This window comes from Anoplopoma fimbria, chromosome 2 (assembly GCF_027596085.1).
Source record: "Anoplopoma fimbria isolate UVic2021 breed Golden Eagle Sablefish chromosome 2, Afim_UVic_2022, whole genome shotgun sequence".
NCBI lineage: Eukaryota > Metazoa > Chordata > Actinopteri > Perciformes > Anoplopomatidae > Anoplopoma > Anoplopoma fimbria.
This window is the reverse complement of record NC_072450.1, coordinates 32,016,964-32,161,142: the sequence shown is the minus strand read 5'-3', so window position 1 is coordinate 32,161,142 and position 144,179 is coordinate 32,016,964. Positions and strand designations below refer to the sequence as shown.

The window sequence follows — 144,179 nt, the reverse complement described above, 5'->3', positions numbered from 1 at the left end:
ACCTCGACTGTCTCCCAGTGGCAGAGCTTTGGCGTGTGTAGAGAGGATGCCCAGAGCATGGCTACAGAGCATAATTACTGGTTCCAGAGGGGACACGGTTGTTAAGTAACATCTGGACGCTGGTCCACATGTGGGGGAAGCAGGTGTGTGGTGGATAACTTCAGAGAGCGGCAAAAAGCAGGTATTTATCCTTTCTCTCTAAATCCCTTCTACTGTGTAACAGGATGTTTTACTGCCCGTGTAATAGCACACACAGTCTCATGACAGTGTAGGAAATAGTCACCAAATGAAACAGATTGGTTTCCTGCTGAGCGACAGAAACCATTTTTTTTTTTTTTTTTTTTTTTAGTCAGGACAACATAACGTTCCAAAATGAAAGTTGGGTTTAGGCACCGCAAACACCTCGTTAGGTTTAGGAAAACCATCACCAACGTCTCCCTTTACAACATCACTTTTGGCCACGTGGTGTCAATACAGGTCTCTGGATGAACTTCCTGTGATCGTTTTCCCATCTATCTCCCCGCCCTCCCTCCATAAGAAGTCTTTCTTAATATCTATACTCATATTTGTTTAGTTGGATCCAGCATATTTTTGGCATTTTATTAAAAAAATGACTTAAATTAATTGTTCAAGTAGTTGCCAATTAATTTTGTGTCTCTCAACCTGTTGATGGACCAATCATCGGCGCTTTAGTCCTCACCAACTGTTCTGTTACCATAGTTTTAGTCCCTAATGGTTTTCTAAGTACCGTATTTTCCGCACTATAGGGCGCACTGGATTATAAGGCGCACTGTCAATGAATGGTCTATTTTCGATCTTTTTTTCATATATAAGGCGCACCGACTATAAGGCGCATTAAGCGAAACAAAAGTCAATCAGTCAAACTTCCTCCACTTCCGTACCATTGATTCATTAATGTTGAATTCTCTCGCAGCTGCTCTATTCCCATGTTCTACTGCGTGACTGACAGCCTTGAGTTTGAAGTCCGCGTCGTCAGCGTGTCTCTTGACAGGAGCCATGTTGGGTCCTTATACACACACACTGTAATATTATGGTGAAGCACAGTATGTATTACTCCGCGACGCTCCTGACTACGGTAGCCGTAATGCTGCAAGCGGTGCGGCTTTGTAGTTTACCAAAGTCGTACTAAAACATTTTGACAGAGCGCCGTGTACCACACAAAATCGCTTGAGGTCAGTAAGCACAACCAGAATTAATCCATATATAAGGCGCTCCGGATTATAAGGCGCACTGTCGTTTTTTGAGAAAATTAAAGGCTTTTAAGTGCGCCTTATAGTGCGGAAAATACGGTACATTTACTGTTTTCTTTGTCAGGCAGTGGTCCCTTTAAGAAAGACAGGAAGTTGACACAGGAAGTCATGTTTTGGAAGAAAATGAGGCACATTGCAGAGAACAGCTAGTGATCAACTGTCTGTTTCCATCAGTAAACATCTGCTTACATCTCATGCCATACGTAGCATCGTCGGTATGTACAGTCATCATATGTACTTATGTTCGATTATAATTCATTATTTGTCATAAAAAGTCGTTTTGTGTAGATTGACGTTATATGGCTACCAAGCTAATCTCGCTTGAATTCTAGCGTAGCGCATGCTATACATACGGTCACTTGGAGTTCATAGTACATGTTTGATGAACAAAAGGCGTTTAGCTTATAGCCAAAATATATCCAGTCCATATATTGAGGGCGTCACAGTGAAACGACGGCTTCAGCGCAGCAGATAACGCAGCATATGCTGAACACAGACAATGGAAAGCAAAGAATGTACACTACGTACTAGATCCTCTGCATCATGTTCTACAAAAAGGTCAAAGGCTTCTTCAACTGGAGCTGCAGCTACCATGGCTCGTGCGAAAGCAGAGGCAGCCAAGGCACGTTTGCATTACGCAAAGAAGGAAATGGCCCTAAAAGTAGAGAAAGCACAACTAGAAGCAAAGATGGATATGTTGTCATTGGAGCAAGAAACGGCCGCAGCCGTGGCCGAAGCAGAAATCTTAGAGGCAGCTGTGGACTGCAGTGACCGAAGTAGCTCCCAATTTCACTTCGACCAACTATTTGCAACTCCCCACGACCCTACGGAGCGTACTGAAGAATATGTTGCTGAACAGGCCAAAGAGCAAAATAAAATACAGTTTGCACCAGCACTGCATCAGCCATCTCAAGACGAGATCAAACAGCCACATGCAGAGCCAGCGTCAGCGTATCCTATCCAAAACCCACACCTCGAAGTAGAGCCTATCAAAGCAGACACTGATGTCTGTTCTACAACACCAAACCAAATGGTAACGGTTCAGCAGCCTCGTCTCATTCCAGATACGCATCTCTACTCAACAAACAGGCAAGATACTCATCGCACATATGGAGCAGGGTCCAGAAACCACAGTCCTCCTTTTTCCTCCATGCCTAGCCACGCAGCTAAATATCCTCACAATGACCAATCAAACGTGACTGACCTTGTCAGATATTTCGCTCGCCGCGAGCTGGTCACTACAGGCTTGATTCAATTCAACGACCAACCACAAAGCTACAGAGCCTGGAAACGGTCCTTTAAGAATGCAGTCAGAGGCCTAGATTTGATAGCCAGCGAGGAAATGGATTTGTTGGTCAAGTGGCTGGGAAAAGATTCGGTGGAGCATGCTAAACGGATCAGGGCTGTCCATGTTAACTTCCCAGACAGGGGACTCGAGATGATATGGGATAGACTGGATGCATGTTACGGAGCCCCGAAGTGATCGAGGATGCACTTTTCCAACGCATCAATGACTTCCCAAAAATGTCCAATAAAGATTATTTCAAACTCCACGAGTTAAGTGATCTCCTTATGGAACTAGAGGCAGCTAAGGCAGACGGAGATCTCCCAGGTCTCCAATACCTGGACACAGCTCGAGGAATAAACCCTTTAGTCCAAAAGTTGCCCTTCAATCTACAAGAGAAGTGGCTTTCTCTCGGATCCAGTTACAAACTACAGCATCATATCTCATTCCCTCCCTTTGAAGTTTTCGTTGACTTCATAAGACAACAAGCTATAGTCAGAAACGATCCAAGCTTCAAGTTTACTGCGCAAGCCGATGCTCCTGCAAAGGCAGACAAAACTCATTGGAGACCAAATAGACAGAGGGAAATCTCAGTACACAAAACAGATGTACTTCATACAGCTTCTCTTCCTTCAGACAGATTCGACAATAAAGCTGATGATTGTGAGAGACTGTGCCCCATCCATAGAAAGCCTCATCTACTCCAGAAGTGCCGGGCTTTCCGTGAAAAGCCTTTGGAGGAGCGTAAGGCATTCCTGAAGGAAAAAGAAAAACACATGGCCAAGAACTGTAAGTCCTCATTAACATGCCTTGAGTGTGGAAGTGAAAAGCATATCTCTGCTCTCCACTCAGGACCAGCACCATGGACCAAAGAGCCATGTCCCTCTGAAGAGCATGGCGGGGAGCAAGACCCCCTTCCATCTTCAGAAGTCACAACTCGCTGCACCGAAGTCTGTGGTGCCGGTCAGAGTGACAGATCATGCTCAAAGATCTGCCTTATCAAGGTCTACCTTGTCGGCCATCGTGATAGAGCTTTGAAGGTCTATGCAATCATCGACGAGCAAAGCAATAAATCTTTAGCTCGTTCTGAGTTCTTCGATGCCTTCAATGTCAAAGGCCCTACTTCTCCATACTCTCTCCGGACCTGCTCTGGAGTGACAGAGACCGCCGGGAGAAGAGCTCTAGGTTACCAAATTGAATCCATGGATGGGAAAGTCAGTCTTCCTTTACCAAGTCTCTTGGAATGCAATGATATCCCTGACAACAGATCGGAGATTCCAACACCTAGTGCTGCATCTAACTACCCTCACCTGAAATCAGTGGCTCACCTCATCCCAGAACTCGATCCAAAAGCTCCAATCATGCTTCTCCTTGGGCGTGACATCATTTCGGTCCACAAAGTGCGCAAGCAGCTGAACAGCTCTCGTGATGCTCCCTACGTCCAGAAACTCGACCTGGGATGGGTAATAGTAGGTAGCGTGTGCTTAGGAGGTGTTCACAAGCCCACCACAGTGAATACATACTATACCAGCACAACAGAACAGGAACGCCCCTCCATTTTTGAGCCCTGCCCAAATGTTTTCCATATGAAGGACAGATACAGCCATTTCCAGTGTCCCAATTATCTCACAGGGCGCCCTGCGGAGAAACTTACCTGTAATGAAAGAGATGAGCAGTTAGGCTTCAAAGTGTTTCAGCAGACCAAGGATGATAACAAAGTAGCTCCGTCCATCGACGATATCTCATTCTTGCAAATAATGGAACAAAGCTTAAAGAAGGACGAAAACAACAGCTGGGTAGCTCCGCTGCCGTTCAAAACCCCAAGGCGTCGTCTCACAGACAACAAGGCCCAGGCTCTAAATCGACTCATCACTGAGACGCAACCTCGAGAGGAAGCCAGCGATGAAGGAGCACTTTCTCAGCTTCATGGAGAAGGTTTTCCAGAACAAACATGCTGAAGTCGCACCCCCACTTAAGGAAGATGAGGAGTGCTGGTATTTGCCTGCCTTTGGTGTGTACCATCCTAGAAAACCTGGAAATATCCGAGTAGTGTTCGACTCTAGTGCCCAGCACAACGGAGTGTCACTTAACGATGTTCTTTTAACCGGACCTGACCTGAACAACACCCTTCTCGGGGTGCTCATCAGATTTCGCAAGGAAGCTGTAGCCATAACAGCAGACATCCAGCAGATGTAACACTGTTTCCTGGTGAGAGAAGAGGACCGCAATTTCCTGAGGTTTTTGTGGTTTCGGGACAACAACCCATCCAAAGACATCGTCGAGTACCGCATGAGGGTCCATGTCTTTGGGAATTGTCCCTCCCCAGCAGTGGCGATTTACTGTCTAAGGCAGTCTGTACAGGATGCGGACCCCGATGTCAAGCAGTTTGTAAACTGCAACTTCTACGTGGATGACGGAATAAAGTCTCTCCCTACAGTCGCATCCGCAGTGGACTTGCTCAAGAGGACACAAGATATTCTGTCAAACTCTAATTTGCGACTGCATAAAATTGCATCAAACAAAAGAGAGGTAATGGAAGCCTTTCCATCTCAGGACCACGCCAACGACCTCAAAGACCTGGACCTCGGCTCTGACGCGCTTCCTATGCAGCGCAGCCTGGGTCTCAACTGGGACCTGATGTCTGACACCTTTACTTTCAAGGCAGCCAACGACAAGAAGCCTTTCACTCGTCGAGGCGTCCTATCGACCGTGAACAGCATCTATGATCCTCTGGGATTCATAGCCCCAGTCACCATTCAAGGCAAGGCAATCCTAAGAGAGCTTACTCAGGACAACAGTGACTGGGACTTACCCCTCCCTCAGGAGATGGAAGACAGGTGGAATACTTGGCGATCCTCATTGAACGATTTGGCCAGTCTCCAGATCCCAAGGCCCTACACAGACATCTCTCCCATAGAGGCATCATGTAGAGAGCTAATTGTCTTTTGCGATGCTTCCACAATGGCAATCGCGGCTGTTGCCTATCTCAAACTGACAGATATCAACGGAATCATTCATGTGGGCTTCGTCATGGGCAGGGCCAAGCTCGCTCCCCTCCCTGAACATACAGTTCCAAGACTTGAGCTGTGTGCTGCAGTTTTGGCGGTGGAACTTGCCGAGTTAATTTCCTCAGAGATTGACATGGAGTTGGATGACATTACCTTTTACAGTGACAGCAAGGTAGTATTAGGCTACATCAGTAACGACACCAGACGTTTCTATGTTTACGTCAGTAATCGAGTCCGGAGGATAAGAGGCTTCTCTCATCCCCAGCAGTGGCATTATGTACCAACAGATGTAAATCCTGCTGACATTGCCACACGGTCCGTCACTGCTGCACATCTCTCAGGCACCAGCTGGTTTCATGGACCAGCTTTTCTGAAACGCCCTCTGCAAGCCCATCCTAAGGAAAGCACTTTCGAGCTAGTGAAGCCCTCTTTGGATGCAGAGATCCGCCCTCAGGTCTCTACACTGAAAACAACCACGTTGAGCAAACAACTGGGGTCTCACCGCTTCTCCAAGTTCTCTAGCTGGAACTCACTGATCCACACTATTGCTCGTCTTACTCATATTGCCCTTCTGTTCAAGAAGAATCCTGCAACCAAAGCCAGTGGCTGCAAAGGCTGGCATCATTGCCACACAGCAATCTCAGTTGAGCACCTCTCGCAGGCTAAGAGAACCGTCATCCATGCAGTTCAAGAAGAGACATATACTCAAGAGTACGTCTGTGTAAGGAAGGGGGAAAACTTCCCTAAAGACAGTCCTCTCAAAGGTTTAGATCCCTTTATCGATACTAATGGCCTCCTGAGAGTCGGAGGTCGGGTCAGAGAAGCAGAACTCCAGTCAGAAGAAAAAACACCTCATCATCCCCGGCAAGCACCATATAGCAACGCTTTTGGTCAGACATTACCATCAGAAAACGCAACACCAGGGACGACTGTTCACGGAAGGCGCCTTACGCTCTGCCGGTCTCTGGATAGTTGGTGGGAAAAGGCGAGTGAGTAGTGTTATCTATGGGTGTGTCACATGCCGTAAACTTCGTGGCACACCTCAGACACAGAAGATGGCAGGTCTTCCAGCGGATCGCCTGTCGACAGAACCTCCGTTCACAAATGTCGGCCTAGATGTTTTCGGTCCATGGGAAGTGTCTTCACGTCGCACTCGGGGTGGCCTTGCTCAAAGTAAACGGTGGGCGGTGTTATTTACTTGTATGAGTGTAAGAGCTGTGCACATAGAGGTTATCGAGTCTCTAGATACGTCGAGCTTCATTAACTCTGAGGCGTTTCCTTGCAACCAGGGGCCCAGTGAAACTCCTCCGTTCTGATCGAGGAACCAACTTCGTCAGTGCATGCAAGGAGCTCAAGATTCCTTCAAACATTAACAATAGTTCTGTGGAGAAGTTCCTCTTGGACCAAGGCTGCACATGGATCTTCAATCCTCCCCATGCCTCTCACATGGGTGGTTCATGGGAGAGGATGATTGGTGTAGCAAGGAAAATTTTGGACTCTGTTTCTGCAGCTTGGGACATCTAAGTTGACCCACGAAGCACTCTCCACACTGATGGCGGAAGTGGCCGCTATCATCAACACCAGACCTCTCATACCGGTGTCCACAGATCCAGACGATCCACTCATACTTACACCCGCAAACCTCCTCACTCAGAAAGTAAGCCTCCCTTCTGCCCCAGTTGGTGACTGGGTCAAAGACCTCCATAAACACCAGTGGTGCCAAGTCCAACATCTGGCTCAAACCTTCTGGGATAGATGGAAGAAGCAATATCTGTCTACACTTCAGCCACGAAGGAAGTGGCAGTCTTCCCAGCCAAACCTCCAGCCTGGAAGCATTGTGCTTCTCAAGAACGACCAACTAAAGAGAAATGAATGGCCTCTAGGACTTATCACTCAAGTTTTTCCCAGCAAAGACAGCAGAGTACGCAAGGTGGAGATCAAAGTCTCCAGGAAAGACGGGACTAAAATGTTAATGCGGCCTGTTAACGAGGTAGTCCTGCTCTTAGCTCCCAAGAACAAGCCATAGTAATGGTTATGGACTATTGAGTGGTGGCGGTATAATCCCGCCAGGCGGGGAGTGTTCTGTTACCATAGTTTTAGTTCCTAATGGTTTTCTAAGTACATTTACTGTTTTCTATGTCAGGCAGTGGTCCCTTTAAGAAAGACAGGAAGTTGACACAGGAAGTCATGTTTTGGAAGAAAATGAGGCACATTGCAGAGAACAGCTAGTGATCAACTGTCTGTTTCCATCAGTAAACATCTGCTTACATCTCATGCCATACGTAGCATCGTCGGTATGTACAGTCATCTTATGTACTTCTTATGTACTTCGATAATAATTCATTATTTGTCATAAAAAGTCGTTTTGTGTAGATTGACGTTATATGGCTACCAAGCTAATCTCGCTTGAATTCTAGCGTAGCGCATGCTATACATACGGTCACTTGGAGTTCATAGTACATGTGTACAACATAGACATGTTAAAATACAACTGTTATGGATCACTTGATTGACAGTTATTAATAAATACATGATAAATAAACAATAAATATGCAATACATATGTAAACATGAGTAAGTTAAAAAGGCTTAAAAAAGAGCAATGTAAGTGACATGACAAGTATGTTTACAGTGTATTTAAAGATATTTACAGTAAGCATAATTCTGATTATACCTTTTTGTCTGTTCTCAGTTTCACCCTTTTCTAGTCAATAAACCTGTTGGCAAATGGATGACTGTCTCCAGAGTTTTGATGAACAAAAGGCGTTTAGCTTATAGCCAAAATATATCCAGTCCATATATTGAGGGCGTCACACCAACACTGTTGTGTGAATTATAAGTAAAGGTTCAGGTGCTTTCAGTTGATGGTTTAGATAATCTGGTTAAACTGTTTCCAAAACGTTTTTGTCCATATCTGGAGAATTAATATTATTTTTGTGACAATTTCAGACAAATATAATAAATTAAAATAAGGATAAAATGAGATGACATTTTGGAAATACATGGATGTGAAATGCAACTTGTGCGGTTGGCGGAGGTATACACCAGAAAGGTATTCATTCTAGTTTAGAGATGTCTTTTTCTTGGTGAGTACAAAAAGAACCCAAGTAATTAACAGCCCTTTTCATTTAAAGTTACAATCTTCAAGATCTCTGTTTCATCCTCTTTTTTTTTTTTATCACCTATGGCGATAAGTGGTAATTGCTGGTTTTGGATCTCACTCCCCAGAGATCAAAACATCTTCAGGTGTTCCCGAGAATATCTCCACAGACAAACGTGTAAGTAATACTGCGAACACAAGGGCTGACCTCAGTGGGTCATAGGCTAATATAGGTTATTACTTTAAGGGAAGAAGTCAATATCAACTCCCAAGATGCATTTGGTAAGAAACATCCAATCGTTAGATAAAGCTTGTGCTTTTTCTAAGAAATGTGATAAAACACTTGGTAGTTTAAATAACTCTTTCTGATCGTGGGTCAATTTTGGATGAACTGGTGCGGTGTTTTGTTCACAGCAGTGTTTTGAATAGGCTCTGACTCAGACCTCTGACTCAGACCTCTGACTGGCTTCTTCTGCATAGCAACTGCAACTGAGTGTCTTGGGTATGGTTGTATTTAGAGCCATTGACTATGCCAACTGAGGGAAAGAATTTGTAAATGAGCAGCTTTAGCCCAGGAGGCGATTTTCTATCTGTTGTTTTCTGGCCAGATGTTCAAAAGAAACCCTAGAAATGTGTTTTTTAATCCAGTTAAAACTGATGGCCATAAAATAGACCTCTGTATATTACTATAATAAATGATTTAGGAAACTGTGTTCTTAGGTTTAGGAAAATTAAAGATTTCATCAAGGAACACTTTAAAATGCTAATTTGCAGGCAAGAAATTATTTCTGGAGACACCAGCCCTCTGACCTCCTGCTAGAGATATTTGACTCACAATGACTGATTGACTTGAACAGATGTAGTGGCCAGCATGGGTTCCAATTAGACTGTGATACCAAACAGTGAGGTGTAGTGTGTGTGTGTACCATGGCCTGGCCTAGTTTTTCAGCTTTGAGAGATGAGGCACCTGAGGATTGCCTCCAGTGGTCTGCTGCCTGGTTGAAAAGCTTTGACCCTGCTGAGACCAGTTGGGGGCACAGAGGCAGATGAATCAACAGATAGATGTGAGCACCAGGGAACACTGATGTAATATTTTTCGACGGGAAATTCTTTATTGTTAACATGCGAAAGGAAATATTGCGAAGAGTATTGCTCCAAAATGGGATTTGGTTAATAACCGATTAAATAAACTGACACAGCAATGATGTTGAAGGTTCACTTCTCCCATGTTAAAATAAAAGCACACTTAATTATTTTTCTCATTGGTATCCAGCAATACAAAGGATTTTCTTTGCTGTTTCTTTCTTCTTTTCACATTCTGTGAAGTGAATGGAAGTTCATGTGTGATGCTAATTGCAGAGAGGTCATTTGAATGAACTACGCGTCATAACGTTCGTTTTATTCGTTACTGCAAAACCTTAGTGATTCTTTGACTCCTCGTACGTTGTTTTAGTTTACACAGAAGTTAGCCTGCTACAGCGGTTGCAATGACAACGGTAATCATTAAAATGGCCGCTACTCTGTCCATCCAGAAAGTTGATGTAAATGTGAACGTCCCTTCTACTCCTATTCTATTTTTATGGTCGGTAATCTATAAACACTGTACTATAATTACAACACATAGTTAATTAACAAAAAAGTCTCACCTAAAGGTCCATTTAGCAGCTGTTTGATCATATCACATAACTTTTCTACTACTAGTCCGTGACAAATGAGAAAAAACTATCTGTTGATAAAACGTGTGCGATAAGAGGTCAGAGGTTCGCCATACAGCAAGAAAGTGATTTCTTTTAAAATCTAGATATACTTTTATAATAATTGGCAGAACCTGCAATCAATGAGGCTGTTTGGGATGCAGACCTTCAAATGTCAATATAAACAGGTACAACTTGAAGTGCAATCCTCATCGTGTTTGTAGGGAGGGAGGGAAAGCTGATGGACTTATGTTTGAGAGTTGTGGTTTCTTGCAGTTGTGGTTTCTTGCAGCTGTACAGAAACATCCGATTATAAAACGGCAGCAGGGTAAACATCGGACAAAGAGAGTTTTATGCAACGCGGCGGGTGTATTTCTGACTAGGTGTACTTGTGTAGTGTGTGCGCGTGCAAACATGTGCTTGCTTGTTGTTTTGTGTGTGTGTGTGCTGTAGCGGTTCCTGGCATAGCCAGTGCACATAAATCACAACCAGGTATTGAGCCTTTGCCTAATGAGGGAGCACGTTGAAGTCAGGTTTTCTTTTCCAACATTTTATGTGGGTCAGTGAGACCGCTGTGTGGAAAGATCACAAACATGCAGACACTCCTGCCTGGATGAACCTGACACCTCTACTCTACACTAGCTGCTGGTAAGATGACAGTTTGTGATGGCTGGCTATGAAGCCTGACGTGAAATGTGTGTGTGATTTGTGTCAGCCGAAGAACCTGTGTGTTGGTGTCATTGCCGTGGTATCTGACTGCTTTCGCAAAACCTAGGCTGCTGTTCTCAATCTCTGCTATATTTTAACCCCAAATTCGCCTTCTATAAATATCATATATATCAGATGGTCACTGCAAAAATATCATGGCCCCAAGAAGTCACTGTACGATAGTATTGCAATATCTTAAGAAAACTTAAATTTGTATTTATATTTTTAACTTGGCGTTTTTTGTCTCTTTTTTCACTCACATACAGGAGTTGGAGAGAGAGAGGGCCTGTAACCATAACGGCATACATTAGATGATTGATGCAGCACTACATAATTTACACAATATTACAATATATATATATATAATATATTTGTATTATTAACAAGATATCAGTACTTGATTTTTAAATATCACGTTCTCGTCAATACCGGTACATAGCGACACCCTGCACTCAAAGGTAGAACTATGGATGCACACTCTTTGGTTGAGATCTTTAAAGCTGACAAACACATTTTCCCAAACTTATCCATGTACTTCTGTTGCCTTAACCTAAACAAGTAGTGTTTTTCCACAAACCTATCCAAGTATACCTAAAAACTAGGTATACCGAAATTGGAAGATTTTTTTTTTAAAGTCACATTGCATGTAACCAGCAAAAACTGACATTCTGTCCCTAGAGCCTCATGAAGCGTAGGGCCACTGACCAAGCTGCCATGGTTGAGGAATTGGGAATGACAATGTGTTTTCTGACTCTGCACCGGGGTCAATAATATAATTTACAAAATCTTTTGTCCCTAGTTAATACAAAAATGTATAGATTATATATCCTTAGTGGCCATTCCGGGTTCAAGTCCTTTTTTGCTCCACAATAGAGAGCAGATCCACTGCAGGCTTCACCAAGCTGGAACAAAGAGAAAGCCACTTCGGTTGTTTAAATTCACTTTAAAATAAGATAGTGACCAATCCCACACTTGTTTCACAGTCACAATGTATGCAGCCTGTCATTCATTGTAAGTCCACCCAGTCTATTTCTAACTATATGGGGACATTTTTCAACAGCTTAATTAGAAATATCTACGAGTTTGGTAACGTTTTGGACACACTGTCCTTGATTCATGGCCAAATATGTGACCATGCACATGATTGGGACTGGTGGCGGCCCCTATTGAGAGATTTCAAAATAGTTTTACACATGTGGTTTACATAGTCATAAACATTTCCTACAAGTTCTGTATTGATTGCACAAACAATTTCTAATTTCAAGTGTGATTTGGTTTTCAGTTACTCTTGTGGACATATCCTGCAAGTTTGTGACTCTTGGCCCAAAGGTTGTTGACTTTGATCGAGCCACATGGTTTTGAGGTTCATTGGTCAATATCTCGAAACCCCTATAAGACATCATCAAGCTTTTGAAAACTGTTGATGAACTTTGTCCAATAATGCACAATGATTTGGTAGCAATGAGACCTAAAGTTAGGAGGAGATATCAAAAACGTATTTTTCAAAAACTTTAAAATGGCTGAAAATCTAGTAAAGATGACTTGTATAGTCCAGGAGACTTCTTTGTTGGCCACATTGATCGGACTGACATTTTCAGGTAATTGGTTGAAGTTTTTTTTTTTTTTTTTTCTAGCTCGTTCCAACTCAAAGGAATTTAAGCCGCAGCAGCAAACAACAAATAATAACAAACTGGCTCAAACTCAATAGGGTTCTACCTCTTGAGGGTTTAAACTCTCAATATAAACATCACCAAAAAATACGCAATATAACCTTACTATCAACTTTTTACATCATTCCCCAACAGATACACTCTGTTCATCTTAACCCATTGATAGGGGAACAAAAGAGGAAAAAGGGGATTTTGATTTTGTCCATAGAGTTGATGAAGTTGATGCCTGCTTTTCACTCCCTCAGTTCGGCATAGTTGGACATGGACACACCTGTGAGTCAAAGGCTAATATATCATTATGTCTGCCAGAAAATGCAGGGAAATATTAAAACCTTTACTCGCTTTATAGGTTGTTGCTATTGTTTTTCACATCATGTGTGATCCTACAGTAGTTTCCCTGACATGTAATATACCCACAATATAATTAGCTCTCGTCTTCTTTACCTTCCCTCGTTCTCAAAGTCTGAACTGATTCTCAGTCTTTCTCTGAGAGAAAGGAGAACAGGAAGAAGAATTGGGCTGGATGAGTTTAATCAGGTGCGATTGCCCTCACACCACTGACATTTCACACCTGTGTTTTATATGTGAAGTGTATTTCTGACCATAATGCTGCTCCAGAGCCTGATAAAGGCTCGGTGCAATCAAAGTTAGCTGGATTCTGACATCTTGGTATTTATGTGACATTTACTGGCTGAATAACCTCATAAACCCTCCATTTTCTGTAGGTTCTCTCCACCACGTCGTCTTTCATTGAATTTCTTCTTGTTCTATTGGATTTCCCCTTCATCAGTTAACTTGTGTTCTCTCCAACCACAGGAAGACAAATCTCTCTCTCTAAGCCCAGTGCTGATATCTAGTATCAGTATGACTGTGAATATAATCTAACATCAGCTAAAGACAAAATAGATAATAAGATTCTGTAGTTAGTCAGGATGGGAGTGAAGCTCGTTTCTCATAACTGCGGCAAGTTTATTCCACTTTTAGAACTAACAAACCTGCTATTGCAGTTATTGCTTTATATTATCATTTGACTTTTCCTAAATGTTTTATTTGTCAATGTGCATGTAAGGTTTGTTTGTTCATATTTATATTGATGAGATGGCCACAAACTTCCTGAGAAAACACAAGCAAATGAAGAGAACAAAACATTCTGGTTAAAAAAGCCTACAAATAAAAGACACACACACACAAAAAAAAAGCAATTCATTGCATAAATAAATGTATAAAATATGTGAATAATTTAATCTATCCAGATGCTATCGTTGGAATTCGTGACTTTCATTTTGTGACAAATGAACTTGTAAAACCCTGTAAGCATTGGTTTTCTCTGAAGTAAGTCTCTGATTAATGCTGGTAACTCAAAAGTTGCTCCTAAAGTGTTTTGCTCATTCTGAACAGTAAAACACATTTGTTCTTTTCCTTAAACAAAACACACAATGCACAATCTGCATCTGTTTTTTGTTCCATTCCACAAAATAAGAGCTGTAGAGTGCACCGGCCTCACACTCATGGGCTCTCCAATATGCACAGCAAGACTTTTCACATCATTATTTAACGTGTAATGTTGTAGTGTTTCATGTTGTGTTTATTGTTGAATTGCTCTGATGTTGTGACAATCATGGCTGACGGCCAGAGACCTTCAAAACCGGGAAATGCTGAGCTGCTTCTTTTTTGTCAAAGTAGCACTTTTGAGAAAAAAAGGCATGAGATCTCTTTAGCATATTACACCAGCTTGTGATTTGACGGCTGTGGCGTAGTGGAGAGCAAGGTAGTTCTCCAATCAGAGGGTCGGTGGTTCGATACCCGGCTTCGGCAGTCGTTGTGTCCTTGGGCAAGACACTTAACCCCAAGTTGCTCCTGAAGGCTTGCCATCGGTGTGGACTGGATGTTGCATGAATGTTAGTTAGAGTCTGATGGTGGCACCTTGCATGGTAGCCTGTCATCAGTGTGTGAATGGGTGAATGATATGTAATATACTACTGACTGTAAGTCGCTTTGGATAAAAGCGTCTGCTAAATGACTGTAATGTAATGTAACCACACACACACACACACACACACACACACACACACACACACACACACACACACACACACACAGGGCCCTATCCGACCCACTGTCATTGCTAGTTTCAGTTTGATGCAGTTGTCAGCTTCACATCCAGCGCCCATGTTGTGTAAATATCAAATGTTCTTGTGCCCCATCTGTGCGATGGTGGATGGTCTTAAAGGAGGTGTGGTCAGTGCATTGCTATCTTGAGGCTGCAGAAAGCGATAGCAACCATTGATTTTGGTTCAGCTGTTTCCTGCTGTTTTAAAGGGCACATTACAGGAAAGTTCACAACGACCCTACACTCGTACACATCGCTTTCCTCCTCAGTTAAATAGGTCATTGGTGCATTTGCTCGAATGCAGCGAAATGGAGCTGCGATTAGACATGGGACTGGGAGACAGCAGAGGCAAAGGGTCCATCAGCCTAGGACCCCATACCGGTCCCTTCCCTCACTTCACCATTAATTCAGCACCCCCAACAATGGACAGCGACAAATAGTAAATGTAGTTCCCTCCTAATCAGACATTGGCGTTGTCCCTCCACCTAACCCCCCCACTGCTGGGAGACAACTGAGCAGGGGAGGAGAGCGGGTGTGCTCTGGATGCTGTAGCATCTCAAGCCGCTGTTTGCTCTCCTCCGAACAGGGGAGCAGAGACCCAGTGCTGCTGCTGGCCACCAGCCAGTAACGCTAGCATGATAGCATGGTGGAATCAGCAAGCTTACATGAGCTAGCTAACTAGCCATCCACTGATTAGGTCACATTAAAACAACCTAATGCTTCAACTACACAAACATTGTCCCCGGATTCATTAACACGGTTTCACCAGATGTTGTGATGTGCTGACAGCAACATTTCTAGGACACAGAAAGGACAGAACAGGCTTGTGATGTGATTACAATGCTACAAAGGCTTCCTGAAAAAGTAAAAACATTGACATAGACATTGTAGGGAGTGGCCAGCAGAGTCTGATTAGAGGGCATTAACATTATTTCATTTCATGACGTAGATTAGTCCCAAATGGTCAAACTCGATCTCAGAATTGGCCTTGAATATGAGGCCTGATTAAAAACAGATGGCGTTTTGAGACATTTTCAACATTTTTTTTAATTTTTTTTTAATTTGGTTAGAAAGGTCAATAATAACATCAGCATTTATTTGTTTTATCTCAGTAAAGTCTTATCGTTTAGATTGAAGCTTAAAAACAGTGTGCAGTTACTCTTTAAAGCTGGTATTTCTTTGCAGTTGAAGATAAAGATCATTCTACAATAATTATTAATATAATACTATTTGTAGAATTAGATTCAAGTGGTGGAACATCACATTGTTTCAGACTAGTGTGATCTGAACATTGCCCCATAGTGTTGTAGAGTAAAAAGGTCAACATTTATTGTTATAGGATATATGATCATTTACAAAATGCAGAAAAAAATGTTATCCAATGAAACATTGCTGCTTCATATTTGTTTGCCTTTAAAAAACATTGAGGAAAAAAAAAATTTGCAGAATCCACTATTATGAAAACAATGTGGCATTTAAAGGTAATGGTAAATTACACTTTGATTGGTTTTATTCACGTTACGCCCAGAACGCACCTATGATTAATAGAGACTTAATATTAAGAGACTTAATACAACCCCTTTGCCCCTTACTCTTGGCCCAGAATGTCTGCTATTTAACTACCAAAAGTGGAGTCAGACACGCTATGAATGCACTTGCACCATACGTTTAAGACTATGTGCTATAGATTGTTTCAATGGGGCCTATAGGCTGTGCGTTTGTTTACATAGATGGAGCCGATGGATGATGCCTGAAATCAAAAAAGAAAGATGAGGAAAGACGGGCATGGTTTTTATCTTTAAGAAACGGAAACAGAGCTGAAGGTTTTCACTCAAGCAACCATCAACGCAAATATAAACACTTAAGCTTACAGCTGCGTGTGTGAGCGTAAAGCTTTCACGTCTCGTAGTGCAGAGACTGATGTGTGACAGCTGACAGAGGGAATCGGGGCAGACGGAGGAGCAGAGGAAACTGCTGGTACAACATAAAGATACTTGTTAGTCGCTCCAGGGCTTATTGAAGCACAGCCAAACATCTCAGCACAGCTTCCTTTTACATGCCACTTCACTGGAGACTGCAGTGAGTCTGCTCACATGCCTCTTTCCATTCTCTTTCTGCTCATAAGATACCTCTTGGAGCTGTGAGACAAAAAATGTCAGCATGAGCGCTCTGTGCTGAAAAGACAAATCCTTCATGTAAAAAGAAGTCTGGACTATGGATGCACACAGAGAGGATACTGGATTTAAGTGTTCAACCACAAAGAACCTGAACGTGTATCACAGTTTGTGTTCAGCTCAGTAATGTTTCCCAATATCTACTTCGACGCATATTACATTGAAGGCTCAATTCATTTCAAATAAAAAGAGAGCATGTGTTCTCGTGGTCATTCTATTCTATCAGGAGATGCACATAGGTTTGGTTGTAAATGTCAACTGATTTTATCAGAGCTCTTTCTGGCAAAGAAATTGTCCCAGTTAAAACAGATGGAAGTGTGATTTGTGGATGATCCAGAATGACTTTGACACTCTGATAAAAGGACAAATTGCTATTGTTTAGCATTCAAGCTTTTAAAAATGAAATGCTATTCTCCTCTGTTGTATTGGGAGGAAGGCAGGAATCTCAGAGACAGATATCTTCAAACCTGGACAAAACAAACCAGAAATATGTTTATGGCTGTAGATGCCACGAGAGACAAGGGAGACAATAAAATTTACAACCATTTTTTTTTCACCCACGATAAAACAGTGATAGAAAAAGAAAAAAAATGTATATTAACCCTCCTACCATCAATTATTCTCCGTCTGGTTATTCGTGAAAATAACTATTTTCTATGACGTATATATTTGTTGTCCGACAACAACTGAAATCAAAAGTGTTCATACCTGTTCTGAACAGCAACACTGTGAGGTGTGAAGAGCCGGGCATCATAGAGGGGAGGAGATGTAATATCTGTTAAATATGGGAATTTCTGACCGTGAACACACACACACACAGAAGAGAGCTTGAGAGAGAAATTCATACTCTGGTGTTGGAGGAGGGGGTTTCCAAACCAATTTAACTGCTCTTTGACGACCTGTAAATCAGCCTCGACCCCAAAGCATACCCTGCTTTATGGTCTATTTGATTCTAAATGGAACAAAATTGACTAAATGAACATCATGCTGTATTGAAGAAGAAACTTGAAACTAGAGATTGAGACCATAAACTCATGTTTACTGAGGGAATAAATCAAGAGAGAAGTAGAGTCATTTTCTCATAGACTTCTATACAACCAGAGGAGTCGCCTCCTGATGGTCAGTAGAGAGAATGCAAGTTTTAAGACATTGGCTTTGAGTGTTGTCTCCTAGCAGACATGCATTCAGAAAGAGGTGGTTTTAAATGGTCATTACTAGCCATGTCTCTCAGCTCTACACATTGCCACTGGCTGCAGGTTCTTTCTCTTTCATTAACCTAACTGAATCACTTAATGAGGGATCACAGGATGATGGTGATGCTGAGGGAGAATGAGTCATGCTTTAAAAGAGAGAAGTGAGGAATCTTTCCTGTCTCTCTGTGCCTCTATACTTTTCTACTGTGATGGCTTCATTGTCTGGGATTAAGGGAACATTTGAGAGTGATGAACCCATCAAAGGCGCTTCTATCTTCTCTGTCTCGTTGTCTCTCTCTACCTTCACTCGCTCTCTCGCCTCTCTCCCAGAGTTCAGAGAAGACTGTCTGACAGATTGCGGCTGGTGAGCTGCAGATAGCCAGTCCTGGTTTCACTGACATTTGTGCTGCTATCACTGCTGGTAGCAGCTATAATGATTTACCCGTATAAGTACCAATCACAATATCCCTGCCTTTTTCAAATGGAATCCGTCACATTAAACCTGGCTGTCTGAATCAAATGTTTGGATTGGGGAAATTTTGAAATACTACTTTAATATTCAAAACCGTTTCTTACACAATTTTATTATCAGCATAATATCAGTGGGCTTTTAGGGTGCTACTGCTAATCATCGCTGTGTGCTTTGGGTGGACTGTGTATATATAAAGTACTCGTAGTCCCCGTGACGTCACCCATATGTTTTTGGACTACAGTTTTGAAGCCTCAAATTTGGCCTTTTGGCCGTCTGCGTCTTGGTTTTACAACCAAAGTAAAACCAAACGCTGTATAATATTTTGTTACAATTTACTTTCCTGAAGTGAAAACACACTGTGAGAGGGTTAAAATTGTAAGTTGAAAAAAACAGACAACTCCCAGACCGGACAATGTTGTGCTAGAGACCTGTCAGTAACACGTTAGCCCCGCCCTAAAGCATCCCCTGCTTTATGGTCTGTTTGACTCTAAATGGAGCATCATTTACTAAATGAACATCATGCTGTATTGAAGAAGACTTGAAACTAGAGACTGAGACCATAAACTCATGTTTACAATGTTTACTGAGGGAATAAATCAAGAGAGAAGTAGAGTCATTTTCTCATAGACTTCTATACAACCAGAGGAGTCGCCCCCTGATGGTCAGTAGAGAGAATGCAGCTTTAAGGGGCTTCTCAGAACCAGAGGTTGCTGCCTGCTGCTTTGTGCTGAGAAAGAAGTGTAGGGCTGTAGACACAGTAAGCCGGAATATCTCCAACTGGGCCGACTGACAATCAGACCAACCAACTGGACTGTACGAGCATGCCCCAACTTGCTCTCGTTTGACATCACCAAAAAACAAACGAGTGCAAGAGGCTGATGTGTGGGAGCATCAGACCAAATCCAAAATGGAGCACTCTTAAAACGCCTATCTGACATTTCAGATGGAAAATACACACACATTGCAACTCAAACTTGCTCTTCTGTCAGTTGTTTGACACTGTTACAGAGGTACATTTCTGCTAAAGTACCACCCACCTGCCCACCTCTCAACCTCCACAACCTAAAGTGCACTTTAACAGAGCCCTAGTCTGAGTGGGCAGAGGGGCCGAGATGTGTGTTGAGCGACAAACAGCCTGACATTCAAACGGTTTTAAGACATCAGGCTGGCGGTCCACTCTTACTGGATTTCTCCATCATATAAGCATTACTGCATATTACATATTACATACATATTTAATGTACATATGAGCAAGTACCACATTTTCCTGCATCTTGACTTGGAAATATCAAAATTGTTTTGGTTACTCTATCCCAGTGATTCTCAACCTTTTTTCAGTGATGTACCCCCTGTGAAATACTTTTTTAGCCAAGTACCCCCTAACCAGCGCAAAGCATTTTTGGTTGAAAAAAAGATGTAATACTAAGCGCTCTGCCATCAGTGTCTGATTTATTAAACTGTCAACATTGTTGCATTAAATTCAGTTTATGAAGTTACACTTATATTTTATTGAATATTTATTAAATAACAATTTTTAAAGGATTTTTGAATGGATGCTAATTTTAAATATATTTTTAAAAAATCTCACGTACCCCCTGGAGTGCCTTCACGTACCCCCAGGGGTACACGTACCCCTATTTGAGAACCACTGCTCTATCCTGTATTAGTGGTGGTGGAAAAAAATCCCTGACATAAGATTCCCACAGCTCTCCTTTGCCATTATGAAAAAGGATGGCATGCTATCACAAGTCACGGCCAGCGAGCCAGAGGGCTAAACAACCTTATTGAGGGATGGCTGAAACTGAAACCGGCCAACTACCTTGCAAAGCAAAACTATAGCTATATTTTGCAAGTGCTGCCGCCAGTTGATTTAATCCTGCAACGTTTGGAAGATAACAATGCCATAGGGAGAGGGGGTGTTATGGAGTATGGTGGTTTAATTCGATACATTTGAATCATAATATAAAATGATCACGACAAACAAACATCTAAGTAAATAAAATATAAATATAAAAAAATGCAGTTATGAAAAATCTGGTGGGCATGACGATCTTTGGTATTAAGCACACATTAGTTTGCCGATGATGTTTCAGTTTAATTCCCTAATCGTTTGTATATAACATGAAATTTGTAAATAAAAAAATGCAGATCAAAATTTCTCAGAGCAGATGGTGACGTGTTCATATTGCTTGTAATGGCTGACCAACAATCCAAAACCAAAAGATATTCACTTCACGCTCATATAGGACAAAAAAAAAAATCAACCAATCTCCCCCTTTGAGAATCTACATGTTGGCATTGGTGCTTAAAAAGTCATTAAACTAATTGCCGATTAATTTTTGAATTTGTCATATTTTCAATTTAATTTACGTTTTTTTTCTTGTGTAGTATATTGTCCTCATAAAGCAACAAAGCTAGGTAAATTCTGAACATAGTTGATGGATAAGTGTCCTCGTTCTTCCTCTAAAATCTCAGTATTGCCTATTTCAGAGTTCTTATAGTTAACGGCCTAAGTGAAGTCCTTTCCATGCTTCCTACATGATGTTTACTACATATACTCAGAAGTGGTTTTGACTGAGCATGTGCTACCAAGGATTAGTGCATGTGTGTGTGTGTGTTTTTACTTGGCACGTGTGCTCAGCTGGGTTCATGACGTTTATCTTTGGCCTTCTCACATTTCCTCTCTTGTCTTCCCAGGGGTTCTCTCACGCTGTTTATCGAACAACTTTAGACATCTGGTGTCTTCAGTGTAACACAATACCAAACGTACCCAACCAACAACCTGAGAATGAGCATGAGACACTTTCTAATGTCCTGGAGGTAGATTATTGGCATGACCGGTTTGGAAACATTACAAACCCCCTGATCCTGTCTCTTGTTCTGTAGAGAACTGATCTGGTAGCTGTGGTCCATATGACTGGAGAGGACAGTAACCATGACAAATCGATGTCCATGTGTAGAGTTACGCACTTAAAACTGGTGGCCAAGTAAAAACAACAGCCCAGAGGTTAGAGTTGTGCAGTTGGATACTTCTAGCAGTCTTTGTGCTAAGCTAACACAAACACATCCTGTACCTCTATCTGTACTGAACACAGAGGAAAAGGAATACGTTTTTTTTAGTCGGTCTCTTCTGAGTCAGGGGAAGACAGAAAACAAGAGGCCTTACCAAAATTCTGGAATGTTCCTTTAAGTTTCTCATCATGGGAACCTAAAATAATGCTTAAAATATACCAGATGGAACTGTGATGACGTATTTTTTTTTTAAAAAACAAGTAATACTACAGCTTCAACTTAATCATAGGCATTTGTAGTCAAGTAAGCTCCTGAAACAACAAATCACAAACAAACCATTACTTCTCAGTTTTAACTCGCTCAGAGCACACTGACACCATAATACACACACTGCTAAAACCAGCAGGACTTGCTCTTGCAGTGGTAGCGGTATCTCTGATTTCCATCACAGATAAATGTCATATATATATATAAATCATATAACAAGACACTTCTTATGACTCCAGTTTGGACTTTCTCAGCCACTCAGCATGGACAGATTAACCCACTAGGGGACCCTGGGGCTAATGTTTGCTGTTGGGTCTCAGCGGTCCCTCACCAGAAACAAACCCGTGCTCTGTAGTATATAGAAACTTTTGGCAAATTTTCTATTCAGTCTGGTTCGGTTTCACATTGCCCAAACTAAACAGATCAAATGAAAATAGATAATAATTTGCAGAGGTGTGTGCATGGAGGACTGAATTGATCTTTTTCATCTCGAGAGCTGCCACTTCTATTTGCATGGAAACACAAACTTTGAAATATTCCATTTTTCTCACTTCAACTGATCTACTGTGAGCACGATTCTCTTCTCTTCCAGTTTATCTGCAGGTTGAACATGACGGTTGCTCTGCGCTGCAGTAGACCTTGATCGGCTTGCTGACTTTGCAACTTTGACTGTTCACCTGTGCTAACAGGTCTCATAGCCGAGCTATCTCCACAGCGCTGTGATATATTATCATTCTGGTTCACGGGGAAAAAACAACACTTGCCTGTTTGCATTTCTTTGAACCAATCAAATCAACTTAGCTAAGCCCAGGATTTAGCGACAGTGACCTTGCAAAATAGATAAATAGATAGTACAGATAGAAGAGGGGGAGGAGAAACACAGTCCACATCTGGTGAGTCAGACTAGACTGACATGAACAGATGCAAATGTGTTTTAGGAGGATTGAATCGATTAAATCGTTATTGTATTGATGAATTGATTGCAAAAAGTTGCCAAATGACTGACAAAGAAAATGCAATTCAGTAGTGGGGCAGGAAGTGTACTCTACACCAAGTATGGAACTCTGTCTGTGAAGAATACAGACATAAAGGAGGTAACGTGCTGCTAAATTAAATAGTGAGACAATCTCATATCTTTGTATTAATAAAATACTTACCAATTAGCGAGCTATGTGCTATAGCCTACTTGCAAGTGTTGATCCACTCTATAATAGCAGTGAAAGGCAGCTGACACGATGCTTCCAGGCAGTACACCGTAAAGCGAGGCTAAAGAACACACCTCCAGGCTTTTCTTTGGGATGCATCGTCCGACTCTTTCAGTCCCGATAAGGATACCTGGTTATAATATTTACTGCATGCAAGAAGTCTTTTTCAGGGGTAACCCAAAAGAAAGGAATAATAAAAATGAGTATTATTTTTTTCTCAGAATGACAAACATAAAGTTCTGTATAGAGGGCGTCACTGAGGAGTCGTAGTTTTCAAAATGTTTTATGAATTCAAGTTAAGCATCTGACACTGACACACAACATGCCACTGATGTGTGTGCACATCCATCTGAATGTGTGTGTGATTAAATAAATAACAATGACCATAAATGCTTTCCTCACTTCTTTGTTTGTTTACCAGCTAGCAGCCCACCCCACCATCTTGCTCCAATAACTCTCTCTGTCGTCAAAGCTGACTCACACACGCACACACACAAACACACAGAGTAATGCTTAATGGAAGGATAATTGTTGTGAGTTGCCAAGGAGAGATTGCAGTGATTTAGTGTGATGCTGAGAGATAAAGTCCTTCTCACACCACAGTCACTTTCCCTGTGACTGACAAGTAGCTTCTCCGGCCTCCTAACATCTGCACTGTGTTTGAACATGTTTTTGTGTTTCACACATACACTTGTGCACACAGATGGGAGATGACAGTGTCTCTGGTTTCTTGTGTTTGCTTCGATCTACACGGCTGTAAAGGTTTGTGGTGATTCTATGAAAATCCCCTCTGCCACCTGCCTCAGTCCTGCGTCTGCCTGCTTTTGAGGCAGCAGGGCTCTCTTCTCCATCACACACAGGGAAAGTACCTACTGTACAGAAGCTCATACCAGGATACACACATACTGTACATGCATGCCAACATACCGTCTCTTTACCACCAACATAGAATAGGTTCCGTTCTGGTCAGCGCACCTCATTTTGAACTGTTTGGAGCACTTCCACCAAAAATAAATTGCTTCAGAATCCATAAAGTTTATCCCAACTAAAACAAAAAAAATGTCCTTAAACTGAAGTGCAAAGAACATTTCTGGTTCCCTTGACTCAAAGTCAATGGGTTTTTGGTTAGATGTCTGAAATAAGGTCTGTGGTTAACACAAGCTGAGGAGATTTTTATCATTCATCTCATGAATTTTGAAGCTTGTGTGTCTTTAAAAAAGGCGGTTGCTAACAATTGTTTAAATGAGACTACTAAATGTCATCACGCTCACTAGTCGTGGTCAACAGGTCGTCCCTGCAGCACTCTTTAAATGTGATCCTCCATCTTGATACTGCTGATTACTTCCTTTGTGCATTATGCAATGCCCTCCATTGATCACGCATCCTTGATTACAGCTGCTCTGCTCCAAACTGGTGGAAACACAGTCTGGTTTGCTTCATAGCACCAAGGTTCCAAGAATCCAGAATGAACCGGTTTAAGAACCAGAGCTGATTTGGTGTGATGCTTCTATGCCTTTCATGTGTTTGCTGGTTTTACATTTGACACTTTTGCCGTTGTGAACAAATTCGTCTCCAAAAAAAATTAGGCATGCTGACTTTTTTATTTTTCCATTTCTCACTACACTGTGTGTGTGTGTGTGTGTGTGTGTGTGTGTGTGTGTGTGTGTGTGTGTGTGTGTGTGTGTGTGTGTGTGTGTGTGTGTGTGTGTGTGTGTGTGTGTGTGTGTGTTATTTGTAATTTGCAAGTTGGCAGGATGTAGATTGGATTCTGCACTGTCCAGTACAGCAGACAGACTTTGCATGGAACAGGTTTATTTTCATTAAATGCAGAGCTCTTCAGATATGTTTCATTCAACGACATTAAGAAACCTGCAAAATAAATGTGATGGTTAAGATATCATCTGTTGCATGAGGGAAATGAATGTGTGACATCCCTGATGTACCATTTATGTCATGGTGGAAGGTAAATCTATGGATATCAACAGTCATGTATATCACTCAGAGAGAGATGATGGCTAGCATATGATTCATATGTCATGTTAATTCATTTTATTTTAGTCAAGTTCTTGACTTAACTGTTAAACTCAGTTGTTGAATAGTGGTGTGGTAATAGTAATACCATTCCTTAGCGTGTCCACATCGTTTTAGTCATTTTCTTTTAGTCATTACTCTAGGAATGGCCGTCCAACACTTTGCCTCAGACTGACATTTTACTGCAGCTGTTGGATGGATTGCAATAACATTTGGTACGGACATTCATGCTGCCAAGAGGAAAATGTCTAGGCAACGGAACAAGATTTTGGTATCCGAAGCATTTACAGTCTGTGTGGAACACATCAGCCACATGCAATCTGGAAACTGAACAGCTTCTCACTGTTTTTTCTCCTCTAATACACCATGATCTTTACTTTGAGTGAAATGTCTCAACAACTATCGGATAGATTGTCATGAAATCTGGTATAGACAGTTTTTTAAAGAATTACGTTCACTTTCACAATCCTCTGACTTTTCCTCTATCATCAGGTCGAAAACTTTGTCCAACACTTTTCTTTATGACCAAATATTTGCAAAACCATGACATTCCCATGAGCCTCAGCTGTGTGTTGTGTGAAGTGCACTAAACTGATTGTGTGGCTACACATATTAGTTTAATGTTCTTCTGTCTCGTGCTTAATTCATACATATACAACACAACTTGAGTGCACATTGGTGGTTGTGTAGCTTGTGCAGTTATATTGAATGAACAAGGTTTTACACATCATCTCCAGGACCACTTCTACACAGTATAACAATTTTGTTATCATGTGATTGGTGGAGCTTCTACCGTTATTCCCCGAGTCAGAGGGTTCTGTATCAGTAAATTACACTGAGAGAGTCATTCCCCTTTCATCTTACATGATAAACTGTCTTTCATCCAAAGAAGACACCAAGAGTGATCTCAACGCAGAACCTTGTCTAAATGAATGAAATCAATTTACAGGCAGCACAGATTGCAGCCAGTGCAAACTTCTATGGCTCCGGGCAGAGTCCTGACAGAGGTGGTAAAGGAAGTTTTTAACTTAATACTTACCAACAATCTGTCAGTGGCAACATCAAGCACTTTTATTCGGAAGACTGTGGCTCAGTGTAGAGCAGGGTCATCCTTCAATCTGAGGATCGGCAGTTAAATCCCTGCTTCCGCCAGTCCATGTAGATGTGTCCTATGGCAAGACACTTAACCCAAAGTTGCTCCCGCAGCTGTGCCATCGATGTGTGGATGTTGGTAGAATGTTAGATGGAGTCCTAATGTTCAGGTGGCACCTTACATGGTAGCCCCTGTCATCAGTGTATGAATGGGTGTGAATGGGTGAATGATGACATGTAGTGTTAAAGAGTTTTGTGTGGTCTGAAGACTAGAAAAGGTCCATACAAGTACAGTCCATTTGCATTGGACATTAGTAGTTTCCCTGAGAGATTTCATTGAAAAGCAGCTTTCTCCCTCAAAACTGGAGAAAGCTTTTTGTTTAAAAAAAAAATAGTTGTCACTTAGACACAAAAGCATGGAAAATACTGAAGTTCCCCTTTAATGTATAGAGGGTGTCAGGTTGGGGTCAACAGGGGCCAAGCAGTAACGGTTGGCCCAGGGCCCCTAACAGGCTAATGTGGCCATGCTTAGAAACATCTCTGCTTATTATGATATGACACGGTTATCTCTCTCTCTCCAACACCTGACAGGTGTGCTGTTGGGATATGATGCTGACAGTTTGATTGGTCATGCTGTTGGCGGCCGGGTTAATAATAGCTTCAATAATAGAGATAGTTTAAGGAGGATGAGGCCCTATTTAAGTGTATTTCTTGAGGGCACACATTTGAATTCTGAGGTACTGCCTTCCTGAAAATCTGTAAAGCTTTAAATAGATTTATATAATTGTTAAAGCTTGTAGTACAGGTTGGCTCTGTTTAATGACATCCAGCAGTGCTCTGTTGTTCGTAACAACCGACTGAAGCTCATCAGATTAAAGCCCAGCATCCCCCTGTGTGTAAGTCTAGTGAACGCCATCTAATTTAAGACATTACACACCGTCTCCTCTGAGGACCAAATGAGATTAAATTATTACGCTTCCAAGGATCACTCCCTACACGGGCATTAAAGCTAGTCTCAGAAGATACTCGAGAAGAAAGACATGTATTGAACCGCAAATGTGACTATGTGTAGAACTAGACAGGTGGTAATAACAGAACAGGCAAGATAATTAAAAATGATGGAAGAAATGTTTGGATTTCTAAGGGACTCATATGCTGCTGTGTCCCTGTAGCCTCTGTAGCAGCTCGGCTGTGGTTGTGTTTAACATTATGGTGATGTGATGTGCCGGGGTTTAAAGATCAACAAACCTGCCAAGCAGAGGACATTTAGCCAGATAAATTGAAGAGTGGAGAACCTTCCATTTCCTGCTTGTGACAGCCCGGCCCAAAGCACCAGCCATTTCACACGTCACCTTCACATATTGGACTTGCTAATATAGTGTTGTTTGGCATAGCTGGCTGTTGAAGGGAGGGTGCGTGTGTCTCTTTAGTTTAGAAAAAAAAGCCATCTTATCTTACTTTCAAATGTTGGACCATTTGGCAGGGCCTTGGAGAAACGGGACACCTTGAGATGAGATGATCTTATTCAAAAACATCCACAATGTTTCCAGAACAGCGGCTCAGAGCGGCACCCAGCTGTGTCAGGACTCATCCGTAGATCTCGTTTTTTCAGGGAACTGATTTTTGTGAGCTCTTCAGTCGTGCTTCTCTGCAGTCCTGTAAAAAGGTGTGTTCTTTATGCGCATGCAGTCCATGGGAGGAATGAAATAAATTGGCAGTCAGTTTGTTTTAGGTTTTGTTGGTTTAGGTCTTAAAACCTCCACATGGATCAACAGTCATTTCCTCTCTTCCTTCCACACTCCTCCTCGCCCTCACCCACTAAGTCAAACGTAGGCACATTTTTTAAGATGTGTTGCATGTTTTGGAGGCAGTGAGAAGACAGTGATCCATATCTTGTGGAGGAGCAGAGCTCAAGGCTCTATGACAGCTATGCATGAAGCACGCATGTTAGCGTGACTGCTGCATCTCCTGGTTAATTCAAAGTTCCAGTCAGGTTTCAAGCTGCATTTATTGGTATCATGTGGCCTGCTGGGTTTCACTTAGAAGCATACTGAGGCACTGTGGCTGGTTTTCACTGACTGCTGTAGCTTGGTGGTTTGGTGGCTTGACCCCAGAGAATGCTCAGCACAGGAAAATCTCTGTCCCTCCACCCAACATCAGTTTATTTATCCCTCCTCCTCCTCTTCTTCCTCTCTCCTGAGAAAGAGAACAAGGATGCAAAAATGTAAGAACTATGTCCTTGTGTGTCATTGGTCCTTCAGAGAATATAATCCCAGTAGCCATGATGATTCTGTGACCTATACACTCATGGTTAGAGTAGGTGAGTTGACTTCCTATGGCTTTGTTACAAGAACATTATCCATGTATACACTCACCTTTCAGTGGAATAAGTCCTATGGATTATACAGCATAAATCTTCTTCATAGGATTAATACATTTTATGAAAAGAACCAAAGCAATGAACACTACACTGTCCTCCTGCTGGAAATCACACCACATGACCAAATGACCAACCGCAGCTAAAAAGCTGTTTTAGGAATTGACTGAGCCTTTAAAAAAAAAAAAAAAAAAAAAAAAAAAAAAGATTAAGCCAAATATTTCAAGATTAACATCTTCAGTAGGAACCAATGGGCTCGACTTAACATTGAAAACAATATCTGTACAACACAATATTAATAATTGAAATAGTGTACTTGCCTAATTCCATTTATATTCCCCCTAAATTAAGCTTGATTTATCTGATATTTGTGTAATCTTTAGACGATGCTTTGCTGAAAGATGAGTTTGTATAGAGAGACCAATGGGTCCAGCAAGGCTCAAGGAGATCCATTTTGTTCCAACACAGGACAAAAGTGATGCTGTCATAGTCTGTCACGGTATTTGACCAGTTGGGAAAGAGAACATGTTTGTGTTGGTGGTTAGGCACATGTAAGAACCCCTAGGATAAACAAACACTTCCTATTCTGTTAACAACATGCAGACGAGGGTGGCTGTGGTGTAGTGGAGAGCAAGGTAGTTCTCCAATCAGAGGGTCGGTGGTTCGATACCCGGCTTCGGCAGTCAATGTGTCCTTGGGCAAGACACTTAACCCCAAGTTGCTCCTGAAGGCTTGCCATCGGTGTGGACTGGATGTTGCATGAATGTTAGTTAGAGTCTGATGGTGGCACCTTGCATGGTAGCCTGTCATCAGTGTGTGAATGGGTGAATGATATGTAACATACTACTGACTGTAAGTCGCTTTGGATAAAAGCGTCTGCTAAATGACTGTAATGTAATGTAATGTAATGCAGACAATAAATAGTATCAAGATTTGCATAATGACAAAATGTTTTTAAATGTCGGCCTTGTGTGAATGTCTCACAATTCCCAGCCCTTCAAAGTGTGGCTGTAGCCTGGATGCAGTGTTTGTAGTTAGGGAACATGCTTTGGGGACTCTGTCCTAGTTAACAACAGTGAAGCAGCACAGTGTTGTATTTCTGTACGACTGCCTGTCTTGGCACAGCAAGTCTCTCTCTCTCTGAACCCATGAGCCTGTCAACTTCTCGACACTCTCTCACTCGCCTCCTCTCAGCATGGTTGCTGTGCCTCACTAGGAGATAACTCTTAATTGGAAGAAGTCCTTAAAACAAACATCGTCCAATTATATATTTAGTCAGCCCATCAGTGGAAACCTGCTAGCTGTGTGCTCTGTCACCCAGGACTGAACTACCAGGCTGGGAACATCTCTGAGGCGGCAGGCACTGGAGCCCTACTCGACTGATCAAGGTGTATTAAATTGTGGAGAATCATAACAATGATGTTTCCTGTTATGATTAACAATTAATAAGACATGATGGTACAATGACTACAACTCAGTATTTATCAACCACGCAGAAGGAAGCATGCATAGTATGGATAGAGTATAGATGCATGCTCCCTTCTGCACATTGATACAGTTGGTGGCTGTAGTTCAGTGGATATAAAATAGTTCCTACATGAAACTGCTCACAACACGGTCTGTTGATTAACAAGGTCATGATTTCTTGAAAGAGACATGGCTGTAGAGTGTTTCAAATGTATTTCTGGTGCTTCTAGTGGCATCTTGTTCCATTATATTGGAGAGAAGGCAGACATCTCTTTGGCTGGTATCTCCACACAAACTATATAGACTGATAAATAGCCCTACAGGTTAAAATATGTAGTCTTGTCTTGGGGTTACTGTCTTGTTAACCATATCACTGGACATAAGCATCAATTTCAGTTCTCACTTTGTAAATATCTGTGCTTGCAAATGAACTATGGTTAAGGTTAGTTATGGCTAATTAAAACGCTTGGTAATGGTTATGGAAATATTGTAGTTGACACAAAGGTGAACATTAATTAAAGGTCTATGACAGAATGCACATCCACCACTGTGTCCTCCCTTTCTGTCGCTCTGTGTAAAGGCAGTGTTTGGCAGAGGCGTGTTGACCGTTAAACTACAATTCTCAGTAGCTTTGTGGTAGTGTTGACATTGAGTGAGGAAGGGTTCAAATAGCCTTTCAGTAGCTAAGCTCTTTCATTGATCAAATAGTGAGGTAGCGTCTACACAAGCTACATTTTCCCAAGCATTTTTGAAATCGAGCAGAGCGGAACTCTGTGCCGTTGTTGTATGATATAGTTTTACATTAATAGCACTGATTTGAAGTTAGATTGGTTAAATGTAAAAATAAAAATAAATAGCTTGGACGTGCTTCAAATACTTATGCCATGTTGCTGTGCCATAGCTTGCTACATTTCTCTGGGGTAGCTTCAGTATAGTGAAGCTTCATTTAATGTAGAGTGACTGGAAGCTTAGCTCACTATGCTTTACAAGTAGCTTTCCAAACACTGTATAAAGGACACACTACTCCCTACAGTACATGAACACTGTACGATGGCAGTGAATGTAATGTAGTCATAAATCGTGGAATTCAACAGGACAATACTCTGAGCACTTCTTCTGTCTGTCTGTTTTTGATGTGCTCATCAGTGCAGTCAGTCTATGTCAGTCGTCCATGGTGTTACTGTCCATTATGTCTGTGTTAGTTGTCTTCCAGAGGGCAGGACTGTGATGGTCCATAACTAAAATGCAGGTCAAGAGCCTTTACATTGATCAAACTCCAATGCAGGCATCACTGAGAGACAGATATGGAACATATTTAGGTGTGGGCGGCATTATACATTAGAAAGGATGTAGATCAGTACTAATTTTAGCTGCATTAATATATTTTTGTTTATCTCCAGTGTCGAATACTTCTACCGATTTCCTGTACAGGCTTTGATCTTCATGCTAAATTCTGCTCCCCATCCAGACAGCAGCACTGACACAGTGTAGTGAAGGTACTTTCAAACAGTCAATAGAAAAAAACATCATCATTTGCAGCGTGTGTTTCAATTTCATCATGCTTACATTTTCAGCTGCTGTAATCTCTGTGCAGGGATCACACAGTGTGACTGCGGGGCTCGCCCAGAATCCCACCCCATGCTGCTGGTGACGCTACCGCTAGCTCTAATGAGGTCATTTCTCCATCTCCTTCCCTTTAATGTAACTCTTGAGAGATTTTATAGTTATATCCCAGTGACGGAGGGATTCTTTACTTGTATTCCAATGAATAAGACAAACCGCACATACAAAAATTGTTTCTTTAATCATATCAGGTCACATATTTAATCAGGTAATCTCAATATGATCTTTTGAGGTTTTATGTATTTTATTTGGTAGGGATGATGCAACCAATGCAGAGCATGAAGCCGATGTTCTAAACAGAGAGTTTATAGCTTTAGATGATTTTCAACTTTTGTCAAGTTGAACCAGAGTAAATATAACTCTTGGGTGAAAGAGGCAAGAGAGGAAGATGGTGATGTTATTTTAGAGCTGGGGGGGTGGCGGTGGAGGTGGGTGGATGGTTCAACAAAACATCCGACTTTAACATGGGGACAGCTGTTTGTTCCCTGTATCCTGCAGACAGTCAACCTTGGTTTCTTTTAACCTTAACTGCGTGGTTATGTTTTTTTGTTGGTAATGGCTAGGAGACCTTTGGGGTCAGCCTGGTCTCAACAAATGGGCTATCAATTACATAGTAACTTCTTAAGACATTTATCGCTACACTTTTGTTTGTATTTTTTCGTGTCAATTCAGGCCACGTCAATAGATACCTGGAGAAGTGCTTCAGAAGTCAGGTGACGTAACATTAAGACCCAAAAAGTCTGCGCAGGGAGGAAGTTTGGTTGGGTCAAACAATTACAGGTCTTTTGCCATAAAAATTACATAATGGATTTATGTAACAAACATCCTTATTTTGTTCTCTCGGGCCTCCTCCTACAGTCCAAAGACATGCAGCTTTGGCTAATTGATGACTTCAAATTTCTCTTATGTGTAAATGGTTGTCTGTCTCTATGTGTCAACCCTGCAATAGTCTGGAAATTGTACACAAATGTCTTATATGATCAAATTAAGACAGACGTAGATACAAACTGCAACTTGACCGCTTGGCAAGGACATACAACTGCATGACAGTCATTCTAGTTCATAACTAGTTATAATCCACATCTACTGTGTTACATGGTGTAGTTATGTACTGTTGCTACATGTCGAGAAGCTCTTACTGACTTTGCAGAATTTACTGGGCAAACGCATTTCCACAATCCATTTAGTGCGTCATATTTCTTTCAACAAAAACACCTCAAGGAAGCGAAAACCAAATGTCCATTTTGCTTTTTTAATGTGAAACGTCAAAATGTGCATAAAAATATGTGAATGGAAACATGGCTAGTGTGTCACACAATAATGTTTACATGAAGTCATACTGAATCATGCATTTCTATTCTATCTAACTTTATGGATTATTAGATAGATTTGCAAGATATATTCTAATCAATTTGCTTAAACAAACGGACCATGTTAAAGTTGTGAAATATGGCCTTTTGTTGTCGTTCTCTCCAAGGGTAGACCTAATGTGTTTCGTGTTGTCACTCTGTGGGTATGTGTGTGTTCACTTCTACATGCACGTTGGTATGTTGTTGCGTGTGTAGCCTCTGGCTACAGTGAGGTTTCCTGTGTGTGTGTGTGTGTGTTTGTTTTATTCTTGTTTTACAGAGTACATTCATTTGTATCTCCCCACATGATTTCATGCTCACGCTAACCTTGTTAAGTGTACCTGGATCAGGTTGAGGACAGCATGTTCAGTATGTGACCAAAGGTTATTTTCTTGCAACCAAATCCAGACTGGTTTTCAGGAAAGACACACACACACACACACACACACACACACACACACACACACACACACACACACACACACACACACACACACACACACACACACACACACACACACACACATACCTGTACCGCCCCCTCCTGCCTGTTGGCATGTGTGTTGAGGCAGGTCTGTTATCAAAACTGGCTGACTGGCTGCTGAGTGAATCAGATTACCCATTGTCACTACAGGCCTCAGGATGTTGCTAACGATATACATATTTTTGTGTGTGTTACAGGGCTTGACTAAACTTTTTCGGGGCCCTAAGCAGAATTAGAGATTCACTAAAATCTTGAAGCATTATTCCCATAAAGAGGTTTGGTGAACTATAATTCTCAACCAGCTATGAATTAGGAATGAGGTGTACTGCAAGATAACACAACAAGCCAGAATATATTAGATCTTTTGTTTAGTCAACTTTGCAATTTTCAAATGACAAGAAAGAAAATCAAACATGTTTTGCAATATTAAACGGTCAAAAATAAAAAGATAAATACTTAAATTATGACATACAAGAACATACACAAGAGAAACAAAGTGCTCAGGGCCCCAGAAACACTGTTAGGCCAATGGAGATGAGTTATCGATCCTACAAAGAAGGAATCAAATAATTGAACAACACAACACAAAATGGAATTGATTCTCTTGCTTCTCATAATAATGCTAGTATAAAAGAAAAATGAGTACTTCTACTTTGTTGAATGTTGTACATTTCTGCATTAGAAACCAATGCTCTAAACCTGCTGAAAATCTACTTTAGAGTCTCATCATACGTTCAGTTATGTTTCCAACAAAGTGTACAATTCCTTTCCTGCCTGGTCATTGATTGCTTTTAATTCAAGTATTAATCACTAATAATAACACATATTTAAGGTTGCATTTTTTAAACTTGGAGTGTGGAACTATCTCAGTGTCCATTTATGCTAAAGCCTCACAATGACTTTATATGCAATAAGATTTCATGAAAGCCACTGGATTAAATTTGTCCAGATGGGCTTCTAGGTCCTCAGAGGAGAATCCGTCATTCATGGCGGTAAATCCTCTCTCACACTCAGAATTATTAGTAAATATAATTTTTCAATTAGGATAATGAATCCTGCTAGACAAAGTGGCATAAGCTTTTGAAAAGCATTTTAGTGACAATTGCAAGTGACAGATATTTTTTTAGAGACTCCCTCAATTTAGCTTTCGAGGCTTTCAGGGAGTCTCAGGTGTCAATCAAGGGCCCCCTGTATTTCACCCACCGTCCTGGCTGCTTCTCTGTCACGTTGGCTTCTCCTCCCTTCCTGCACCCTTTTAGCTCCGGCTGGTTGACGGCTCTACAGCTTTAACTTGGGAAACATGTGAGGGAGTTAACGGTACCTTTTTCACCCCTGAGTAGTGCCTACAATCTGCAGGCACATAGAGCATCCACCAATAGATTGGGCAACCTGTATGTAGCCTGAGAGGCAAAACACAGGGTATTTTAAAGTCATCAAAAGGCTGCGGGACATGTCCCCCTGTCCTTAGTGTAAATTGTCATCAGTGTATGAATGAGTACGAATGATGACATGAAGTCTTAAAGCGACCTTGAGTGGTCTGAAGACTATAAAAGGGCTTTACAAGTACATTTACCATTTCAATTTGCTTTGCTGGTATAGAGCAGAACACAGCGCAAGACAATAAAGAGGTTTCTGTTTATGGTTGATAATTGCAGCTGGTCAAACCCTTACTGCTTTGCTATTTTTTTTTTTTAAGTAAAACTTCACATACTTCAAATAACATCTGTCTATCAGTTCCTAATGGTGTGTTACATTGAATTCTCGAACAAGAAAATGGTCTCCACCGTAAAAAAGGAGTAATTCCTTCATGAATTGAAGTAAATGGAGGCCGCGTTTAACAACCGAATAATCTGTTTATAGACTCTATGCCTCATGCTCGACAGGTAGGCAGGGAGTCTTTGCACGAGACGGTAGGGTGGAGGAAGGGCGGCTGTGGCGTAGTGGAGAGCAAGGTAGTTCTCCAATCAGAGGATCGGTGGTTCGATACCCAGCCTCGGCAGTCGATGTGTCCTTGGGCAAGACGCTTAACCCCAAGTTGCTCCCGAAGGCTTGCCATCGGTTGCATGAATGTTAGTTAGAGTCTGATGGTGGCACCTTGCATGGTAGCCTGTCATCAGTGTGTGAATGGGTGAATGATATGTAATATACTACTGACTGTAAGTCGCTTTGGATAAAAGCGTCTGCTAAATGACTGTAATGTAATGTAATGTAAAAAGTGTTTTAAATAGTCTGGTTTCAGTGAAGGTGCATGAGCTGATAAATGAGACTAGGATTAGTCTACATGAGCTGTGGGAGAGTTTTAAACAGAGTTGTTTTGATTATTTATTCACTGTAGAGAAAGCAATATGTTAAAGAATTCAAGGTAACACTTGGTGAGTCATTGATAAACAAATAGTATTTTTTTTTTAGGTGAAGTGTTCCTTAATTTATGTTCCAAAGAGAGACTTCCAGTGAGCATTTGTTTTGAAATGTTCTCATTCCAGCCACCAGCATCGTTTATATGCTTGCAGTTGACTCTGGTTGTTGCCAGGTCCTTTAAGCTGTTTCCCCAGCGCCTCTGCTCCTGTTGTTCTGCTCGTGCCTTCCACACAAAAGGCTGTAAGTGATAACTTGTTGAGTCTCTCTATCTCAGCCAGCACAAAGCTGTGCCACTATAAGGCTTTAGCAAAGGCTGACTGCTGTTTGGAGAGGAACGCAGCAGCAGGCGTCGTCCCTGGTAAACCATACCAGAGCATTCAAACCCAAAGACAATTAAAAAAAAAAAAGGAGTTTACATCTGTGTTTTCTTGTGCAAAGCTTCATTTCTTGGTGATCTACAGAGCCATCTGTAGATCAGTGGCATTTTGAAGGAATGTTCATTACATTAACTTCATATAATTAATATAAACAAAATGTGGACTCTCCTATGAACAACTTAGTCCATAGCAAAACTTTAAAAAACTCTTCAGTGGACCTCAAACTGAACTTAGGTCAGGGCTCTATGGCAGACAATTATGTACAGTAATGGAGGCTGTTTTTTAATGACCTCAAACAAATCTTTGCAATTCCTGTGTTGAAAGCTTGGATGTGTTTCGCTCCCCACTCAGATCTGGAGCAATTTGTCCACTCCCTCAAACACCTGGATTACATTTCAGGAAAAAAAGTTGTTCTAGCTGGTGCAGGCACTCCATGGAACTCAGCTGACTAGTGGGAAGCCAGTGAGGGATCATGTTGTCGCTGCTGCCCCCCACCACACCCTCCACAGAGATGTTTCTCTCATTAACAGCAGCTATAGTCATAAATTGTCCAGCCATTAATAAGAGAAATCCTAAAAAAAAGCAGTAGTTGTAGTAGCAGTAGTTGACTAGAAGTAGTAGTAGTAGTAGTAGTATAGAGGTAGTATAAATTGTAGTAGTAGTAGTTGTGGGAGTAGTAGAAGTAGTAGGGGTAGTTGGGGGTAGTAGGGATAGTAGTAGCAGTAGTAGTATTATTAGCACTAGTAGTATTATTAGCAGTTCAACACTTCATTTAAGTAGTCGTGCTGATGCAGCATATCATTATGTTTCCTCTGTTATAGAACGTTTGCTTCTATTGAGTTGCTGATCCAGGCAGAGAGACTGAGGAGAACTGACACACAGTTGAAGGTAATTTACAAACCTAAAACATTCGGGGAGTTTGAGAAACGCACTGGACTACTGAAACAGCACATCCATTAAAACTGCAGCCCATCAGCTGATATGTGAGTTCCCTACTTTAAATGGAATGCAGTATGAGCTTATCTAAATCTACTACAGTGGCGTGGTGTTCCTGAAGCTGTAATGAGATTGGCTTCCTGCAGACGAGACAGGGAGCAAAACATTTATTCAGCAGATTTTCTTCGCCTCCATATGGCTGGAGTTTAGTAAGACCTCAAACAGAGCTGCTTCTAATCCACCTAACAGAGCTCCACCCAACACGTTGTACTTCCCCAGAGGTCTGTTATTACCTACTATTTATGGACTTAATGCATGTCTTTGCGAGAGATTAATTGTACGTTTTTGTTACTGTGGAAGTCATAAAACATCTTTGAAAGTGTCCTCCACCCTCGGTTCACTTGTGTGTGTTGCTGCGTCTCCGTATGTGTGCCAGGCAGTGTAATTCAGCAGGGAAGGTGGCACATTTTTCTCAGATGTTAATGTTTTAAGAAGTATGCATGAGAGCAGTGCCAGCTGGAGTCCCACATTTCACAGTCTTTCTGAGATCATAAAGTGTCCAAAAACCAGCAGGGCCTGAAAGCAGATACGCTAGTGTATGACTTCAGCTCTGCATGTCGCCTCTCACAGGAATCTGAATTTACAATAGAAACTAATGTGACCGTTTTCTCTAAACCACTGTTATACTGAAGTACGAAAGAGTTGCACTTTTTTGGAGTTTGACACAATTAGAGATGTCATTTTTATACTTTAGCATGCATACATGTGTGTAGTGTGTTTGCGTGTGTAGACTCTCTGAAGGTGAAAGGTTGAGGGTGTGAATGGGAGGAAATCCATCCCTGCTGGCAGAACGTGCTCTGAGACTGAAGCTGGGAGACCTGAGAGCAGGTATCGTCCACCGCAGGAAAGCTAATGGCATGATCAAAGGCTGTTATCCTCTGCCTTTCAGACTGTGGTCATGTCAACTTTCAATTGAATACATTAGAAATCTGTCATTCCTGCTATTATTTTACATCACTGAGGATCATTCACTGTGAAATCTCTTTGTCCTTCTCCTTTGGTTGATAGAAGAAGAAAAGCATGTATTCCTGCCAGCATATATTGAGGAGTGTGTTCTAATGGCTGGACTTGGATAGAGACAATAGAACCTCCATTCTGTTGTTCCTGACATTCTGATTAATTATATGAGGCTTCATCAGTACAACTGAGACCCAATGGGAGGTGTGGACATTGAATTATCTTTCTGTTCCTGCTTTCAGAGGATACTACAGTTATTTGATTCACATGCCATGGTAATTTAGATAAATTGAGACCAATGATGAAATCTTTAATTTCTTCTCCTACACTCGCCTGACAGCATTTACATAAACATAATTCAATGATGGCACACGTCCTGTGTAATTGACTTTATTTACATACTAAATGGATGCTCACAGAAAATGTAGGAGAAAACCGTCTAAAAGCGAGACGGTGTTAAAGAGCAAAAAACGCATTGGGTCTTTTCTCATTGCCCAGTTTTGTGCCTTCTCGATTCCTTTCCTTGCCTCCTTGCCTCACCTTTTAGACTTGCCAAGAGGAGATGCAAGTGGAGGAGGGTAGAGGAGAGGCAGCAGGCATTTAACAAATAAGAAATCCTCGCCTTGGAGTGTCATTTTTTATGGGTGTTTTTTTTGCTCCTTTCACATATTACTTTCTGTGGCCATGACTTTCACTGCAATATACAAGTCCTGCACCTCGATTGAAACAGAACATCCATGGCTAGAAGGGGACACATTGGCAGATTTGAGAAGGTGGCTTGTCAGGCCAAAAGCCAAAGACATTTGATTTACAATTATGAAAGACGAGAAAAGCCAGCTACCATCCACATTTGATGTGATGTTAAAGTGATCATCAGATAGGTTACAGTTTAATGTCAAATAATGCTGTGTCAATAGATTAATAAATCAATTATTGCTCTACTGCAAAAGTAACACTTGACACTTAACACCCGACAAATTGAAAGCCAAAACAGAGACAGTGGATTCATACACATACACACTGTCTACAGACGGTCCAACTTACCACCTGGCTGCTTGGCATCATGTGGACAGCCTATTGAGGAACCATGAACAATCAAGTGGCTTCATGACTTAGAGTGGCTGCCAGATGTAAACAATCTCAGAAAAGAAAAAAGGACACTTCTAATTTAAGAATGTCAAGACAGAACAAGCTTTTATTAATAATGCATGAATGCCTCCCTTAATGGCCCCTACCGTAGCTCACAGGTGTGTGATCTGCTAGAATGCATTTGATCTGTAGGTGAAACACTTCAAGTTCTTTTTGAGCATGAGTATGAGCAAACTTCTCTGTGACATCTGTGAGACGCTGGGCTATACACATTTGTCTGTGTGAATCGTCATTTACTATGACATTTATTCTCCATTTTGAAATGAATCACATGACAGTACGAGAAATACACAACATTCACCTCCTGAAAATGCCACAGGCAATTTAAACATGTGATGAAGAACGAGTTTTGGTCATTGGTAAACCCAAAAAACTTAAGGTGAAATCAGAAACATTCTTCCCAGCTGAAAACCTCTTGCATGAGTGAGTTAGTGTTGAAGTTAAATGCAGCTGATCATCCACCACCCAAAGCTACACATTTACTTTACCCCACCCTGCTTCTATGTGAATGTGCTGATTCTTATCATGAATCCTTTAGTAGTCCTCTCCTTGTGGGGAGCATGTTTCTCTCATGCAGAGAACATCAATGCACACCAGATATAATGCGATTAAGGCAGTAATGCAAGTTAGGTGGAGCCCACGTAAACACCATACTCCAAACTGCCCATAGCTTCAATATGCAAAACTGTAATAACACATGCAAAGTTTAATTTGCTCGTATAAATGTTATATACACTCACCGGCCACTTTATTAGGCACACCTGTTCAATTGCTTGTTAACACGAATAGCTAATCAGCCAATCACATGGCAGCAACTCAATGCATTTAGGCATCTAGACGTGGTAAAGACGACTTGCTGAAGTTCAAACCGAGCATCAGAATGGGGAAGAAAGGGGTTTTAAGTGACTTTGAACGTGGCATGGTTGTTGGTGCCAGACGGGCTGGTCTGAGTATTTCAGAAACTGCTGATCTACTGGGATTTTCAAACACAACCATCTCTAGGGTTTACAGAGAATGGTCCGAAAAAATGAAAATATCCAGTGCCACTCCTGTCAGCTAAGAACAGGAAACTGAGACTACAATTCGCACAGGCTCACCAAAATTGGACAATAGAAGATTGGAAAAACGTTGCCTGATGAGTCTTGATTTCAGCTGCGACATTCAGATGGTAGGGTCAGAATTTGGCGTAAACAACATGTAAGCATGGATCCATGGTGGTGGTGGTGTAATGGTGTGGGGGATATTTTCTTGGCACACTTTGGGCCCCTTAGTACCAATTGAGCATCGTTTAAACGCCACGGCCTACCTGAGTATTGTTGCTGACCATGTCCATCCCTTTATGACCACAGTGTACCCCTCTTCTGATGGCTACTTCCAGCAGGATAATGCACCATGTCACAAAGCTCACATCATCTCAAACTGGTTTCTTGAACATGACAATGAGTTCGCTGTACTCCAATGGCCTCCACAGTCACCAGATCTCAATCCAATAGAGCACCTTTGGGATGTGGTTGAACAGGAGATTCGCATCATGGATGTGCACCGACAAATCTGCAGCAACTGCGTGATGCCATCATGTCAATATGGACCAAAATCTTTGGTGTTTCCAACACCTTGTTGAATCTATGCTACGAAGAATTAAGGCAGTTCTGAAGGCAAAAGGGGTCCAACCCGGTACTAGCAAGGTGTACCTAATAAAGGTGCGCGTGCATGTGTGTGCACGCGTAAAACGGATGTTATACAATGGTGATAAAAAGTGTAGTGTGTTGCTCTGGGGCTGCATTCCTGACTGAGAGCCAGAAACACATGCACTGAACCAGTTTCCATTGCCAAGTCAGGAGCCTTTTGGCTCCGAGAAGGAAACATGTGAGCCCCTTCATGACGAAATCTCACTCATAATGCATCAATGGGAATTTTAACAGCCCTTTAATCACTATCCCATTTCCTTCCACACCATCAGATGTGTGGGTCACTCCAGCTCCTCCAGGAATTCAGAGAATCATGATCTCACAGTCGCATAAATAAATGCAGTCAAACAATAACTGCCATGAAGGTTCAAAGTGTTCCACATAAAAAGTTTCATGGATGATGTACAAACCACTTGCCACATTTGGACAATATGGCTTTTTTTTTGTTGTTGCATGGAGCATAAATCCATAATCCATGATGATCTTACTGACAAAATGCATCTGTTTGATGGCAGAAAACAGGTTGTTGTTGTTGAGGTTTGTTCTTTTTCTTTCTGGCTCACCCTGTAGGATGTTGCCGTTTTCTTGCAATGCAGTGCTGGTGACCGTGTTTTCATTAGGCAACTGAAGAAATGGAGTGATTTTGTGTTTTATTTTGGTTGGCAGCCATGTTTTCAAAAGAATAAACAATGATCCTCGAGAATGTTCTAATGTCCCTTATTTGGGTTTTTTTCTAAGTATAAACAATATGCTAGTAGTATTTTTCAAAAACTGAATAGCAACATGTGGTCGTATCGTATCATTTAATCCAAGACTGTAGGTAGAGTTAAAAGGAAACTACAGTTTATTACAACTTGGTGAGGCACGAGCATTCAGACAATCAGGTTGGAAACAAACCCACATCAGTCAAACTCATTTGGAAGAGAAAATGAAGGTAGCGGGTGAATGACCGTATGAACCAAACTGCCTGTTGTAAACATTCATCAGAATGAACTTCTCTTTGTTTGATTAGCTATTGCCAGTGGCGTAGTGGAGGGTATATTCTGGGGTATACCCAAGGAGTTTATCTGGCCGTACACAGTATTCTGTAAATAAATCTGTAAATAGTCACACTGACTGCAGAGTGACAGTACTATGGCGACTGAGCGATCTCTGGGTAGTCTGAGGAGATGGAGCAGTAAACTGCTCGAACGGTGAATGTGTGATGAACAGCTGAAATCACACATTCACATGGATGGTAGGTCAATCCTCTACATTTTTCACTCTATGTTTTGACTAAATAGAACTTCAAGCCACATTTCAATCAGGCCAAACCCGAGCATTATTTGTTAATAATTGTCTGAACTCAGCCCGACCCGTTGGGTCCCGCAGGGTTCAGAACACTCTGTTACCCATCTATCAGCTTAAAAAACACCTGGACTTTATAGGAGTGAACCCACTTCCTTCTAAGTAACCTAACAGTCTACCTGCTACGCCACTGGTTGTGGAAATACTTGTGCAAACACAATTCCTGTTCAATAAGGGATTTTGCTTGTACTAACATCCCATAATGCAACTGAAGGGCAGCATTCACCATGGTTTCTGTAGAGCTCAGTGGAGCAGAGCTAGCAGAATAATTATAGAATGCTGCCACATACACTCTGATCTTAATTTGATCTGATTCAGATGATTCATTATAGATCGTTTCAGTCTGTGCTGTTCATGTGGTAGCAATGGTACTGTGTAAAACATAATGACAGCAATCTTTCTACTGTACAATCTCCAAGTAAAGATGAATAATAAACACAATTGCTGTTAAATATAATTTCACTGCAGACTCTTTGGATTCCTGCATTACAGCCAAACAGCTCTCCACCATCAGAGTTCCTCTTTAAACAGAAGATTAAAAGTTGCTGCCCATGTCCTTAAATTTGCAGTAACTGTGACCACCATAAGTCACATAGTTGTAAAAAGGCCACATCGCCAGCAAGAAGAAATGGAATCATCATTTTCTTTTGTTTCTGTTGCAGCTCAGGGAGCAGCAGCTAGACGAGATATTCTTATGATTCCTATTGACATGCAGATGCGGTTACCTGGAAGAAAGCCTGCAATGATTACTATACAGCTATGACCTGTGAGTGTGCACATAAATATATACCGGCTTCACATAGCCAGATCAACTGCAACGCATATGCACACGCTAGCAATCATAAATAGACATTTGGACAGAGATGAAGTGTGTTGGCAAGAGTTATAGAAGGACCAGCAGCAAAAGCAGCGCAACATCTGGCAAACAAATTGAATGAAATATAAGGCTGTGTGTGACTCATTAAGACAACACCAACAGTATTTACTACATGCATGGGAAATAAGACTCTCACCAGCTCCACCACCAGCAGTCAAACAGCAAGCTAATTGCATGATAAAATAAATGATGATTAATAATTATCACATAGGTCATGAAATGGTAGGAGAATCTTCACTAGGCAGAACTACTATACCTTTCAATTAATGAATCTGTAGTAAACATTGTTCATTCCTTAAGTGAGTAATTAGAAATGTTATAGGTCATTGCATGATTTACAGACTTTACCTTTTTATGTAGCTGCAGTCAGGAAGAACCTGCAGTCACTGCTGCTAAATTGGCAATGACTCATTAGATTGTTTCCAAAAGCAGCTATTCACAGACCAGGAGAGGGTAAGTGCCACTTTGTAAACAATGGGGAGCTTTCTCACTGTGTTGGATTTGAGAAATTGCAGATGCACAAACATTTGCACTGTTTGTTTACCCGTCCAAAAATGTCTGACAATCACAGCATTTCCCATGCACAGTTAGTGTGTAAAAGCGTGTGCTAAATGAGCACATTACATGTTCTGAGAATGCAACACCGTTTCCATCCCATATTCTTTATCCTGTTATCTTACCACTGGTCACAGTAAGACTATTTTCTGAAATGTGATTATAACGCTGAGAAAATAAATATGATTACATTAGAAAGACTCTTGTACAATGGTAGACGCTAAATATCAAAGTGTAGTATCATTCCACACATTAGTGTATATTATTAGGCTATATATCTAATATGAAGATGAGCTATTACTGTACAAAAGACCCACTATGGAAAATAGGCATTACTTATGCAGAACAGTCACGTGATGTTGAAGAATTTTGCGTCGCTGACTGACAACAGAGCTGCCTCTCCTGTCTGCTGAGGGATTAAAAAAAATACTAATTATATAATAGTAATAGTAATTTGTGAGCTGTTAAGTCAGAGTGTAGATGCAAAATGTAGCAAAGGTTTACACAACCAATGTGTGCTAGACAGAAGGAAAGTGATGGAAAGACTTTTTGTGAGTTCAACCATTATATACGTATAGTAATCATGATGGTGGTATTATTTGACGGTGGTGTTGAATAGTTCTCGAAACTGTAAAAGACAATTGAACTTTTTGCAAATAACAGATATCAAGTTATGGTTTTCAGTGGTTTAAGTGTAAAACAAGTGAAACTGGGAACAGTGGTGAGGGGTCGATCAGAGCAGGATGCAAGGCAACACTGCTGCAGGGTTCAGCATCTCCACTGTGTCCATAGAAAAACCAACCCCTTCTCATTCCCTAACATCACTTTGGAAAGCACTGGGTAGCCCTTGGCATCACTTAGGTTTGGCAAAAAAAATCATGTTTTGGGTTTAAGTAACTTATGTAACTTCAGTTTTGTATGTTAGTCCAGTAGGTTGCATAAGTTCACTAAGGTATGTTACTTAAAAGAAGTCAATGTTTGTTTGGCGTCACAAAGGACATGAGCAGTGATTTCTTGGGTGAAAGTCCTGTGTTTGTTAGATGTATCCAAGCCAACCTCCTCATTATGTGTGTGAGTAGAAAGGTCTAATAATGAAATGGATGTGTTTAAATTGGAGTTAGGTGTACGTCCTAAACGCGTCCTACAGACGCTTAAGGGGGCCTTGTGCAGTTGTTTTTCTTTGTTTTTGTTTTTTTCAACTTTTAACGTTAACCAAAACTGTTTAAAACTGCCACAGTAACCCCAGAGACAACCCATTTCCATGGAAACATAATTGACAATGCAATTTAGTTATGTGGAAACGTCATTTTGCGGGAGACAAAGCTGCGTATTAGACACCAAGAGACCAAGCATCAGTATCTGACGACCTGGGCATGCAGCTCAGTGTCTGTGCTGTCTCCCTACATTCAGTAGAAGAATCTACTGTCATAATGACTTTGAATATGAAGCTAAAACCTGCATATGGGGTTATGAAAGACTACTCCACTGTACGACATGCTTGTCCACCAGGGAGTCACCTATTTGTACATGTCTTGCTGAGTCTTCTGCATTTCAATGTGATGTTCTAGGTGCCTTTGGTGGCCAGCCGCTGTGAACTTGGAGCACCCACTGTGATCTCTCTCTGACGTGACGCCCACTGGGAGGTCTGAAGCAAACTTCCAAGGCCTTAGCTGTGAAGTCGGTCAGCAGCGGGCTGAGAGAGATGAAGACATGTGCCATGTTTCTGGCAGCTCTGCTGCTGCCCAGCATCCAAGCAGGTGAGTAAAGGACTTTTTTCTTTTATCTTAAATAAAAGGGTGGGTGAAGTGGGTTGAACTGATCAACTGAATTATTCATGTGGGTGTCTTGATAAAAAACAAATCTAATATTTTGTAGCAAATTACACTTAAAGCCATGGTGTCACTTTCAAACATATATTCCATGTTTTTTGTACTCAGTTTTGCTTTGTCATTACAATTTCTATATACTGCTCTCCAGTCAGTTCTATGTTGCCTTTATCACTTTATCCTGTTACATTGTGTTTGACACATCACTGTACATTATTACAGTCAAAAGTCTGCAGTGAAATGTACCCAAATGTAGCGCCTGTAGCATCTGCTCCATGTGTAAACACCAGCAGCTGTCGAGAACTATGATGGATTAGTCCCTGAGACAAAGCACAGCGTGAAATATGATGTTGGGCCAAAGCCCTGTAGCTTTCAGATTGACTGAGCGTACTTATGATGTTCTGTTGGTAACCGATGTGGAATTGCAAATAAATAAATATCAAAGGGTCGGTTTGCCCCAAATGAATAACAAAATTGAGTGAAACAAGGCATTTCCAGCCTAACCTCAAAAGTTTAACGTTAACCTGACGTTACCTCAGCTGTTTTCACTGGATTAACCACGTGTCACAATGCTAACCTCATCTGTTTAACAACATGAACCACACGTTACCACGCTAACGTAACCATTTCACTTTGAACGTGTGTTACAATGTTAAGCTAGACCTTTTCACAACATTAACCATGTGTTACGAAGCGTACCTGGACGTTGAACGTGTCTTACATTGTTTACCTCGACAGCTTCACTTTAAATGTGTGTTACAACGTTAACCTAGACTGTTTCACAACTATCTAACAATCATACCAACAAATACACCGATGGCACAGAATACGGGAGAGATTTGGGTCTTGCCCAAAGACACATGGACATGGACAAGTAGCCAGGGATTCTGAGCATTATAAAGCAGCAAATTATTACTATGTTCAGCAGAGAATGAAGTCACTTTCCCTCTTTGTGTGTTTTCTGAGCTGGCTAGAAACACTACTGCTCTCATACGGCGGTTATATACCACTGATAACGCCGTCCTGACCAACAGCTATGTTACGCAGAAGCGTAGCACCCACCCTCCGGTTCTCGCCCAGGTTATCACTCTAGCTGCCAGCTCAGCTGTCTCCATATTGAGAGCCCAGTGGAAGCAATCTTTCACATTCGTTGAATCTTGAATACAGCACCTTTAACAGAACAACTGTGGAGTTAGCATGACAAGCAGGAACAGCTATGGATGAACGAAGGAAAGAGCCACCGAATGACAAGATTGGACTTCATCCCATTTATGTCTTTCAAGATTGTCCATTTTGGTCATTAGTGACTTGAGTTTCTGCCATAACTTGGCTAAGATACATGTTTGGCAACAGTCCAAGGTTGCCAAGACCAAGGTTGCAGCTGGGTTCATGATCTGCAGGATGACGAGGAGACAGACTTCCATGAAGAGGAATGTGAACCACCATGAATCATAGAATCAGGCAGAACAGCCTCATAGCCATCGACGCCTTGTGAGAATTGTTTTTCTTCCACTGTGATGCACCACACTGGGTAAAATAGCAAATTGTCATACCTGACACAATGTGTCTAAGTGGACCAAGTAATCTGAGCAGAAACTTCTTCAGCAGAAAAAAAGAAATGGCCCGATTTCAATTGGAAGGTGGTCAAGGTACAGTGCAGGAACAAAGCAGCAGTGAGGACTGGAGACAAAACTTTACAACGGGACCGATGTTGTCCGTTTTCTCAGCCATTTCCCAAATGTGAGTGTTGGATTGTCAGTTTCAGAAAGTTTCAGAAATATCCGGACAGTGATTTGCTCTGAAGTTTTAATAAATGACAGTTGCATAATCCCTGTCATCTTTAGAACATTACAAAGCAAACAGCATTAGACTACCAGTACATCAACAAAACTCAGAAAAGCAAATGAGGATGATTTATAATGGATATAGAGACATGCCTCAAAATATGACATTAAGTAGGAAATATGTAAATGGGAATGTGCAAAATGTGTGACAAAAAATATGAACGCTAAGCAGGCTTGAGCTCATTAGCAAATGTGTTGTTAAGATGGATTTGTTTTGTTCAGACAATGTATTCCATCAGTTCATTTCCTCTCCATTTCATGCAAGCATCACCACAAGGTGCTTGCAAAAACACAGCAATGTTCAGACTTCTAATTTCAATTATTCCATTGCTGTCAGCACTGCCTAGATGTATCATAGCCTTCCTTTTGACATTTAAATTCAATTGAATACGTTTTTTCGGAATGTCTGTAACAAAGACAATTTTGCATCACTTTTCTTTCTTTAAGTAGGGCGGGTTGGAGGGAAGGTTAGAAGGGTCAAAGAAACACAGGACTTCCACCCAGGATACTACAGTTTATGTCCCTGGTGAAACCAGGTCAATGTAGTTTTGTTACATAACTTCCTAACTATCGCCAGTTAAAGGCCAGTTAAGAGTTTCCGAAGCCTGACCAACTAGTTTTGTTCGTGAGCATTTTTGTTCCTCTCTGGGCTACTGATATCAAAACAACTGTGACTTTTACCTCTTCAGACAGAAGTGTGAAACATCACATCCTGCTGCACAGGAACTTAGTTTAGACCCTGGTCCCTGCAGTAGTTCTTCTCAAAGGTTCCTAGTTCCTGCGGTCGTAAAAGGCTTTAGATTAACATGGGCATTTGATATCATACAGTATGTAAATAAGAATCACAATAATAATTTAAGAGCATATCTAATAGGGCTGAAAGACCTTAGTAGATAGCATTTGCTAGATTGTTTTAGGTCTCTGTTACTTAAACTTATTCTTATCTCTTTTTTTGTTTTAAGTTTATAATGTTTGTTTTTTATGTGCTGCTTGTGAACCTTTTACGCTGCCATCTTGGCCAGGAGCAACTTGCAAATGAGATTTAAAATCTCAATAGGATCGTTCTGTCGAAATAAAGTTGAAATAAATAAAAAATCTAACCATTTTTAAGTCGTAAGAAATTTGATAAGTAGCCTGTATTCTTAAGTTAATGAGTTAATGAGTTTTCCCTTAATTTTTTTAATTTTTTTTTCAGTCCTTCAACACAAAAAGTTGTAGAGCGGTGTTTTGACTACTCCAGCCTGCACTGTGGGAGCATCCCTGATTGGAATTGCGTGATTGCCTTTCATTCCATCTTACCCTCATGGGCAACTCAGAAAAACGTTTTTTGCAGCTTTATGGCCAGTTAAATTGTCTCTTAATCCTCTTATTCACTCTGATGGAACAATTATTTCAAACATTTTTTAATTACTATCGTAGTGCAGGCGGATTAATAATTATGTTCTTAAGGATTGAGCACCCAGATCAGCTCATTAGAGTTGAGTTGTCTGGTTTGTTAATTCTGTTATTGTTGATGAGTTCCAATATTTCTACTTGTATGCATTTTTTCTTTTGCTCCAATGGCGAAGTGTATCAAACAAACAATATGAAGCCACAGTAGGCTGTTTCTTTCGAGTGAAATTCCAGATGGTGGAATCAGTAAAACAGCTAAACTGTGAGCTCTGGTGTGTTTGGACTGGTCTACCCTGAACAAGCTCACAACATGAACACACCACAGCATAAACAGTGGTGGCTTAAGACAATAAAACATCTGCTCAGTCAGTTATTATCCTTCTCTGTTATGAGAGTTGTGAAGATAACGGGTGTAACGCTTTGAACTCTTTATTCCTCCTGGTTTATTTTTGTGGCATAATTTACCCTATCTCACCTGTGTTGATGGTTTGATGAACCTCAGGCACAGTTCATTGTGTTGTCACATTTAGAAAGGAATTTCAAGCAAAACATTGGAGCAGGTTCAGTAGTTTTACTCACAGCTGTCAAACTCTCCAGGTACTGACAGTCATTGGAGATATATGGCTGACTTCAGACACTCGGAAATGATGAGGAACTGTTTACTGTCTGCTGTTTGTAGCGTTTTACCTTTGGTTTCCTATAGTCTGTGTCAGTCTGTGTCAGTCAATTCTTTTCCAAAATTAATTTTACAGTCAATTGAAAAAGCAGAACACGGTACCATAGACATAAAAGAGACGAGGCAACACAAGTTAAGTGACCACCAATAAATCTGCAGAAACCTTATAAAAGATTACGATGTCACCGTGACATATAAACAGGGGTCCCTCTAGACAATACAGTATTTTCACATAAACAAAATAAAAAAATAAATACCAGCTGTGCTGCCGGGTTAGTCACTGCTGGCGCTCGTAACTCCAGCAGACAGCTATGGCGTTTTCTAAACAATGTTAGTCACATTATTCAAGCGTTGTTTCATAAATGACAATGAAAAAGCAGAAGAGCTTCAAACCATATGTTTCAATCTACATCCACAATCTAGATTTGGATGTGTTATGGTAGCCCTTAACATCTTTGTGTTCTAGCTAAAGCTAATGGCTAGCTTTGGCTAGAACACAAACATGTTAAGGTGCTAACTTCTAATATTATGTGTCCAACAATTTGTGTTGATCACTGTTCTTCTGTCACTTATTTTACATCTTCCTTGTTATTGTAAACGAGTAAGATGAGATTAATGATTTTTACAGTAGTTCGACAAAAAATATTTTAACTGCTTTGATGGTCTTCAGCGGATGGCAAAAAAAAAACTGCTCAAAAAGTTCTTTCAGTTAAGATATGTTTTGTCAAACACTATTTCCAAGATCAAGAATAAAGCTTGACAAAGCTAGAAACTCAGTATGCACGGGAGTATGCAACTTGGACACAATGTTTGTGTCACTAGACTCAGTATGCTAAGATGGATAGCTTATTGATATAATTGAGAAGGGTATGGGGTATAGTGTCTCAGAATCAGAGCAGGGCAGCAGACACTCTGAGTCACCAAGCCAGCTGATTGCACGTCAACACCATCAATCTGTGTTAGCCCTCTGGGAAATCTACTTGACAATTCAGGTCCCTAGCCAGTCAATGCCATTGACGGATCCATTAGGTGGCAGGGAGATCAGGTAACCACCACATACACACCAGAGAGCAATAGATTGAAACTCTATTGGGCAGTCTGGACAGTTACACACAGTGTCTCAGTGCTATGCTGACAATGGCAGACACATAGGTTGATCAGTCACTCTTACTTTTAAGTAAGCAATCCAATAACTCTGTGTGCTATTTTATCCCCATTTAGATAGTAGAGGACCTGAGAAAGTAACAGTAGTTAGTAGATAGTAGACAAGGCATGAAAATGTCAGATCAGCACGTCATTAAAAACCTGAGGTACTAATACTGCTGATTTTATCATCCGTGATATGAATTTACAGATTTATTTCAACATGATTTCAAAGCCATTTTCTATAGATTCCGAGGGACTAGCACAAGCAAGAGTTTTGTCCTGATGCCTATTTAAAAGTGTTTTACTACTTGTCATCCAAACATGTCCAAGTGTTTTGTATTTCAGATTTGTCCTGTAAAAAGGAAAGTTCAACCTGTTAAAAGATATTGTCAGTGCGACAGCAAAGGCCTTAAAGGCTAAAGCGGCTGAAGTACGCTGTAAAAGGTTTCTTTGCTCTAAAAGTAGCTGAATGTGTTCAATCAATTATTTTGAGTCATTCACATTAGAGGTTTGCTACAAGGTTACTTGTTGATACAGTAAAGGCCAAGTAGCGACAAGAGAGAAGGTGATCCATGGCCACATTTTCATTTCTTTTCTTGTATTTTTGTAAAGAGAACCTTGTAGTTTTTTTTAGCCTTTTAATCACTGCTCTTTTTATAACTATCTGCACTGGCCATATTTATCTATGTCAGCTGTCCCATTTGTATTAGTATTGTAAGCAGGCTAAGCAAGGAAGTCCCGACATTTGTCCCCCCAGCAATGTTTGAGGCTTGCGCTGGGGGACCCAAGGTGTTTTTCTAAGCCAGATAGGGGATGCTTCTCCCAATCCTCAACCCCTGCCTCTTCCACAGACGATTTTAGAGATGTATTTAGAGTTTTTTTCAAAATGCTTTTTCATCCACTCAACATTATCCCCAGGGTAAGCAGTTCTCCTCCCACATGCTACTTTTTGCTTCTGCAACCACAAAAGACACAGCCCTTCTGGACTCCCATGCCTTCCTGCTGCTTCAGGAGACCCTGGGCCAACCAAAGCCTGAAGGCCTCCTCCCTCAGTTTACTAGCCTTCTCTTCTTTATTGATGTTTGCTCCCACACCAGGCACCAACATTGAACACAACTCCATGTGCAAGTCCCCAACCCAATGCATTAGAAATTCTTCCGGAAGTCAGACTTAAAGATCCAGTTCATCATGTCTGTGAAGCAGTTTACCCCACCATTTGTTCTAACTCATGACACACTGCCGCAGATCTGATGAGACAACCACAAAGTGTATCACTGATCGTTGGCCTAAGGTGTTTTGGTGCCAATGCACTTGAATACATGAACCACCTTATGCTCAAACATGGTGTTGTTGTCACAGTCACGCTTTCTCACTCTTCTGTCACTCTGTTCCCTCAGTTCACTCCAGCCACTCCCAGCTCCCAGCCCAGCCCCTTCACTCTCACCACACCATCCCTCACTCACCTAATCAGCCTTATTCAGTGCACCTGTCCGCCACGCCCAGCTCATCAGCGCTATCACTCTCACCTGAGCACTCTGCTGCACTCACCAGTATAAATACCCCACTCACTCACTCACTCACTCTTTGCCAGATCGTTCTCTGCATTCATGCCAAACCTTCCAGCGTTATTCCCCAGACTGATTTCCCGTGACCGACCCTGCTTGTTTGGACTTCTCCGCCTTACCTCTGCCCCGGTAAACGACTCAGCCTTCCGTCCCCGACCACGAGATTCCTGCCTTGCCTTTGCCCCAATTAGCCGCCTTAGCCTTCTGTCCCCGACCACGAGTTTAGCGTCCGCTTCCTCTGGTTTCCATCTGCCTGTTTCCCTGACAGCTTGGCACTCTCCTGATAGGAATTCACAACGTGAGTCTGATCCTGCCTGTTTGTCTGCTGTGTATTCCGCTTTCAATAAAGCTCCTGAACATTACTCTGTGTCACGGTCGTACTGCTTTTGGGTCCACACCACACCCGTTACAGTTGATGTAGCCATGACTAGCACAGATTTCCAGTTTTAGGGCAGACCACCCATGCCAATTGACGTCCAAGTTTCTCCATTGTTTCCCTTTGAGCATCAAAGTCCCCTGGCATGACTCATAGTGTCCCTAGGCAGTTTTCTCTCCAGGGCAGCCAGCAACAATTCAGCCTACCCAAAATGCCTATCCCTGAGGGTAGTGGTGCCACTGGGCGGCAGCTAAATGTAGTTCTTTCAGGCTGTGCACGATTGCATGACTCAAGGCCCAGCCAAACAAGCTCCCATCCATATTCTGATTCCATTTTCTTGATTGGAATGAGGAGCTGAAGCTGGCTCTTCCCATGGGACCAAATTGCTTTGGGAGACCATATAAAAAGTTATTGTGCCTGAAAACTCCCAGGGTCATGCAAACCCTAATAAGTTGACTATTCTCGGAGGGGAGATTAGTCAGAATTAAGAATGCATGTAGTTTGTGCAACGTGATGTGTGCCACATCAAAAGGCAAAAGTGTAAATAACACACTCAAAGGATGGATGAAAAGCCTGCTGTCATAGTGTCCAACTACCTGTATCATGCTGCCTCCTTAAAATGGAGATTACGGCAACTACTTCAAGGGAAACATTTTAGGCATTTAGAGTGGAGATGTGTCTTTGATGGAACTGCTAACAACTCAGACATCTGCAAAGTGACAGGGGTTCCTTACTTTTCACTTATTTTATATGACGTCATATGACGAGGCAAGCCAAAAATGTTGGGAACCACTGTTTTAAACCTCCTAACAATGTATTTGCCTATCATGTGTATTTTTATGTAGTCTTGATCTCAAAAGTAACCAGCAACTAAAGCTGTAAAATGTATGTTGTTGGTTAAAAAGTACATTATTACTCTTTGAAATGTAGTGGATAGAAGTATAATTGTATTTACCTCTGATGAGTTTTATGTGTCTTTAGAAGTTAAATGTTTGTGTATTTTGTGTCTCCTCCAGTGTGTCCGGACAAGGAGCCAGGACTGCAGCCATGGATGCCGGGACACAGTGAAGACCACCGTGTTACAATCGGTTATGGCAGGAAGGTCCTCCTCACAACTTCAGCTACGGTCCACTCCATTGAGATTCTCAATGGAGGTAAGCTCGACAATTCCTTCTCATGTTTATCCTTCTTTAAAGTCACAGGTAAAGTTAGAGATGTGACATATTTCTGAGTGAAACAGAATGTCTGGATGTGATATTGTTTTTGGGGGATTTAAATAAAATCCTTGAATTGAACAGGTTGCTTGAATGTGAGCTTAGCTTAACTATAGCTTTATACGGAGTGATAGCGATATTGTGCTGTAGAAAAGCCAGTTGGCAACCTCTCAGGCAGTTCTTTAAAATAGTGAACTCAATGCTGAATCGTCCTAAGCCTGCATTCTCTCTAATGTCCATCAGGGGGCGACTCCTCTGGTTGTATAGAAGTCTATGAGAAAAAGACTATTCTTCTCTCTTGATTTATTCCCTCAGTAAACATTGTAAACATGAGTTTATGGTCTTGTTTGTAGTTGTCTTAAATACAGCATGATGTTCATTTATTAAATTATGGTCCCCCTTAGAGTCAAATAGCAGGGTATGCTTTAGGGCGGGGCTACCTCGCGATTGACTGGTTGCTACCACAGCGGTTTCAAGGCTGGGTGTTGTCCGGGGTTTCTTCTTACAGTTTACATTTTGGGCGCCTACAAATATTCAGCGTTTGGTTGTATTTCTCTACACTCTCCTGTCACTTCTGTTTGCAAAAAACAAGATGGCGGTGACCAAGAACCTAGATGGCGACAGCAATATTTTTGAACTCGAGGCTTAAAACAAGTATTCAACAAATGAATGGGCTACGTCGTGGTGACTCCGTCCACTTGTAAACAGTCTGTTAGAGATTTCCACCCACATTGTTTGATCAGGAGGAGGAGGGTAAGGACAAAATGAATAAATTAGACATAAATCACATTCTTCTGGAAGCAAAACAAAGTTGTTCCTCCTTCCATGATATTGCAATCCTTGCTTTGACCAAGAAGATGATGGTCAAGTGTTGTTCTGTAAAATGAAGCTAGCCAGTCACCCTAAATCACATTTGATTGGATGCAATTAAGTGTATTTCTCTGAGTTCAAGATGAGTCAGAAATACTGTAACATTTTAGAAGTAAGGAAATTAAAGTGATTTTAATATTAAAACAATCAAGCATTAAAGATAAGTGAACCGTTAACAACTGTCAGTAACTGCTCAACAGAGTATTCAGTAAAGACAGAGCACAGAAGTCACACTCACATCAGATGATGGTCAGCTGTTGTATTCATGCTTGGTATCATTGGCTCATTGGTTCATCAGTTGTTTGGCCAACAGCTCATTAGTAACATCCAAACCTACTCATTGGAGAGAACCAGGCTGCCTTAACAGTCAGTTCACACTATAACTCTGCTGATATCTACAAGCCAACAGTACTAACTGCTGCAACAGCCTCCACCAGCCCAGCCTCTTCTTCACTAATCACTAATGAAACACGGAATTCCTTAGTTTTTGAAATTAAAGTGATTTTAAAATGAAGGTATTTTTTCATGCTCAAGGGCTCCAGGCCTCAACAGACTAGTTTAGGGGTCTCTGGCTAGCTTACCAAAAACAATGATTTAAATTATTTTGTATTTGTTGTGTTTTTCTGGGTAAATTGGGGATATTTCAAAGCAATATTGCTTAGTACTGTTTAATATCGTTGACTTGCTAGGATCTAATGTCCACAGCTATTTCTGATTGTAAACCATTACAGTATGTTTTAAAGGGCATTAGCGCTACAAGCAGATGCCTAAAATGCTCTGATTATTTATTTTAACTGAAGAAACATTTTCTACTGATACAGGCTCTGACTGAATTATATTTCAAAGCCAAATAATGTTAATTCAAGCTGCATTCCCTGATTTGGTCTGTTCTTGATGTATTTTGGGAAGCCTTTTGTAACACCTTGGCCAGGGACTACAAATTAAAAATAACCTTTTTTGTTTTCTTTTTTCTTTATTAATTTCCCTTCTCAAAAAACTAAACTAAATGAATACATTCAATTTTGTTATATACAATGTACTAAAGCACAAACAGAGTAACATTATTTAAGACAAGAATGTGTTGAAAGCAGGGCCTCTGCCAGTCAGAGAAAAGCAGCAGACATAGGAGATGATGTTTAAGGTTATACAGATACTCATCACTTCACTGCTGAACTGGACTCATTGAACTGCAGACCTGGTAACGCAGGTGGCTGGTCAGCTACATCTGTTCTGTGTCTGTGTGGACAAACTGAGCCCAGGGCCTAAAATGGTAAGACAGGTCTGAGGGCACTGGGGCATGAATGACCTGCCAGGAGGCTTCATCGCCACCACCTCTCCACCCTCTCTCTCCCCTTTAGGAAAGCTGGTGATTGCTGACACCAACCGGGCCATACTGCTACGAACAAAACACATTCTGATTGGGAACAAGGGGGAACTGCACATTGGAAGCTCAGCCTGTCCTTATAAAGGCAACCTCACCATCTCCCTTTTTGGAAGGTACCAAGAAAACCAACACAGTCTGAGTTTGGGAAATTGTCACATAATGAAATCTATTGGTTTTGTGTTCGTGAACACGGATTGTCCGGATTTTTCTTGTCATTAGTAACAACCTTTCTTTCTGGACGACATGACTTTAAAAATTAAACTACTACTACTACTTCTACTAGTACTAATACTACTACAACTGCTACTACCCCTACTATCCCTACTACCCCTATTACTACTACTACTATTCCCACAAATACTACTACTACTACTCCCACAACTACTAATACTACTACAACTTCTACTACCACTACTACTTCTACCACTATTTCTACTACTTCTACTACTATGACTACTAATACTACCCCCACTGCTGCTACTACTACTACTACTACTGTTACTGCTACTCTTACTACAACTACTGCTACTACTACCACTTCTACTACTACCACTACTACTTCTACTACTGCTACGACGACTGCTGCTACTACTTGTGCTACTGCTACTACTACTTATACTACTACTAATATCCTATTAACTAAAGACAAATCTAATCAATAAATGTTCTTCTGTTGGTCTAATATTCACTTCAGAGTATTGAGAACAACATTACATCATTTTCATTGTTGGGGATCCTTGATTCCCAATCAGATCAGCCCATTTATTATCCATACCATTTAAATGTAGCAGATTATCAGCTAATCATTCTGTGAACTCAAAGGTAGTTTTAAGATTAGTAATGCTGAATGCAACCATGTAATGTTACTTAAATGTCTTTCACAGATTTTTGTCCTTGGCAACTATCATGCTTTTCTCAAATGATGTACAGATGTTTAGGTCCCTATTATGAAATAGTTTTACGAATAGAGCTTAATGCTGCTGTAAATGGGAAAAGAATGCCCCCCCCCATAGGTCTGGGTTGGGCCCTGAATGTTGAACTTCTCACTCCGCTCCTGCTCAGCTGTACTTTGGGTTAAGTGTAATGAGGAAAAGTTACCATGCTATCATGCTAAATTTAGATGTTGAACATGATAAAGATCACCATGTTAGCATGTTTACTTTAGCATTTAGCTCAAAGCGTTGCTGTGGTTAAATGCTACCTCAGTGGACTGCTAGCATAGCTGTAGACTTTGAGTCGTATCGAAGACACAAATATGGTGAAGAGTGATGTCACCATTAAGGTCTTGAACAGGAAGACTGAAGCATATCCTTTCCTCAAATGTAATTTAGAAAGAAAACTTACATTATTATAATGTTTCTTATTCCCCCATGCTGTTCTCAGATTGGATGACAGTGACAATGAACACAGCTACTTTGGGAGGAAATACTTGGGCGTGGGGACAGGAGGGACACTAGAAATCCACGGAGAAAAGAAGCTGTCATGGACCTTCCTCAACAAGACCCTCCACCCCGGAGAGAGCAACCAGAACAACTACCTGTTCCAGAGAAGCTGGGGGAGCCGAGGCATCATTATCCACGTCATTGACCCCAAGACCGGAGAGGTGCTGCACAATGACAGGTAAGGACCCCCCAAAGCAGAGGCTGCGTCTCGGCTGTTGAACGATCATGAGACTCTTAATTAGAGCAGAAAAGCTGTGTTGGCTGACATATAATAAGATGTCTAACCACAAGGTTGTAGTGAAAGAGACAAATGTGCATCTAATGGCTCTGGCTTTGTTTCATGCATGGATATTAAAAGTAGAAATTGATGTCATTCTTAATATCCTTTCATGCTTAATTAGCCCACACATTTTTTATTACAAATGAAGGTCAGCTACACTGATGTACTGCATTTATTGTGGTATATGCAAGATTGTAATTTTTAGAGGATGAATCAAGGCATTGAACTGCATCCAATCCCCTTCTAATTTACTGTCATCTGACTTTGTGTGATTAAAGTTGACAGCTACAAAATGCACTAAGTTAACCACAGCACAGTTAATATGCAGACAGAGTCACCGCTAAATAATTAAGCAATGATTATAAATGACATAATCGTAATAGACAGCAGATATTGCTATGAAGTGGGATAGTGTTTTACTAATGGATGCCATGGTCGTTCTACTTATATGTGATCTTTGTGATTTGCGGCTGTGCTCAATACTGGTTCTTTTAGCTTCCATATTTCATGCAGGTACACTCCCTGATTTTTCCTTTAAATTTATTATTAATGTATTTTTATAAATGAAAGAATGAATAGCAGGTGTTTGGAGTTTAATCAGAAATGCTCCTTTAGTCTCCAAGCCTCTGAGTGGGTGGGCTGGTTAAGGTTGTCAAAGATAAATAATTCTCAAAGCACCTCCAAACCGTGAAGACCCCCTAACTGTGCTGCCAAGCAAATAGTGTATCGTGTTTAAATTTTCATATTTAAATGAGCTAATATGCAGACATTTGACACACCTTTCTATGGAAACAAGCCAACAGTCCAATTCACAAATATCAGCGCTAATATCCAGTCACAGTTAGAGTGAAAAATATTAGTGTCTTTAGAGAGTTGGCGGTAACTGAAGCACATTTATAAGGGCTGCCCGCTCCTTTATTTGGATCAACAAAAATAAAGCTCTGTGTGCTCTTATGTGTCATCTTTGAAAGTACAAAAATGTTTGTACTTTCAAATTTTGAATTTAAATAAAAAAAAATTCTTCCACTTCACACCTTTCCCATGTCCTGGGCTTACATGTTTCCCTGAGGTTTGGATGGAAGTGGCTCTCACCCTCATCACCGACGCATTGAACTCACACACATTTATATGGATGATTGCACTCAACTGCAAAACTTCATGGTTGTGTTTCTACTGAAATATTATTAGCCTAATATCTTTGACGCTCAATTCATGGTGCTATCAGTGGCCGCAGTCCCTTCTGTGTGTTCACCCCTCAGTGTGTTAGCTAAATGAGCTAATGGTGCACATTATCTTTCTTTAATGTGGTACCTTTATTTCTTAATCTGATAATATTCACATCTGCATTGTGGCCGTACCCGAAGTCATTTTTTTATTTGAGTTTGTGCGTTTTGTGCCTGAAAAGTTTCCCTAATGCAATGTGGAAATTTTGCCTGGTTTAATTAAAGTGTTTGGGTCTTTAAAGAATTATGTGATGAAGAGCACAGTAATACATTATTGTATTATACTTTGATTGATTCTCACACACAACATCGGTCTGTTTGTGTTGTCAAAGGCTGCAGATAAGTGTTTCTATCCTTGTTCTGGGAAGCCCCTGATTCAGATGCACATTGCTGCAAGATAAACTGTGCAGAGAAACCTCTACAGCAATGTACGGCTCTGTTATTACAAGTAGGAGGGAGGCTTTCTGACCCACATATCACTGGTCTTGGCAGAAAACCCAATGATGAATTTCTTAAGATATAAGAATTACGACATCATAAATGTCGGAGATTGATAGAGTACCTAGGACTGTTTCTGACCCGTCTTTGTTTTAGGATGAATGGACGACACAATGATGATTTTGTCCCCTTTTAACCTCCTTTCACTCCCACAGGTTTGACACATACCGTAGTAAGGATGAGAGTCGTCGCCTTGCAAAGTATGTGGATGGTGTGGAGGCTGGGCTCATACTGGCCATGGTGGTCAATGATGAGGGCTCCAACAACTTGGAGGACTTGGCCAAGAAGAGCCTCTCCAGGCTGGGCAGCCAGCACATCAGCACTCTGGGATTTCGGTGAGCTCCGGAAATATTGATTTTGAAATATCATGACATTACATTCTGATGGAAACTGTCATCAACAAAGACAAAACTAATGCTCATAATACAAAAATGGATTTATAGATCAATCAATAAGAAACAATTTGTTAGTTACACGATGCTGATCAATATTATAAGCTCAGCATCTCTGCTCAGTTCTTAATTAAGTTATTCATGTATTATTGAGGTCACACCAGACCATCTGCCAAGCAGCCAAGATGTAGACATATGTGGGGCCCACAGTAATGTTGGACATGATAGTGGTAGCTGGACATGGACACCCCCATATTCTGATGTATTTATTATTTTTGCTTTTGTTTGCTGATTGATTTGTTGGTCATCACCTGGCATGTGTTCACCTGCATGGCAACTAGTGATTAATGGGTTAATGTTGGGTTGCGGTGAGTGGGGCTCATGCTGGCGCTTCGGGCAGCTTGGGGGGTCCTTCGGGTGAGAAGAGAGAGCAACGTAACGCTTGCGTCAGTTGACCAAAGCCACCTGCAGGGTGCAGTCAGCGCTGAAGTGAATGTGTTTCTGTACTTTCAGTAAAACTATTATTTAAAAACTTATGCACGCCTGGAAGTCCCTTTTTGTCCGAGTGTGCAACACATACAAAATAAACAAGAGATGATACGCTCACAAAGCTTGTTAATGGGTATAATTCAATGTGTGCATGTGCATTGTTAGAGGCGTAATATTTCAAATTACACACCAGCAGCTGTCTGAGAAGACTTGTACGATCTGACCAACTGCTGACATTACACCTCCGTGTCCACAGAATAACAATGGTGAGGTCGGCGTCATGCACATCAGGCATAGGCGATGTGTGTTTTATTAAGGTGTAATGTAAAAATGTCAGCATGATCCCTGTGCCACAAACCCAAAGCTACACTATGCCCTATGCACACATACACACAACACTACAACACTCTGTGTGTGTGGGTGTGTTGTTGGTATGTCAGGAATGCTTGGGAAATGGAAAGTGGAGAAGCCTGAAACGTTCTAGCATAAGGGCTATGAGAGTGGATATGAAAATGTGCAGTCTTGTACATTGACACATTCCTGTGTCGATGTACAAGACTCAACTGTGCTCTTTTGATTTTCAGAAAAAAAATGGTTGGTTACGGGACTTTGCATACTAAACCTTGAGTGAATGTGTTTGGTTTTGCTCAGTGCTAGTTAACTACAATGACATAGACCTTGTTGTGGGCTGAGAGAAGATGCTGTTGGATCCTGGCCATGTAGGCCTTGTGGTTAGCCTCCAAGCCAGGCAGGCTTATGGAACTTAATGCTGCTGAGGACACTGCCGGAAACACTGAGGGTTTCATAAACGACATCAGAGCAGAGCACGAGTTAACATTCCATCTCCCAATTTGCACTTTGCTCCATAGTTGTGGATGCTGTAGAGCACATGGATGGGAGGGATGGTGAGGCAACAGAGGGATTCCTGCCTAATGACTCTTGTCGCCTTCTCTCCACACTGTTGCCAACACTGGTGTCATCGGGAGAGAGAGGCTGTGTAATTTGTGGCGCACCCAGAGACATTTTAATAAACTGGAATTTATGAGACAGTATAGACTCTGCAATACATTCTCAGTTATGTAATTTGCATTTGTTTACTGCAGCTGCCGCAGAAGGACTGGCAGATACAGAGAAGTACAGCAACACACCTCAGAAAGAATGAATTACACTCAGTCGGTGAACGTACACAGGAGTTGTGGGAAATGTTTGGGTACCAACCACTTCACATAAGTTGAATGTAGAATTTTCCGTCTATCTTTCTTACTTTAATCACACATTCCTTCTTTAATGGTGCGGACAGACAGTAATGCTTTAGTGCCCTGCTGTACAGAATGACCATAGTAAATCAGCAGCTTTCACAAGGAGGACTGATCAGTGTTAGTCACTCCTCTACGACCTCAAGTTTTCTGCTGCCAGGCCGGCAGCACATGGATTCACGGTAATGCCCCGTAAACTACTTATTGCCAGATCTCCTTAACTACCCACCATGTGATAAGCACCTGGTTAAAGGATCACTGTGGTATTTTGTAAAAAATCTAAAGTTATATTTACATTCAGGGTTACTCACCAAAAGGCTTGAGATGCATTTCCTTCCCCTATAAAACATTTGCAAAGTAGATTTTTTAGTATTTTTGAAATCCTTCATTCCATTTAATAACTTGTAGTCTTTCTCTTCTCTGCCTTTGCTGCCACATTGCTGCCACCTGTAGGCCAGTGGAATATCGTGAAACCATTGTCAGACATGCGCATGCAATAAAACCAAAATGGGGCCCATTTAATAAAACAATACTTCATAAAATACAAAACAGGAGCGTTCTAGTTGAAACTGGATGCTGCTGAAGCCTACCACCATAATGCGTTGTTATCAACTGGTATTGGTAACAATTGCTAAATTAGCTACAGCAACCTGTTAAGTTTTCCGACTTTTTGAACTGGATCGCAGCCAACTCCAGTGCGACGTCATTCCCAGCTCCGATTTCTGACTTTCGAAGTAAATTAAACGCAGCATGACAAAAGGCACTAACATGCACTGAAAGGCACTAACATGCAGTAAAAGGCACTAACATGCACTAACATACACTAAAAGGCACTAACATGCACTAAAAGGCACTAACATGCACTAAAAGGCACTAACATGCACTAAAAGGCACTAACATGCACTAAAAGGCAAGCGCTTGGTGAACAAAGAGAAGAGACTAAAACACACACATACAGAGAGAGACTTCATTCTCTGATCAGGTAGACATTCCTCCTCTATCTTCACATAGATAATAGATGATAGCTGTTAGATGAGATATTAAAGCTCTTAATGTTGTATAGAGAACCTTTAAGAATCATTCAGCAGTATTCCTTTTGTGAATATGAGGATTTTCTTAATTGGGTTACATCTGTTTTTCTTAAGTAATTACATGTTAAGTGACTAAATATTAGTCAATTTCATGAGACTTTTCCAAGGAAACTGTCTAACAAAGGATCATGATTGTGTGATGTCAGTGTTAGTCATTTACTCTACTTCTTATACAGTATATGGATGTGGATTTAAAACGGCCTTAAATCTTTGAGTTATTTATGTATGGCCATGGTCAAGCCCTACACCCCCGCCCGACCACTTCGCTCTGCTGCCTCGGGGCGACTGGTTGCCCCGTCGCTCAGAGGTCCCTGCGGCCGATCCACCCGGTCACAGCTTTTTTCTGTCCTGGCCCCTCAGTGGTGGAATGAACTCCCCACTGACGTCAGGACAGCAGAGTCGCTGCCCATCTTTAGGCGCAGGCTGAAAACTCACCTCTTCAAGAAGTACTACCCTGAGCCTTCCTCGTAGCACTTATTGTTGCACTTATTGTATCAGTTCGCTGCACTTGTATTCGTTTATTGCACTTATCCTATTCGTAGTAGTTTGTACCACCTATTGTATTCGTATTAGTTTGTTGCAATTATTGTTTTCGTAGTAATTTGCTTCTGCACTATACTTTTGCTCTGGTTTATGCTTTTAGATGCTTGTTTAAGAAAGGAGACTTCTGGTGACTAGTAGTTCTCTTGAATACCTATGTTGAATACACTTATTGTAAGTCGCTTTGGATAAAAGCGTCTGCTAAATGACTGTAATGTAATGTAATGTAATGAGTCGTAGACTTGAAATGTGTCAAAAATGTGAAACAAAAAGGAGGAATAGTGTTTATGGATGAAATCCTAAACTGCTACTTATGTCTTTTCACACCTGAAAGTGTGAATCAAGGTTTGCCTTTTTATTCCGCTTTACATTCGATCCTGTTAGTTTTGGTTACACATCGCAACTAGACTTAGTTATACTACATCCTGCCATCATCACCTATGTGAGCTGTGTCTACCAAAACGTGACAATGACATTTACCAAATATTCCGTTTTTTACCCTCATTCCAAATTCTACAAACGTTTAGCTAGTTGGTTTGTGTTCAACGCACAGAGCTGACCATATTGTATCAAATATGGAATATTGTCATATTCAGAATACTAGTGTGCATATAAACCAAGCCTTTGTTTGGTTTGAAGAATGGCTCTCCCGTCCTCTTGCGTCCTCTCTCTCTCTTTGGATCATCTCTGACAACCTTGTTGCCAGTACATTCTCCATATCACACCAATCGAGGAGCGGCTGGCTCACACATGAGTGTTCTGTTTTAGAGGGACAGCAGACATTTGAACAGTGCACTGTATACTCTTAAGATCAGCACAGCCAGCATCATTGTCTGAGTGGTTTTGCTTAAAATCCCACTCTCTCTGTTTCCCCCCCCCCCCATCTCACCTCTCCTTTCTTATTCCAATCTGTCACCCGTTTTCTCTTCCCCTGCTTCGTCTCTCCTCTCTTTGCCTTTACAGGCATCCCTGGACCTTTATAGTAACAAAAGGACATGCATCTTCTGCAGTGGAGGGTCATGCTGTCTATCAAGGTAGAAACCAATTGTTCTTCATTGTTTGTAGTTAAAATGCACACCTGTTTGAGTGTTTGTGTGTATTGTGTGTTGACAGGGACCAAGGCCTCCTCAGAGGCCCGGAGCTCCTGTATTTTTCAGTCGACCGATGGGGAGCGTTTCACCATCAGCTCCAGCAGCCAATGGGTGCAAGGTAACGCTTTTCTCTCACGTGAACACACACACACACACATATTTCAAGGTTATGTCGTATGACATGTAAATGTCCTCCGTTTGATGAAAAGAGTGGGTAGTGACTCTTAGGGCTGGTGTTGCTTTGGTGCCGGTTTTTCAGGCGCTAATGTGACACGTGACCCAGACTCGTTCTGTATTTATCACACACTGTGCCAGGGTCTGCAAGGGGCCCCCTTTTTTTTTCTTCTCATGACGTGTGAATTTAATGGAGGATATGTGAATAATATTCAACCCTAGTGTAGTTTGCTCTTAAGGCTGAAACACACTTAAAGCGATGAATGATGTGCCTCATTTGATGCTCCTATGGTGCACCCAACCAGCAGCATTATAGGGAAAGATCACTACTCAGGAAACATTTGATGTATATTTCAAAAACCTTCATCTAAATAATAAAGGTCCTGGTTCAAAACTATAAAGTGGATAAGATTCAATTATTGATATGATATAGATGAAAGGTAAACTAGATAATGTGAAATTGTCGTCACACGATCCACTAGGTAGAAGATTTCTGTTGGAGGTGTTTTGTGTTACCTTGAAGTCTCTCTGGCCTCATAAGAAGTCTCTCAGTACAGAAGCACAGACTCCGTCCTGCAGAGAGAACAAAAGCCGGCCATCAAGTTCCAAATGGAGTTCATGTTAAGTAGTGACCTCTAATTTGACCTACCGCCGGCAACATATGTCATTTTAACCAGTGAAAGATGTAGTATTAATATTTTTTACAACTGTAACCCTTTCACAGTGTGTTTATACTTCATCAAAGTTAATTGCAACATTTTGGTCATAAGAAGTCTTATTCAGCATCCGGTCGTACTTAGCTCCACCCTCTTGTGGACACTTCTGGTTGCAAAAAGACAAGATGGCGACAGCCCAAATGCCAAAACTTGAAGCTGTCAAACAGCAGTACACAAACCAATGGGTCATAACACTTTGACTGTGTGTTGGGCCCTTTAAAATATAGGGCTTCTTCAAAATGTGCACTTCAGATGCTTTCAGCGTGTTTGGGCGTGTAAATGTTGGATCTCAATAACTCCAGAGACACATGCAGACACAGGCAAACTCCTTGTTCCATCATCTCACATGTGCTTTTTAAATTCTTCATGAGCTGTAAATGATCAGCTTTGGTGATATCATCACACAATCATTTTCTCACCCAGCCGTTTGGTATGCTGCAGTTATTGACCCCTCCTTTACCACCAGCTCAAAGCTGATTCCAATTAGACGTTTCTCATCTTCCATCAGATAGAAAGCTACTTTAATAAAACTGCCAGACTCCAGCATGCAAATACGACCACTTGCACACAGATATACACTAGGTGACCTGCGCTCATAATTCTCATGCAGCCTGACATAATAAGTGTGTGTGTGTGCATCCCTGTCTTCTTAAAAATACTTGCCAATACAATGAAACTGCATGGTGAATAACATTTAGTTTGAAAAGTATTTTTGTTTTTGATGTATCACAAATATGTTTCTGATGATAGTATGGGGCTACTGTTGCTCAGTGGTAGAGGAGGGTCGTCATTCCATCAGAGGATCTGCGGTTCGATCCCCAGCTTTGCTAGTCCATGTGGATTTGTCCTTGGGCAAGACACTTCAAATTGCTCTTGTAGGCTATGCTAGCGGTGTATCAATGGGTATGAATGATTAGATAGTCCTGATGGGCACTCTTGCATGGTAGCCCATCAGTTATCAGTTTGTGTCCCCCGTGAAACCACAAGCCTAACTTAAACAACCTAATGTATCAGTTTACAACTTTAACCGTGTTTAAAACTGCCACCATAATCTGGGAGGATGTAGTTTAGTTATGTAGGAACTTAATTTTCTTGGGGACAGCATTGGTGTGTGTGTGTGTGTGTGTGTGTGTGTGTGTGTGTGTGTGTGTGTGTGTGTGTGTGTGTGTGTGTGTGTGTGTGTGTGTGTGTGTGTGTGTGTGTGTGTGTGTGTGTGTGTGTGTGTGTGTGTGTGTGTGTGTGTGTGTGTGTGTGTGTGTGTAGAGCTTCAGGTTTAAGTCCACAGTCAAATGCACATCCCCCACTGTGTCAGCCAGACAGAGAACACAATGGGAGTAGAGAGACCTTCAATTGATCTGCTACAAATGCTTTTAGACGGCCGACATGGATTACAAGTTCAATCCTTGGTGTAGATCAGTCTGATAACTACCGCTGGGCTGTCTGACCAACGTGTGTGTCTCACAGAGGCAGAGTGGACTGAATGGTTTGACAGGGACGATGAGAGGGGATCTGGAGACTGGGAGAAAGTGTCTGACCTGCACGAGGCCTACCCAGACAGACTGTGTAGCAGTCCACTCGACATCCAGGTAAGTCTCTTCTTGCCTCATCAAACACAAATACATGCATGAGTGCATATTCCCACACACACCTTACTGAAAGCAAATGCACCCAGCTACAGAAATGAGAGCTGCTGATGCTGGCAACCAGGTGACTATCATATTCTTCTGAACACATGAGAACCCATCGATGGATATCAGCAGAACCTTTAACATTGTGCCAAAGTTATATTTTTCAGTCACATGCCTGTGGCTTTCTGATGTCTCAAAATGTAACATCAGCTGTCTCTAGGCTTACGTCCCTGCATTGTCCACACAGCCAGGTCTGATTCCCAGGTCGTCAAATACCTTCGCTTTGTCACGGCCCTCTGCATCCGATACCTCCTTACAACACACAAGGAAGCATCTGTATGTTAGTGTCTGTATGAGATGCACCAAGCTCTCAACTACCTCCAATATGATCCCATTCTAATCATGCTAATATGCTCCAGGATGGTTATGACACAGCATAAAGACAAAAAACAGTGGGAAAATATGTTGGACGGGACAAACAAACCCAAAACTTTCACCCAGGAGACCGCCCGTTGTGTCCCCAGTGAAACCAACAACATGTTGGCGTTTTTGTGTTCACAACTTGAAATTTCACTTTCACTTTACAAACATAGTAATTTTAACTCAAACAACAATCTTTTCCTAAACCTAACGAAGTGGTTGTGTTGCCTAAAACAGTGTTTTTGTTTGAATTGACAACGTTCACCACGTGTTTACTGCAACCGTAGTGGAAGGTCTTGGCATAATGTACTGGAATACACAGAGCACTAGGAAGTGACAGTAAGGGTGCTGACCAAGTGTCAGTATGTAAGGAGTTGGGATGAGAACTGTGTCATGTCATCAACAACATATAGCCTAGTCTGCCATTGACTGCTACTGTCAAACCTTGCTTTTAATTACACAAGGGATATGATGTTGTTTATATCCATTACTCAGGTTACTGGTCGTCTGTGCACGAGTATCTGAATCCCCAACAAAGGACGGTTTCTGTCACTCTTGTACTGAGGTGCAATAATTGTCAATAGGCAGATTTTATGATCCAATATACTTAAGTATATGATATTTACATCAGACCTGCAGTACACACCTGAACTGCAATAGGACAGCATAACATTACATTACATTACATTACAGTCATTTAGCAGGAAGTGTATTCAACATAGGTATTCAAGAGAACTACTAGTCACCAGAAGTCATAAGTGCATCTCCTTTCTTAAACAAGCATCTCAAAGCATAAGCCAGAGCAAAAGTATAGTGCAGAGGCAAATTACTACGATAACATGTTTTTCTTTTCAATCACTCCCTGCAATATAAAAGAAAAGAGCGTTGTCCACGCTGGTGTCAACGATCTCTCTCAGCTAACCTCTGTGACAAATACATTGCATCTCCTGTGGCTTAGTCCCAAACTAAGCCACCCCGTGTCTTTTTCCAGATAAATGCTTTTAACGAGAGTCAGCAGCAAAAGTATGTTCTAAAAGCATTAGCAGTGTCTTCGCACAGCTCTGACATGTGAGGCTGTTTTTGATGAGATAAATGTGAACTGCATAGTATACATTTAATGTTACATTGTGAAAGCAATTTATATGCGACACAGGAGCGGCAGACTAATTGCAGAAAAAGTAACAACCATAAATTATATGATAATCTTTTGTTTTTGTTTTCAAAAAATCTTTACTATTGTCTACACATTACAACTCAAATGTTGGATTAGCGGTGTACTAAAGAGGAGCTCCATCTGCTCCTGAGTCCAGTTTTGTTGGAGGTAGGTCTGCCTATCCCGTCAGCTTCGAGCCAACGTGCCATTACTGTGCTGCTGGGACATGACATGGCAGCAGTCAGTGGATGTGGATCCAGCCTGGCACCATATAGCAGCAGCTGTTAGCCTTCCATGAAGATAAGCATTAGTGCCAGGTCTGCCCCATCGCCTCCAACACCCAAACATTACCATAAAAAATACTGTAGGCTCCAGCTGCTCCTTTTCATGGCTGCTCGGCAACAGTATAACTTCTGATAATAATAATTTGCTCCTTTACAATCTGTCCTTTATGCTCTCTTGTTTCTGCCGTTTCATAAATAATATTGGTGTTATGAAATATCCCCAGAAATGTACTAATCTTGTCTTTTACTATGTAGTATGTTGCTGCAATTGATGCATTTTCTTAAACGTTAAGTAAGACCTGCTGTGTCCTCCCTAGGATGCCAGGTCTGTTTGTCATCATCTTTTGGTTTTCCTTTGTTTGCAGTTTACATGTTTGCCTCTGTGGGATCTCTATTTTTACTAGCTAAGTGGTTTTTGTTCTGATATCTTTCATATTGTGGTTCTGATTTGTTTGATTATCAGACCATCCCAAAATAACGTGAAGAGGCTCAGTGCCTGAGGAGGACAGTTTGAACTTTCCTGTAGTTTTGCTTCATACTGTAAAGAAACACACTGAAGGTCAATCTTTGTCAGATTTGCAGTACACACTTACAGTACAGCCTATGATTAGCTTCCAGTAGTAGTAGTTGCGATGATTGCTATCAGTAGCAATTATGCTAACAACGTATACCAGTGCTCTGCTCTCTTGGCTCCAGCACAAACTTAACTTGTTTAGCACAGCAACTTAATGCCAGAGAAGAGAGCAAACAGGACATTAGACAACACAATACAAACCAATTTCTAATATCCACTGTGACTCACAAGCCAACAAAAACAAACAAAACCATTCAAACGCAACAAAACCACCAACAGTTGTAATCTTCAACTGTAACAGATTCACAATATTCAAGTACAGAGATAAGGGAGATGGTTTAAATGAATGAGTGTCATTATGTGATATCATTTTTTATTTAAAATCAGTATTTTGTTCACTCTTGGTGAAATTACATTGTAAAATATACATATAAAATGCTTTTTACAATCCCTTGAGGAGAGCCAACCAATTCCAATCAGTGCAGCCACTGAGATCTTTTTATTTTCTTCTTTCTGTGATTGCATCAGTCTTAACAGTCAGAAAAGCAGCAGTCTGACCACTTACAGTACATCTTCAAATAGGGTTAGGAGATTTGCTCCATGTAAAAAAGTGAAATGTAATCCACATAATCTTACTGTATTATCATAGAATCTGTTGAACATAGAAAAGCACAGGAAGAATGATAAGATTGAAATAATTAACAACTGTGTGGAAATTACTGAGCTTTGTGCCACAATGTGGCAAGAAACTCTTGTGTCTAGACCAACTGAGCCTTAACCCCCATCACTGGAGCTATTTGATGAAATTCCTGCTGTTTGACAATATAAGCCAGACATCAGACAAATACCAATGTCTGGTACAAAAACACATACTTTGTCCTGAAGCCAAGTGGCCAGAAATCTCTCTGTCAAGCTACACACACGAGTATTAACCCAACAATTTGAAATTTTCTTTTAATCAGAAGGAACGCTGTCACCTCCAATACCATTGGTCACAAAATGTAACACTAATGTTTTGGTGTTTTTGCAAATAGTACCCTCCAATAATTGTTGTCTGTCATTTGTCCCTTGTACAGGCTGAAACCCAAGATGGCATACCAGCCAACCAGACAGGAGATGTGATCCACAAGAATGATAAGGACTATGGCTTTGTCTGCCTCAACAAGGACCAGGCTCACGGCCTCTGTCACAACTACAGGGTTCGCTTCCTCTGTGGAAAACTGGGTACATTCATGACTTCCTATCAGTGTCTGTGTGTATTTTTGTGAGAACAGTATGTGGATGAGGATCTGCATGATGCTTTTTCAGAAAAGAGAATGTGAACCTTGATAGTTTTCAACATGGATCAACCCTTATAGACCCACACAGACATGTCTGGTCTTTTTAATTGGGAAAGGGAAAAAGATAAACGTTCAAATTGCAGAGTTGTAATGTCAACATACCTATGAAGTTCAATTAGTATAGGGTTATCAAAGAAATGCAATATACAATCCATTCGTGAAAAACTTTGACTTGTGTCACAGCAGACTAACTGCACATGATCAGCCTTCGTGTTTGTGTCTTTTGAGTGTCATGTTTCACTAACTGTGTGTTGTTTTTTCATTTTAGTGTGTTAACAATCATAAAAACGGCTTAAAACATGTAAAAGCTGTGTTAAACTATTCTGCTTAGTCTGCCACACAAAAATGTGCTGCATGGAAAATGAGCCATGGACTTAGATATACACACATGCATTGTGGGCATGGATGGGTTCGACCATCCCAATGCCAACTAGTGTTGCTGCGTGAGACTGTTTAGAACCGTGTGAAAGTAGCAATATGTGTGTCAGCTTTGCTGCATTCTGTGGTCTCTAACTTTCACCATCTGCCTCTGTAGTTCGTCCACAGGCCTCCATTTCCATCGACATGTTGTCCAACAGCAGCATCCTTGAGCTGGCTGACCAACCAGAGGGCTGGAAGTCCGGGGATCGGGTAGTCGTGGCCAGTACCGATTACTCCATGCACCAGGCTGAAGAGTTCACCCTGTTGCCCTGCCCTACCTGCACATCCAACCAGGTCAAGATCCAAGGTGAGACAGTGACCTACAGAATGTTAATATGCAGGGCTGGAATGAAAGGTTCCGGTGTCATAAAACATTTATTTAATTGTTTAACTTGTTCTATCAAGTAAAGTCTCAGACTAACTAGACCTTTATAGCATGAAGTCTGGTCCAGAGTGCTCTTCAACAGCTGGCTACTTTCACTGGAGAGGTTAAAGGTCTTTTGACAGTTGCTGTTTGTAGGGGAGACAATAATTTACATTTCCACCATATTCTCCTTGCCTGTACATGTAAAGACATGTACATGTAAAATAAACTCAACTATCAGAATGCATTCTCTTGCTTTTATCTCTCACCTCAGTTTTATGTGTGTGGAAACAGAGCAGCCAAACTAACCCTTTACTAAATCCCACCCTTGAATACAGACTGGCCAATCACAGGGTAGCATCATCCAGCTCTGACCAGGGTCCGACAACTATCCGTCTCAACTTTATAGACTCATCAGTGGTGTCAGATGTTCTTCATGTTGAGGCTGGTTTAGTGGATCAGGAGCTTGTCATGTTAAACTTTGTGGAACAGTGATACTCGTTACGCAGAGAGGTTGAAAGAGATATAGGTTCATAAAACATTACGTTTCTACCTAAATACCTGTAGAGCCAACATTAGCAGAGTTTTTTAGCACATCATTTATTAGTATTGGCACTTCTGGTAACGTAGCTCTGACAGCTTGACGGAGTAGCAGTGGTGGATGGGGCTTAGCCAAGGGTTAATTGGTACCAGAGGTTCAGTTTCTGGACACACTGTATCTGCCACCTCACCACCTTGTGATTACGGGACAAGCGCTCTACCTCATGTGCCACAGCCGCCCCATATAGCTATAAAAAGGTAAATTATTACTCTTTGTATTGAATACTTATAAGCAAATGGGGTTTAACCGTTGCAAGATTTTTCGAAAGCCCAGAAAAGTAATCTTTGTCTGAGTGATAACACTACTGTGTACAGAACACAGTTTGCACATCAACATAGCCCACCTGAGAGGCATGATGGGATTAACACTACTGCGCATATGAGCTAGAAAACTCTTTTAACTTATGCGCCAGGCTAGTCGTTCTCATTGGACTGAACAGGAACCACCTTGGGGTCCGGTATCCAGTTCTATGATATGGTTAATCTTCTATAATGTGCACAAGACGAGGAAGGTGTGTCAGCGTTGCCCCATCATTGTAAGGGATGTGAAGGGATGACATCCAACATGCAAACGCACATTCAACAGCATCACCAGATGTGTTGATCACCAGGATAAGGACACAATAGTCAAGGATTTTCAGCTTGATACAAATTAGATGTTTTTTAGTTGTCTAGCCTATTGTGATATATACATATATATCTATATATCTATATATATATATATCTATATATATATATATATATATATATATATATATCTATATATATATATATATATATATATATATATATATATATATATATATATATATATATATATATATATATATATATATATATATATATATATATATATATATATATATATATATATTCTATATATATATCTATAGATATATATATTTATATATATAGATATATCTATATATATCTATATATATATATATATATATATATATATATATATATATATATATATATATATATATATACTATATATATATAGATATATATATATCTATATATATATAGATATATATATCTATATATCTATATATATATATATCTATATATATATCTATATATATAGATATATATATATATATATATCTATATATATATATATATATATATAGATATATATATCTATAGATATATATATATATATATAGATATATATAGATATATATATATGAGAGAGGGAGATCACCATCAGTCACCACAGGCGGTCAGTCACCACAGGCGTCGGCATTTCAACAGGAATTGAAATCTTAAGAATTTATCTTTTTAATAATAACTGGCTTTATTACTATCTGACATTTATTTCAGGGTGAGATGATTAGTATTTATTGAATACAGAGTGAGTGAATGTGTTTCTCCTTCAGAAAGCCTACAGCCTATAGTGATTTGTCATTTATGTCTGCCCAAACAGATTAAAGTCACACACTGAAACCACCTTTATTGCTCGGAACCCTTCCATGAGAGTCTACAGAGGTGTGTCTACGTGTGTGTTTGTGTGTGCGAGCACATAAACACCCAGTCTGATAGAAGCCAGGTTGAGACAGCCTAGAGCAGTGTGTGGGAGTCAGTGGAAGGTGTTTGGTCTGACTCGCGGCCAAGGGAAAGTCTCAGCCTGCATCCTGGAGCACTGTGTTCCTGACTGAGCACCATTCACTCCGACACACGAACACTGACACGCATGCTAGTATGAACACATACACTTATTTGCTTTCTTTCTTATTCCACTACACTCACACTCAGCAGTTCTCCAGGTCAGCCTTGTCAGTCCTCACTGTTCTCTCCTGGATGATTCAAATGACCTTTGTCTCTGTCTCTTAGAAAAACCCTCCTCACACTCAGCGGCTAAAGGGCATCAATAACATGACATGACGTGTCCTCTCAAAGCTGTCGCTTCTGCCCACCGAAAAAGTCAAGTTTATGTTTCCTCTTTGGATTTAGGCCCCCCCCCCACACTTGCTCTCTGCTTTTCTTAGGCTTTCTGACGTCAGCGGGTATTTGGCCATCCAGAGCAGAATTCCTATTTTTGGGAGCCCGAGGCCAGAGCTCCTGTCAAGCTCCTCCTGACTGTAATCCGTTTCATTAATTCCTGCATGCGTGCCAGTCTTGCACCATTTTTAAGCAAGCCGTGATAATCAAGTCTATTCCCCGGCCCCTGAGGTTATACTCATACAGGGAGGCTGTGTTGTTTTTGTTGTTGGCAGCTGAGAGCTTGGAGATGGCTGAGAGACACACAGAGATGGATGGCCCAGGGCTATTTATCAGTTCAAGTCCAATAACTTGTGCCTGAGTTTTACATGTTAAACTTTTGACAGTTCTAAATGGCATGAATGATGATGAGTGTAGAAAATAAATGTTGTGGAGTGGATCAATGGCCTAAAGCAGTGGTGAGGGATTTAGACTTATGACCCTGACATTTACCAAGCTTTGCAGAGCCACGCTGCATCTCTCCAGGTCAGTTTTAACCGTGAGATAAATGTCTGAAAAACATCCACCAAGAACCAATCGCCCTCCAAAAATATAAATAAGAAACCAATCCTCAAGCTCGAGTATTTACATGATGACCCCTCTCAAAACCCTGTTGCCATCAAAACTTTCAGCAGTAAAAGCATTACATAGTCAAAACTATGTGGTTACCCACACATTACAGTCATATGTTATCATGTAATATGTGATTGCGACAGCATGGCTATTACTCCTCTGGCTCCAGGCTTCCCATCAGGTGTTGAAAGGACTGCAGGGATTTGCACCCATTCAGACATGAGAGCATCAGTGAGGTCCACAGCCAGTGTTCCACTTCATTCAAAAGGTGTTGGGATGGGGTTGAGGTCAGGGATCTGTGCATGTTCATCGGCTACAATGGTTCTCCAGATAAAGACATGAAGAAAAGGCCGATCATCAACCAGAAAATGGTGTGATTATCCAGTCAGGTGAAGGAAAGGTTTGTGTCGAATTCTGATGAAAGGAGATCATTTTAATTTACCTCTTGAACAGCCTGTTTGAAATGACGTCCATCTAAATTAATTTCAACTGTCAAATGGAGAAAACTAATAGAGATATACATTTTAACTGGCATTGTGAAGCATTATCCATTATTCATAGAAGAAAAGTCCACTTTTAAGAAGTTAGTTTTTTATAAACAATGTTGCACTTAAGCCCAGATTTAGTAAAACATTTAAAATTAGTGGTTTTACTCAAATATCAAAAGTGATCACACTCGAAACAGTTCCAACAAACTGCTCCAGTCTGACAAAGTTTTGATATCTGACTGACATAATAATGATACTGTTAAAAGCTCTTGAGTTATGTTAGTTTCTCAGAGAGTCAGTGCAGACAGCTGAATTCAGACGTTTTAACATGACGTGCATACAATAATAATAATGCATTTCACTATACATTGGCTAGTCTTAGTTGTTAAATGCCTGTCTGAACTGCACGTGATGTAGTCAGCTGAATGTTAACTACAGAAAGACTTGCCACTCTGAAATGCCTGAATAAAACCGTTCTCTTGCATGCAGAAAATACTAATTCACCTGATGAATCAAAGAGCCAGCAGTTTTCAAAATGTGGTTTAGCCAAGTTGTTTTAAATTGAGATTGTTATTTTTTAAGAATAAATTACATATCTTCTGACAAATGAAAAGTTTACTTTATAAGGATTAAAACACCATTTTCAATACACTCAGAAGATTTGCTGCTATAGTCTCATTTGTGTGTTATGACCAGTAACTTATGATGGCTTATGTTGGCAAACTAACCATCACTTGCTTCGGTGGCTGTTATTACCCAAAGTTCCAAAGGCTTGTTTTAATAGCCAAAGAAATAGCCTTGCAGACGTTTTTACCTTTTCATTTATAACTGTTTTCCATTGTGATGTCCGAGTCCCAGGTATTGAACATGCTGGCTCACTGTCATGTCTTACTGGACACTTATATGGAACAGAAACATATTTTTAATTATTATTATTAATTAACCTGTTTTGACAAGTGAAATGTCACCTTCCGGCTGCATGGTACGACACAGCTCGACTCAACTCTGTTCACTCTTTTTTTGGTTTTCCATTAGCAAAGGTTGTGGAAAGTACTTGGTAACTGGTACTTCCAAGCAAGCTGAGACGATACTGGACTCTGTAGACCACTGATTGAGAGATATTGTCAGAGAGACTCGTCCTTGACCAAGGACATCCTGCACAAACCTGACATTTTTTCACAATGCCATATGATTGACAAAGTGCAGACGTTCCTCAGTTTGGTTGCTGATGAAAGAATTCAGCGAGGTGTCACATTAAAGATGATGTCACAGCAGTTGGCATCAATATGGCAGTGGAATGGAGCCAAAATAAGACAAAAAAGAGTCTATTGACCTTTGCTGGCTATTCTTTGAGTAAACAAGTTTTTAAAAATAGTTAACAATACCACAACGATTCATTGATTCATGGAAACCTGCAAGGCGAGAAAAGCAAAAAGGGCTTCAGGGTAGAAGCAAAGCCAATAAGCGTAATGGTCCAGGGAATAGTAATACTAATGTGACTAATAATAATAATGGTGGTAGCAGTGGGTGTCAGCAGGGCCACAGCAGGAGGCACGACCACAGTCCAGGTACAGCCGCGATTTATGGAAACCTGTGATAGAAGCAAAGCCAATAAGCGTGATAGTACAGGGAATAGTAATACTGATGTGACTAATAATAATAATGGTAGTAGCAGTGGGTGTCAGCAGGGCCACAGCAGGAGGCCCAATCACAGTCCAGATATAACCCCGATTCATGGAAACTTGCAAGGCGAGAAAGCACAAGGACTCCGGGGAAGAAGCAATGTAATGTCCTCTTGTGTACAAGCTCAGTCAGTACCGGAGTTTAAAGAAAAATAAACAGGGCCGGTTATTCATCCCCAGAAAAAGCACAGTATTGGGAAAACCTGACAGACTTACAACAGGCACTAGTAGTAAAGTGTGGTAAATAGAGATATAAAAATGTCTTTAAGTCTGGGTTGTTGATGTTCTAAATGTGAGCTGAAAGACGGTGTTCATTTGTACTTTTTGAGTCCTGGCTGTGCTGATGAGGGGAGTAGGAGGTGAAAAAGAGATTAAGCATGTGGGATCTTCTGTCTCTCCAATTTGACATTTCTTTGATTTTTTTTCCCTTGGCATCACACTGATTTTCCTAATCAGCACATTTGTGATGTTCTGGATGTGAATGTGTAGGAGTGGAGGGCAAGTGGAACAGAGCTGTAATTGTTTCAGCATCATGCTTCCACATTCTGTCTTTTAGGTGTTGAATTGTGTTGCCCTTGTCTTTCTGGTCCCTGTCTTTCATGGGCTCTTTGCTGAGGTGTGAATTCCTCTAAGGAGCTACACTATCTCAATGCAAAATGCTCTAGCTCTTACTGACGTGCCATGCCTTTGTTCCAACGGCCGATTATTCTGAAACTCCAAGTTTCAGAATACATTTGTTCTGATGACACTTTACTCGTAAATGGTGCCAGCATCCTATGGAATGGGCAAGTCAGCCTTAAAGTTTTGATCGTGAGTAGATTGTTCCCCGTCAATATGTAAAAGTTGGCTTTAGGCTGCTCTCAGTGACTCTTATGGAGTGATCTGCCACGGGACTTGCATCATCGCTTACTGCTGGGGGCGCCACTGTTGACAGTTTCTGGACAGGAGCGGAGGCAGCACCAGTGGCAACAAAAGTCTAACTTGGGCTTCTGATTTTGAAGAAAGTATGTGGGTACCCCAGTGGATGGCACTATTTTCACTTGAGGTTATTGTATTGTTTGGAAGATTTATTTGAACTAAGCTGAACTGAAAAGGTGAATATTAACTCTTTGGCACCCAAGTGCTCCAGATGAACTTGGCCTTGTTATACTTATTTTATCTTATGCCCTCAATTTATTTAATATTTTTACCTCCGGTATCGGAAATAATATAATTGATACAAATATCAATATTTTTTCAAGGTATTGTATTAAATTTAGAAATGCCTGTTTTGTGACACACTAATACTGATACTGAATGCTCATACTCTAGATTATGGGGTGATTATAATACAACAGATTGGATGGCATGCAGCAGATAACATAACATAACCGGAAGACAATTCAACTTGACTGGAATTTGTGACCAAAGATGTGAGACCTGACTTGGACTCTAGCTGAAAGACTTGAGACTTGACTTGGACTTGGGACCAAAGACTTAAGACCCGACATGAACTTTAGCACACCTCTTTTGCTTTCAGAATGTCCACATTGTTTGGTTCATTGCAAAGAAGCCAGGCCGGTAGTGGTGTATCTTCTTTACAGCAGTAGTACAGATTCTCTGTTTAAAAAGAACTACAGTATACAGCTGGGATTTGTTTTCTTGTGTATACGAGTGCCTCTGTCTGTTCACTATAATTATAAGTGCTACCTGCCCATTCTCCATTAAAAAGCGAAAAAGTGGTGCAACAAACGATAACTAAGCTTTACCATTATGTGCTCCATTGTAAGTAGCTAAAACACATAAACAAACAACAAACTCTACTTTTCTCAGTCTCTGGTGAGAGTGGACATCTGTTTACAGTGCTCAGCTCCTTTGAATGGACTGTTAGAAACAGCAGAGCCAGCAGTGTTCAACTGCTGTCTTTTTGTAATGTAATAAAATTGTAATGTTTAAATGTTGAGACCTTAAACTGAGGTGTGTGTGTGTGTGTGTGTGTGTGTGTGGTTGTGTGTGTGTGTGTGTATGCAGATAAGGCCCAGTTCATCCACATGGGTGAGGAAGTGGACGGGGTGGACATGAGGGCGGAGGTGGGCCTGCTGAGCCGGAACATCCTGCTCCGTGGTGAGATGGAGCCCGGCTGCTATGGCAACGAGGCCTGCAAATTCTTCGATTTTGACACTTTTGGCGGACATTTGAAGGTACATTGTTGTCCTAACCTTGTCATTTACAGAGCAGTTAACCAGATGATTGACGTATGAACCAGCTCCTACCAGCTATCATTGTATTGCTCCAGAACAAGCACACTGGGTCCAGACCTGGCCCAGCCTGCAAGGTGCATTATTATCAGCCAGGCAGCAGGAAAGAAGCTGTTTCTCACCAGTGTAATTTGAAAATATGATGCAGGAATACAGAAATCTGCATGCACACACACACACACAACATATCCAGACAGAGAATGTCTAAGCTGCTCACGTTAACTACAAAATATATAAACTAATCGGACCACAAATTTAATGCTAATGCTAATGGTAGCTGTTGTGGCTATCTCCGTTCCGTGGCCAACATATAACTTTTGCAAGTGCATATCAGCTTACTGAGGATCTTCATCTCCTCCCACCTGCTGGGCCATGTGGAGCCATATATTCTCCTGTATTTATTTTTTGAGGTAGTTGTCAGGCTGTTTGTCGTACGTTATTGGGCATTAAGAAGGCGACTGCCTTTTGTTCTAACATTAGTTAGAGCAAAGGATTTGATTGGTAAAACGTATATTTCCAGATGAAACAATCTGGTGAAATCAAGGTCAATCTGACCGCACGCATGTTATGCAGAGGGGGCAGCATTCATATCACCTCACAAAATCGTTTTCTATAACTTTAAAAACATAAATGATGTGAGTATTAATTTAGAGCGATGAAGGGAGTACCGATTATAAGTGATCACTGTAGTCGTATGCTAATGCCTGATGACGTATAGAGCTGAACATTTGTGATCATGTTAAAGCCAGGTGTGCACTGGGCCTCAGAATGCATGAATCCCTACCATAATCGTCTGTGTTAACCTCTGATGCTAAGTCAAGATTTGTTTTTTCAAGTTGGACCTAAGTAAGATATTCTTAAACAAAAAGATTTCCTCCACATTTACCAGCTGACCAATGTAGCCATCCCTAGAATGCTCTAATGAACAATTAAAAGCTTACATAGAGCAGGTTAAGCTGCTCAACAACACCATTGCTGTATACAGTGGGTACGGAAAGTATTCAGACCCCTTTAAATTTTCACTCTTTGTTTCATTGCAGCAATTTGCTAAAATTGAAAAAGTTCATTTTTTTTTTCGCATTAATGTACACTCAGCAACCCATCTTGACAGAAAAAAACAGAAATGTAGAAATTTTTGCAAATTTATTAAAAAAGAAAAACTGAAATATCACATGGTCATAAGTATTCAGACCCTTTGCTGTGACACTCATATTTAACTCACATGCTGTCCATTTCTTCTGATCCTCCTTGAGATGGTTCTACTCCTTCATTGGAGTCCAGCTGTGTTTAATTAAACTGATTGGACTTGATTAGGAAAGGCACACACCTGTCTATATAAGACCTTACAGCTCACAGTGCATGTCAGAACAAATGAGAATCATGAGGTCGAAGGAACTGCCCAAGGAGCTCAGAGACAGAATTGTGGCAAGGCACAGATCTGGCCAAGAAAGAATTTCTGCAGCACTCAAGGTTCCTAAGAGCACAGTGGCCTCCATAATCCTTAAATGGAAGAAGTATGGGATGACCAGAACTCTTCCTAGACCTGGCCGTCCAGCCAAACTGAGCAATCGTGGGAGAAGAGCCTTGGTGAGAGAGGTAAAGAAGAACCCAAAGATCACTGTGGCTGAGCTCCAGAGATGCAGTAGGGAGATGGGAGAAAGTTCCACAAAGTCAACTATCACTGCAGCCCTCCACCAGTCGGGGCTTTATGGCAGAGTGGCCCGACGGAAGCCTCTCCTCAGTGCAAGACATATGAAAGCCCGCATAGAGTTTGCAAAAAACACATGGAGGACTCCCAAACTATGAGAAATAAGATTCTCTGGTCTGATGAGACCAAGATTGAACTTTCTGGCGTTAATTCTAAGCGGTATGTGTGGAGAAAACCAGGCACTGCTCATCACCTGCCCAATACAATCCCAACAGTGAAACATGGTGGTGGCAGCATCACACACACATGTGCTATGGGGGTGTTTTTCAGCTGCAGGGACAGGACGACTGGTTGCAATTGAAGGAAAGATGAATGCGGCCAAGTACAGAGATATCCTGGAAGAAAACCTCCTCCAGAGTGCTCAGGACCTCAGACTGGGCCGAAGGTTCACCTTCCAACAAGACAATGACCCGAAGCACACAGCTAAAATAACAAAGGAGTGGCTTCGGAACAAGTCTGTGACCATTCTTGACTGGCCCAGCCAGAGCCCTGACCTAAACCCAATTGAGCATCTCTGGAGAGACCTGAAAATGGCTGTCCACCAACGTTCACCATCCAACCTGACAGAACTGGAGAGGATCTGCAAGGAAGAATGGCAGAGGATCCCCAAATCCAGGTGTGAGAAACGTGTTGCATCATTCCCAAGAAGACTCATGGCTGTACTAGCTCAAAAGGGTGCTTCTACTCAATACTGAGCAAAGGGTCTGAATACTTATGACCATGTGATATTTCAGTTTTTCTTTAATAAATTTGCAAAAAGTTCTACATTTCTGCTTTTTTCTGTCAAGATGGGTTGCTGAGTGTACATTAATGCGAAAAAAATGAACTTTTTCGATTTTAGCAAATGGCTGCAATGAAACAAAGAGTGAAAAATTTAAAGGGGTCTGAATACTTTCCGTACCCACTGTATATCTGAGGCCTTGTCAACAGGAGGAAAAAAGACAGAGGAGAGAGACAGGAAAGACAGAAGAACAGGAGAGAGGCAGTGATTGTATCCCTGCTGCCTTCATGCCTCTCTCTCCCCGGGGCAAGCTTTCGTATCCTATTATAAATTTCCATCACAGGCTCATGTCAAATATTTCTCATGCATGGTTGTGTGTAAGCACGTGATCAAATCACACACCTACACACACACACACACACACACACACACACACACACACACACACACACACACACACACACACACACACACACACACACACACACACACACAGAAAGGAAAGCCTCAGTGAAGCCCTTTAAAATGAATGCCTCAGAGCATAAACCCCTTTGACAGTTATGCCATCACAGTTGTGTTAAAACCTCGTATCTCCACTAATATCAGCTGGTCGCAAGCTGAGAGGAGCAGCCTTGGTTTCTGCTTGCATTTTTTTATTTTGTTTCATGAGCAGTAAACGCTGTAATCTTTCAACTGAAGTTACAATGAAAATCACCAACAGTGTGATCCTCCAATGCATCCTTGCTTTCTCTTATTTGTCCTGTTTCCCTCTATTCTATCTTTCCATCCCTTCCTCTACTACTGATGTCTCTTCCCTCTTCCCTGTGCCCCTCTCCTTTCGTTCTTCCTACCGCCCCTCCTCTCCTTATCTCCCCCATATCTCTTTTTTCTTCTATCCATGCCCTCTTTACTCCACTTGTGGACTCTAACCTCCCTCCATCCTATTTTGTAGTCCTCTCCTGTAAGCCTTTTCCTCCCTCCATCCATCTCTCCCGCTCTCCTTTTCTTCCATCCCCTTCCCCAACGTCATCCCTCCTTTCGTTGCCCCCATCTTTTCTTATTTTTATTTTTTAAATATGTAAGATTACAATAACGGCTATTAATTGACTGATCCAACACCTGATGGTGTGTTCACTGAAATGTATGTTTTGTAATTATCAGGTGGAGCGGGGATTCAGGGCAGTTCATATATCCGGGCTGGAGCTGGAGCACATGGGCCAGCAGACAATGGGACACTACCCGGTCCATTTCCATATGAACGGAGACGTGGACGAGAAGGGAGGTTATGACCCCCCGACTTCTGTCAGTGACCTCTCCATCCACCACTCCTTCTCCCGCTGCCTTACCATCCACAGCTCAAGCGGACTGCTGGTCAGTTAAGAATGTTTATTCATTCAACCATTTTTAAGAGACATAATTCAAAAAACTTTCAACTTTTATGTAAGTACACTCATTTGCTTTCTTGCTGGGAGGTTGATGGGAAGATCGAAACCACTCTCAAGTCTGCACAATTAATATAAAGCTACTGCCTGCAGCCACTTAGCTTAGCATACTTCTTTCCATACATAACTATTACAAAAGAAAGAAAGAAATGAATACATTTTTCGAATAAAATCTCAGAACTTTATATTATCCCAGATTCATCTATTAGGACCAATGAATAAATGATGTCACAAAGAACTGCATCATGACGTTCATGTGTGTGGGGAGCCAGCAGGAAGTAAACCGGCTCTTCCCAGGAAAGACTCATTCTCATCCTCTGGACCCGAAAATGTGGAAACGTCATCAAATGCTCTCAATCATCTGGATGTTTGGGTCTATCTTAGAAAACAGTATCCAGCCTCTGAATCCATGAGACTCCGTGTCCAGAGACTCCAAAAAGGATGGCTACTCTGAAGTACTGTTTGACCATCAGCCTTCCTCCTCACCGTGCTCAGTCACCTGGCAAGACTTAACAATCAAACATGGATAGAGGAGCTAAAAAGGGAGCGCCCAACCAAAATGAAATAATAGTGCATTGAACAGAAAGTTGTGCAAAGATGAGGCTTTAGACTTTGGAGGCAATTATTCCTCCAGTTAGATTTGTTTTAGATTTGGGAGGGAAGCTTTGCTGTATTGTGACATGCTGTCAGCCGTGATCAGTAACATGTCTACTTCCTTCTAGGTGAAGGACGTGGTTGGCTATGAAACACTAGGCCACTGTTTCTTCACGGAGGATGGTCCAGAAGAGAGGAACACGTTTGACCACTGTTTGGGTCTGATGGTGCGAGCCGGGACTCTGCTGCCTTCAGACAGAGATGGCAAAATGTGCCGTGACATCACTGAAGGAGCCTTCCCAGGATATGTGGCCAACCCACGGCAGGACTGCAGGTAAGACACATGCAGAAACCACATGCGCCCTTCAAGCTCTTCAGTCCCATGGAGGATCTCCCATGAGATCTGTTCATCAGATAAATGTAGTGTGTAAAAGAAGAAAGTTGCATGAAAAGAAAAGACTGAAGTAAAGTACTGAACTGCTGTACCTCAAATTTCTACTTGGGTAAAATGAATTAGTTACATTTCAGTATTGCTTTTATTCTCCCTTTTTTGGGAACGTTACGGTTATATGTTATGTATTACGAACCAAATAAGTACCAAAATGCCAATAATATGATTTCACTAAAACTCTGATCAATTGTGAAATGAAGAATCAGTGTCAGGTTTGCAGAGAGGGGAAGTTTAATCTTACATGTGACACTATTGTTAATGACAATGTAGCAATCTTTTTTTATTTAATATTTTCCCTCGTACCTAACAAAGACAATTAAGCAATCACAACCTCTGGATCAAAGTTAAAGTTTCATTTTGGAGTGTTGCAGATTTTAGTGTTGTCCTACCAACACACAACAAAGAACAAACATTAATCTCAAGCTAGCATTATCACAGAAAAGTAGTTTTTGGCTAACAGATTGCTTCTTAAAGGGCTTGTACGAGTAATTTAGCAGAACTTACTGCATTCACAAATTTTCTCAGGTTTTGAATTTTATGTTAGGATCAAACACAATTTATCGTAGGAGTCATGTGACTTTAGTCTGCTGTTATCCAAAATGAGTTTGTAAATTGTATTTATTATATTTGATTTATTGAACCTTTATTTAGCCAGGGTAATCCCATTGAGAATTTCTCTTTTAAACTCTTTTATAAATTGTTCTTGTCCAAGATGACAGACTTGAGAATCAAATCAGCAAAAAGTAAAAAACATCTTTAATACTTAAACAAATTTGAAAAAAGTGACGACACACTTAAAACAATATATATATTTCATTACTTTGAAGCAATTTGTGTTTTGTGAAGCAAATTGTTAAATTGGCTATTGATGCCATTTTATAACACTATAATAATTGATATATAATTGAAGGATTATTTGCTTCTGACTATAATAGGTCAGTGACAAGTATAACCAGACACCTCATGTCTGACTAACTTCTTTTGGTCGCCGTACGAGTCAGGCCTGTGGAAGTGGGCGTGTCTTTAGACAGCGTCCTGATATTGGCAGAGAAAGATGGATGGCTCCTTGCTCATGCAAGTTTATGTAAGTTGCTGTCCTGGGGTACTTTCTTTAGGCCATTTTCATATGGAACCATGTCTTCTTTGTGTGACAGAAGGATCCTCAGGTGACACGTCGTTGATAGCACACGTTATTTACTCCTCTTTAGGCTTCTGTAGTTCTCTTATTTCTACTGCTGACGCTGTTTTAAGCATAGCTTTTCCTTCATGGCCCTTCCAAAAGTAGAACTGCGAACACATTGTCCGGACTGAGGCTTTATACTTAAATAATAAATATAATAAAATTCAGGTACCAAAATATTGATAAAATCACGGCTTTGTGTGTAAAACATTTGTATGCAGGGTATGCACATACACTTTCTGTACTTGAGAGGACCCTGATTGACATAATGCATTCATTGGCCTTTAACCGAAACCTGTATTCTCTTAAAGGTATCATTTTTAACATTTCCACATCAAAATGTCTCAAAACAACCTACATTATACATGATGCTGAGGTATTTTCAAACCAAGAAATCTGTCATTTTAATCAAGGTAAGGGTGTGTTCATTTGGTCGTCTGTCAACGGCATCATATCCTCCACATGGCCACATGGCATATGTCTGCCAGAAACTGTCAATCAATCAGTTTTATTTTCAACTCCCATGATCCTATGCCGTTTCGCCACGTCACCAAACTGTTATTTGTTTGTTATGATTGACCCCTTGAGCGACAGAAAGTTACACATTAGCCTAAACCCAACCCACCTCTTAAGCTATTCCTTCAAACAGTCCTTCCGGCCAAAGGCAGAATCCTCACTACGATGGTTTAAAACTGAAATTGGTGCTCACAAAAATAGCAATACAAGCCCGCAGACACACACCCTGCAGCCCCAGTTTGTTAGAGAGGCATTGTATTCAAAAAGCATAAAGATGCAGCTCGGAATATTAAGCAGTTTAATCCAGGTCACATGACTTTTTATCTCACCACACTGCCTTCAGCTGCCGAGCATAACAGCCAAGGTTAGGGATGCATAATGGCTCAGGCTTTCACTGATCTAGAGTCATCCACCTGCTCTCCAGCATGAGGGGACTGCAGGGATTTGCTGTTCCTAACATTAACCTCTGTTTTCCTTTCATGTCTTTCTTTGCTCCTTTCCTCTGTCCTCTCCTAATGTATCCAATTATAACAGCCTGGTAAAGCACAATGTACCGTGCTCTAATGAGGCTTTTTGTCCAGTTTGTCTGGATATTTGTATTCGGTAATGATTCCTAGTGTATTTATAACTGGGGTGTAAAACCAGTTTAATCAAACATGATTGCACTAACAATGTTCCCCACTGTACAATTTATGATGATTAATTTCCACTTCGCTCTCACACTCCCTGGTGGCTCCTTCTGTCTCTTCTCCCAGCATTGTTGCGTGTGTGTTAAATTAAAACAACAATACATCTGCCAGGAACCAGAGACATGTGGGCTGCATGAGGAGAATGAAACTGTCATTTAATCTGAACCAGGTAAATGTGCTGAGCATCCCAGCATGGGCCTGGGCCTAAAAGCTTCGCTTAATTAATGTGTGTGTGTGTGTGTGTGTGTGTGTGTGTGTGTGTGTGTGTGTGTGTGTGTGTGTGTGTGTGTGTGTGTGTGTGTGTGTGTGTGTGTGTGTGTGTGTGTGTGTGTGTGTGTGTGTGTGTGTGTGTGTGTGTGTGTGCATAACATGTTATCCATCCAAGCTGTCTTCTTTAGAGGAAACAACAAGACAGGCAATGGCAAGGCAATTGTGTTTTTTTAGCATCAACTCCTTCAGTGGAGATGTTTCTTTTGACACACACACACACACACACACACACACACACACACACACACACACACACACACACTGTGTTGTTATTTTAAAGGCACAGTAAACCTGCTCCAGCACATTCCAAAAGCTACTTGCTTGATCACTAAAGGTATGGCTGTCTGAAAATCTGATTTAAAATATAGCTAAATTGTATTTATTATATTTTGATTGGGGCGGCTGTGGCACACGAGGTGGAGCGCTCGTCCCGTAACCACAAGGTTGGTGGTTCGAACCCCTCTCCAGTCAACATGCCGAGGTGTCCTTGAGCAAGACTCCTAACCCCAAATTGCTCCCCGGGCGCTTCTTAGCAGCCCACTGCTCCTCCGGGATGGGTTAAATGCAGAGAATTGTAATTTCCCCATTGTGGGACTAATAAAGGATTGATTATTATTATTATTTATTGAACCTTTATTTAATTTCTCTTTTAAACTCTTTTATAAATTGTTCTTGTCCAAGATGACTGACTTGAGAATCAAATCAGCAAAAAGTTAAAAACATCTTTAATACTTAAACAAATTTGAAAAAAGAGACGACACACTTAAAACAAACCCGAAAACTGCGTCAATCAAAATAAAAATAAAAATTAATTCAGTGTCAGAACAAGTACGTTTAGAAATCTAATGATCCATAATCCTGTTTTTAAAATGCATGTTTATGAAATAATCTATTTTAAAATGTGTTTGTAACTCACACCAAAATGAGTGGCCATAAACTTTAACGCTCTTTCACCAAAAAGCGGTGTGTGTTCTAGCATGAGGTACCTAATGGTAGGTCAACCTAAGGTTGTAGCTAAATGCAAGAGTCAATGGTGTGTGTGCTTGTGCACATGTCTATTTGTGTTGGAATGGTTAGATTATTGAAACTAGTTTGGCTTTGATCCAGGAAATGACAGAGCAATATTTGAATTTCATTCAAGCAATCATGAACTTTGATGGTAAATTGACCATCCCCTGCTGTTTGTATCGGTTTGGTCACCGTGCACACTGCCCTGCTTCCACTGAGGCAAAGTAATGAATGCTCCCATGCGAGATGAAGACCGACCAAATCAAGTCTCTCATCAATTGCAGTTGTACTCATGTTGTTGTCTCGTATGTGTCTGGTGGCCTGGCATATATTGGGCAAACTAAATGAGCCCTGAAATGAACATTTGCAGAACAATAGGCAGCTATTTGCATTATGGTAATATCCATCATGGATCAGCTTCCACCCTTAAATTTGAGGATATACAGAAGATTTCTAAATGTTAGAGGAGAGGACATTCTGAGCAAACCAACCCTGATAACAGAAAGAACATGGGACTGGACTTTTCTGCAAAACCCAGCCAATGTTTGACGGAAACATTTTTAAACATGCTAGCAGCGTGGCTGTTAGAACAGTCCACCACTTTTGTTCAGACAGAAAGATAACTGTGATTGGTCCTCAGAGAATGAATCCTACTGACTCTTCCTCTAGCGTTGCAATGAACTTGACATTTAAGGTTCAGATTGAAATGTCTGAACCAGTATTGGCTGAAGATATTCAAGGGGAAACTCTACAGACCTTGGTGACTCTCTGACTTTTTCTTTAGCGCCACCAGCAGGTCATTAGGTGACACATCTCGATGTCCACTACACTGATGGTTCCCAGATCATGTGTCATAATGACTTTGGTGATGCCCTGACTTTTTCTCTAGCATTATTTTTTTTATATATCTTGAATTGGATGTGATGAATGAAATGCAGAGGAGGAAAATGAAACTAAGAGCGTGTGTCTCTACAGTAAATCATCTGTTGAGTGTGTGCTGGTATTTATTTATGCTTTAGGACGTAACTTCTTTCTCTCTTTTGCAGCACCACTGCTCTTTCTCTCTCTTCTACTGTCCACTGTCTCAGCTCACTCAGGTGATCTTTCTGTCTTTTTCTCTCTGTCTTGTTAACATGTGTTAAAGCCTAACTTTACTTCTAATGTCAAACAAAGAGATATGCTCTCCCCTCATCCTTAAACGGTGCTATGCCGATAATAGAGTACTTCCTTGTTTTATGAAAGCAGCAGTACACAAGTTGAAGCAGTGGCCCTGTGTGTGTTTGACAAATCATCATCATCATCCCTGCAAACCCCACCCGAAAGGTTCCTGTGCTTTCAGATAGCACTACCCCCAGACCAGGGCCTTTCTGGGGTTCAGATTTCCCTGGAACTTAATTGAGACCCTGGTTTCTGCGGCCCAAATGCAATGAGTTCCTCAAAAGCTTCCTAGTTCCTGGGTCCAAGAGGAGCTATTGTGAGCATGTTAGACTGCTGATGTTAGCATTCAACTCCAGCACAGCGTCACAGATCAACTGTTCAAAATCAAATCAGAAATGCATCCACCATCCTGACCTGCACACCTCTCTACCTCTATCCTGTGCTGCTCCTCAGTGTGGTCAGTGTCCTATCGCTCCACTGTATATCAGTTAAACAAGCTCATGTCTTTGCCATTGCATACCATTTTAATTTCATTTGATATTCAGTCAAATTCAAGCAGTTAGTTTGAAAAATAAATGTACTTCCAGGCTTCAGTAAAGGGATAAACCTTCAACAACAGCCGAGGAGTCTGGGAGGGTTGAGGATGGAGGCGGAGGGAAACGGAGACCTAGAGGGGGGGAAGTGGAGAAAGGAGAGGTTTAAGGTGTCGTGCTGCCATGTGCTAATCTGCTGCGGAGCTAAACTGCATATCTGCCATTTCTATTCATATTCATTACCCTAAGCTGCTTTTTTCTCACATACCTGAAAATGGAACTACAATAACTTTCTCATTATGACTGGTGCATGTGTGAAAGGTGTTTTCTGAGGAACTCGGAATTTGCACATTTATGAAAAAAGGCATTCAAGAGAGATGACTGTGCTTTATCAAAAGGTCATATACAAAGAAAGTCAAAAAGAAACCAACAGTAACTGACACACTTACTTTAAAGTCTAAGAACCCGAGACAGAGATGCAGAAATGAACAAAGCATCTAACCGAGAGAGAGAGAACTGATGATAAATACAAGTAATGGGAAAGGCCTGTTTTCTGCTCTATCTACATGAACATAGAGACACAAACTTACTGTGTACACACTGGAAGCATTTGAAAGATGGCTAACACGTTTCACCTGTGAACACCAAGTATGTGGCTTACAGGGCACCACTATACTGAAGAGGCTACACAAACCGCTATAGACTGAGCAGCTGCATGCAAGCATCCAGGCCTGGATCCTCTCTGAGCGCCCCCAGTCAAAATACCGTGTCATTTGAGCCTGCAGCTTTTGTCTGGAAATGCCTGTGTAAGGAATGTGTAAGGATGAAGCATGCAGGTATGGGGGTAAATAAAAAATACTGACAGCTTCACGGGCGGACTAAACTGATTTGGTGTCTACTGTATTTTGCACTATTCTCAAAGGGACACCGAAGTCACACAAAACAGATTTTCCCTCTGGTGATTTAGGTTTTGGATTTCTTTGAGATGTCCTCTACTCACACAGAAAGTTTCATTTGTGACATTGAAGGGGATCTCTAAAATATCACATCTGGTGCTACTGTTTTGTTCTGAATTCATTTATATGTCTCCGTATATGTGTTTCAAACGTGGTGTTTCAATCCTACATTTGGAGGATGTTGACATACAGTGGGGCAAAAAAGTATTTAGTCAGCCACCAATTGTGCAAGTTCTCCCACTTAAAAAGATGAGAGACGCCTGTAATTTTCATCATAGGTACACTTCAACTATGAGAGACAGAATGGGGGGAAAGAATCCAGGAAATCACATTGTAGGATTTTTAATGAATTAATTGGTAAATTCCTCGGTAAAATAAGTATTTGGTCACCTACAAACAAGCAAGATTTCTGGCTCTCACAGACCTGTAACTTCTTCTTTAAGAGGCTCCTCTGTCCTCCACTCGTTACCTGTATTAATGGCACCTGTTTGAACTTGTTATCAGTATAAAAGACACCTGTCCACAACCTCAAACAGTCACACTCCAAACTCCACTATGGCCAAGACCAAAGAGCTGTCAAAGGACACCAGAAACAAAATTGTAGACCTGCACCAGGCTGGGAAGACTGAATCTGCAATAGGTAAGCAGCTTGGTGTGAAGAAATCAACTGTGGGAGCAATTATTAGAAAATGGAAGACATACAAGACCACTGATAATCTCCCTCGATCTGGGGCTCCACGCAAGATCTCACCCCGTGGGGCCAAAATGATCACAAGAACGGTGAACAAAAATCCCAGAACCACACGGGGGACCTAGTGAATGACCTGCAGAGAGCTGGGACCAAAGTAACAAAGGCTACCATCAGTAACACACTACGCCGCCAGGGACTCAAATCCTGCAGTGCCAGATGTGTCCCCCTGCTTAAGCCAGTACATGTCCAGGCCCGTCTGAAGTTTGCTAGAGAGCATTTGGATGATCCAGAAGAGGATTGGGAGAATGTCATATGGTCAGATGAAACCAAAATAGAACTTTTTGGTAAAAACTCAACTCGTCGTGTTTGGAGGAGAAAGAATGCCGAGTTGCATCCAAAGAACACCATACCTACTGTGAAGCATGGGGGTGGAAACATCATGCTTTGGGGCTGTTTTTCTGCAAGGGGACCAGGACGACTGATCCGTGTAAAGGAAAGAATGAATGGGGCCATGTATCGTGAGATTTTGAGTGAAAACCTCCTTCCATCAGCAAGGGCATTGAAGATTAAACGTGACTGGGTCTTTCAGCATGACAATGATCCCAAACACACCGCCCGGGCAACGAAGGAGTGGCTTCGTAAGAAGCATTTCAAGGTCCTGGAGTGGCCTAGCCAGTCTCCAGATCTCAACCCCATAGAAAATCTGTTGTAGTTGAAAGTCCGTGTTGCCCAGCGACAGCCCCAAAACATCACTGCTCTAGAGGAGATCTGCATGGAGGAATGGGCCAAAATACCAGCAACAGTGTGTGAAGAGCTTGTGAAGACTTACAGAAAACGTTTGACCTCTGTCATTGCCAACAAAGGGTATATAACAAAGTATTGAGATGAACTTTTGTTATTGACCAAATACTTATTTTCCACCATAATTTGCAAATATATTCTTTAAAAATCAGACAATGTGATTTTCAGGAATTTTTTTTCTCATTTTGTCTCTCATAGTTTAGGTATACCTATGATGAAAATTACAGGCCTCTCTCATCTTTTTAAGTGGGAGAACTTGCACAATTGGTGGCTGACTAAATACTTTTTTGCCCCACTGTAGTTTGATGCATATTCGAGTAGCATTGCTCCTTTAAAGGGGACATACCATGCTCATTTTCAGGTTGATGATAGTATATGGGGTAACATTTAACATACTTTATTGTTCAAAAAACACATTATTTTCCTCATACTGTCTGTCTGAACATACCTGTATTCTTCTTCTGTCTGAAAGGTTCTGAATTAGTGCTTGTCTCTTTGAGAAACCTCCCGAAAAGCCCAGTCTGCTCTGATTGGCTTGTGAGAAAAAACTGCCTTTGACAAACTACGTATTGAGAAATCCTAAATCTTTTTCTGGTATACAATGGTAGTATTAGTGTTGGATCAGCCAGTAGTTCTCATGCGGTGGGCGGTATAGTCTAATGAGCCTGCATGGGACATAGGAAGTGGAGCCAGATCTGATTGGCTTGTTGATCACATGTTTTCTTATCTAGACAGCCCAAGAAACTGACTAGGATGTCTTATTTCTTAGTTTGTGGGTTGGTAGGCAGTCTAGAGTATACTAGTCTAGGTTTCAGATTTTCTCTGAATGAACACTGCAGCTCCTCAAGACCCAGGTTAAGTCCCTGTGTCTTTCTTCCCAACTGCTGGGTAAAGTGAAAGGGATTAGTCCTGAGGAGAGCATCAAAACAAAGTCCCCCAGTACTTCCTGACCACGGTCTGGAAGTTTAATTTCTCTGTTTCCGTCAGACCAACAGTCTGACAACAGGCTTTTCTAAAGCAGCAGTCATTTGTACATCATCACTGTCAAGCTATAAACCTCCCCAAAAAGAGTCTCCTCCTAGAAAAAAATCCTCTAAAAGAGACATTGTTTCTTCTGTCTCCTCTTTTTCTGTGATGGACGTTCCTCCCTCTCATCCTCTCTGACAGAAAACACATCAGAGAGCCTTAGGGGAACTAAACCTTGATTAGGGCTGGCTGAGACCTTGATTACACCAGAGCTAATTTCTTCCTCATCCAAAGAGAGCTGCTGGAGGGTGCAATGGGAAGAGGCGCGTATAGCCTTATTAAGGCTGCATGATTGCGGAGAGAGGTTAACAGTTAGGTCAAGATGAGGGATGTAGAAGAGAGTTTGCCACCTTTCTGTGCTGATATGATAATAAAGTTGCTCTGACATTTTTAAATTTACACAATATTCCAAGTTCAGCAGCAGAAAACACTTTCCAGACTATTTCAACATGCGTCACAACAACACGGCATCAGGTCTTTTTTAGTTACACTTTATACAAAACAAACTGCCACTGGGCACATTTCTGTCTTAGTACGTAAGCTACTAAATTGGACATTTGAGAATTGCAAAGATTTAAGACCACCTCTTTGTTCTCTATAGCGCTTTGCTTTTGTTGTACCTGTCTGCCTCTTTCTCTCCAACCCTTGACTCGAGAGCAAAACATCTTCCACAGACCCCAGAGGATGCATTCCAGCATATGTAGGTCCCTTCTTGACATATCTTCTAGCACCCACATCATTTCTAAATGTCCACTAGATCAAAAGATATTAAAAACATATGGTGAATTTGAACATTTGATATCTATTACACTTTTGCCACAAAATTCAGAAGCAAGCCGGGAGAAGGGAATAGCATTTGCTCTAGGTAGGCAACTTTAGAACAGAGTAAACACTTTTCATACATACTTTACCCCAACACTTTTGCACGTATTGAAAAGGCACAATAGACAGTCAATAAATACATAGAGTGCAGACCTGGTGCATAGAGCTTACCAAAATGCCTGTCTAAACAGGAATGTTGTAAGCTGATTATTAAAAGAATTTACGGACTAAGCAACCGTAGGAGTTCAGGCAGAGCATTCCATAACTTTGGTGCTATTGCCTCAAAAGCTCTGTCACCACAGGTCTCGAAGCGAGTGCGTGGGACAGACATAAATTTAACATAATTGACTTGAGAGCACAAGCTGGTGGATAGGGGTGAAGTAGTTTAGCCACATACACAGGGGCCTGACTGTGTAGTGCTCTGTAGCTGAGAATAAGAATTTTAAAGTGGATCCTATACGCTACAGGGAGCCAGGAAAGAGATCTGAGTATGGGGGTGATGTGAGTTTTCTGGTGCAACAACTAAAACCTCAGTCTTATCAGTATTGAGTTGTAAAGAAATCGTCTGCCATCCGGTCCCTAATAGGATTAAGACAGTCTAGTAGCCTAAATAAACTGAAAGCTTCAATAGGTTTGAAGGAAAGACAGCGTTGGATATCATCTGCATATTAATGATATGCAACATTTAAAATGTTTATAATCTGTCCAAAGGGTAAAAAATGTAAAGAAAATACCAGAGGCCCTAAAACCGAGCCCTGTGGGACACCAAAAGACAATTGATAGGTATCAGACACTAAGTCCCCAGCAGAGACGGTAAAGGTTCTGTCAGTGAGGCACGATGAAAACCAGTCCAACGCTATGCCAGGTATACCTATCCAATCAAGTCGCCTCTTAATCAGGATGTTATGGTCTACAGTGTTGAATGCAGAACTGAGCTTGATAAGTACTAAAACAGAGCAATCACCTGCATCAGAAGACACTTGGATATGATTAGAAACCCGCAATAGAGCGGTTTCAGTGCAGTGCTGTTTCCAAAACCCTGACTGAAACTTGTCATACATATTGTGCCTCTCCAATGCAGCAGTAAGTTGGGTGGCCACAGCCTTCTATAAGATTTTCGATAGAGAAGGCAGATTTGATATAGGCCTATAATTCATGGGCAAAGCAGGATCTAAGTTACTTTTCTTTAGTATAGGCTGGATAGTGGCATGCTTAAAATAGGAAGGGACAATAACTGTAGAGAATGAGGGATTAACAATAGCTGATACAGCAGGGTCAATAATTGGCAGAACTCTCAGAAATAGACTGGATGGTAAAACATCCCGAGGACAAGACGATGGCTTCATTTACCAAATTAAATTCATGAAGTCTTATAGGCTGAAGGAGATGGGCTAGAGAAGGTAAGGAACACCTTATATTCATCTACTGTATATAAAAACAGAAGAAGAGAGTGGTGGTGAAACAATGTTATTTATTGTATCAAAATAAATATAAGGATTTCTTTGTCCATACTCGTCATTCATTCAAACATTGTTCTTTACACAGTGACCTGTACTATTACTAGTCATTCATTTAACATTGTCCTTCATACAGTAACCTGTGCTAGTACGAGTCATTTATTACAAACATCATCCTTCATAAAGTAACCTGTACTGGTACTAGTCATTCCTAAACATCATCCATCGTACAGTAACCTGTACTAGTTCTAGACATAGTACCAAAATGAACTTCCTCCCTTAGCTTTAATAAACATGACCCTATTGATACAGTAGAAACAAAGTTTTGTATTTCAAGTAAAGATAGTAATGTAGTACAGTCATTAAAAAGTTCGGCCACAAAGCTTCTGTTATCATATCAATCATAAATGAGCTGCAAATGTGTTTTCAATATGCTGATGGATCACAAGAAATATGAGAAATACAAATTAAAACAAATTGATTAAATAATGTTCTATGCTGAACTGGAACCAAAGCAGTTGAAGCACAAAACAAAAACCTAATATGTGCTTGCTGAACAGCAGACTGCTTAAAGACACTCAGCTTCTAAAATGATTCTGATGGATAGTTGAATGTAGAGAAATGACAGAGCTGTGGTGTTACCTATTGCCATGGACACGACCATGTTGTCATGTTTCTGGGATGTCATCAGTCAAATGCACACATTTTTTAACTTTTGTCAATATTTCTGTAACAGATCTTTGTACGGTGTGTTATCAGATGACCACTGTTATTCATGGGCATGGACACTCAAAAGCTTCTTAAATTGATAAATCATGTATGACCTTTTGACTATATCTTGACCAATCACAAGCTCAAAAAAAAAGTTGTTCAATAAAGGCTAGGTTTTCAAATTCACAAACAAAAAGGACATGAACTGAGGACTGAACTTGTGAACATTTAAAATTAAGAGAACCTAGGTACCAGTTATAGAAAAAACAAAGACATGAAAAGATTTGATATCAAGAGAAGATATTCCCCGAATGCTTTTACATGAGACGTAGTCCATTTGTTTACCAACAGCACTGTTTTCAGTACAAAAGCCAGAAAAAAATATTTTTTCTCTCTTAATTTCTGGTATTGTGTTCAGAGGCAGTGTTCATAGTTTCTTTAATTACCTGGTTTAACTGCTTCAGGTTATTTGGGTGAAATCCAATAACCAAATTCTTTTTTCTTTTTCCTTTCCTTTTTTTCCTCTATAGTGCCACTTCCACTTTCTGGATCGCCAACCCCAATAACAACCTCATCAACTGTGCTGCTGCAGGCTCAGAGGTGAGTTCCCGCACCCCCCCCCATCTCTCTCCAGGTGGAGGTCTGTCTCATTACGGCAGTGCCAGGTCAGATTAATGGCTGTGTACTCCTATTAACTTCAGAATCAAGCAGACAACAGACACAGGCACTGCCGCACTTTCACTATGATAGAGTGCCAATTATGATCGTACTTCTGGGATTTTACAAGGATACGTCGGGCGTAGTGGAGTCTCATTCATCCCTGCCAATGTAATTACTTATCTCATTTGCATACGTGTGAAGAACAAAACAAAAACAGGCAGGCTGACATGCAGAGTGGCAAAGCCGAGGCTCTAGTGGGAGTGGGAGTCTGTGCGAGCTTGATTAAAAATATCTCTACATGAAACGACACATTTGCACGGGTGCTTTATTGTTCTACATTCATGGGAATTAAAAAACTTAGGTGTTGACAGCCTCTTTTTGTGTGTTTGTGTGTGATCCCTCAGGAAACAGGTTTCTGGTTCATCTTCCACCACGTGCCCACCGGGCCCTCAGAGGGGCTGTACTCCCCCGGACACACGGAACACACACCTATGGGCCAATTCACCAACAACAGAGCCCATTCCAACTACAGGGTGAGTCTGAGGATGGACTGGGGCCAGGGGAGGAAAGGGTCTAGGACTCGCCTGTACTTTTAGTGCAAGCCAGATGTGCCAATATAAAATGTTCACACTACAATTACAAATGACAAACACTAAATTGTGAAGCTTGCTCAGCAGAAGCATAAATATCAAAAACACTTTAAAATACCATCAACATCAGCAGGTTGGTTGTTAAAAGTTTAGGACACTATATGTATGCATCATATTGTGGGTGTCTTTTAGATTTACCTCGTTTATATATGTTTACCTCATTAATAGTCTAAATTTATTTTGTCTGCAAGTGAAAAGTAAAGAAAACGAAAAAAAAAAGTATCTCTCTGTAGGGTCCATTCCATCGTGTTGTACTTTTATTAAAAAACATGAGCGATAACAGCCGGTAAGCTGCTGCCGTGTTCAGCTTTCTCCTTCAATACCGGACCAATTTCCAAAAAGTGACCTCGACACAAAAACTGAAAACAGGATCCAGGTTTTGTAAAGCATGGCAATCTAAGATGATCTCCATTTGTGGACTATTTATTGTGCTTAACAAAAAATGATATGCATACTTCATGAAAAGTTATTTACAATATTTACAAGACATCAAAAGCTGGACCTACTCTTTCAGCACACTGCTCAGGGCTGCACCACATCATACCCCAAAACTAACTTTGGGATAATAAAAAAAAAAAAAGTGTAGTAGCTCAAGAATAAGACTTGTTTATGCGTCATGCATAAGGCCGTGTGTGACGGCCTTAAGAACAACAATAATTCTGTGAGGGTTCCTATAGTGATCTCAGTTACTTTTTTTTATGGGTTTCCATAACAAGAAGTCTGTATAGCACAGTGACCTAAAATGTTAATTAATGGGTTTCTCTTTTTCAAGGTGTTACTGAAAACCAACAGCCAGTGCAACACATCAATACATTTAGAACTCACTACTTCCACTTTTTGTTTTCGAGAAATCTGTATTTTATCAGCATTAATTTGAATATAAAAAAATACAACATCACTAAGAGCTAAGGGGAGAGAAGATTATAATACTGTGTCGCTAGCAAAATAGGGGAATAGTAACAATAACAAAACTGAAGACAGAACACAGAACCAGAAGAAAGTGAGCCAAACAAGAGGGATGGGACGGAGAGGACAGGGCAGTGTTTGGAGGCGCCTGTGGCATCAAGCTCAGCCTAGCAGAGAGAGATTTATTAGGCGCTGTTGGAGAGGAAGTGATACTGTTATAACCCTCCTCCCTCTGTGCCCAACAATGAGTTCTTTTCCCTACCATATCACACTCTCCTTCCCTTTTAATTTGGATCACCTTAATGGGAGCATAACTCATGTCAGGCTGCCTCCTCAGGATGTTTGTGAGAGAAGAGGTTGTGTCAGTGCTGCAGGTTGGGCGTTCAAAGCAGCAACACAGTGCTTGTCTTTGTTTTGAAGCAGCAAACTGGCTGAGGATGGTTTTTATCATTTGTACTCTTTGGAATTCTTTAGTTGTTGTTCTTTTTGTGTTTTTTTTTATTATTTAAGTTACAGTTATGAAGCTTTAAGAGCTCTGAAACAACTAGGGATGGTGTGTTTGTTAGCTTTGTAGCCTACTTTGATGGAAGTTGCATTGAATGTTTCTAGCATGATTATGGGAAAGCTCCACTGAGTGAGATTTGAGACGGTCCGGGAAAAGGTCGTTAATTAGCTACAACATGTTTTGCTTTTTGTGCAGTGTCAAAAACTCTTTTAATCTTTGTGGACGAAAACGTCCCCTTCCTAAAACTGCTATAATATACAATAGAATACATTCATATTATTTTCCACTTTAAGTTTAATTTATTAACTGACATCAATCCTTATCACTACTACCAGATATTCATTTTAATATTCACATTTAAACCCTTCAAATGCCAGCTGGTTTACAAAATGCCACTGTTTTTGTATAGGAATATTTTCTGTACACTACTTTCTATACTATTATTATACGTCTCGGTGTTCGCCAGGAGATGGAAAGCGTTTCTGGGGAGAGGGACATCTGGAACAGCCTCTCAAGCCTGCTGCCCCGGCAACCCGGCCACAGACAAGCAGAAGGAAATGGATTATGGACTATTAAACTAAACTCACACTGTAGCCAAAACTCATGCCATATGCATAAACACAGGCCAAATATGTCTCGAAAAAGGGTTAAGAACTATTTCTAACACCTGTAACGATATATTGAAAAGCCCAATCATATCTAACTGCAGTTCTTTCAGCCTTTGGTACCATTTCACTCTTTATTTTAATTCATTATTTTAGTGCAGCAAGTCACAGATTTAGCAGCATTAAAGCAAGATCTTTTTTCTCAGAAGTTGGTTGACACCAACCCACAGCTAGAAGGAGACTAAATATTGGACTTGAATTAAATGTGGCAAAGGATCCCGGTAAAATGCTACGGCTGTGTTTCTGCTGGACGTGAAAGGAGTTATTAAATAATTTACTTACTGATCATTTTTTTATGGAAATTTTTGGTTACTTTTAACAAAAAATTTCCATTTGTTAACAACTGGTCCTTGTTTTCAGACAGAAGTAGACAAAGGCAGGCTAAAATGACAACTGTTATTGGCCGATCTTATTAGCTGTAGCTGTAGCGTGCTAACAAATATCAACTCAGTCTCCTGCTAACTTTTTATTGTTTCCTGCTGGCTCGTTTGAAAACCAGAAACCTACTGAATAAAATGTTTTAAGTATGCATTTCATGACTACATACATGATATGCTATTTGCTAATTAAGTGCCATGTGATGATGCAAAAAAAACTCATGCAAAATTATACAGGCCCCAAGCAAAATAAAAAAATAAATAATATAAGTTTACATGACAAAATGATTTGAGGATGCAGATAGATAAATTCATTTGACAAAATCATCTCAGGTGAACCTCCCTAGATCCATTAGCAAAGAAAGAGCAACACCCAGAAATCTGATATAGTCGGAGAAAGAAGCAAGAGCTAATGTAGCACCAGCTCCCACACAGTTCAAATATCAGAACGGAACAGTACTTTTACGTTTACTGCAATTTGTTTGTCTGATGTATTATGCAAGCTGCCAATCACCTTCGCAGCTCTGCTTAGAAGGTGATTGGCTGCAATCTGCCATCCCTCCATCACTCGTTTGGACCCTGAGGTGGCAAGAAAGATTGTGGCTCACCAAATTCAGTTTAATTATGTCACTTTACTATTGCACTGTTTATTCTTATGCACCAATCACCAAGTCAAATTTATTATAAGTGCAAACATACTTGATGAATGAACATGTTTGTGAGTTTCTGCTGCTGCATCTAATTTATTGGATAAACAACAAACAACGCGTTCTTCTCACGATGGTAAAAAACACTCAGATAATTGTTTCAGCTCAACTAAAAGGTCAGTTGTGAATTAAAATTCATATAACTAGAGTGCAACTTGATTTGGAAGCTTGCTGAATTAATATTCCCTTCATTTCACAGTCATAAAGAGATTCTGTTTATTGTAATAATCGGTAAATCAACCTCTGAGTGTTCAACTTACGTCAAACTTATTTCTAACGTCAGCTTTATTCTTGATTATTTCTGTTTGGTGTCTTATATGCTTGACCATGTCATTTTTTTCTTTCTGTTCCAGGCTGGAATGATCCTTGATAATGGGGTAAAGACCACCCAGGCAAACGACAAGGACAAGAGACCCTTCCTGTCTCTGATTGGAGCCAGGTCAGAGTGTAACAATCAAACACCCTGATGTCACATCACACACAGTATAATTCAGCATGATGGATTTGCAGTCTGTAATGGTCATGTTTACTGTTGCTTGATGTTTAGTAGCACACAAATAATAGAATTATAATAAGGAATCACAGCAGGGAGTGTCACTTTAAATCCAGTTCAAGTATGATTAGTTTTTTTAAATCGACTCAAGTGGAAGTGCAAAAGTAGAACCCAGTCAGTTTTATAGTTGGTCCCATGTGGTCAGTGTGATGAACCGATGTGTCATCCTGACCTCATCATTTCAATGTGAACACACCCGGCTCACCAGTCCCTTTTCACTTTAATGACGCTCTTCAAAGGGAGGAAATGTTGCTTTTCTCAGAAAACTTTCTCTCAGACTGCCTCACCTGAAAAAAGGTCAAAATCAACTTGTAATGGAAAGTGATCTCGACTGGACATGAACAGCAGAACTCTAAGCTGCTCTGTTATTCTGTCCTGCTGAAAGAATATGAACACATATCAATAAAGATATAATCCCTAAGATTTCCATCAAATCAAACCCCATTTATGATCCTATTCAAGGACAGATTTTTTTCAGTAGCCATTCAATAGACATTCAGTGTATTTACATTCTGTAACTGCCTCTCTATTCAAATTGCATACTCATGCCAGGGCTGTGATAAGACAATGTCCAACTCAAGTCTAAAGACCTTTGCACACTAAGTACATATATTTTTATAATCCATTATCTGATTAAAATTGTTACGCACAGAAACCTTTCACACTGAGTTTTAGGTGTTTTATTATTCAATTTGAGATAAAAACGGAATGACAGTTGCTCTCCCTGAGGTTTCCTCCTTTTGTTTCCCATTAAAGGGAGTCTTTACTTTTCTGATGAGACGGTCCAAGGACAGGGCTTTACAATTTGTAAAGCCCTGTCCTTGGACCGTCTCATCAGAACCATAAATTTGTGGTTCGTGATATTGGGCTATACAAATACAATTGAATTGAAGATATAATTTTGGATGATTGGACGTTTGCCTGTACGGTGGCCCTGAGGAGTCAAACAGAAATTATAATCTGTTCTGAAAACTTTATAGACGGACAAAAGTTTCAGAGTGAGTGTGTCAATGTGATTTAAACAAAGTGTGGTTGAATTTATTTTTTAAATGTATAACAACTCTGTATGAAATCTACGGGTTTAGTCTGAAAAGGCCTTCAGTCTGGGGAGCTGCAGAAGGAGTCACGACCGAGTCCATGTGGAGTCAAACCAGAGTACAACAACATACAAAGAGAGGCAGGGCTCTAACGCAACACAATTCATACTCTTCTTCACTGGAGTATTATATTTTGATTTAATCATATACTCATTATACAGAGTAGATGGGTTTATTTTATTTCAGAAATACAAATTGTAGTACTTTATATGGAAAAATTGTTTTGAAAAAATAGAGTTATATAAGAAATATGAATGTATCGCACAATGTCCAACTAGGCAAGTCATTTTCCCAAGCATGAGTGCATAAAACGCCGTGTCTAAAGGAGGATGTGTGGACACACTATGGAACATATCATTACCAGAAATAAAAGAATAGCTGGCGCATGAGTGTCACACAATGCAGAAAACATCATGCGATCATATGTTCAGTGTCGCTGTGTTTGACAACGCGCTCAGCCCCGTTGTCTGGTTCTGTAAACACATACAGTTACTCTTGTTGTGGTTGATACATTTGCCGTTTTCTAGGATGTGTATTAGAAAACCAACAGGTGTCAACAGATCAAGCAGGACTGAAATCTGAAGGATAGAACTTTAAGTGACAGTAGACTTCTCTCTAAATCCACAAATAGCATTAAAAAGTAACTGAATTACAGCAAGAGTGTTTTTTTAATTAGTATTAGGTACAGCACATACAGAGGTGTACAATGCATCTAAATACAATGAAATTACAAGTAAACACTGTCATCTCTTCTCTGTATGTCGGTTGAATTGTTTAGGTATGGCCCCCACCAGGATGCTGATCCCTTCAAACCCAGAGTCCCTGCTCTAATCCACCATTTTGTGGCCTATAAGAACCAGGACCACGGAGCCTGGCTGAGAGGAGGGGATGTCTGGCTGGATGACTGCCAGTGAGTAGGCCTACTGCATTGCTATAGTGATGGTTATGAATTAGTTTAGTGATTGTGTGTTTGTCTGAGTGAAGTTTGTGAAGTTTCTTTTGATTAAATAATTGTGCACATTCAATAAAAAAAGATAAAAGTGAGAAATTCATCTTTTATCTAATAATAACCATCGCCTTCAGAGAGTGTGTGTGTGTGTGTGTGTGTGTGTGTGTGTGTGTGTGTGTGTGTGTGTGTGTGTGTGTGTGTGTGTGTGTGTGTGTGTGTGTGTGTGTGTGTGTGTTGCTGTCCTCACAGTGATAATATTCTCTCTTTCTTAGATTTGCTGATAATGGTATTGGCCTCACTTTGGCGAGGTAAGAGCCCCCTTAATATTTCTATCCATAGAAATAATGGACTTCTGTTTGTATTTACCAGTGGATGCATGATCCTCTCTCTCTCACTCTGTCTGTACGAGTAATTGGAAAACACCTTATAAGGAGTCTGTTGGGGATGGACTGGGAAACGGAGCACTTTGATGCAGTGTGGAAAGTCTTTTAGGGGTGCAATGGTCACAAAGGTGGGAATTGGTGAGAAGTTTTCATCTGACTCTACAAAGCAGGATGCCTTCGGGTCTGCGTAAATTTGTAAACGCATTTTTTCTCTCCGTTAAAGCCCTAGTCCAGGTGAAAGCAGCATGTATGAATTTTAAAATGCGGCTTGGTGTCTCAGTGTGTTCCAGGATAACAGAGCTCTGGCAAAATGATGATATGTGCCATATAGCCAAATACATACCTTCATCGTGTCAGGTCAGCTGGGCTTCTTAACACATGTTAACTGTGATACACTTAAGGATGACAGTTTACCATTTCTATGTTGTGCAGGTCTTTCAATACCTTTAAAAAAACAACGTAACACCTGAATGTAAATGCACATTTAGATCCTTACCTGTCACAACTTCTGGGGGTCAAAGGTGTTCATAGACAGAGAGACCTGATAGGCATGATGCGCACAGGTGCTTAAAGGGTTCTCCAGTTATTTAGTGTAACACTTACATGAAAATCAGAGAGACAAAACAGACACAGATTTAAAAAACAGAGTTGTCATGCTGCATAGGCTGATATATACTGCCTTTCAAGGGAAATTCACCGCTTTATGTGGATGCAGAATGATTCCATTTCTTTTGGCATCGCAAATTAGAGCAAAGACTTGTCTGGTCTGTGTTTGCTTCCAGCAGCTCAGATTCTGGAGGGTCCCCACAAACCAGATCCTCCGCACTGTAGCAGCAGCCTCTAGCGGCCACCCTCCTGCAGATTACAGCCCTATCAGACATAAATAATCCTCATTTTTGTGATTCAAATTTTGCAAATTTTGAGCAACATCCCCCCCCCCCCCCCAGCTACCAAAGCTGAGAGTAGCACTCTGAAGCCGTCCTCATACCAGATACCTGCCTTGTCACATCACTGGAACACTGAGCTTTCTCACACGGTAAACCTCACTTGGATAGCTAGAGATAAGGTTGAAAATCTACAAATTTTCTCTTTTAGTCTATTGGTCAAGCTCCAAAAACACTGGATCCTAGACATCCCATAATGCAACTGGAATACATCTCTCCTTAGAGCGCCCTAGCCTGGTATGGCCCATATTTTTAGAACTCTACACACAGCCACAGAAGACATGATGTGGCTGTCTTCTCATGCTGAGTAGTACGAGCCATGACGGGTAAACCACTGGTGCTGGTTTTTTACTTGTTACAGATAAACATTGCTACACAGGGAGATATCAAAGGATCTAATGTACAAAAGGCCTCTAGCTGAAGCTATCTAACTGAGAGCTGAATAGTTTAGCTTCAGCTAACTGCAGTGAAATTGTATGGTGGACAGACTTCCTCTACATTTCTATGTTCTGCCCCACATTGTGGATTCCAGAGAACACTGCAGAATGCTGTATTATCGTACCTTCATTATTCAAAATGGTTTCAGCTTTCAGTTTTCTCATTTTTCAGTTCAGTGACTTTATCACTAACTGCTTAGAATTTAGAAATAATTTAGAAATACCACTGGAACAATATGCCCTGTGTGATTTATCATTTATAGTCTTCTTTCACTTTCGATTATCACAAAAATGTATTTATTTTATTATCAGGGTACTTTTAATACAAACATCATACTGTAGAACTTTCTTCTCCTACTATAAGAATTCTTTACAATGTACTGCAGCGTAAGCTTCTCTCTGTGACTTATAGCCTCAGGTCATTATACTGTAATGTTAAAAGGATTGTAAATTCATCTTACAAACCTTCTTAGGCTTAATAGATGTTTACCAAAAACACCTTACCTTTTAAATGCTGTTTAAGCCAAAGTTATACTTTCACAGAGGTCCACTAGGGTCCATGTGACATAAATGTCTTCATCATAGGGTTACATGTAGGCTCTGTGTGGACAGAGGTGGACCTGGGTGACCCCCATAGCGTGCCTGGTGTCCCCAGCTGTCTGTGACATTTCCGTTTAACCGAAGCGTTAGAAGGGCTCATAGATTATAAAGTACCTCCTACCCACTCATAGAAGGAGCATCTTAAGGAAATGAAAATGGTTTTAATGTTCTTTTTGTAATTCATTGCATCATATAGTGTTTTATTTTACCATGAACATTACAGCTCCCTGTAACATGATGTTAGAAAAGGACACAAAACTAGGCTAACCGCACACACACACACACACACACACACACACACACACACACACACACACACACACACACACACACACACACACACACACACACACACACACACACACACAAATTAGACAAAATGAATTGAACAGTTATTGATGCTTTGTGTTGTGTATCCACGGACTGATTATGTTAGCCTCATTTCCACTATATGGTACGGCTCAACTAGACTAGCTTGGAACTTCTCTTCTTTTGGTTTTCTATTAGCAAAAGTTTTGGATAGTACCCAGTACTTTTTGTACTACCATGTCAGTCCAGGTCCCAAGTGAGCTAATCCGATACTAGACGCTGGAGTTAAAACACCTCTGACCACTGACTGGTCAGAGAGAACCATCACTAGCTTGACACAAGAAGTCCTGCACAAACCATTTTTAAATAGCCAACAACCATCAATAGCGACCCCCATTGTTTTATTCCCCTCATACCTGTGATCAAATTATGGCAGCCCATAAAACTGACAGAGTGCAGATGTTCCTCTGTTTGGCTGCTGAATGGATCCAGTCCTGCCTATACTGAGGGGGTGTGGGAATGAGGAATTTTTCTTCCTTATATACAGTAAATCTGTATTTTTGGTCCCCATAAACTCTGACATTAGATTAATATCTATCATGATCATGTCTTTTCTGGCTTGCTAGCAGCTCAGCCTCTGTTAACTCATCACTCTGCTTTATGTTATCAGTATGTCGTTACCTCTCTATCTGAAACTTTTTTGTTCCGCTTGCTGTGAAAATAGAGAAACAGGTTGTCTTTACTGTGTAGAATAATCACTTACTCTCCCCGTCTGTGTGCAGTGGAGGGACCTTTCCAGATGATGACGGCTCTCGTCAGCAGGTGAAAAACTCGCTGTTTGTGGGTGAAAGTGACAATCGTGGGATGCCCCTCCCTGATAACAGGATCTGGGGCCCCGGGGGTTCTGACCTCACTGGCAGAACCCTGCCTCGAGGCATGTAAGTGACCATTACAGCCTATTTTAGCTTGTTGTTTAGGTTCCACCTTGCTGTCTGAGCATCAAAAAGTTTACATTTAACCATTGATTTAGAGGCATTTAAATATGTCACATGAACATTAGTATTCTGGTTGTGGTCGGGATCGTGAGGGTCCTGGTATTGTGTTTGCCCATTTAGAAATCACATCCTGGTTTCAGAGACCTGGCCCTTGTCCTGGTTTATAGGAACCTAGATATGCCTTTAACAAATAGTCCCACAGAAACCTGGATACCATGGTGTCTAAACAACTCATCCATATTAATGAGCATGTTCTTACCACTACCATTCTAATGCTTGTGATGGGCCAAACTGAGAACTAGTAGTAGATAGGTTGTAGTTGTAACCACTGGTAGAGCCCAGTCAATTGGCTGATAACATTAGAAGCGGGGTGATAGATAAGTCTGATCTGTTGGTGGTACAACGTGTTGAATACACCTGCCCTCCAGCTTCAGCTCTTCTCCTCACCCTCAGGCTGCTTGTGAAACATCTACTCTCAGATTTCTAATATGCTCTTGGATTTTTTTTGTGCAACAAACCTGTCAAAATTCCCCAACCAACAGAAAACCAGGTGTAGTGTTGACCAATGAAATGATCCCTGCCTCATTGTGGGTGAGAACATTGCAAAATCTGGTGTGAAATAACATGCTCTTGTTAAAGATAGGGGAAAAGCTCTATAGATAATGACAGATCATGTACACAGTGAACTGAATAATAATCCTACAGGTTTACTGTAAACATCTTATTCCAAATATGACCAAAACTGGAATAAGACTCAAAACCAAGATATATATATATTGACAGTGGTAACAAATGTTCATGGCAGAGGCGCGCTCACATGATTTGTAGGACAAAAGTCATCTTGCTGTCTACTGTAGGTTTAAACTGCCCCTTATTTGGCTTAAAACAGAAATATATTTAAAGGTAAAGGACAAATACACAGTAACACAGTATTTTATCAGCATTTGACTACACCAAGATACCAATATATATATATATATATATATATATATATATATATATATATATATATATATATATATATGCGCACTGGTATCTTGGTGAAGTTAAAAATTGACCACAGCTGCTGCTCTTCATAAAGGAGCAAAGTGAGAACATTTGACAGCCACTTTTCCAGCCAAAGTCTTAATACCCTAAATATAGATTGTAGATAGAGTTCCAATTTAATAGAGACTGGTATGTGTGACAGTCAGACCTGGTCCGGTCCCAGCCCACCTGACAGTACAGAGGGAATGTATCATCAGCAGTATTATCAGAGATTTCTCTATTGTGTGGGAAAAAGAGAACTTCCTTTTCAGCCTGACATTCTTTGATGCAACTAGCTGAACGTTTCATGGAGACCACTACATAGAGGTTCTCAGTAGGATCTATGGCAGGGAGTCAGCTGTACAAACACGTCTTTCACCAGTACCACAAACCCACTAGGAAATGATCACCAGCTGCAACAAGATTATATCTTCAAAGCTGGAAGGTGGGTTTTCCGGACAAGTACGTTGCATCTGTTACAAAAAAACAGCAAGCTTATTAATTCAAGGAACAGGAGTGCCTCATCATCCAACTCTTCAATTTTCTTCAGCCATGGTGTTTTGTTGTGCAAATTTATATGGAACTATTCCATCAGGCCTATCAAATAAATCAAAGCGTGACAGACAAAGGATTTAAAAGCCGTGGTTCCAACGTCCCCTTCCGCTACGTAGCCATGATGGAGACCGGTGAGGGTGCCTGGCGTTACATTTTGGGACTGCTATGAGTTTACCTTCCGGGTACTCATTGTTCAATGCAAAAAAGTTTTGAATCCTTCAAACATTATCCTCAGTCAGTGATTAAAGTACATAGCCCGATATCAGACAGAATTGTCAAACCAGTACTTTTGCTGATAGGTTAATGTGTGTGTGTTTCCCTGCAGTGACTTTCCTATCCGAGGCATGCAGATCTACGATGGGCCCATCAACATGCAGAATTGTACATTCCGGAAATACACAGCGCTGGATGGACGGCACACCAGTGCCTTTGGCTTCAGACTCAACAACTCGTGGCAGAGCTGCCCCAACAATAACGTCACTAATATCATCTTTGACCATGTACCTGTGAGTCAGCTACTTATGTGAAATACACAAAACATCTGGGGGCTCATTTATAACCATTGCATATCACAAATATGGTAAATCTGACAAATCTTTGCAACCTGCACATGAGGATTATGTAAACTCGCAAAGCCTGGAAATAAAGCCAGTTACAGCTCTCACACAATCCCTCCATATCTTCATTATCAGTCCTAATGAAAATGGGGAGGGGTGGCTTGGCGGGGTGTGTTGTGTGGAGTGGTGTGGTGTGTTGAGGAATGGCGTGACCTGGGGTGGTGTGTTGTGGAATGGCGTGGCGTGGGATGCTTTCAAGCATGCAGTTTGAAAGCACAGGTCCTCCTGCGGGGATTTCAAACTGCATGCTTGATGGATGGCAGGTATGTTGGCGGGGCAGAGTGATTGATTGATTTTTCAGCTGCGCTGAAGCTGTGCAGGGAGCACCACACCCCCACTGACACACAAACACAGAGAGGGGCAGAGGGGAGGGAGAGAGAGAAGGTCTCTTTTCCTAATTATGTGCCTCCTCAATTCCTTTCCTTGCCTCCATTGTTTTGTTATTCCACTGTATTTTATGTTGTATGACAACTTTCATGTTTACCATCAATTCAATTCACAACGCGGCATCATGGGACTAGAATTATTGGGTTGTGAAGCATTTTTTATTTAACACACACACACACACACACACACACACACACACACACACACACACACACACACACACACACACACACACACACACACGTATTATATATATAATACGCTTCATTTATTTATTGTGTGAAGCACTACACATGTTTGGATGAAAAGTACTATACAAATAAGAGTGACTTATGATTGATATGATAAACACAGTCCTGTCTATCTATATGACAACATTAAATACAGAAGATTTGTGCTGAATCCAGGAGAATGTTTTTTATGATAATTTAAGGACATCAGCTGTTTGCTCTTGTAAACATGTCAGGATTAAAGCAGTTAAATTGGATGTAGGCTACACTCAGTTTAAAACATAAGTATATCAAGGTGAACGTCATTAAGGAATGTGGTTCACACACTGACTGAGGGGAGAGGAATCGAGGAGGCTGATGTGGCCGAGACCACAACAACCACATGCTGTGTAAAATAATTTCTCATGCATACATAAGTTCCCATTGAAATGGTAGAAAACTCTTATTTTGTATGTCTTTGACAAGAAAAATTATTTTGATGTGAATCAATGAAATTTAGTTTTTTAAGGCTTTGTGAGCTGTCCTTACCACCACAGGACCCGTGGGTTGTATAGAATACCCCATATGAGCAGCTACAAATGTTTGCCTTTCACTCCATCCTTCTACTGTAGATCACGTCTCGGGTGTTTTTTGGGGAGCCGGGTCCCTGGTTTAATAAGATGCAGATGGACGGGGACAAGACGACCATCTTCCACGATATCGATGGCTCGGTCAGCGAGTATCCCGGAGCCTTCCTGGTGAAGGAGGACAACTGGTTACTCCGTCACCCCGACTGCATTGACGTACCCGACTGGAAGGCTGCCATCTGCAGCGGCCACTACGCACAGGTGTGTTTCACACATTCATCTCCACAAATAAGCCTCCACAAGCACCAATCTACTGTCTGTTGCACCTTTTGCATTAGTTGATTACATGCATTTTCATATCCCAATCATAGTTATTTAAATCACGAATGAGTTTATATTAGTAATTGTATACGTGTGTAATCCTATTGATAAATTATCATGAAAATACTCTTCTATAAGTATCAGATTATTTAAGCAAAAAATACAACAAATATGATTCAACAATCAGTTGACCAATCAGATTGGACTATGTAAATTCTTACTCCACTAAGAATAGTGGTCCACATCCCTACTCCAGTGTGGGGCTGGACTGGGTCTGTTAGGGGGGGGCATACGGTTGCCCGGCCCCGACCCTCTTGCGCATAGTGGGGGCTCGGCTGTGGACGGGTTTGGGCAGGACTGCTTGGACCTTCCTCCCGCCACACACAAATAAATAACAAAAATAAAGAATTATAATAGAAATGAATCAATGACTGCCAATGAGAGTATTGCCATTTTGTTTTCTACTACTACTGTAGTCTGTAGATGTTAACTTACCAATATTAGGCTACACAAACATGGTGAAAAAGTTTAAATTCAATTAAATTCAGTTTATTTTGTATAGCCCAAAATCACAAATTACAAATTTGCCTCAGAGGGCTTTACAATCTGTACACATGCGACATCCTCTGTCCCAGAACACTTCACATCGGCACAGGAAAAACTCCCCTAAAAGAATACTTTAACAGGGAGAAAAAAGGAAGAAACCTATGGGAGAGCGACAGAGGAGGGATCCTTCTCCCAGGATGGACAGAATGCAATAGATGTCATGTGTACAGAATGAATAACATAACAGAGTTACAACACATTCAATGTATATGACATAAATGATTCATATAATCACAGTAGTAAACAGAGTAGCGAAGGAAAAAATTAAGACTACTTATAAAAGCAGCAATGACTATAGTAGAATTAAAATAATGATATAGGGAATAGTAATAGTAATGTGACTAATAATAATAATGGTAGTAGCAGTGGGTGTCAGCAGGGCCACAGCAGGAGCCACGACCACAGTCCAGGAACAGCCACAATTTATGGAAATCTGCGAGGCGAGAAAGCACAAAGACTCAAGGGTAGAAGCAAAGTCAATAAGCGTAATAGTACAGAGAATAATAATAGTAATGTGACTAATAATAATAGTGGTAGTAGCAGTGGGTGTCAGCAGGGCCACAGCAGGAGGCACGATCACAGTCCAGATATAACCCCGATTCATGGAAACCTGCGAGGCGAGAAAGCACAAGGACTCCGGGGAAGAAGCAAAGTCAGTAATGTGCATAATAGGAGATTAATACATAAAGATGGAGGGGAGAAAAGAGGAGAGAGGAGCTCAGTGTATCCTAAGTAGTCCCCCGGCTGTCTAGACATATAGCAGCATCTAGGGCACATGTGTCAAACTCAAGGCCCGCGGGCCACATCCGGCCCGTGAATGAATTATCTTTGGCCCTATTAGAGCTGGCCCGCCGGTATATCGCACGCACCACCAAAATACTACAAATCCCACAATGCACTGTCCGTGTGTCGGCACGTCAATCGCGGGCCCGCGAACGCGCGCCTCACAGTCTGTATTACATACCACTTGTGTCAACTTTCAACTATCCCTCTCCCCAAAAAATGGCTAAACGAAAGGTGGCATTTGAAAAACAGGAGTTTTCAAGACAGGTGGGAGACACAGTATATGTTCGCGGATGTAAAGGGCAAAGCTGTGTGTCTTCTGTGCGGAGACAGTGTGGCTGTAATGAAAGAATACAACATAAGAAGACACTATGAAACGAAGCACCAAGATACAAGCATCTGGACACGACACAAAGGCTACAGAAGGTAGAGGAGTTAAAAAGAAGTCTGGTGTCACATTCCGCCAAATCACAAAGCGAGGCTGCTGTTAAGGCCAGTTTTATTGTGGCAGCAGAGGTTGCAAAATAAACCCGGCCCTTTACCGAGGGGGAATTTGTCAAAAACTGCATGATTAAAGTTTGCAACGCCGTGTGCCCAGAAAAAAGGCAAGCATTTTTAAATGTGAGCCTAAGCCGAAACACCGTTGCTGACCGTGTGCGTCACCTTGCTGCCAATCTCCAACAACAGCTTGTGGGAAAGGGAAAAGAGTTCATCGCATACTCCCTTGCTGCGGATGAGAGCACCGACACTTCTGATACTGCCCAGCTGTCAATGTTCATCCGTGGAGTGGACTCAAGCCTGTGCGTAACAGAAGAGTTTTTGGGATTACACCCAATGCATGTCAGAACTACGGGGAAAGATCTCTTTGAAGAGGTGTCCAGATGTGTCGATAAAATGGGGCTGCCGTAGGATAAACTTGTGGGACTGACAACAGATGGAGCGCCTGCGATGTGCGGTCAAAAGAGTGGATCGGTGGGGAGGATCCGAGAAAAGATGAAGGAGGAAAACGTCACAAGTGAGTTGACAGCTTATCACTGCATCATACACCAGGAGTCGTTGTGTGGCAAAGCCTTGAAAATGGAACATGTGATGAGCATCATAACATTAGCGGTTAACTTTATCAGAGCCAAAGGTTTAAATCACCGCCAGTTCAAGTCTTTTCTGGAGGAGTTAAGTACAGAATGTGGTGACTTGCCCTATCACACAGAGGTGCGATGGCTAAGCCAGGGAAAGGTGCTGGAAAGATTTTTCCAGTTGCGGGAGGAGATCTGTGAGTTCATGGAAAGCAAAGGGAAAGGCACAACAGAGCTCCGAAATAAAATGTTTCTGTGTGAAGTGGCGTTTCTGTGTGACATCACAAGCCACCTGAATGCGCTCAACCTGCAGCTTCAGGGGCGGGGCCGTGTCATCACTGACATGTACGCTACAGTGAGGGCTTTTAAAACCAAGCTGCGCCTGTGGGAGACGCAGATGCTGCAGGAAAACTTGAGCCATTTTCCGCACTGCCAAACAATGAAAGAGCAGGTCACTGCCTTCCCAACTACACAGTTTGCTGAAAAACTCGGCATGCTTGGTGCTGACTTCACACAGCGATTTGCAGATTTTGAAGCCCAAAAAGCAGGTTTGAACTGCTCAGTAATCCATTTGCAGCTGACGTGGAAAACGCACCATCAAACCTCCAAATGGAGCTGATTGAGCTCCAATGTAGTGACACACTGAAGGCAAAATATGAGTCTGTGGGCGCTGCAGAGTTTCCACGTTTCATCCCCGACACAATGCCCCAGCTGCGCTCCCAGGCTGCTCAGACGCTCTCTATGTTTGGCAGCACATACTTGTGTGAACAACTGTTCTCTTTGATGAAGATAAACAGAACTTCACACAGGACTCGTCTTACTGATGAGCACCTTCACTCAATCCTGAGGGTTTCCTCAGCTCAGAGCCTGACCCCAGACATTGATGAACTTGTATCCAAGATGAGACACCAAGTGTCTGGCTCAGACCAATGAGCATCACAGAGCAGCAAACGGTGCTTTGACGCATTTTCAGTTTTTAATGTAGTTTCATTTTTGCATTTTTTTTCTCTTGCTACTACAGGACATTTGATTTTTCTTTGAAGTCAATTATTTTTGGCTGTTTGCCTGTAGAAAATGTTTTCACTTGAAATTACTCTGGAAAAACTGCAGATAGAGCCATAAGCAATTAATGAAACTGATTTTATTACTTTTATTTTTATTTATTTATGTATTATTTATAATTGTTATTTCATAATTAATGTTGTTTTATAGGCAATACTCTATAGGCCTTGTTAGTTCCAGGTTCAATATGTGCACTAAGGTTCTTTCAATAAGTTTTCAATAAACGTTGAACCCATCTGGCCCTTGACTTGTATCAATTTCTTTATTTCGGCCAACTGTGTATTTGAGTTTGACACCCCTGATCTAGGGGCTGGACCAAGGCGAACCTGAACCAGCCCTCACTATAAGCGCAATCAAAAAGAAAGGTCTTAAGCCTACTCTTAAAAGTGATGAGTTTGTCTGCCCCCCGGACTGAGAGATTTAAGAGACTTATTAGAGCAGCCTGATAATAACAAATTGCAATAATCTAGTCTAGAGGTAACAAATGCATGAACTAGTTTTTCTGCATCACTTTGAGACAGGATTTGCCTGATTTTCAAAATGTTACGTAAATGAAAAAAGGCTGTCCTTGAAATCTGTTTTATATAAGAGTTAAAAGACAGATCCTGATCAAAGATAACTCCGAGGTTCTTAACAGTAGTGCTGGATGCTAGAGCAATGCCATCTAGAGAAACTATATCGTTAGATAATTGATTTCAAAGGTGATCTGGGCCTAGTAGAATAATTTCAGTTTTGTTGGAGTTCAACATCAAGAAGTTGCAGGTCATCCAGTTTTTATGTCCTTAAGACATGCTTGAAGTTTAGAGAACTGGTTAGTTTCGTCTGGCTTAATCGATATATATATATAACTGGGTATCATCTGCATAACAATGAAAGTTTATTGAGTGTTTTCTGATAATATTCCCTAAAGGAAGCATATACTGTATAAGGTGCATAAAATTGGTCCAAGAACAGACCCTTGTGGAACTCCGTGACTGACTTTGGTTTTCATCGAGGTTTCATCGTTTACATATACAAACTGAGATTGGTCTGATAAATACCACTTAAACCAGCTAAGTGCGGTTCCTTTAATGCCTATAAGATGCTCCAGTCTCTGTAATAAGACTTGATGGTCAATGGTGTCGAACGCAGCACTAAGGTCTAACAATACAAGTACAGAGACAAGTCCTTTGTCTGAAGCTATTAGAAGGTCATTGGTAATTTTCACCAGTGCTGTCTCCGTGCTATGATTCACTCTAAATCCTGACTGAAAATCCTCAAATAAACTATTCTTATGCAGAAAGTCACAGAGCTGATTTGCTACTGCTTTCTCAAGGATCTTAGAGAGGAACGGAAGGTTAGATATAGGTCTATAGTTAGCCAACACCTCTGGATCTAGAGTAGGTTTCTTAAGAAGAGGTTTAATTACAGCTAGTTTGAAGGCCTGTGGTACATGGCCTGTTAGTAAAGACAGATTGATAATTTCTAATAAAGAATTGCTAACTAATGGTAAAACTTCCTTAAGCAGCCTACTCGGAATCGGGTCTAAGAGACAGGTGGAAGGTTTAGACTTAGAAATAGTTAAAGTCAATTGTTGAAGGTCGATGGGTGAAAAGCCATCTAAATAAATTTCAGGTTCTACAGCTGTTTCTAAGGTTACTGTATTTGAGGATCGATCGGTACTGGTTGAGGGCAGGAGATTATTAATTTTGTCTCTAATAGTTAGAATCTTATCATTAAAGAAGTTCATGAAGTCACTACTACTGAGGTTTATAGGAATACACGGCTCAACAGAGCTGTGACTGTCATTCTGGCTACAGTGCTGAAGAGAACCTTGGGGTTGTTCTTACTTCTCTCTATTAATGCTGAATAATAGGCTGTCTAGCATTACGGAGTGCCTTCTTATATATTTTAGGACTTTCTCGCCAGGCTAACCTCGCTTCTTCCACATTGGTGGAACGCCATATCCTTTCAAGTTTCCTTGATGTTTGCTTTAATTCGCGGGTTTGAGGGTTATACCATGGAGCAAACCTCCTTTCTTTTATTAGCTTCTTTTTTAGAGGAGCTATAGAGTCCAGTGTCATTCGCAGTGAGCATGCAGCACTATCAACAAGATGGTCAATCTGAGACGGACTAAAGCTAGCGTAGGAGTCCTCTGTTATATTGAGCAATGGTAATGAATTAAACCCCGATGAAATCGCTTCTTTAAATTTAGCTACAGCATTATCAGATAGACATCTAGTGTAGAAACTTTTGCCTAATGGCGAAAACTCCGGTAGTAAAAATTCTAAAGTTATTAGATAATGGTCCGATAAAAGAGAGTTCTGTTGAGAGACAATTACATTTTCTATTTCTATACCATAAACCAGAACAAGGTCAAGCGTTTGTGGTTAAAAGAGTGAGTCGGTTTATGTACACACTGACAGAAGCCAATAGAATCTAATAATGAAATAAACGCAGTACTAAGGCTATCATTATCCACATCCACATGAATATTAAAATCCCCTACAATAATAACTTTATCCGTTTTGAGGACAAAACTTGATAAGAACTCTGAAGGAGTTGAAGGAATTCAGAATACGCACCTGGTGCGCGGTACACTATAACAAATAGAATTGACTGTAATGCTTTCCCGCTCGGGTTTGAAAGACAAAGAACAAGGCTTTCAAATTAGTAATAATTTAATTCAGGTTTAGGGTTTATTAATAGGCTTGAGTCAAATATGGCTGCTACTCCACCTCCTCGGCCTGTGCCTCGTGGAATATTAGTATTAATATAACTTGGAGGAGTTGAATCATTTAGGCTAACGTACTCTTCATGACACAGCCAGGTTTCAGTAAGACAAAATAAATCAATATGATTATCTGATATTAAATCATTTACTAGCCTTAGATGACAGAGATCTGATATTTAAGAGTCCACATTTAATTGTCCTGTTTTATTGCACTGCTGCGTTGGTTGTTTCACAGTGCTCTGCTGGGTCCAGAAACTACCGAACCAATCCCAAAATGAAAGCTCACTGTCTTGGTGTAGTCAGTGAAAAGAAACATTCCATTGCACACTGCTCCATGAACGGTCTCCTCCTTTATGTGTTAAATGAAGCCTGGCCAAAAGTCTGAATGGATAAATGGATAAAGTAACAGAAACACCTTCACCAGGGATGTTGAACATTTGGTGCTTGGCCCACACTAAGGAAGTCCAGAGACCATGTCAGAGACCGCGTTTTTTGAGCCTTCCAATCCATTGTTTTCAATGTAGTCGCATGGACGCCGTGTTCAAAAGCATGAATGACACCATCATGGCTAATGATGAACAACCAATTGCAGCCGGCAATGCTTCACCTCTTTGTCACAACATCCTGTTGAAAGGGCCAACTGGTTAATGGAGCTACTGTGAGGGATTTACAGTGCTGGATATCAATTTATCTTTGTTTTGACTTTGTTTAGTTTAATCAGAGAGGCTTACTGCCAAATAACAGCAACGTCATCATCTTCATTGCAGTGTGAACGTTTTGGTTGCTTAGTAACGGCAACAGCGACAGAGCACAACCTCCCCAGCACTTTGGATAAAAAGATGAAAGCAGCACAGCCGGTGGTTTTGACACGTTTTAAGGCACAACAGTAAAGTTGCTAAATTAAATAATTTGAGTCAAGCATAAAATATCTCAACCTACAACTATTGTCTTTGTAAAGATAGAGGAGTAATGTCTATCTGATCAGAGCATGAAGTCTCTCTCCCTGTGTTACTGTTGTTACCAGAGCTTCTCCTTGCTTTCTTCACAGAGCCTACCGGCCACGTGCATGTGAGTGCATGTTGGTGCATGTGAGTGCATGTTGGTGCATGTGAGTGCATGTTGGTGCATGCGAGTGCGCCCCACTGGTTAGCTCACGGCCGCCGCTCTGCACTGCTCTCATTGGGCGGTTACAGCTGGTTAATGTCCCTACTGACAGCGTGGTCACGGAAGTGTAGCGTCACTCAATATCGATATTGGGTAACGCTTTTAAAAATAATTGTCCAAACACTGGAATCAGCCTTTTAAATCAATGGTCTGTCTTCTCCAGATCTACGTCCAGACACGTAACCCTGCCAACCTGAACATGCTGATGGTGAGGGATGAGTACCCTGATCGGCCCCTGACACTGGAGGGCGCACTGGGGAAGAAGAAGCACTACCAGCAGTTCCAGCCGGTGATCACACTGGCCAAAGGCTACACCATCCACTGGGACCAGGCAGCGCCCGCTGAGGTCATCATCTGGCTCATCAACTTCAACAAGTCAGTGGACACATGAGCCGCACCTGTGGCAGCACCCAGCACACACTCATGACAAACACCACCTTCACACTGAGCCCAGATAGTTTGATCAGGAGAAAATCATTTACTTTACCTATCATGGAAAGCACTCATAGGTTTATGGGCATAGAAGCGTATTGAAAAACTGATTAACATCATGTTATAACTTCAAGCGTTTATTGTTATAACAAGATATTGTCATGTTATAACAACGAAATGTTGTGCGGAGAACAGATACATCGAGGAACACGATTGGATTAAGGCAGGGGTGTCCAAACTACGGCCCGCGGGCCAACTGCGGCCATTTTTAATTGGCCCGCTACAAATTCTAAAAACAGCGGGACGCTGTGTTGCGACAGCCAATCAGCGTTGAGCTTCTCCTCCTGTCACTCTGTCATCGATCAGCCAATCAGCGTTGAGCTTCTCCTCCTGTCACTCTGTCATCGGTCCGAGCTCCGTTCACAAAACAGGCATTTTAAAAGTGATTTCCTTCTCCTCCTGCAGAGAGAACTAACAAAACATGAATTCTGACTTTTTTTTACAAACCACCATCATTATGTTATTTCAGCGTCCCTTTTTGTACATTTATTGCAATTAAATCACAGTAAAATTGTTTATTTTCGGTTCATACGGCTCGAATAAATCCACAGATGATGTTATGAACTCAGACAAGACGGCGTTTAGTTTCCCAGGATATCTGGGACTGCCACAACAAGTATAAAGCAGAATTAGTATTTATTTATGGCATGGTTGATGGTGAAATAAATGGATTTGTTGACAGAGGTTTCCATGGAGATAAGCCCCACCCCCTCTCCAGGGCTGTGAAGGATCACCATCCTGAGTAAGAAGCAATCTCAGGCTGCTGTTTTGAGAATGAGCTGCCAACCATTTTTATAACAAAATAAATGAAAATCCATTAATGGAAAGTTGTGATGTAGGATGTTTTTTTCTTTAAGCATATTCAAATATCAAGCATAATTTACCTACATTTGATTGATTTTGACACTAGAAGTGAGGTGATATACCTCACCTCTAGTGAGTGGCCCAGCCTTTAGTATATTTTTCTATATGTGGCCCTCAGTGAAAAAAGTTTGGACACCCCTGGATTAAGGTCTACTCTATGCTTCAATTGACATTATGATGGCCGAGTGCCAGTTCACAGCCGGAGCACGGGTGCTCGAACTGGCACACTGGAGTGCACCTCCGTCCGAGAGCAACTTATCTCATTCAACTAGAACGTCACTTGTTATAACAAGTTAAATAGAATTTGTTATAACGTGGAAAATGTTATAATGTGATTCTGATCAGTTTGTCTTTTTTCTACAAAGTACATATGGTGCTTATCAGTCAAGATGTGCTCTGAGATCTAGAGAGGCTAAATCACAACTCACAGCACCGTGCTGAACCACAGTCACCTCAGTAGAAGAAAATAACTTGTGGGCACAGATAATAATTATAAAAGCTGTTTTATGCACCATATGTCACCTTATTTTTATTTTTATGGTCTACAAATGAATATATTGCCTGCCATAAATAATAACTTGTGGGCACACGATAGTAATTTGTGCATATTAAATCAATATCTTGTGCTCACAGTTATTGACTTACAGTATGTTCACAAAGTATAAGGTCCCTTGTAAACTGTAAGTTTAGAGCTTGTTTGCACAAATTATTATCCTGTTTGCAGTTGTTATTATCTTTTTTACACAAGTTAATAACATGTAGGCAAAAATGAATACCATTGTGCAAAATATAATACATTTTGCGTACAAGGTCTTGTGTGCAAAAGATCCAAATAAAAGTATCCTGTACTGGAATCTTTACTTATCTAACATGATGTGTTACATTGTGTCTAATGTGACAGGGATGAGTAAATGTGGAAGTAGAGTGCAGGGTTGTGAACTGTATTATGTCAATACATCTGTGGAGTATGCCCTTAAGGCGTGGAAGTGTTTGTTGAAGGTAGTTAGGGTTTGGCCGTATTATTATCAATAATCAGAAAGGTATTCTAGAGGATTCTGTGTCCAACATGTCTTTATGCCTGGCCTGATAGGACTTACTTGAAGGTGGGACAAAGTTTGAGGAGAAGTTCAAACTCTGCTTACTCTCACATCTCCACACACTAGGCCAATCATTGGTTTACTCTACAGAGTTTCATTTCCTGTGACTTATCCCTTCATGTTTGCTATCCAGTTCAACAAAGAATGTAGACAGAGAGAAGACATCAGGGTTAAACATAAGAACATGTTGTGAATGATGACATGGCGAGATTAATTGAGTTAAGAACACTGATCCCTCCTTGCATGCTTTCTGTAAATGACAGGGCAGCCCTGAGGTCACTCAGATAATCCATGCTGGGTGAAGTAAACTGATGGAGACCATCACTCCTGCTATTTACCAAGATACACCACAGAAATGGGGAGAGCCTCACTTTGTGCTCCTCCCTTCAAATGGTGTTAACAGGGTGGCCTTCAGCTATTTAAACTACATAAAAGCTGGTTGTCGTTTCAAGCTTGTTAGCTACTCCCCATGGCTGAGTCCACCCTGTCAGTATAGAGCCAGTAGATTTATGTCAATGGTGCATGACCAATGGCTCCATCTACAGTTCACAGAGGAATACAGCAAGTGAGGCAGTTTCTCTGCAGAAAGAGCTGAGACATTTTACTGGAATTAAGAAAACAGCTGGTGTGTGTCTTCTGATCATGGTTTAATGGGCCATTCTTTCTTGCTTTGTATAGTATGATCTATTAATGCAGCCAACTCCTGCTCGTTTGAATCTTTGATGAAGGATTTTGCATTCGACTTTTCATAGTCATTTGGGGCGGCTGTGGCACATGAGGTGGAGCGCTTGTCCCGTAACCACAAGGTTGGTGGTTCAAGCCCCTCTACCGGCAACATGCCGAGGTGTCCTTGAGCAAGACACCTAACCCCAAGTTGCTCCCCGGGCGCTTCATTGCAGCCCACTGCTCCTCCGGGATGGGTTAAATGCAGAGAAATAATTTCCCCATTGTGGGACTAATAAAGGATTGATTATTATTATTATTATTATTATTATTATTATTACTACTTTTCTGTTTCTCTATTAATCCACTAAATGTACATATCATGTGATATTCACCTGATTAGATAAAGGTAGAAGTAATCATGTGTGTGCGGTCACTGTGGATGTGGAGGGCTTTATCTTTGAGATGAAAGCAGTACTGTGTTCGGGGTGTTTCAGAAATGACTGGATCAACGTGGGCCTCTGCTACCCACAAGGCACCACCTTCACCGTCATCTCCGATATCCACAACCGCCTGACCAAGCAGACCCGCAAGACCGGCGTCTTCATGAGGACAGCGCAAAGGGACAAGATCAACCACTCCCACCTGGCCAGAGGATACTACTACTGGGAGGAGGACACTGGGTGAGACACACTCACACACACACACACACACGCTCACCTCATCTCACAAGCAAACTTTACTTCCAACACTACTATCACCACTCACAAAACAACAGTCAGTGTAAAAGCATGTAATATATTTGCCATACAACAAAGTCCAGTGGGTCTGAAAGCACAATCTGACAGGTTGTAAACAACCAACAGTTTATCTAGGTCATCTAAAGCACCTCGTTTGGAGGTAAATGCCATAATAATCCCTCACTGCTCAGGAACACTGAGAACCCACAACGAAGTCCAGAAGGTCAAAGCAGGAAGAGGTTCTGTAAACTGTGACGGTCCTGGTTTGGCTAATCATTTGACCTTTCAACACCTCTTCCAAATAAGTTTGGCGTACCCTTCTGATCGTCTGCATGCTGATCTTCAGTGTTCTCCGGTTTCATTAATAAGCTCATTGACTTCATTTCAAATATTACTGAGGAATGATGGCTACAACTACACAAATAGACCCAGGTTGTACTAAAGTATATTGGCTTTATGTGTGATCATTAATAAAACCACACTTAATTCCAAGTTAGACTTTGATTTAGATTAAGATTTGATTTAGTCATCTAAGATTGACTTTTTTACGGTCAAAAGATTTCGACCAACATATATAATATAATGTAAAGAGGAAAGTAGAAATAAAAATAGGTAGGGGGCGGCTGTGGCGTAGTGGAGAGCAAGGTAGTTCTCCAATCAGAGGGTCGGTGGGTCAATACCCGGCTTCGGCAGTCGATGTGTCCTCGGGCAAGACACTTAACCCCGTCTGCTAAATGACTGTAATGTAATGTATGATAGAGGGAGCAAAAAAGAGAATGACAAGAAGAAAGAGAACTAAAGTGAATTGTGGTATTGCATTCTCCAAAGGAAAAACCGGAGGCCTTATCTTGTAATAATGACTTCTGGAACTCAGAGTTGTGACGTACTTACATTATTACTAGAAAAGATCTCACAATAGGAGATAACAGGTGTTACACATTCTGTGACCCATTCAAGTCTGTCCATTAATAGGAACTCAGCTGTGTTGCCACTGCAAACTTTACTTTATTGAATGCGTTACCAAATGGTATCAAAGTACTTAGAGAGACTGCATTAGAGATACATGACTTGCATACATGTCAGGGGGTCGCCCTAATGCTTCACTTTTATAATGCTGAAGTCTTCACCAGACTCAATACACAATGTGGGCCTACGAGTTTTCATGCATGCAGGCCAAGGCAATAAACCTCACGCTTTGGACACACATCACCAAGGCTAATATTGTAAACAATGAGGACCCACACAACTACACAACTACACAACCTCACACAACAATGCTTGCAACAGAATCCACACAGCTGACCACACCTCTCTCTCTAAGCCGACACACTCACATATGTGTGTCGCTGTACATCTGTCTTACCTGATGCACAGCAGGTCCATCACAATTCAGTCACAGCAAACATAGGCTGGGTATTCAATATAAGGCTCAGACCATACAGTGCTTCATCTGGCTCAGAAGGAAAAGGAAACAATATTTGTGAATAATGAATTTGAATTGATATTGAAGGACGGTTTAAAGGTTTTTCCGGATACTCCCCAAAATATTGCTGTTGAGGCTTTCAGGGGATTTTGAATGTCCCCCCATCCGTGGTTGCTCGTAGTTACTTACATAAGATAAGATAGATAAGATAAGATAATCCTTTATTAGTCCCGCAGCGGGGAAATTTGCAGGCTTACAGCAGCATAGAGTTAAAGTGCACACAAGAGACATAGTAAAGAAAGACAAGATAAAAAAAAAAAATAAAAAAAAAATAAAAAACAAGTATTATAAATAAGCAATAAAAACAGTAGAAAAACACAATAACTGAAATATAATATTTACAGACAGAAAAAAAACAAAAAAAACCTTTTAACTATTATTGCAGTGTTTTTATTGTCATGTGTCATGTGGTCTGCTGGGAGCAGAGCTGGTTGTGCAGCCTGACAGCAGCAGGAAGGAAGGACCTGCGGTACCTCTCCTTCACCACCGGGGGTGAAGCAGCCGGTGGCTGAAGGAGCTGCACAGAGCTGCCAGGGCGTCCTGCATGGGGTGGGAGGTGTTGTCCATCAGGGATGACAGCTTGGCCATCACCCTCCTGTCTCCCACCACCTCCACCGTATCCAGTGGACACCCCAGCACACTGCTGGCCTTCCTGACAAGCTTGTTGAGTCTCTTCTTGTCTGCTGCTGAGATGCTGCTGCTCCAGCAGACCACTGCATAAAAGATGGCTGATGCCACCACGGAGTTGAAAAAGGTCTTCAGGAGTGCTCCCTGCACTCCAAAGGACCTCAGTCTCCTCAGCAGATAGAGTCTGCTCTGACCCTTTTTATAAAGTGCATTTGAATGATTAGTCCAGTCCAGTTTATTGTTCAAGTGAACACCCAGGTACTTATAAGATTGCACAATCTCAATGTCCTGTCCCTGGATGTAGATGATAAACACAGATGAGTCTGTATTTCTATTTTGAAGGCTTAGCTATACGTTCTCTTGGTGTTTTCAACAGCTGCCATTACTACGAGCAACCACGGATGTTGAAATGGTAAATGGACTGGACTTGTATAGCGTTTTTCTAGTCCTACGACCACTCAAAGCGCTTTAACACTACATATCATCATTCATGGATGTGACAGGTGTGACTATATACAATGTAATGTGTCCGTGAAGATATTAACACCAATGTAATGTTGCATACAGAGTAATGTAGTATTCTTTGGAAAGATGTAGCAGGTAACTATAACAGTAAAGGGGCCCGAGGTTCTGCTTGCTCCGCAGTTATTGTAGCAGGGCGGTGCCAGGACAGGTCAAAAATGAGATACAGAAGTCAGAATTATGAGTTAATCACTCCATGTCTTTACCCTGGTGAATGCCATGCATTTCGGTCAGAAATGGAAGTAATAGATGAGCAGATTCAAAAGGTCCTATACTTCCTCAGCACTGCAACTTGTATGTGTGTATGATGTCTAAAGCTCTACTGTGTATTGCAGCCTGCTCTTCTTGAAGGTCAAGGCCCATAACGACAGGGAACAGTTTGCCTTCTGCTCTGTCAAGGGCTGTGAGAGGGTGAAGATCACAGCCGTCATCCCTAAAGGCAGTCTACCCAGCAACTGCATGGCCCAGGCCTACCCCAAACACGCTGAGCTGCCTGTTGTGGATGTACCCATGCCCAGAAAGATACCTAATGTCAGGCTGGTGAGAAAAGGGAGAGGGGGTGGAATACTTAAATGTATTTAAAAATGTTCAAACAAGACATTGTGCTCGTCATAGATGTTTTACAGGCAGTTGCAGTGGACCTGAACTGACCTGGCTTTACTCAGGCTATACTCAGGCTTTACTCAGGCTACACTAAGGATTTACTCAGACTACATTCAGGCTACACTCAGGCTCATACGATGTTAGCAAGTTGGAGATATCATCAGATATGTTCATTCTGAATAAATTTACTAGGTTAGTATTTTTTCACCAAGTGTGTTTTTCTTATCTCTGTATCTGCACACATCTTGTATTCATACGTGCACTCCCTATTACATTCCACCGTGATGAATGCCCTATTTGTCGTATCCTTATTTACGTCTTTTCTCTACATCCAGCCTAATTTTTGAATTTGTGTTAACTTTTACTGCTGCTGATCTAAATTTCCCCAAAGGCTAGCAGTCATTAGAAATATAATATATTTCTTATATTAAAATGGCATTTTGCAGCTGTGGTTCTTTAGTGTTACTTGTTTGGCTTTGTGATGTTGCTGAGTGAAAACTGACTTCAAATGGCTTCTGTGAAATACCAAATGTTGTGTATTATAACTTATTTGCTTGGTTACTCTCAGAACTCACCAGAACACTTCTTGGAGGTCAAACTGGAGTCCTACAACACTCGATTTTTCCACATCAAAGAAGACTTTGCTTTTACTGAGGTAAAACACAGCAAACTGTTTCCGCCCACTGTGTCTCTGTTCTAAGAGTAGTGGCTGGGAGTCAGCGATGCACTCAGCTGATATTAATAATATTCAGTTTGCTGCAGCTGAATGCAAGATAAGCCACGGACAGACACAGAGCTGCACACTTACTCACGGACGCACGCACACACATGATCCTACTGGCGGATTAATACCCTGTGTTAAGGATGAAGACACGGACGGTCCTGAGAGATTAAAAGCAAAAGGAGTTTTAAGAGCTATGTAAACTGTTTTCAATGCGTTTTCAAGAAACTGTAGAATAATTAATTCAAGGATAAGTTCGATGTGCACATAAGCATTGCATTATTATTTTTTTAAATACTGATGCTGGTTGCACAAAATGTTACTAGAAAATCTATTGTGTGAAATTGACTTGGTGTTGCACAACATCAACAAGTTAGAGGCTGCAGATAGAAAAGTCACTCAGTGCCTTCAGATGATCCCCGGTGTGAAGGAAAGGCCCTCAGTAATGTACTAAGAAGCACCAGAAACACAATCGTTGATGTTTACTTACATGTCTAAAAGAACCGTTTTCCAGCACCTGCAAGCTAGCAATATTTTCAAAAGACAGCCCAAACACCTCACAACACTTCCAATCGTAAATTGGCATTAAGATAATCTGCTTATTCATCAGGGTCAGTGCTACTCAGCCGTGTTCTGTGTCTCTGGAGGACCTTTGTCAAGTCTGAAAAATAACCCTGAAGATGTAACAGTTATGTCATCAGGTTATCTCAGCTTTGGCTTGTGGGCAACACATTTTTAAAAACTGGAAGGGTTTGAAAGATGCCATCAAGTTGCATTATGGGAAATGCAGGAGCCAGTCTGATTTCATGTGTGACTTTTACTAGAAAATAAAAGTCAGGGATTCTGCTGCTTCAAATTTTGACCATTGTTTTCAAATCTTTCTCTTGCAAGTCCCCTTTTTGTGAAAATGTAATACTTAAACTCTGAAGTAACCCTTTAACTGATATTTGTACAACTTTAAAAAAGACGAGTCTAGTTCTGTACCCCTAAGAGCCCAGCTGTTGGCTGGTTCTGAGCAGGGCTCCAGGTAAAAAATGCAACTCTGTTCTCACTCCAAAATCGCCGATTACGATGCTTGGTCAGTGCCACTCAGTGTCTTATAGCGACGCACTGAAGCGTCCTTTAGTGTGTCTTTATGAGACACACCAGGCTTTCAACTGACTCCAATGTAAACCCATCCATGAAAAAACTTTCCCACAGGAAACCGCTGTTCATGGCCTGTGTAAGAATACGTTGATTTATATGATTTTGTTGCATCACCTCCATAGTTACATAACAAGCATATTTATTTTACATAACAAACATCGTTAATTTAACCCCAACCCTTATCTTTTTCTAATCCTTAACAAGTAGTTTTGTTGTAAACACTAAGTAACGCGCCGTTGGAAGTTTATTTTGAAAGGAGAAAGCGGTACTGACCAAACTGACACTTTGTCCCTGACGTGCAAAACTGACGCTAGAGGGGCCCATAGAGCATCATTTGAATCGTGGGGCCATTGTAGTGTATTTTGATTTTTTTGAGTTTGTTTTAAAAGTGTTACAGAAAGCTATTCCTATATATTTGTCTGACATGTTATGTATGACCTGTGTTATTTGATATCAGTTCTGCTAAATCACTGACATTATTGCAGTGCTGTCATTTAATAGATACCAGAACTGTAGTGTGATTTGCTGGCCATTTTGTGACAGGTGAACAGCAGGAAGTTGTACCAGCCAGAAGATGGGGTGCAACTGACAGTTATTGATGGACATGATGGGAAGGTGGTAGAGAACAAAGGCTTCAGGAACTCCATCTTACAGGGCATCCCGGCACAGATAGACAACTACGTCACTGGACTGAGAGACGGGTAAAAGCTGCTCCTTGACTGTCCAACTACACTAAAAGTCCTTCAACAGTTTGTACTACAACTCTGTTTAAGTTTCTTCATTTGTTTCCTTTTTTTGTTTGTTTTTGGATGATGCATGGGGCATCCAAAGAAACTGAATAAAATTGCCACAAGGTTATTTTACACTGAACCAAATGCGGCCATGATCATTTGAAGTCACTTTTATGACAAATAGTCTCAGGCCAGTATAACACACAACTTTAAGACACATGCTGCTTCTATCAGGTAAATGTCAATAGTAAAATAAAGAGCTGTCTCTCATTGTCTCTTTAGTTCAATCGTCCTCCTTACATCTAAGGGCCGTCTGGTTACCAGAGGAACCTGGACTAAAGTCTTGGAAAGACTTGGAGCAGACAAAAGTATCAAATTGAAAGGTAACTACCTGTATATTTACCTATTGATTGAGCTTCATTCATAACGTTTGCATTCAAATTCTAAATCAAAATTTGAATGCTGCACATGTTGTTTGTTTATTTGCATGTATATTAATTGTGGCAAATATTTAGTTTTTCTGCACAGTTGCAGATAAAGATCAAATTACAGCAATATTATTAGTATTATACTATGAATTAAATTAGATTCCACTGGCAGAAAAAGGATAAGCCTAACAAAAATATCAAAGGCTTTATGGTTTAAATATAAGATACATTTATTTTAAATGCAAAATGATCCAACTGAAAAATCCAGCCCAGTGTTGCCAAATCTTTTCCAATGAAAATTGCTAGCAGCACTAGCTCCAAAAGTTACCAAATATTGCTCGAACGGGGCCAAGTGGTAACACTGACAGTCCGTCCCTGCAGGCCTCCCTCCAAAGCCACTCCCCCAAAATTAGCATTATGAATGTAAACAACCAACATGTCTCTAGTTAGTACTCACAGCTGTAAAGATAGTTGCTTGTGTAAGACTCCGGTGAGTAGTAGTGAGTGCACAGGCAGAAATTGCACAGGCAGACAGACAGACAGACAGACAGGTACAGAGGACAGAGGTAGACAGGCAGGTAGCCTCCTTTGACATCCTGGATTCGATCGAATCTTCTGTCTGCCTCGCTCAGAAAGTACTTTCTTGTTCTTCCCAAAATTTGATTTATTATTCTTCCCAAATATTATATATATATATATATATATATATGCAGTGAGCCAGTTAGTGACGGTGTGGGTTCCATGGTAACGTAGCGCCGACATCTTGATGCAGTAGCGGGGAGGGCGGGGCTTAGCCAAGGGTCAATTGCAGCCCCTTGATTCCAGTGTGCAGAACCACAGGCTAGTTCAGAATTGAAGCAGGCCCCCTTCTGCTGTTCAAAAGTAAATGTGAGGCAGGGCATTGCTGATAAACACCCTGGTGCTCTGATGATGTCACTGACTTTGATGTAATTTGGCCTTCTGCAGATAAGCTGGCATTTGTGGGCTTCAAGGGCTCCTTCCACCCTGACTGGATCCATATGGAGGTGGACGCCAATCGAGCCAAGATCCATCAGGTCTTGCCTATCCCTGTGGTCCACAAGATGAAGCTATGAAAGGCAGGCAGAGTGGGGAGGACAGCAAAGAGACTATGAAGCCCCCAGATACTAACATTCGTTGCCAATCCCCCAAAACAATGCACAGACACGCACTTACACATGCACGTACACACTGCCAGCACCGCAGGCAGTTGCTCCATGCCATTGTAAAGGATCAGTGGTGTTTTTTCTAGATTTGGCAATGAGAAAGAATTATGTGATTTGGTGTGTCGAAAAGGGGAAGACCCCTCTCCCAGAGCCAGCACTGCCCCCCCCATGAATTGTATCTGTGTTAGCAAGCCCATCAATTGAGGACTTTACGATGACAAAACACCCTCTGCGGGCTATATTTGAGGTCATTATCTCTGAGGCAACAGTGGCTCCGAACAGCCATGGGTGTTTGCAGAAACCTGGTTGTCTCCACAGACATCAATAGACATAACTGATTTCTGACTGAACACTATCATTGTGTCACTGACATAATTGTTTACATAACGTTAGCTTGTCACCTAAAGTAACCATTGGATTTGGTCAGATAACATGAAAACCTCAGTTTCTTGCTTCAGCTAACATGGACATTAACTTAGTTTCATGTTAACATTAACGATGGCCTGTTGGTTATTTGGTTGGCTTGTTAGTTCTCTGACATAACCAAAAATCCGAACTCACTCCTCTCTTGCAACACCAAGCTTTGGCATAGAAACTGGGGCTAAAGACAGTTCAGCCTTTTAACATTTTGTTCATATTCTGCCCTCTAGCAGACTTCACTATTGTATCTGTGTAAAAGGCAAATGAACAGTCACATGAGAAGGCAGAGTGAAAACATTGCAGTTATTGAGTGCAAGATATGGGTAAAGAATGAAAAAGAGAGTCTACACCTCTCCACTCACCTGTCAAATCAATGGTTGATGTGGGCTTGATTGAATTGAATTTGGGGAAAGTTACAAAGATCAAATAAGCACTTCATTTGAAGTCTTCTGACTATATCAGATGACACTGTTATACAATGCTGTTAGTCAGTGCTGTGAGAGGATACTGGGAGACTATGCTGACGTCTGACGGCATCCTCTAAAAAAAACATGATGCCACCCAGATTGTTATAATTAACAAATCTGCAAAATATTTAGTGCCAATGCTTTTCAGTTGGATAGTTATCATAAGGGGAAGATTGCGGTCATGGATGGATCACTGAGCTGGCATATCAGGTACAGGCCCAGGGTCCAAAGGGGTCATGGGCCCGCATAACAGTGAGGAAGACTCAGATAACTGCTAAGAACGACTTCACTGAGTTGATTTTGAGTCTCTGATAGTTCTGGTTCATCAGAGACACGAAACAGGTACAAATAATGCAGCCATTTGTCATTTGTAGTTGTTTGTATCTTTTTCAGTCTGGGAGTCTTTCTCTTATGTAGGAGGGGTGAAGACCTTCGACATGTCTGTGTCCAGGGACATAGGGTTCTTATAATCTGTCCAAGGTCATGGTCAATGGTGAATTGGTTTTTCTAGCATGAAAGTTAAGTCTTTTAGTTAAAAAGTAGTCTCAGTCCAAGCTGTTTCAGTCCCGCTTGGTCCCGACCATCTAACAGGTTACACACCAGTCAAAAAAACTGAACTAAAAGGCAAATGCAAAAGAGTTTGGTTAAAGTATGCGCCTTCCTTCTATGGATGTTTATTCATTCACACTTCTTGCATTGGCACAGATCACTGGGAGGAAACATAAGTGCTATTACAAAGAGTTGTGTATGATTGCGGTTTGTAGAAGACTTGATTTGCCAAATTGTTTTTCTCCCATAACCTATGTTGTGAAAAAATAAGAATCCCCTTTACATTGATCATTTAACAACACGCATTTCCAAGAGTTTCTTTTTCCAGTCTGTTTGATGTTTACTACTGGCTAATTCTCCAATGGCTCATCAGCTACGGTTGCAAGGTGATTTATGATGCAAAGCCTGTATATGAGAACAGAGGGAGCAAATTCTAAGAAAGTGTGAGCTAGCTAATCAAACGCATGTTTTATGTATGTGCATCACCGAGCATCCTTCCCATGCAGGTCTTTGTGGTATGTGACCAATGTAGAAGTTGAGTGGTTTCTTCACTTGGTTATATGCCTGCTTTGTTTGACTAAACAGTTTGAAGAGAGAATAGAGAAGAAGAAACAAACAAAAAGAGAAACATTATTTGTTTTGCATCCAGACCAGTGGTTGTTAACGCTCACTTGATATTGTGATGTTTTCCTCCCACGTTTCTTTTCCTGTCAGTGTTTGTGATCCATCTGTCTGTAATTTTGAACCAGCAAGAAGCCCATAATGATATAAATGAGTAAATTAAATTGTCGGTTAATCTTTAAATGTGCAATTTCCCCGTTTCAAAATAACATAGAAACCTATCAATCTGTCAAAAGAAAGTATTATCCTCCCTTTGCCGAAATAGCTGGTCTTTTTTCGGAGGTTGTAGCAGTAATTTAGTGTTTTGTATGTTTAATGTGTTTTTAAAAAAACCACAGATTGCTAAGAGATATATTTTATACTTATTTATTGTACAGACACAGTTGATCCAAATCTACAATGGCCATCTTTTGAGTTATAATGTTATTACTGTCCTGTATGTATACTGTATGTAAGAAACCATTATAGCTCCATTTAAAAAGATTTGTATCAGACACTCGTACTGCATATACGCATATGACTCTTGGTAAAGTTGACCTGTTTTAAGTGTACACCAAATGGTTGTGTTGTATATGTGGATTGGGCCTGTAAAGTATTGAAGCTCCATGACTTTGAATTTCTTTGAGGGCTTTTGTACAGAAATAAATGATTATGACCAGTTTGTCTGAATGTCATTGTGACTGAATGTCACATGTCCACATTTGTTTGTTTATGCAGAACAAGCAAAGCAACATACAAGTACTGTTTTATGCTGACCTTTGACTCCTATACCATGTGTCATTTAAAGTATCCTATACATAGCGGTGCAACAGATCATAAAACTCACAGTTCGTATCATGAATCAGAGTGAAGGATAGGATCACAGATGGGATCAGCACAAAAGAAAAAAGAGAGCAAATATAACATTTAGAGGTGACGTTTTTTGCCGCTGATACTATTTGCCGATCAATGATGATCTATATTGGCAGATACAGATCCCCTTGTTTTTTGATTATAACAGCTGCGTCCCAAAAATAATTTCAACCACTCGGCAGTCAGTGTAAACCATCAAAAATACTAAACTTTATCCTTACACTTTGCTTAAGACATCTATCGTTTTTTTGAACGAACATTCAAATGATAAGGAAATTAGAGATTGTTTTTTATGGATTCAAACAAATCCTGTAATTAGTAGTTTTAATGATGTATATTAGAGCTAGCGTCAGGTCATAATTCCCTCTCTAATATCTGTATGTTATCTGAAAACATCTCCTTCAAACAACTGTATCAAGTTTCTCACCAACACTACATTTTACAAGATTACATGTAAAAACATTGTGAAAACATAATTCAACCTCACCTAATACTCATTTTCACTGAACCTGAACGCATCATCATGTAACAGAATGGAACCTTTGTTCGTTAGCTGTTAGCGGTGCTGCCAACCTTACTAGCACTCCTTGTGTCAATTTTCAACAGATGAAGCTGTAGCGTAAATTCAGTCATGAAGACAATACTCTCGTCGGTTAATAAGGACAAATCTATATAGAAACCCGCCCCCTGCTTGCGGAATAAGATGACCGGCATTGAGTTGGTGAAAAGGTTTTGAAGAGAGAGCTGGTGCAAAAAGACTCCTGTGGCCGTGAATATATTAAGTGTTTTGTGTGCCGGTTCGGAGTTTCCTCTTCAAGATGTGAAACAACCAGTAAGTAAACCTTAAGATCTGCTGTTAGTTGTATTTCATCATATAGTTTACATTGTGTTAGTTTGCACGGCAATCCAGTCTGATTAATATTGCCCGGGTTTGTTTTTATCTGTTTGTAGTTGTTTGCTTAGCTATTCAATCGAACCATGGTCCTTCGAGCCGGATACAGCGTGGTTACTGTGGGATTGCCTAAAGATGTCTCCTGATCAACATAGTATTCCATGCCTTGCAGATCCCCGACCCCACATACAGACCCGCCCACCAGCCTGGATGGAAGACGCTGTCTCCCTTTAGCACGGCAGCAGTCTGCCCCCTCTCAGAGCAGCAGCGGCTCTACCAATGCATGGAGAGTTCCCCAGAGAGAAACGCCAGGATGACACCTTGTACATCAGCCCTTCTGGATGAGGACTTGAGTGCCGCACAAGGAGTGGGAGCTCACTATCCTTTCCAGCCTGAGTATGCAGATACCCTTTCCCCGACGGAGGTATACAGCACTTGAGATCCCTAAAGCCCTTCGCAGGCTGGGACATGTGGACGAGGGGTCAGGAGCAGAGCCACTTTATCCAGTGCCCAGATGCATACACCAGAGTATTGTGCACCTAATACCCCACCAAGGAGTAAGTCACTTCCCAGCAGGCTACCTTACCACCACCTTGAGACCGTTTATCAATGCCCTAAATGGTAAATGATCTGTACATCAGGACATTAATTAACATACATACCATTCAAGAGTTCAAGAGGTTCCTTTACCCCATGCGTGTTACCATCCCTATCCTCTTGCATTTTTTGAACTGCCTCAACTTTAACCAGAAAATTCGAGAAAAAAGGAGGAAAGCAAAGCAGGTCCACGCAAGAGAATGTCTTGCTAACAGAGCTTGCAGTGCATCTCTTGGTCTGTCTTTTTCTTTCTCGCTAACAAGTCACTTCCGGGTCTTCCTGCTCTGTGACTTTGGCCGTTTCTCAATCAGTGAACTTCTCTGTACTTGTGTCCTCCTGAACTTGTGAAACGTCATCTAGCGCGCCCAAGTACTGTTCCAATACACAAGTTCGCATTCAGCCAAGTACGGTCCAAATACCCGGATGTGTCCTCGCTCCGCCCATTATATCGGGGATGCATCGGAGTAGACTTGTGTGGACTTTGGACAGCCAAGTATCCCAGAATGCATTTCACCAGCAAACAAGAGACGACAATGGCGGAGACGACTCACAACTGTCAGTTATCATTGTCTAAATACTGCTGTTGTTGTGTAACGGAATTTAGTTTTAAGATTTTTTTAAGCGAGAATGTAGTTGTTAAGACTTAAAATATGCGGTCAATTTATCAAGATAGAGCCTGTTTGAAAATAGCGCCGACGTTTGTCGGAGATATGAGAGGACCAGAGAGGAGATATATATATATATATATATATATATATATATATATATATATATATATATATATATATATATATATAGAGAGAGAGAGAGAGATATGAGAGGACCAGAGAGGAGACCGGGCGGTGGTGCTCATGCAGCCCGCTGACAGCAGCCTGATCTCGGCTAGGCCTCTCCAGATGTGCCGCTGGCTCCGGTGTCTCTGTGGTTAAACATGAGACACAAAACATAACACAAAATATATACATATTAATATTTTAATATTTTCTAAATGAAAACGAAAAAAGGCAGGGTTGTGTTTTATATCATATTTCGTTTTATTGTCAATATATATGACTGAAGATAACCGGAGTAGGCGGGACCGACGAGCTGAGTTGGTGACGTCGTGACGTTGGTGACGTCATCAAGTTCGCTGCTGTTCCAATTGCAAAATGACCGTACTGCGTCCTCCCATCCTCGGGAGTTTGTACTCCCGAGTCGAACTATCCAAGTCTGAACTTGCAAGTTTGCAAGTCCACACTTGACCATACTTGGTATTGAGAAAGGGCCTTTGTGTCTACAAAAGGATAGGTTGAAATACTATTTATTGCATTTGATTAACACCAACAGTCCACAGAGTTTATAAACTGCTTCTCGAAACAGTTAGCTGCGTGAAATGAAAGTCCAGCAGCCTCTGTAGGGACCAGTCCAGAAAATATATGGCCGTGATAGCACTACTCATAGGAGCACGTCATTTTAAAACAGACAATGTCTCTTTGACCAGTCTCTCAGTCAGGTATAGTTACAACTGTGGACTAATGCAAGCAATTATTTATTCGATAAGAAAATTATAAAAGTAGCTCCTAGTTGTAGAATCAAAGATAGAAGATAAGTGTCATATAATGAGAAACTGTCTGAAAATAATGACTTAGTATCTCATAATCATTAATTACTATCTCTAAATTATGACTTTCTATCTCATAATTATGACTTTCTATCTCATAATTATGACTTGCTATCTCATAATTATGACTATCTATCTTATTATTATGACTTAGTATCTCAAAAGAATTACTTAGAATTTCATAATTATGACTGACTATCTCATTATTATGACTATCTCATAATAATGAGATAATATCTCATAATTATGACTTACAATTACTTAGTCATACATTCTTAATAAAATAATTCAGACAAAGTTAAAAATGTTGTCACATCTGGGTTTAGTTGCTGTGTACGGTTTATTTATGAGAACAAGTTTCCAAATGTTTATAGTCCTATAGTGCTCCCTCCTGGCAGGTATAGGAACCTTCCACGTTCGAGCCACTCGAGCCATGCTGAAATAAACTGTGAATATTAGATGTTATCACGACATACATTGTCATTTTAAACAATCCAAAGAGAAAAATACCCAGACCTCTATGCCAATCATTGCAATCTCGGTAGAAAACTGCTTATAAGCCGATTGCAGGTTGGCAGTTAACAGTATATGCAGCTAGACCAGAGTGGTAACTGCCAGTAAAACGGCATACGCCATTGAATCAGAGTGGTTTTCCGTTTGCACAAACTGCTTGTGCAGATGGACCGGAGAGGTCTGCCTTAAATTGATAAACATACCATAAACGTTTACTCATTAAAATGATTTATGATGAATTATGCATAATATACCATGTATACCTGGATGACATTCTGCAGTTGATGTGTGATCCTGTTCAACCATTTAACATGCCAATAATTATAATATTTGGTTGGTTGGCTCAGAAGTTCTGTTATTGATGTTTTATCCCATTAGCTGTTTTTGAGTTAATGTATATGTCTGCAGGGCTTTCTAATCACTGATAGTTTTAACATTGTAATAACATACTTTACTATGATTCTTTTTAGACTAACTTTCCTCTATTTTTATGCCATATGATACAATGACATTTTTGATACATACTATTTTTATTAAATAGCTAATTATAATATGATCATTTTATGGCATACTATCAGTGGCGGGCCGTCAGGGCCAGCAAGGCCTTCTCTGCTGGCCTAAACATCATCAGAATATAAATTATATATTTTTTCCACAAATATGTATTAAATTATTCCCCATAGACTATTCTCTTCATTTCATAGCTTTCCTCTTGGTTGCGCTGTTTACAGCCTCAGGTCGAGATCGGAGGGCTGGCCTTCACGTTAGAGCTTTTATCCAATCATATTTCAGCCGTCATGTGTTGCTAGGGTCCAAGAAATCTGCCCTTAGGCCTTCAGAAGAATCAACAGTGCCTGTAGCTTAAAGTGAACGGAATCGAAACTGTGGTGTTAACCAATCAGATTTCGAGTTGGCGACACCGGGGCCAGCTAGCAGGCGTACAATGACGTCAGCACGGGCACGTCTTTTGATTGGATGCGCGCTAGTGAGAGGCGGAGCTACGCAGAGCTAGCAGAGTGAACCTGCTAATTCGTGTAGATCTACAAGCGTTTGTTTTTTTTCAAACCACAATGGCTGATGGAGGAGAAGAGATCGATTTGGTCGCAGATATACTTACAACTTCTACTTACAAAGGACTCAAGGAGACTTGTTGAATTGTTTTGGTTTAACTTGTATCAAAGTTTCACCACTGTCGCAAATATATTCTCAAGAACAACTGCAAATTATTTGTTTGTTTTCTTTTATTTTCAGTGAATAGTTTGTCTTTATCATCACGTTTCTTAAATGAAACAATGCGCTGTTTAGTGAACACACTTGTTAAAGCTCACACATACTGTTGGTGTTAATAAAGCTTCTTAGACTAATCCCTTAAAAGCGCCTTTTATTTTAACGTTTTGACAGTATCCAAGCGATCTTAAAGCTGGTAGTTTAACACTCTTAATTGTAAATGCGGATTTATAGATTTCAAATACTGACTATGTTAAGGTGATGTGATGCCCAGTTATGATGCGTTTCTGTCTAAATGTATTGTAGCGTCACAGGGTTTGGGAGGAAGGGGCGGGCCGTCTGAGAGGGGGTCCCTGGGGGGTTGACTTCCGGGCGGGAGTTCTCATGGTGTGTGTTTTCCGGTTGAGCTGCGCCTGTTGGTCCTATGTTGGAATCTAATAAACCTGATATCAAAGTACTTCGCTCACTACCTCGCCTGTGGTCATTACATTGGTGTCAGAAGTGAACAAACGACGGGAGTGAGTGGAGAGTTGTGCGTCCAAGCGGAGGGCTACTTTGGATTTACGTCGCGATCGGGCTACAGCGTTAGTTTTCAGTGTGTCGGTTAGTTCGCGTCGGTCATGTCTTTTCCGAAAGTGAAAGAGGAGGAGGTGGAGCGGGAGACTGGTGCGTTCGGATGGACAGAGGACGCGTATGAGGAGTTTCACAGAGCTTCCCAAGAGGCCAGAGAGGGGTTGAGAGAAGCTACAAGGAAGCTGGCGGCCGACGCAGGGCTTTCTTCTTTTCCCGCGCGCCCGGCAGACCTCAAGAGCTTCCTGGGCCTGGCTTCCTATTACCGGAAGTTTGTGAGGGGTTTTTCATGCTTGGCTGCTCCTCTTTACAGGCTGCTACAAAAGGACAGTGTCTTCCTGTGGACTGAGCAGTGCCAGGGGGCGTTCACCAGCCTTCAGCGTGCCCTGAGCGAGTCCCCCGTGCTAGCCCCAGCTGACCCCTCGCTGCCGTTCATGCTGGACACCGATGCTAGTGGCGTCGGAGTGGGAGGGTGCTCTCCCAAGTGGGGCCTGATGGAGAAAGAGTGGTGGCGTACTTTAGCCGGGCCTTTAACAAGGCGGAGCGGCGTTACTGCGTTACCCGCAGAGAGCTCTTGGCCGTAGTGCTTTCCATCCGTCACTTCAGGTACTACCTCTGCGGCCTGCCTTTTACAGTGAGGACCGACCACTCTGCTCTCCAGTGGCTCATGACCTTCAAAGAGCCGGAAGGGCAGGTGGCCAGGTGGTTGGAGGAACTCCAGGCCTACGTCTTCCGAGTGGAACACCGGGCTGGAGCTCGACACACCAACGCCGACGCACTCTCTCGGCGGCCCTGCGCTGCCGAGGGGTGTCGCTGCTGCGAGAGGAAGGAGGCCCGCGAGAGAGAGCTGCGGGCAGAGGAGGAGGGATGCGCCGCGGTGCAGCAGTTGGAGGTCATCTGCCGAGGGTTGGAGACCATAGATGGAGGCGATTGGAGAAAGCAGCAGGAGCAGGATACCGACCTTCAGCCGGTGTTGCAGTGGGTGGAGGTGCAGCGAAAACCACCGTGGGAGGAGGTGGCCGGCCTCTCCAGAGATGTCAAGGGACTGTGGACCAAGTTCGGAGCTCTGCGCCTCTGCCGGGGCGTGCTGCAGCAGGCCTGTAAGGAGCCGGCCACGGGCGAAGAGAGGTGGCAGGTTGTGGTTCCCAAAGGCCTGCAGGGGGCAGTGCTCGAGGCCATGCATGGAGCCGCAGGGTCGGGGCACTTTGGGGTTGCAAAGACACTCCGACGACTACGCCAGGGTTTTTACTGGGGCCGGTCCCGGAGGGATGTCGAGGACTTTTGCCGTCGGTGTGACCCCTGCACCGCACGGAAGGGCCCCACCGGGCGCTCACATGCTCCCCTTCAGCAGTTTCTGGTGGGCGCACCTATGGAGAGGGTGGCGGTGGATGTGGTGGGGCCGCTGCCCCGCTCGGACCGTGGCAACCGCTTCGTTCTCACTGCCATCGACTACTTCTCCAAGTGGCCCGAAGCCTATGCCATCCCCGATCAGGAAGCTGAGACCGTGGCCGACGCCCTGTTGGAGGGCATGTTCAGCCGTTTTGGGGTGCCAGAGACATTGCATAGCGACCAGGGGAGAAACTTCGAGTCCCGGGTGTTCTCCGCTATGTGTGAGCGCCTGGGCATCCATAAGACCCGCACCACTCCCCAGAGGCCGCAGAGTGATGGACTGGTGGAGCGCTTCCACCGCACCATGGGCCAACAGCTGGCCATCCTCACCTCCCAGCACCAGAGAGACTGGGATAACCACCTTCCCCTGGTTCTCATGGCTTGCCGCACCGCTGTGCAGGAGTCTACGTCATGCACGCCGTCCCTTCTCATGCTGGGAAGGGAGCTTCGTACCCCGGCGGAGTTGGCGTTCGGTCGTCCACCGGATGCCCCAGACTGTTCCCCTGGCCCTGAGTATGCCAGGAGACTCCAAGACCGCCTGGAGTCGGCCCACCTATTTGCCCAGGAGCAACAGCAGAGGGCAGGGGTGAGGCAGAAAAGAAATTACGACATAAAAAGCAAAGGCCGTCATTTCCAGGCGGGAGAGCTAGTTTGGGTGTTCAATCCCCAAAGGAAGAAGGGGAGATGTCCTAAACTGGACAGTCCTTGGGTGGGCCCCTGTCGAGTTCTGGAGAGGCTGGGTGAGGTGGTGTACCGGTTGCACCTACCACCTAAAGGAAGGAGGGTGGCACTGCACAGAGACAGACTGGCTCCGTACCAAGGGGGTGCCTCCCCACTGGCCCAGGGGGGTCCCGTTACCCCTCGCTGCCGCCCTGCCGCCTCCAATCCCACCCCCCCGGCGACACCGGCGGGGCCTCGGTCTGACGCCTTTCCCCCAACTGCCGGGGATAACCGGCCCTCCCCTGTATCCGATACCCTTTGCCCCCGTCCCCCTTCCCCTCCCAGGTGCGGAAGACCCCGTACCCTTTACACCGGAGTCCCGGGAGGGGGGGCTCTCGACGATTCCGGGGCGGGGGAGCGACTTTGTGAAGGGGGGTAATTTGTGAAGGGGGGTAATGTAGCGTCACAGGGTTTGGGAGGAAGGGGCGGGCCGTCTGAGAGGGGGTCCCTGGGGGTTGACTTCCGGGCGGGAGTTCTCATGGTGTGTGTTTTCCGGTTGAGCTGCGCCTGTTGGTCCTATGTTGGAATCTAATAAACCTGATATCAAAGTACTTCGCTCACTACCTCGCCTGTGGTCATTACAGTATAGTTTCTAGAGCCATGGCGTCATAATGATGGTGTTAAGAGGTGGATTCATTCAGGGAGGACTGTGTAGGACATGACTGAAGGCCTTGGTGTGAAATGCACGGCCCGCTACTGACTTCCTGTAGGTTTCCCACACACCTGTACCTTGTTTGTAATTAAGCTATTTACCCTATTTACCCTCTGCCAGATTGTCTTCGTCTCCTTACTGTGCACCTGCTTTCATGTCTTAATTTCCTTCAATTTGCTTGCCTGGTTTTTGACTCTGGATTTTGTGCTTTTTCCCGGAATGAACTTGGTCGCTTTCTCTGACTGCCTTGCAGTCTATGACCTCTGGAGTGTTAAGTAAAGTTTTATTTTGAACTATATTTTTGTCTCCGTTGCTTACTTCTGTGTCTGAGTCCCAGTTTTGTACAGAAGTGTTGCAGGATGTATATTGTTTTCTAAGTGTCTGCTTGTGCCACAGGTGAACCACAATAGCACAGGGTGATAGCAGTGCTCCAGGCCGAAGAGAAAGCACCATAGCGGGCCTCCACCTGCTCCACCTGCCTTGAGGTCTGACTTTTCTTTCGGTTATTCTTCTAAGTGTCTGCTTTTGCCACAGGTTAACCACAATAGCGCAGGGTGATAGCAGTGCTCCGGGCCAAAGAGAGAGCACCACAGCGGGCTACACTGAGCCTCCACCTGCTCCACCTGCCTGGAGGTCTGACTTTTTTTCCCGTTATTTTGCCTGGAAGTACATTACTTTATTCGGTTATTTTTCTAAGTGTCTGCTTGTGCCACAGGTGAACCACAATAGCACAGGGTGCTGGCAGTGCTCCAGGCCGAAGAGAAAGCACCATAGCGGGCCTCCACCTGCTCCACCTGCCTTGAGGTCTAACTTTTCTTTCGGTTATTCTTCTAAGTGTCTGCTTTTGCCACAGGTTAACCACAATAGCGCAGGGTGATAGCAGTGCTCCGGGCCTAAGATAAAGCACCACAGCGGGCTACACTGAGCCTCCACCTGCCTGGAGGTCTGACTTTTCTTTGGATTGTTCTGTCTGCTTTTGCATTTTTACATGAAAATGACTTGAAATTGGCAAATAGTGCTGTTTAGAGCCAGTTTCATGGCGATATCCTGTTTCGAGGCTATTTCTTGCAGAAATGTGTTTTGGGATAGAGTGATAAATAGCAGCTTATGGCAGTAATGTGGCGTGAAATTGGGAAATACTGCGGTTCAGAACCAGTTTCTTGATGGAAATCATATAAACTATGTTTTATTGAACATTATCCCGATTTCAGTCACTGTTCTGGAGAAATGTGTTTTGGGAGTAGTAATGTGGCGTTTACTGCAGTTTTAAATGAAAATGACCTGAAATTGGAAAATACTGCTGTTTAGGGCCAGTTTCTTGATGGACATCATATAAACTATGTTTTATTGAACATTATCTCGATTTCAGTCACTCTCCTGGAGAAATGTGTTTTGGGACCTTTACAGTGATAAATAGCAGCTTTTGGCAGTAATGTGGCGTTTACTACAGTTTTACATGAAAATGACCTGAAATTGGCAAATACTGCTGTTTAGGGCCAGTTTCCTGATGGAAATCATATAAACTGTTTATTGAACATTATCCCGATTTCAGTCACTGTTCTGGGAGTAGTAATGTGGCGTTTACTACAGTTTGACATGAAAATGACCTGAAATTGGCAAATACTGCTGTTCAGTGCCAGTTTCTTGATGGAAATCATATAAACTATGTTTTATTGAACATTATCTCGATTTCAGTCACTCTCCTGGAGAAATGTGTTTTGGGACCTTTACAGTGATAAGTAGCAGCTTTTGGCAGTAATGTGGCGTTTACTACAGTTTCACATGAAAATGACCTGAAATTGGCAAATACTGCTGTTTAGGGCCAGTTTCTTGATGGAAACCAGATAAACTATGTTTTATTGAACATTATCCCGATTTCAGTCACTGTTCTGGAGAAATGTGTTTTGGGAGTAGTAATGTGGCGTTTACTACAGTTTCACATGAAAATGACCTGAAATTGGGAAATACTGCGGTTCAGAACCAGTTTCTTGATGGAAATCATATAAACTATGTTTTATTGAACATTATCCCGATTTCAGTCACTGTTCTGGAGAAATGTGTTTTGGGAGTAGTAATGTGGCGTTTACTACCGTTTGACATGAAAATGACCTGAAATTGGCAAATACTGCTGTTTAGGGCCAGTTTCTTGATGGAAACTGTTACGGATTTAAAGTTCTAACTGGAGCCACAAACCACCAGGAAACAAGGTTGCAGTCATTTATGCCGTTTATTTTGCCAGGAAGTTATTTTGAAGGTTATTGCTGATCATGGTTCCATGAAGAAAGAAAGAGATTACAACATCTTGCTCAAATCATAATCTTACAAACAAATTAGATTCTAAGATGATCCGTTCCTCATCCGAAATATGTCATAAATCCAATAATAGAAATAAATTGCTACTTACATTGAAGGTAATTCAAAAGACACATGGAACACAGACACTATCATGGTGAAGGTGTTTGGAGACAAAGAGGAGGAAGTCCTCACCTAGGCCTCTATTTATAACATGGGAGGTTCTACCATAAGTGAAGTGAACATCTCTTGGTGCCTCTTGTGGAGAGGAGGGCAATCAGCCTGCAGTTTCTAACAGCCGCCCCGGATTTGTGCAACAAATACGTGTCATTTAGGTTCTTCATCAGTTATGTCAGGGAGTGGCACTAATCTGGAAACAGGGCGTGTGTATTCACGCCCATGCATAATGACCTTAGCACTGCGGACCTTTCCATCCTTTCCAGGATGGGTTTCAATTATCCTTCCAATAGGCCATGATGCTTGAGGAAATTGGGGATCACCACCATCACAACCTGACCTGAAACCAGGTTCTTCTTATCAGTCATCCATTTTTGCCTGGTTTGTAGGTTTGGAAGATAGTAGCGAATGAAGGCTGTCCAGAAATGATCAGCCAGGATCTGACTGTGACGCCATCTTCTTCTGCCAAGGAGTTCACTTGCACAGTAGATTGCCTGAGGAAGAGATGAGTCAGGCCGCCCCATCAGCAACATGTTTGGTGTGACTGGGTCTGGGTCGGCAAGGTCCGAGGAGATATATCCGAGAGGTTTGGAGTTCAGAATGCCTTCAACTTCAATCAGGACTGTGTGTAGGACTGTTTCTGCAGCTGATTGGTTTCCTAAGGCAACATTGAGGGCCATTTTAATTGACTTTATCTCTCGTTCCCAGCTTCCACCAAAATGTGGGGCAGATGGAGGATTGAACTGAAAGTTTACTTGTGTGTTGGCCAGTTGCTTTTTTAGTTCTGGTGCCATGGCCTCAAAGGCACTTCGCAACTCTGCTTCTCCTCCTCTGAAATTAGTTCCACAGTCGGAGAGTAATTCGAAGGGTTTCCCTCTGCGTGAGATGAATCTTCTGAAGGCCATTAAGAATGTGTCTGTATCCATACTGTCAAGCAGCTCAAGATGAATGCAGCGTGTTGTCAAGCATTTGAAGAGAATGCCCCACCTTTTCTCTGTGCGGCGGCCAACTTTGGCAGTGAAGGGCCCAAAACAGTCCATGCCCGTGGACCAGAAGGGGGGCTTAAACAGTCTAAGACGGGCTGGAGGAAGGTCTGCCATTTTGGGAATGACTGGGTTGGCTCTCCACCTCTGACAGTCTTGACATTGATGTTGATGCTGGCGAATGGCTTGGCGACCACGCAGGATCCAGTACCTGCGTCTGATTTCCCCCAAGACACACTCAGGGCCTGGGTGGAGCAGTTTCTCATCGTAATCCTTGATAATGAGTTTGGTTATTGGATGTTTTGGATCCAAAATAATTGGATGGATGTGATCATGGTTAAGGGTCTCCGCTCTTCGGGAAGTCGACCTCCCACTCTGATGAGGCCGAGATCCGGGTCATATTCAGGAGACAGGGGGAGGAGTTTGCTACTTTTTGGTATGGGTTTGTCAGTTTTAAGGGAATTATATTCCTCAGGGAAACACTCTGATTGGGCCTGTTGCAGAAGAAGTTTATATAAAACTGGGCTATGTTTGAGTTGTGATCAGCCGCCCCATGGAGCACATTCTTTGTTTCCTTTATCAGATCATCCCAGCTGCTGTACTTGTTCAGATCAGGGAGGCTTGCATCGTTTGACATCACTGCACCACAGAACA

The 144,179-nt window shown here is 41.5% G+C and overlaps 1 protein-coding gene across 2 annotated transcripts; it reads left to right on the top strand.

Annotated features, from left to right (window-relative positions):
- The first annotated feature begins 45,498 nt into the window (after positions 1-45,498).
- cemip (cell migration inducing hyaluronidase 1) lies at positions 45,499-131,154 on the top strand. Of its 2 annotated transcripts, none has more exons than XM_054618155.1 (28): positions 45,499-45,652; positions 53,737-53,874; positions 56,163-56,301; positions 57,572-57,808; positions 59,787-59,966; positions 64,363-64,433; positions 64,513-64,608; positions 66,845-66,966; positions 70,516-70,663; positions 71,315-71,506; positions 78,903-79,072; positions 82,720-82,929; positions 83,723-83,928; positions 96,394-96,463; positions 96,928-97,056; positions 100,687-100,772; positions 102,762-102,893; positions 103,205-103,240; positions 106,388-106,543; positions 108,507-108,687; positions 110,027-110,242; positions 117,867-118,078; positions 121,317-121,502; positions 124,527-124,731; positions 125,363-125,449; positions 127,205-127,362; positions 127,675-127,775; positions 128,787-131,154. In XM_054618155.1, exons 1-28 carry the CDS (start codon positions 45,598-45,600, stop codon positions 128,912-128,914), a joined length of 4,047 nt encoding a protein of 1,348 aa, XP_054474130.1. In that variant the 5' UTR covers positions 45,499-45,597; the 3' UTR covers positions 128,915-131,154. The 2 variants fall into 2 exon arrangements, with proteins under 2 accessions (XP_054474130.1, XP_054474123.1); XM_054618148.1 differs by lacking the exon at positions 45,499-45,652 and adding an exon at positions 52,376-52,642.
- Positions 131,155-144,179: the final 13,025 nt, after the last annotated feature.

What these genes read in the sequence shown, in the direction of transcription:
- cemip (XM_054618148.1), top strand. Translation starts at nt 52,387, where the DNA reads ATGCCAAACCTTCCAGCGTTATTCCCCAGACTGATTTCCCGTGACCGA. An exon ending in GTGCTGCTGCAGGCTCAGAG is followed by an intron (nt 96,464 to 96,927) that starts GTGAGTTCCCGC and finishes GTGATCCCTCAG; the next exon opens with GAAACAGGTTTCTGGTTCAT. An exon ending in TACTGGGAGGAGGACACTGG is followed by an intron (nt 121,503 to 124,526) that starts GTGAGACACACT and finishes TGTGTATTGCAG; the next exon opens with CCTGCTCTTCTTGAAGGTCA.